This window comes from Pelodiscus sinensis, chromosome 4 (genome assembly GCF_049634645.1).
Source record: "Pelodiscus sinensis isolate JC-2024 chromosome 4, ASM4963464v1, whole genome shotgun sequence".
Taxonomy (NCBI): domain Eukaryota; kingdom Metazoa; phylum Chordata; order Testudines; family Trionychidae; genus Pelodiscus; species Pelodiscus sinensis.
In genome coordinates, this window is record NC_134714.1 from 115,847,153 (window position 1) to 115,991,331 (window position 144,179).

Consider the following 144,179-nt stretch of genomic DNA (forward strand, 5'->3'; position numbering starts at 1 on the left):
CCTTTAATTCTCTATCTTGTGCTTATTCCATGTGATTGGTTCTAGTTTCCTAAAAACCATGACAAACTGAGAATGGTATTTCAGCTTTAGCTATAATATTTCCTTGAAAGTCTTCATCTTCAGTTTGCATCACAGCCTTCATGTCAGTTATAAATTAATACAGTATGAGCTGGGTTACTAGAGCTAGTTGAATTATTCACTGAGAATGAATTATAAGGGAATTTGTCTTTATTTTTTCTGTTTGTAAATCATGCATAGTGAAAACCTGATTTTCTTCAAATGGATTTGTAATTTGTAAGGATTCACTAAGGGTATGTCTACAATACAGCACTAATTCGAACTAACTTAATTCGAATTAGTTAATTCAAACTAAGCTAATTCGAACTAGTGCATCTAGACCTAAAAACTAATTCGAATTAGCGTTCCACGGGGCGTACAGCTAGTTCGGATAGGAAGCCTAATCCGAACTAGCTAGTTCGTGCCGCGTGTAGCCACGCGGCACGCAGTCTGAACTAGCCGGCATTTAAAAATGGCGCCGGCCGGCTTTATGCAAATGAAGCCTGGGAAATTCAAATCCCGGGCTTCATTTGCAACTCCGTATGACTACATTACCCCCCCTAGTTCGAACTAGGGGGGTAGTGTAGACATACCCTCAGTAAGTGGAGACAAAGGGCCTAAGCCACCTTTATGCTCCTCTGATCTTGATCCAGTCCCCTCAGAAAATTTGTAGAATCTGAAACTCCTGAGAGGCTGACTAAGGGGCCATGTCAGCAGTGAGGGATTTCTAGGGCATAGGAATCCCAGCCACATCTGCTGTGGTACATCCTGCTGTTTGGTGGCATAAAGGCCACTACAACAACTCTATGCCTCTTGAGGATCTCTTTATGCTGGGGTGTTGCTCTAAGGCTATGTCTACACAGTAGAGTTTTTGTGCAAAAATAACTATTTTTGCACAAAAGCTCGTGGAGCATCCACACCTCAAGCACATTTTTGCACGAGAAAATTTACACTGAATTGACAGAACAGAGGTGTTTTTGCAGTACAGGTATTCCTCTTTCTATGAGGAATAACTCCTTTTTGTGCACGAGCTCTTGTGCAAAAAGGTGTGTGTGATTGGGAAACGGGTTCCTCGTGCAAAAACAGCCTATCGAAAGAAGCACAGGTGCCCTGGTGGCCATTCTGTTAATGACAATCAGAGTTTTCTTGTGAGAGAGTGTCCATGCAGTCTGGATTCTCTCTTGTGCAAAAGCGCATCGCTTTTCTGATGCACTTTTGCAGTGTGGACACGCTTTAGTGCAAGACGTTTTTGTGGAAGATCTCTTCCGCAAAAAGCTTCTTGCATAAGAAGCCTGCAGTGTAGGCGTAGCCTAAGAGACAAACAGGCACAAAGCTGCCCCAGCACTGCTGAGAATCTAGCCTGTGGTATTGTTTCTGGTCCCTGGATGAAAGACTGAAACTTTTCAAACAAGTAAATAACAAATAGTGATACTCAACTTTCCCCTCATCCTCCGCAAGTCTGCAAAAGTGTTCCTAAGCAGTCATTAAAAATGGGAACCAACCTGTTTGAAATGAGCAGCTTCTTGCAATAAATGTTCTTGTGTAGGGGTTCTCAGACTGTGGGTCAGGATCCCAAAGTGGGTCACAACCCCATTTAATGATATTAGACTGACTGGGGCTCTGGGTCAAAGCCAAACCCTGGGATGGAGTTCTTGGACTTTGGCTCTTCTGCCTGGGGCAGAGGGGTTTGGATGGGCTCAGGTTTTGGTCTTCCTTCCCCCCATCCTGTGTCATGGAGTAAATGTTTGTTGTCAGAAGGGAGTCACAGTGCAGTGAAGTTTGAGAACCCCTGTTTTTATGGTGTGGTGGCTAGGACCATGAACAAGGAGTCAAGATTTGGAATTCTGGTCCTGGCTCTACCACTGAGCTCCTGTAGCACTGCCAACCTTGAGTGTTGAAAAATCATGACTCAGGCCCTGGAAATTCTGAAATTAATTTCAAAATGATTAGATTTTTTAACTTGTAATAAGTTTGGGGTTTCTCTGACTTCTGGGTTTTGATCTCTCAGGGTTCATGTTTTCAAGTCTTAATTCTCAACAATCAGGGCTGGAAACTTACTTAAAAAAAGACAAAAAGAAAGAAAACTGTGAATGGTACATATTTCCTCATCTCCAAGAGATGAGCTCTAAGAAAAATGTGAGGTTTGGCAACAGGAGTAATGAGTGACATGGAATAAGTTACCTCGTCTGTATTTTCCTTTCCCTCCCCTTCTGTATTTAGACTGTAGGCTCATTGGGGTAGGGACTATCTCTTACTATTGGTTTGCAGAGTGCCTATTGCTCTGGGATTGAATCTCAGTTGGATTCTTTAGGTCCTGCTCTAAAACACACTCTGTTCACACGCACTCTTCTGTAGTATTTGACTGGTGCTGTGGGTATTACAGCACGTGGTCTGTACCACAGTCTAAAATGAACTGGAAGATACTATGGAAACAAGGAATATAAAATCTAAAGCAGGGTTTCCTAACCTATGGGTCAGGACCCAAATATGGGTCGCCATTACATTTCAAAAGGATTGCCAAGTGTCTCCCCAGGTGGCTCTATCCCCCTCCTCCCCTGTTTTTGAATTGCCTTGGGTCACCAAGTCTTCCTGAATTGTCAAAATGGGTCCCTACCTGGAAAAGGTTGGGAACCGTCTAAAGTCTGATCCTGCAAGGTTCTGAGATGCCTGGCTCCCTGTGACTTAGGTCCATGTGGGAGAGGTGCTCTAACAGAGTGCTACTTCTCCAGACTGCACATGCACTCAGTCCTGAGAGTGATGCAAAAGAAGTAATCGAGCCTCATGGAGGCTTGCACAATGCAAGCCAATATTTTTTCCTTTCTAATTCCTTTCTAATTTATTAACAGAATGCAAATAAAATCTTGCAAACTACCCATCACACAGCTCCCACCATACGACAATCACACAGATGGAAGGGGTAAAAGAACTAAGACTAATTAAAATTCTCTATGAACGTCTTGCTGCCTCAAATAAAATACTTTCCTGGGGAAGGCAGTTCACCTAACAGCAAGAGACATATCACTTCTCCATTGTTAGTAAACATTTGTGCTTCTAACTTCTCAATTGCATTTTTACATGACACACACATGGCTTTTTTCCCCCAATAGGTGCTTAGAAGATTGACTTCTGTGGCCTTTGCATCAGACTCATTGCTTGCAAACAGTCTGCCCTATTGCTTTTGTCCCCTCTGTGCATCTTTCCCTCTTGCCTGGCAGCATGCTTCCATGAGGTGCCCCTCTTTTCCTTTCTGTCTCTCTACCCTCTTTCTGTCCCCATTTGCATGCAAAACACCTGCCTCTTTTCCTGGCTTCCCTTTTAAATAGCCTGACAAGGCTCATATATATTTACAACAATGAATCCTTACAGGAATATAGCTAAAAACAACAACAACCAGACAAGAGCTGTTGATTTTCTGTGCCCTAAAGAAAAGCCCTTGTGATCATAATGAAGTTCCAGGTCCTTTCTGAAGGACTCCACAATAGCCGCCATGGCTCATATGTGTAGAGGGGAATCTCTTTTATTGGCTCTCCCTCTGAGATTCCATTTTGTGCCACTGATGCCTTCCATCTCCTCGTCCCCCACACCTTTAAATTTATTTCCCATCGTATATCACCCTTCGTCCCCCAAAACATTGCCCTTTTCCTTTCTTTTCCTTTCACAAATCATGGGTGTGGAGGTGGGGGAGACAGAAAGGGGCGAAAAAAGAATAAGAAAATGAGTGAGAAAAAAGCTGGGGAGAGACTCTTTGGAGGAGGAGGAGAGTGTGAAAGAGTTCAGAGCACACTGAGGAACAATAGAAGCGGGCCAGCATACTCATTGTGCTATGCTCCTATCCATCTAAATAAAGGGAAAATCCTGACTTCGGTCTCAGCTGGGAGAAGTTTTGTTGTGTTTTATTTTTTGTTGCGGTTCCCTCCTCTTTCCCCCCCCCATTCCCTCTTCCTTCTCCCCTCCTTCTCTTTTTCAAGATGGATCAAAGTGCACCCCCCTCCCATCACTCCCCTCCCCTTTCTTACAGCTCCCCTTCCCCCTTCAGCATAGCACAAAGCAGCCTTTTGTGGAAGCCATTGTTGTGGCCTTTTGCACCTCATTATCCTCATTGTGGGTTCCCCATTATTCCGCCCCGCCTCTGGTAAATAAACTCTAGAGTGAAAGGCAGGGAGAATGGGAAGGGGAGGGGAGAGGCGGGGATGCTGGGAGGAGAAGGATAGGGGATTTGCCTTTTCTTTTAGCCCCCACCTGTCATTTGGGCAAACAGCAATAGAAAGGGAGGAACAAATACACATGGGAAGGAAGGAGAGGGAGGGAAGAACAGGGAGGACCAGTCAATAACATAATAACAAAGATCTGTGTGTGTGTGTGTGTGTTTGCAAACATGTCTTGCGCTGTTGCTACCTGCAGTCTCCAAGACAGTCAGAGGAACCCTTTCCAGTGGCCTTAGGGCAGCCATTTCCTGACAAGAAGTCAGGACCAACTTGGGAACCATAACACATTCAAAGCACTCACCACATAACATCACTCTCCTACATCTCAATTTAAGCACATGAGCTCAGATTTTCAACAGCTCCCATTTAGGCACCCAGATACGTGGCCAGGTTTTAAAATGCACTCCATTCTTGCAATTCCACAATGGGAACTGAGTGAGAGGTGGGCTGCTGATGTGTTTTGCAAATCTAGCCCCAAACCAGAGCCCAAGTTGGGTTATTGTAAATACTGGAAGAAGCTTCTTATTAGGGTGACAATCATGTAGGTGCCAAACCAACGCTTGGGAACTAGGTTGTCATGATCATTTATGAACCATGACTAGCCTAACGTTGGAAAGCATTCAGTGGCTGTTTGAGCTGGTGATTGCAGACAGGATGGACATTTCCCGGGCTGTCTACAGTAGCAAGACACAAAGTTGTCCCTGTCTTGTTCCCTGGAAAGTCCATGTGTCTCTTTGTCCTCATCCATTTTCTCTCTCAGTTCTAATTCCTGTGTAGTTCTTTTCTTGGTCTCTCCCTCTCTTGCAGATTCCCATCATCTGCTGTAGAACCATGGGCCATATTTCTTCCTCACAGCGCTTTGCCCATGGCAGCTGCTGCTATCAGAAAAATGACAACACTTCTTCGTTCATTTCCCATGCAGCTGGTGCTGGGGTAGAGGTGCCTCATGGAGAAACACGGCCCTTCTGTACTACCCCACCACACAAGAACTTCAGCTGCTTCTGAAACATGCTGCCCATCCTGCGCTGTGCAGTTACTCAGGCAATAAGAAGTCACTAAATGCTTTGCTGCCCTAAGCAAACACCTAACCAGAAACAACTGGTGCCAATTGCCACAGATATCCATTTCGACAGAAGGGAAGTCAACTGAAATACCAAGTTCAATTACGCAGCTATAGACACAATAACAATATTTACCTATTTTGGAACTGCCCTCACTAGTTGTGTTATTTTTCACCTTCAATAGGTTCTGAGCTTTAGTCACGAATGACACAATCCCTATGTACAGTTTTAAAAAAGCATTCTGGGATCCTTAGGAACAACAGGTGTTATTTAAATATATTAATTATGTTGGGGGGCACAGAGACATATAAGAGTGTCTTATTATGCCAGTGACATTATTAAGCTGACTACTTATAAAACTCAATTCATATCTAACAACAAGGGCTTCACATAAAATAAACGTTACAATTTCAAGACCTTATCTGAGACCTCATGACTTTTCTTCTCCAGGGTACTTACTTACAAAACACCAACATCTTTGGCAGAAGAACAGCATCGTATATGCATTTTGTGCTTTTTTAAAATAGCACATAAACAAACACATTGGTCCAGTTCCTTGCCCAGTGTATGTTGGCGTATCGCCAGTATTGCTCTTTTGATTTATGCTAGCTGAGAAGCTAGACCAGTCTTTTTCTTCAGGAAATACATCTGTCCATTATTTTTGTTATTTATACAGCAAATGTTCCTTGCCCTGAGGTGTTTATAATCCCATTTTGGGTACCTAAGGAATACAGAATCAAAACCGAATGTAGGTGCTTATAATCAGAATTGAATATAGACCCACAAAATTCCCTCCCTTCAGACAGTCCTGGTTATACAATAACCCTGGCTGTCTTTCTGAGAGGAGAGAAATAGCAGGATTTTGAAATACCTGGTTGGTTCATGTTTGCATATAAAGACTGATTTTATCTTTGCTGTACACAAAGTAAACACAAAACTGTTTTACGATAATGTAACAGGTGAAACATGCATCTGGAATGGCAAAACAATCTTTAGTTAAAGCTGATTCCATGCCCAAGAATTGTGCATTAGCCCTTTATATGGAGTGATTATCCTGCTCATGGAACCCCTACTCCTCTCATCCCTATTGATTCAGTTCAACAAACAAATATCAAAAGGCAGAAAGTTAACAATCTCCAAAGGTATCTAGAAAGCAGTGCTGAAAAGATGACCTTTTTGTAACTCAATCTGATCTGGTCAAGCCAGGCTCTAGTCTTATATATGTATAAGTCCAGGGCTCAACAAATAAAGCAATTTACTTGCCCATGGCGAGTAGATTACAACCCGGAAGAGCCGGGTTCGGGCGATCTGCGCATGCTCAGAACGCTCTGCGCATGCGCAGATCGCCAGACAGCGTGGCTGGCGAGCGGGGCTCGCTGCGGTTTGGTGAGCCCTGTGTATAACATGCATATTGGGCCAGGATCTAGCAAAGTGTAGGGCACCATCCGTTCCATCAACATCATAGAACACTAGAACTGGAAGGGACCTCGAGAGGTCATCAAGTCCAGTCCCCGGCCCTCACAGCAAGACCATACATCATCTAGAGTTCTAGACCGTCCCTGATAGGTGTCTATCCAACCTGCTCTTAAATATAGCCAGAGATGGAGATTCCACAACCTCCCTAGGCAATTTATTCCAGTATTTAACCACTCTGACAGTTAGGAATTTTCTCCTAGGCTACATCTAGACTGGCATGATTTAGCGCAAATACTTTTAACGGAAAAGTTTTTCCATTAAAAGTATTTGTGCAAAAGAGCGTCTAGATTGGTCCCGGAGTTATCGTTAGAATGGTGCGCTTTTGTGCAAAAGCGCTTCTACATTGGCGGGACACTTTTGCACAAAAGCAGAAGCCTGGAACCATTTTGCAGAAGGCAAAAGGGCACCAGCCCTTTCCGGGGGCAGGGGCTGGAGCTCCTTTGAGACACGTGCTTAAAGGGATCTCCCTGGACAGCCGTTTCTCTCCTGCTGTGTGCTATAGGACCTCTTGCAGGGACTGACAGCCGTAGCAGTTTTTGTGGTTGCCCTCTGCCTTTTTGGACACTACTGCCTTGTGCCTTTTAGTGACTTTGCCTGTTTTTTTTCATCTGCCTTGTTTTTTGTGTCATGGAGCCAGGGGTGGCCATGTGCCATTTTGGAGTGCCTACAGCTGGTGCTCCAGGCTGCTGCGCTCCTCTTCCAGGACCTGGAGGTGCAGGTCACACTTGATTCCCTCACCAGGGAGACCATGGCGTCTCTGTGGCATCCCCACCCCACCGTGGAGAGGCCACTGTGAAGACTGGACACCAGTACCGACTGGTGGGACTGGCTGGTCCTGGGGCAATGGGACGACCAGCAATGGCTCCAGAACTTTCACATGTGAACGAGGACGTTCCTGGAGCTGTGTGCCTGGCTTGCTCCTGTGCTCCAGAGAACCACCACTCGGCTGTAGGCACCCATCCCTGCCAACAAGAGGGTCACCATCGCACTATGGAAGCTGACCACCCCGGACAGCTACCGAGCGGTGGCACACCAGTTCAGGGTGGGCAGATCGACCGTCGGTGCCGTCGTGATGGAGGTAAGTCCCAGGGGAGTGGGGAATAGGGTGGGGGGAGGGTGCTGCACTCCATGGCCAGGGGCAGCCAAGACTCCAGGCTGGGTCACCCAGGGGTTTGGGCCGTCCCTCCCTTGCACAGGCCTGCTGGTGGGGAGAAGTAGGGGGAGGGGGCCCTGGTGTGTGTGTGTGTGTGAGCACAGAGGGCATCACGGGGGGGGGGCCCAAGGGAGTGCACACTAACCCTGCCTTATGTGATGTGTTCCCCTGTGTTTCTCTGCACCCTTCTGCAGATCGTCCATGCCATCAATGACGTTCTGCTCCCGAGAGTCACCCGCCTGCGCAATGTGGATCCTACGGTGGCCGGCTTCGCTGCCCTCGGGTTCCCCAACTGCGGGGGAGCCCTGGATGCAACCTACATCCCCGTCCGTGCTCCGGAGCATCGAGTGGTCCATTTTATGAACAGAAAGGGGTACTTCTCTATTGTACTCCAGGCCCTCGTGGACCAACGTGGCCGCTTCCTGGATGTTTATGTGGGCTGGTCTGGCAGGGCACACGACTCCCGCATCCTACACAACTCCGGCCTGTTTCACAGGCTGGAGGCGGGCACTTACTTCCCCCAGTGGGAATTACTGTCGGGGATGTGCCCATGCCCACCTGTGTTGTGGGGGATGCGGCCTACCCACTGCTGCCCTGGCTAATACGGCCCTACCCGGGGTGGCCGGACCACAACCAGGCCCGGTTCAACAACTGCCTCAACTGGGCCCGCAACCAAGTTGAGTGCACCTTTGGGCAGTTGAAAGCCCTGTTCCGTTGTTTGCTCACCCGTCTCGAGATAGGTGAGCAAAATATCCCAGAGGTAGTGGCCGCGTGCTGTGTGCTCCCTTGTATACATTTTCAGCATTGGCTACTGGAAAAAAAATATTGGAAAAATCAATCTAAAAGAGAAGCTTAAATAATTAATTTAGATTTTATTTTATTTTATTTGCTAATAATGGTGTCACAGCAGCTTCCTCTAAAGTGGTTGGCAAAATAATGGCTTGTTGCTGTAGTCCATTTACTACTGGGCAGAATTCCTATGAAATAATTGCCATAACAAATAGCCTTAATTGATTGAAAGGGCACAGAGCGTGAACCACCCTTCTGCTCTAGTGTTGGTCTCTATGGCTACATCTAGACTGCATCCCTCTGCCGACAGAGGGATGCAAATCAAGCACTTCAGAAGAGCAAATGAGCCGGGGATTTAAATATCCCGGGCTTCATTTGCATACTCATGTTCTGACGCTGTGCCGATCAGGCGCAGTGTAGAAAGTGAAAGTAAAGTGTGGCTGTGGCTCTGCCTCGTTTCTGCCGACAGCGGGGGCTTTTCCGGCAGATCCTGTACTCCTCACTGTCGGCAGAAACATGGCAGAGCCGCGGCTACACTTCCACTTTCGATACTGAGCCTGATTGGCACAGCGTCGGAACGTGAGTATGGAAATGAAGCCTGGGCTATTTAAATCCTGGGCTCATTTGCACTTCCGAAGTGCTTGATTTGCATCCCTCTGTCGGCAGAGGGATGTAGTCTAGACATAGCCTATGAAGTGTAGGGCCCTGATTTCAAATCCCGTGAAGCCCACATTTCCATAGATTTCAAAGAGCATCGACTCAAGCCCAGAATGAGGCATACTGAGGGTTGGTTCAATAGCACCTTGCTTTATTGACACCTGGTGCTGTACCTGCTCTGTGGATAAATGAAGGACTTCAGTCTCCATGGGGGAGATTTCAATCTCTCACAAACACTAAATTCACTTAGCACAAAAGGGAAAATGTGTTCCACACCTACCTGCCCATGTCTTTCCCTCTGGCAGTCATATTTTAAACTCAAATCCCATTATGTTGACAGAATAGCTGTAAGACCTGGAAACGTTAACACAATCATCTTATGTGTAACAATTTGAAAAGCAAAGCTTCAGGATATTAGTTCTTTGAAATTAAACCTCTTTTCTCTTGGTGCTGTGCAGAACATTTAGCAAAAGAACCAAGAGCAGCTCAGAGGATTGTTAGTATACTGGAACCGGAGATTCTAGTACCTTGAGTTTAGGGAAAGAAGGGTCACAAGAAAGGGACGCCAATAGAGGGGGCACGAAAAGCCAGAGCTTTGGAGCCAGTCTGGATGATTGTTCAAGCTGCGTTAGACAGCTGGAAAGCTCCCCTGAGCAGGCATCTGAAGAGTACCCTTGATTAGGGAAAATCCCTGCATAGTGTAAAGCAGTGGTTCCCAAACTTTTCAGCATCATGTCCCCTTTTTGATTTTTGAGAAACCCTCATGTCCCCCCCAATAGCAGCAAAACTTGTTGGGGAAAAAAAAAAAAAAAGGAACTGACCGGGGCTGAAAAACAAAAATAGCTGCAAAATTTGGAGGGGGGAGGGGGGGGATTGACCGGGGGATGGGGGATGGGCTGGGTCACCTCATGCCCCCCCCTGGAATTTCTTCATGCCCCCCCAAGAGGGGCACCCCCCCCCATTTTGGGAACCCAAAAGCTTGTATGGCTGACTTTATGCTACCTGTTCTTGCTCCCTGGCCTACGGCCAGTGAAAGATTTTTCCAGGCTCTGGGCAATGTGGGCAGCCTCAACTCTGGGTCCCCAGAAAGAGCAGGGCCTCCGATGGAAGGGATGGGGCTGGAGGCCAGCCTCCTCCCCTCCCCCCAGACCTTAGAGCCGTGATTTAAAGGGCCTGGGGCTCTGGCTGCTGCTGTGGTAGTGGCAGTGGCAGCTCAGAGCCCTGGGCCCTTTTAAATAGCCAGGCCTCAGGGCAGCTGCATTCCCCTGACCAAGGGGACACTGAAGCTAATGGGACTTACAGACATGCTTAAGTGCTTTACTGAATAGCCAGTGACTGCTGAAATGGACCTGGAAGAGGAATATTAAGGAGCAGGAAAGGTTGGGAGAGGGGGCAGGAGGAGGTGGAAAGCAGGATGGTGGATTTTTAGAGAGCATTCTTGAAACAAAATAGAGTACTGTAGATGCTACAAAGTCAAACACAATGGACCAAACTAATATTTTGTGCTATTTCACTGGTACTTATATGGCTTGCATAAGGCATGGCTACTCCGGGGGGCCACAATGATACAACATATGTCAAGGGCCTCAACTTAAGAGTGGTTGCATATACATGCAAATGCGTATGCAAATGCATGTGCAAATAGCTTCTTTCACACTGATGGGCATGAATACAAAGATTAAGGCAAGACTACACAACACACAGGCCCCATTTAAGTCAGTTCTGCTGATATTAACAAAATACAATATTTACCCGATTTCCACCCATATGACAGCACTTTTAATGAGCAATGACAGTCCAGGAATTTAACTACTGAAGCACATATCAACAGAAGATGATTATATTGACTACTTTTTTGTTTTGGCTCCCACAAATAAACGGGCCCGGGGCTGCAGGCGGCCTGCGGGCTGTGTGTTGAGTAGCCCTGGTATAAGGGATGAATTGGTCACATTACATTAAAAACATTGCATCTGATTCTCCTTTTATTGTGGACCAGATTCCTGGTTAATGTAAACTGGTGTAGTTGCATTGACTTTGGTGGAGTTATTCCCTTTTGCACCAGCTGGGGTTCTGGTCATTACACCAGTGTAACCATTGACTACAGCAGAGTCCCTTCTGATTTACTATGGTGTAAGTGAAAAGAATGACCGGATTCATATGTAATTCAATGAACCCAAACAACCTGAGAACCAGTGAACCTAAGAAATTTGCACTGATGTAGCTCCATTAATGTTGCTATCCTAGTGCAAAATACAAATCTCTGATGTATGTGAGTCACCCCAATGTAAAGAATGATTTGCTTCTGTAACATACCAAATTACATTACTCTGGGGGAAAACTCTGTTTTATATTGGTTTGCACATTTGCCCTGTGGGTTTGCAAGGCTACACCAGTGTTGATTTCTTGAGTGCAGACAAGGCCTTACTGTCCCCAGGAATCTCAGGACTGGGTTGAGTCAGAATAGGGAAAAATACTCAGCAAAGAGATAAATATGCATGCTTGTATTTCAGTTTCCACATTGACCCACTAGCCCACACGGACACATCACCTGACCTCGCTTGGGTGGCTTTTACTGCCCTAACTGATACTATAAAAACGTAAGTGGATTTCATTCAACACACTAAATGGAAACTCTTTTAATTGCCTCAGTGCTGAAAGACAAAAACTAAACTAAAATAACCACTGCCATAACCCAATATTCCACATGGCTATAGCCCCAGATTTAAAATCCACATATGTATATAATGAATTTCCAAATGCAAGATAAGTCTGCATCTGTTTGCCTACAATACAAATGTTAGATAGATAGACAATCATATATGGCAGCAGAAGTGAAGGAATATACAAATTAATAATACAACCCCCCTCACAAACAAACAAAGAAAAAGCCCTATGAGTCTCAGAGTTTCCAGCAGAGAGCAGATGCGGTAGCCACGTGTCTCTCTGTCAGCTAAGGCGCAGAGTTGCTTCTGATTGGGTCCTGGCTCGCGTCCTGGAACCCTCGCTCTGTTCCCTCAGGCCCCCTGGTGCTTCTGAGTTACCTCCAGCCCCTTTGGTCAGTGATTAATGGTGACCATCAATCAACCAGTCCTGCAACAAATGCAATAGGCAGTTTGAGATAAACCTTTAAAAGCCTTGCTCCCCCTGCCTTTCCCCTTTTAAAACCTCATGCTGAGATTATTGCATTAAATAAACCAGGATTTATTCAGGGTGTCTGGAGAACAGGTCTCCTCTTTTCATATTGAAATGGGGAGTTATCAATAGCTCCTTTGAAGTTGGTTCCTCGGGGAAAATAATATTGTCTTTGGATAACATGGAAGAGAACCAGTAATGGCACAGTCTGAGTTACAGGGAAATTGTGTTCTCATAAGGAATCTTATTAACCTGCTTAAAAGTCTCCACATAGAACAGAGAATTTAGTATAACTGAGTACAGCATGTGTAAATTCGTCATAGGACTATTATGGTGTTCAGTGTTTCATTTGTATTATGATTATTATTTGTGTTACAGTAACTGTACTCACACTGATGTAGTTACACAGATGCAAATTTCCCTAATCTCACCAATACCTCAGTTCAATCTCTAGCTGGGACTAAAACTGGACTACCAGATTAAAGATGGGTAGATGGGATTTTGTTAGATATTCCTTTCTCTGGTTGGACCAGTGGTGGGGATTACCTACGAGTGCTAGTTTATAGCCTCATTTGCTGAGCATGGTTCTTTTATTAGTAACTTCCTGTCCTCACACATCAGGGAATCGTAAGTGCAAAATGGCTGATACTGTTCCTTGTTTCAACCACTGGTCTCCTGGGCAGTGGGTATAAGAGGCAAGGGGAGACAATGCCTTCTCTGGTCATTGGGCTCAACTGCTCCTCTCTTCTTCATAGCTGCTGGAACTAGGGGTGCTGGGGTGGTTTCTTTATATTCAGGTTTACAGTTTTATTCAATGGCTCTCAGGAGCCCCACTTTATTGTTCAAGAACCCCTGCTCTTCCTATCCCTATTGTGACTCTTCCTGTCGGCTCCCACAGTAGGCTGTTGTCGCCTGGTGAGTCTTCCTTGGGAGGGGATTTAGTAACTTGAAAGTAAAAAACCTTCCACCCACCCCCAAGACCTATTAGCATAACATTGGACCCATGAAAGAACTATTAAGTCAGGGTTGGGCAGCCTATGAGACAAATATGGCTCTGTAGGGAGCCAGATATGGCTCTTCTGGAGCCCCAACTCAGCCTCCCCTTATTTCCCCCACATGAGAGAACCCGCACTGGTGCTACAACCTTACGGCTGGAGCGTCAGTGCCTGCTTCTTAGGGAGGGATGGGGGGAGAGAGCCCCAAGGCTCCATGCCGGATCCAGCATGCAGGGCACAAGCGGAGCAAAAAATGTCTGGGTGACTGCTCTTTTCCTTCCCTCCACATGCGGGGAAACAAGCAGCCAAAATGGCTCCATGTGCACCGCCCTTTTTTATCTCTCTGGGAAACACTTCCCTGGAGGCTTCCCCTGCGAATCCTTCTTGGAGGCTTCCTGGGAATGGGAGCAGCAGGTGTGTTGCATGGTGCCTGCCATGTGGTACACAAACAAGTGTCCCCACCCCCTCACTCACCTCCATGGCCAGGCAGCCCCTGCCCCTTGGCCAGAATCCCCCCCTGTCCTAAGCCCCCTGGCCAAAATACTCCCTACCACCAGCCCCCTAACCAGACACCCCCTGCCCTTCTTCCTACCCCCTGGCCAAACACCCCTTGCTCCCTGGCCAGAATCCCCCTGCCCTTTCCCCTGCCCCCTGGCTAGAATTCCCCCTGCCCCCTCTCCAGGCTCCTCTGGCTAGAATCCCCCCTGCCTCCTGGCTCCTCTGGCTAGAATCTCCCCTGGCTGCTGGCCAGGCAGCCAGTCCCCAGCCCACTTCTGCCCCCTGCCCTGTGGCCAGACCTTGCATCCTCACCCCCTCCCACCCCCCACCTCCTCTTGCCCACTTCCTGCACTCCCATCCCTATCCCATTCACTGGGGCTGTGTCTAGACTGCACGCCTTTTTCGACAGAGGCTTTGTTGACAGTATCTTTCAAAAAAGCCCCTGTCGAAAAAGAGCGTCTAGGTTACATTATGCGCAGGGCTCGACAAACTATTGAATCTACTGTCCTGTGGTGAGTAGATTTCAGCCTGATGCCCCGTTTACTGGCGGCGCGCACATGCACAATGAGGCTCTTGCGCATGCACAGTGCGGGGCTGGCAAGCGGCGTTCGCCGCCGTTTGTCAAGCCCTGATTATGCGGATCAAAAAATTGATCTGCTTTTTCAAAAAAGAGTGTCCAGACTGCCGGACACTCTGTCGAAAAAAGAAGGCACCCGGAAGTGCTTCTGGCAGGGCAGGCGGGCAGCCTTTATTTCCAGGTGCTGCTACATGCCCTTTGCAGAGACGCGTGCTTAAAGGGATCCCCCTGGACAGCCCTTGCTCTGCTCCTGCTTCTGGCTTGCCTACCTCCTAGATGGAAAGCAAAGATGCTGCAGTTCTTGCTCTGGTTGCCCTGCTTCCTCGGACACCACAGCGGTTTATTTTCTGGGTTTTTTTCTTTCTGATTTTCACTGTTTTTGGCCATGGAACCTGAGCTGTCCCTGGGCAGGTGATGGCCCCATGCTGCCATACTGCAGCTTCTGCTGCATCTGCAAGACTCTGTCATGAATCTCCTGCCCCCTGTGAACCCGGACCGCACTGAGGAGACCCTTCTCTAGGATGCAGGAGCTCTGTCCTTGCCCCCAAACTTTTTTGAGGACAGGCAGATTTGGAGGCACGAGACGAGTTCAGACTGGTGGGACCGGCTCGTCATGCAGCTCTGGGACGATGACCACTGGCTCCACAACTTCCAGATGCAGAAGGCCACATTCCTGGAGCTGTGTGCCTGGCTCGTCCCTTCTCTGCAACACTAAGACACCCACCTGCGGCCCGCCATCCCCCTGCAGAAGCAGGTTGCAATCGCCCTGTGGAAGCTGGCCACCCCCGACAGCTAACGCTCTGTGGGACAGCAGTTTGGTGAGGGGAGGTCTACCATCGGGGCCGTCTTGATGGAGGTAAGTCACTGTTGGGGGACAGGCCCTGCTGAGTGGGGGGAGTGGGGAGGATTGAGAAAGGGGGACTGCCAGGCAAGGGCAAGAGGGAGTGGGGGATGGAGTGGCACTTGGGAGCCGCTCCTTGGCCACCCCTGCACTGATGCAGGGGAGGAGGGGCGTCCTGACAAGTGGAGGGGTGGGTTGGGGGTGGGGAGGGTTCTCCTCCCAAGTGTTTAGGTAACCTGTCTAACTCCCTGGTTTCTGTCTGTCTATTTGTCTCGTGCTGCAGGTGGTGAGGGCCATCAATGCAGAGCTGCTGAAGAAGCTCGTCCATCTCGGGGACCTGGACAACATCATTGCCGAGTTTGCTGCCCTTAGAATCATAGAATCATACTAGGACTGGAAGGGACCTCGAGAGGTCACCGAGTCCAGTCCCCTCCCCTCACCACCCTCTGCCCCCGTTCCCCTCATGCCCCTCTGTGCCCTCACATATGACTTGCTCCATGCCAGCTTTCCTCATGCCCACCCCTTCTTTCAAGGCTTCTCCCAGCACTTCCTCCTCCAGCCCCTAATGCCCTTACCCTCTCCCCTCCCGGCATCACTCTGCCCCCTTCCCACTAACACCTCCCCTCCTGCCCTTTTCCTCATTGTCTGCACTTGGCCCCCTGGCAGTTCTCTCTCCTCTACCCTGTCCCTTTGGTGCCTTCCCCTTTCTTCCCCCTTTACCCTCCTCCTTTGCACAAGCTCCTTCCTCTCCCAGCCCTTCCCCTAGTTTTCTCCCTCCCCCTCCCCCAGCGCACAAGCCCCTTCCTCTCCCAGCTCTCCCCTACCTTCTGCCTTCCACTTTGCAGGGCCGGAGTCTGCACTCCGTCCTTGGATTCCGAACCCGCAACTCAGCCAGATGGCGCAACACAGCACCCAGCAGTTTTAAAATCCCGGGCCGTGACGTTACGTCACACCCGGGCGTCTCCCCGCCCACCGGTTTGAGCACGCTGTGCATGGCAGCAGCAGCCGGCAAGGGGGAGCTCAGTGGAGGTTGCGCACGGCAGGGATGGCCCAGGGCCGGGACTGGGGTCAGGTGAGAGATACTCCGGGAGGACGTGCAGGGGGGCAGTGGCCCACTCCAGCTCCAAATATTGGTGGAGCCTGGGCACCACGGGCCCATACAACTCGCCGCCCATGCCTGCCTGGTCTTCCTCTGTCTTCCTCTGTCAGGGGTTGGTCTACAATGTGGTGGGGTAACTCAGACTCCACCACACGCAGTGGAATCCGGGCTTCCCCACTGCCCAGGATCTGCTCCAACTCCTGGTGGTAAGGGCAGGTCTCTGGGGCTGCCCCGGAGCGGGAGCTCTGGTCCTGGGCGTTGGCATATCCCTGCCGCAGCTCTTTGACCTTGGCCCTCACTTGTGCCATAATGTGGGGGTGATGCCCTTTGGTGGTCAGTCCCTGGGCCAGGTGCTCGTAGATGTCCTCATTCCTACGGCATTTCTGCAGGGCCTAAAGGGCTTCTTCCTGGGACCAGAGCTCCAGCAGGTTTTTGATTTCTGGCCCTGACCAGGCTGGTGCCTGCCTTTTGGTGCCCCTGGGTGGGTCCTCCTCTCTCTCCTGAGAAGGGCCAGGGGGGTCTTGAGGCTGGGACATGGCTAGCACGGGTGCTCTGGCTAGCTGCCGGACAGCAAGGCCTGTCTGGGTGCCTGTGCCGTTAAGAGGCTGCGGCCAGGAACCACAGAGGTGCTCTACATGTAAAAGCTAGACTGTCCACCAGTGCTTCTTCCTGGAGGCCTTTTTTTCAACAGAACAGGCTCCCTGCATCCACACACACCTTTTGTTGACAGATCTGTGTCGACAAAGATGTTCTTCTTCGTAAAACGAGGTTTACCGCTGTCGACAAAACTGCCGTGTTCTGTCGACTTACTGTTGACAGAACGCGGTGGTAGTGTAGACGCAGGTATAGTTTTTTCGAAAAAAGGCCACTTTTTTTGAAAAAACCCTGTAGTGGGTTTAGACACACTCTAGTAGACACACTCTAGTAGCCCTGTCCCACACACTTAACCCCTAATTTTTGGCCTCACCCCAGAGCCTAGGGGGGCCCACAAAATCCAGTCACCCTGGAACCCCAGAAGAATAAATCTGGCCTGAGGCCTTGAATCTCAGTCCTCCCTGCCCCTCCCCCCACTATTTATTTTTTTTTGCTTCTCACTTGTGTAGTCCCCAGCTGATTTTTCTGTGGGACAGTAGCCCCCAATCCAAAAAGGTTCCCCACCTCTGCCATAAATAAAGACAATGTTGAAACCTTTTGTGTTGGACATAATATTTCACTTTATTTAAAATGAAGCCTGGCCAACAAGTCCCCGATTTGGGCCCAGCCCCCATCTGGTCGCAGCGTCATAACACTCCTGTACCCTCGCACACACCCACCTGAGTCCATTATAAACCTGAACACCTTGCCCTGAGCCCCTTATATCCCCACATCCCCAGACTCCTGCACCCCCACATCCGCAATCTCCTGCCATAACACTCCTGCACTTTCACACACCCCAACCTTGTGCCCTGAGTTCATCATACACCCCAGTCTGAGACCCTCCAACCCAGTCTTCTGCGCCCCTACATTACTAGCCCTCTGCCATAAGATTGACAGAGGACAACCTGATTGCATGAACGAAGTTGGATTTGACCAGTTATGGTGCAAACTTCAAAGAAATGTGTGAAAAGATGCAGCAGCAGAAGCCCCATTAAATAAAGTCTGAGTACAATGTTTAATTAATGCTGTTATTAATCATCATGTCAATTATCAATAATATTACGTTGTATATTTTCAGTCATGCAAATGGGCATTCTTATAAGGCTCTTTGTTGACCACTTGTTCTGAATTTTGATGTAGTTTGGCTCTTTGGTTTGAAAAGGTTGCCGACCCCTGCATTAAAGCATAATGAATTTTAACCGTCATGTGTCAACCTGGAGGTATATACTGTCACTTTCTAAACTTACTGACCAAAATAGATGTGCATTATTCTTATATGTCTGCAAGTTTAAAACTTGCTTTAAATAATTCATTAGTTTGTTGATGATGATTATAAAATCACATCTCTAAAAAAAATCCTTGTATAGATTTTTAGGTGCACGATCTGAGGGTACAGCATGAGCCTTCCATTTTCAGACATGTAAGTTCTTCAAAAGCCCACCCTTATCTAAAATATACATTTTAATTTTAATTACTGTGGTATAAAAACTTGCTTCCAAAGGCTTCCTGTTCTTTCTGTCTGTCCCTGCTCCAATTTTTTTTCTTCATCCCCCCTGTTGAGAGAGCCCTTAAAGGGACAACGCCTCTTTTCTTCCAGATAGTCGGACAAATGTATTTCCCCTTTTTAAACTTCTGACTATTCAATGAACTAGTTTTAAGAGAACCCTCTACCAAAATCAGTACCTTTGTAAAGTATAAAATCCTTTGTTATTCCTAAAATCTTAGGAAACCTATTTTAATACAAATTCATTGTGAAGATTCATTAACTTGTCTGTCATTATGGAGATCACACAAAACTAATATTCCCTTTTCCTAAAAGCAATAAAATTTGTTATGAACACACTAAACAGCTCTGACTGATAAATTTAAAATAATGTCTCTGTGTCAGGGCATTAAACATGTAGTAATCTGGAATGATTACTTTATGAAGGCTTACAAATACATTTTAAAATATAAATTAGCTTAGAAATACTGATTAAGAAATGTAAAACAGAGAAGAGGTGCATCATGTATTCCATAATATTTAACGTTGTGTTCAGAAAGACAGTTGACTTGCCTTTACTGGAAAGTTTCTCTGACAAACTTCTGGGCATATAAAAAACCTGGGATTGACATTTTTTATTCCCAAATCAAGTGTTTTTAGTAAGGTACCATCTGCATGCCCAGTCTTCACAATCTGGATAACAGGGATTGTGGTGCTTCTGAGTTACCTGTAGCCTCTTTGGTCAGTGTTTAATGGTGACCATCAATCAACCATTTTTGTACGGATATTTGTTTTGTTTGGATATTTGTATGGCCAAGGCTTTGGCATAGTTTGGGGACACCATTATAACACTGTTAGATTTTGTCTGTGTTACAAGATGGGCCTGTTTCCCAAACATGGTGGTTCTGTAGTTCAGACAAGCTCATTGTATGGCTACGGTTCACAATGGAAGGGAAGAATAGAAAGAACAGGAAACCATTTTTTGATCTTCTTTGGTAAAATGCCTAGCAGAATGGGGTCCTGGGGGTCTCGGTGCACAAATGACACTCCTAGGTACTACTACAATACAAATAATAGTTAATAACATACATTCTCCCACTGGTCTCTACTCAAGGGCCTATACCCTAAAGAGCGGAGAAAACTATTAAAATAAATACCATGGTTTTATTCCCAGCCAGATTTTTCCTCAGATCTAATGCATACGAGGGTGCTGAGAGAGTTGGCTGATATTATTGCAGAACTATGGGCCCTTATCTTTGAAAACTCATGGTGACTGGATGGATAGAAAAAGGCAAATACAGTTCCTGTCTTTAAAAAAGGGAAGGAGACTCTGGGGAACAACAGACCGATTAGACTCGCCTCAGCACCTGGAGAAATCATGGAGAAGGTCCTCCAGGAATCAATTTTGAAACTCTTGGAGGAGACAAAGAGATTAGGAGCAATCAACATGGATTCACCAAGGGCAAGTCATGCCTGACTAGCCTGATTGATGAAATAACTGGAGTTCTGCAGAAAATGAGGGATTACAGTGGACAAGAAGCTGGATATGAGTCAACAGTGTGCCCTTGTAGCCAAGCTAATGGCATATCAGGCTGCATTAATAGGAGCAGTGCCAGCAGATCGAGAGAGGTGACTACTCCCTTCTATTCAGCTTTGGTGAGGCCACATCTGGAGTAGTGTGTCCAGTTTTGGGGGCCCCACTACAGAAATTGTATGACCAAATTGGGAAGAGTCTAGCAAAGGGCAACAAAAATGATTAAGAGGTTGGGACACATGATTTATGAGGAGAGGCTGAGGGATTTGGGCTTATTCAGTCTGCAGAAGAGAAGACTGAGGGAGGATTTGATAGCAGCCTTTAACTACCCGAAAGGGATTCCAAAGAGGTAGGAGCCAGGCTGTTCTCAGTGGTGACAGATGACAGAACGAGGAGCAATGGTCTCAAGTTGCAGTGGGGGAGGTTTAGGTTGGCTATCAGGAAAAACTACTTTATTAAGATGGCTGTGAAGCACTGGAATATGTTACTTAGGGAGGTGGTAGAATCTCCATCCTTAGATGGTTTTAAAGCCAGGCTTGACAAAGCCCTGGAAGGAATGATTTGGTTGGGGTTGGTCCTGTTTAGAGCAAGGGGCTGGATGACTGCCTGAGGTCCTTTCCCATGCTAATCATCTATGATTCTATAGAGCAATCCTAATCAACCAGAGACTACTGAGCCAGGTCCACTGGGTAGGCCACTGGTGTGGGCCCCAGTAGATAAGTGCTCTAGATTTAGTTCTGCCACTAACCTGCTAGGTGACTGGGAAAATCACTTCACTCGTTGGTGCCCCTCCCACACTTTGTCTGCCTGATCTATCTGGACTGTAAGCCAAGCTGATTAGGATTTTTTTTATGAAACTTTTTTTTGTTGGAAAATGCTATTTTGTCAAAACCAAACAACAGGGCCAATTTAGACAAAGTCCTTCAACTTAAAATGTTTTTGGAAGAAGTTTTGAAATTGTCAAAATAGGTCTTCAGCATTTTCAAAATGAAAAATTATAGTTTTCTCATATGGAATGACTTTTGTTTTTAAAATTGAACCTCACGATACTATAAGTTTTTTAAATTATCAAAATTGAAATAAAATATTTTAGCTGATCCCAGTCAAAGGATTTTTCAAATTTTTGATTCATGGACATTTTCAAGATTTTGACTTTTCATTCTAATTTGGGAAGGGGATTTTGTTTTTTGAGATATTGAAAATGTTCATGTGATGGGAAACCATTTCCTGCCCATCTCTAATTGTAAATAATTTGGGTGGGATCTATTTCTTATTATTAATATGTACCGCATCCGGCACAATGGGGTACCAGTTTTGGTGGGTGCCTTCAGGAACTACCACAATGAAAATAAATAAAATTAATAAGGACAAATATAAAAGATTCTTAGTCTCTGCTTCTCTATTATCCTTAAGTAGTTCTGATGATAGCAGTTTTCAAATATGTAAAAGGGTGTTATAAGGAGGAGGGAGAAAAATTGTTCTCCCTGGTCTCTGAGTTAGGACAAGGAGCAATGGGCTTAAATTGTAGCAAGGAAGGTTTAGATTGGACATTAGAAAAAACTTCCTAACTCTCAGGGTAGTTAAACGCTGGAATAAATTGCCTAGGGAGGTTGTGGAATCTCCATCACTGGAGGTATTTAAAAGCAGGTTGGATAGACATCTATCAGGCATGATCTACACCAGGGGTACTCAACATGCAGCCTACAGGTGGGATCCTTTAACATGGCCTCCACTGGGAACACGCTGCACAATGGCGAGTCAATATAATGGTCTTCTGTTGAGATGCATTTTAGTAGTTAAATTCCTGGACTGTCATTGCTCATTAAAGGTGCTGTCATATGGGTGGAAATCAGGTAAATATTGAATTTTGTTAATATCAGCAGAACTGACTTACATGGGGCTTGCGTTTTGTGTAGTCTTGCCTTAATCTTTGAATTCATGCCCATCAGTGTGAAGGAAGCTATTTGCATATATTTGCATATATATTTGTATGTATATGCAACCACATTTAAGTTGAGGCCCTTGCCATCTGCTGTAAGTATCATTGTGATCCCAGGGCTTCCAAAGTTGAGTAGCCATGATCTAAACAGTGCTTGGTCCTGCTGGAGGGCAGGGGACTGGACTTGATGACCTCTCGAGGTCCCTTCCAGTTCTAGGATTCTAAGCTCACTGGATATAAAGTCAATAGTCTATAGCAGTGGTCCCCAATCTTTTTGATACTGGAGACCAGCAAGCCCATTCACAAGCTTTTGGAGGACTGGGAACATTTATTTGCATATTTGTATATTCTTTAAGCAAATGATGAATATGCAAATAAATTGTGTCACTGGCTCTACCTGTCCAGCAGGTTGTTCCGCCCGCTCCCCCTGGTCCCAATCCTGGCTGCTTTATCGGCCAGCGCTGGTTCCCCCGGCTGCGTCCAGCGCTGGGCATTCTGCGTCAGTGTGCACGGCGCCCAGACTTCTCCCTGGTCCTGGCGCCCGTCGGATCTAGACCTGCCACGCCCAAGAGGGCCGCACCACCACGCTCAGCAATGTGGTGTGCTGCTACCCCGCCACACAAATTAATAGGATCATGCACGATCCTTTTTCTAAGGACCGGTATTTTTTTTCTATGGACCGGTACTGAGCTGTGGACCACACTTTGGGAGATGCTGGTCTACAGCAAGGTCCTTTATTTTTAGCTTTTATTTTGTTTAAAATGTCTCAGGAATTTATCAAAGTTTATTACAAAAAAATAACATATAGGTGAAAATTGGTGGGAAATATAACAGTTTTCTCTCTAAATATGAGTTAATACTTGGGGGTGAGAGGACAGAGATAAGCAACAAACAGTAAGAATATTGAAAGTAAAAGCAGTTCAATGCTGGCGTTTGTTCAATGAAGTGTACATTAGCAGATGTACATACGCATGTGTATCTCCCACACTACTCATTCCTACCTCCCACTCAGGGGTCTCTTAAAGAGATATCTCCCTGTTAGGTACATGGGTTACAGATGTGCATGGGTGTGTATCTTTCAAAAACTGCCTTTCTTTAACAAACAGCTTTGTATTTACACTTAGGCTAATTTAATATTAATATTAGCATAAACACATATACCTATGTAATATTTTTGTTTTAAACATAATCGGTGTTGTCAAATGCTTGAGTGGTCCAAAATTCAGATGACAATCTGAATAGCTTTGTAAAACTCAGTGATTTTTTTGGTAACCACTAAAAACATAGCGCCTTACCAGTAGAGCAGTTTTATATCATGGTTAAAAGAAATATTCTCTGACTATACTGGTCAAGGAAAGCGTTTTAGATTGTGCGAGCAACAATTACATTTAAACAAGGTTTGTTTCTATTAAACTCAGTTTTTGCCTAACCAAGGTTGTTCCGAGGGATTCGGGGGTGACCCCCCCACTGCAGGTCCTGCCCCATGCCTTTCCAAGCCCCGCCTCTTCTCCTCCTCCCCCGAGCAATGGGGACTGTTGTGGGGTAACAGCCAGGATCTCCCCCCACCCACATTCACCATGGTGGTGGGAGTTGGAGAGGCCCAACAGCCTGCTCCACTTTGCTCTGGCCCGCCCTACTGCACCACCCTCTTGGCCTGTTGCGCCCTGTTGAGGCTGGAGTGCTCTGTTTTCTGCTGCTGCCTCTAAGAAGTGGGCCGGGAGAGCTGTGCATCGGTATGGAGTGGAACAGGCTGCCAGGCCTCTCCGGCTCCCGCTGCCCAGATGGTGTGTGAGACAGACAACCTCTGCTGCCTCCCCACACTAGACCCCATAGTTCTTTGGGTCCCTCCTATAGGGACAGATGGGATAGCTGCTGTGAGGCCCCGAAAAGCACAGAGGAGCCTGGGACAGCCACCCGAATTCATCCTATGGACAAATGTGCTTAACACACCTATGTGCCTAACACATTTTCGACTGTACAGTGAATAGTGCCAAAGTTTACATCTCTGTGCTAGACAAAACCAACCTTCCTTCCTTCCTGTTTTGAATTTCTCCTTTAAACAGGCAGGCAACCTGACAGGTTTTGCCTGATTATCAGAGAGGTTTAGGTATCCAATCATAGCACCAGAGAAGCCTGGGGTTGCAAATATTTTCAGTAGAGATCAAGCTACAGGATTGTTTTAATGGAAGTGAAGCCTTTGCTGTTACTGGCTGGAGAGATTTTGCTACACAGGTAGAAGAGCAGTTTTACATCCTGCCCTCTATAAATGTCACCCTCCCACCCTCCCGCTCTCATTTGCTTATAATCACTGAAATGCTTTGTCTCATAAAAGAAATAAAGTTTTACGTGCTTGCATTGTGTGCCCATGGATTTCTTTTCTTTTCAGCCTTGTTCCTCATTCATAAGTATGCAAATTATCTAACGAAATCCAATTAATATCCAAATCAATTAAAAGCACCACCCTAATGCCTGAACATTTCTCAACTGTGTCTTTATCAGCCTCAAATATCTCTCTCTTATTTGAGTGCCTTGTGTTTACCCTGGGCGTTAAGAGCATTTTGAACTGTGCCATAAATGTGTTCACAGTCTCTATTGCATACAGGGGAGCCGACAGCCTCACCGGGCCAGTGGACAAGGTGTGTGTGGAGGCGGGGCAGGGGGGACTGCTCTGAATTCCCGGAAGGGGCACAGTCTCAGGCAGAAGGGGAAGGGCGAGGGGCAGCTGGCCGTCAGCACCACCTGGACCAGGTCTCCCCTCCCCCTAGCCCTCAGTGCTGCTTGGAGTGTGCCATACTGTGTCCCCAGCTCTCCAGGTAGCCCCAGTGTTACTGCAGTAGTGGTGGCAGTGACTGGGAGCCCTGGGCCCTTTTGCATCACTGGGTCACGGGGCAGTTGCCCCCTTGGCCTCCCCAGTTGGCAGGCCTGATTGCATACATTGAGGCTATGCCTACACTCGCGACCTCTTGCAGGAGAAATATGCAAATGAGGCTTAGAGTGGAATATCGCCAAGCCTCATTTGCATACCTAATGAGCCGCCATTTTTGCAGAAGAGGCTCTTGCGCCAGAAGGAACTGTCTATGCTGCCCCTTCTTGTGCAAGAAAAACCCTCCTGCACAATGCCGTTATTCCAGAAAATAATCAGCATAGTGGTACGTCTAGACTACAGGCTTTTGTCGACAGAGGTTTTGTTGACAGATACTGTCAACAAAGCTTCTGTCGACAAAGAGCGTCTAGACTACATCCAGAGTATAGACGCAAAGGACAGTGTAGATGCAATAACGCCTTCTGTTGACAGAACTCTGTCGACGAAAGGCGTTATTCCTCGTAGAATGAGGTTTACCGCCGCCGACAAAACTGTGGAGTTCTGTCAACGTTATGTTGACAGAACTCAACGGTAGTGTAGATGCAGGTATAGTTTTGTTGACAAAAGTGGACTTCTGTCGACAAAACCCTGTAGTCTAGACACACCCTCTGTTCTAACCTGCAGCTCCCATACTATTCCAGTTCTGAACTTGAGTGTAGCTCAGATCAGGCAAAGGATCTTCACCCGGGTCTGTCTGAAACAATCTTCTGTTTCCTGAGTCATACAGCAGCATTTCTGTGCCCATCTGAATTGGATTCTAGATACATGCTTCAGAGGGGAAAAGAGAATCTAGAAATTATGAATTGCTTTTCTTTGGTGAGTGCTCTGAACAGCTAGCTCTGCAAAATTCCTAACCTTTTTAATCTCGCCTCATATGGAAGCTGTTCCCTATCCCTGATCATTTTTGTTGCCATTCACTATCCCCCCTGCCCCATTCTAAATATTTTTTGAGGTGGGGCAATCAGAACTGCATGCAGTATTCATGGTGTGGTGCACCATTGATTTATACAGCTGCTTTATAATATTTTCTGCCTAAATATCTATTCCTTTCCTAATTGTTCCTAATGTTCTGTTTGCTTTTTTGGCTGCTGCTGCACACTGAGTGGGTGTCTTCAGAAAACTATCCATAATGAATCCAAGACCTGTCTTGAGTGGTAACAGCTAGTGTCTGACTTAGACACCATAATATTTTGTTTAGTTGGGGATATGTTTTCCAATGTGCATTACTTTGAATTTATGCAACACTGAATTTCATAAGCCATGTTGTTGCCCACTCAGCTTAGTGAGATCCCTTTGTAATTCTTCACTATCAGTTTTGCCAGTTTTGCACAGTGAAGATACAGGCTAAATCATGTGAGTGCCATTAGTCCTCCAGCATCTTTCCATAATTCTCCTGTGTGCCCAGAAGTACAGACAAGTTGTTCCACAATTGTGGGCAAGAATTATGGCATCACTCAAAGAACCATGGGGCATGCCCTGAGAAGTACCAGCAGCACACACAGGAAAGTGCAGCTGCAGTGAGGATGCGATATCTCAGACAGGGTTTTTCAGTATGGCTATTTGCACCTGGGTGTCAATCACCCAGGTTAACTCTGCAGTGAAGATGTACCTGAAATATCTTGTCCAAAGTCACACAGCAGATCTGTGGTAGGGGTAGGACTAGAATCCCAGTCTCCTGATTCCCAATTCAGTGCCTTATCTGCTAGCCCATACTGCAGAAATCACCCTTTGACCCTTCATCCCTAGTGTAACCCTATTTTACTGCTGCACATTGTGGTGTACATATGTATGCTAAACCTTAGTATGACACAAAGACCCATTCATGGAAGGGGTGGTATACAGAGCTGAGCTTTTTCAATGGCTAGGGTTAAACAGATCTCTTTTTTATTTCTCTTTCTCAAACAACCTAAGGGTCTTTCAAAAACTCTATGGCCTGATCCCATTCCTACTGAAGTCAATGGATTTCCAAGCGCTCCATAAAGTGCTTCTTGTGAAGAGACACTTGCTATACATAGCCACTGTCTATCTTGTTTCTAGGATGCACACCAAAAGCCATAGTCTATTTGATAGTCCAAACATAATATAAGAAAGACACAACAAACCGAACAAGTTGAAAATCTGGAAAAGTGAAAAATGGAGGAGAGGTAGATAGAATATGTGGTGAGAAGATGGCTGAAAATAAAATTCACATTTAAAGTGAAATGTAACACATCTGTCTCCTTGAACATTTATAGGTGATTGAGAATCTGTCCTAGACGCTGCCACAAGTATTACACAGAGTGACGAATCCTGCTTGCCTTCCTCTCAAGCCAGTCCTATTAATTTTCATTGTCTCATTTGCCTGTTCATGCAGGGTAAGGAAGCTGAACTGAGCCCAAAATAAGAAGAGAGGGTTGAAAAGCAGACAAGTAGAGAGATCTCTCTCTGTGTATGACAAGGACAAAGGCTGAGTTTCCTCTCATGTTTTTGCAGAATACCCTTCAAATGCCGATTCCTCACCTTGCCAAATCTACCGCCAAGTGGAAAAACATGGCAGATCTCATGCCTCCTCTAATGCAGCGCGTTAGACCCAACACTAACCATGTCAATTAACCTGCAGGGACAAAGGGAATGAGGGCTAGGAAAATCAACCTACACTACCCATGAGTATATATCCCATTAAGCATCTCTAGCCCATGAAGAAGTCAGAAAGGGACCTGGTTTGGCATCTTAATTGATGGCTTCTTGACAGAAGGTATCAGTTTGTTTTGTAACTAACACCCACGTAAAGCATTAGATTGTGGCAGAGGAACAACAGGGACAGAGTGGAGTCACTCTGAGGGCTGGAGAGGGCAGGATATACCATTCTTTGGTAAGGTGCTGCCTAATTCACCACCAATGGCCAGAGAGCTACGTGTGATGGTACAAGAGTGAAACTCTTCTATGTTTGTAAGTGAGGGAAGTTCCTTATTTACCCCAAGACATGTGTGAACAAGACCAAGAACAATGTAGAAGTCTTTGTGGGTGGCTATTTCTCTCCCAGGCAACTGGCAGCAGTGTCATACCCCCAGGTGTTGCTCAGCCCGTGTTTTGGCGTGAGTTCTCGCTGCTGACAGAATACTGCACCCTAAATCCTGGTTTGCGTGAGTTTGTGGGTGGATTCAGGCAACACAGGAGATAACTGAAACTGCATGAGCGGGCAAGAGCTATGTTCAGATTCCTTCATCTTTTAATGAACTCAATTGTTATTTTTTCTCCCAGCTTGCCTCCGGACTCTTTAATGACACCGACTCTAAGTGTAACACCTCTGTGACAGAGATAATTCCATGAGCGAGGTTGGCCCATCACTGTCTGTCATGGAGATTTTCAAAGCTTTATGGGTGATTTGGACTCCCTGTTAATGGGACCTGGACATGTAAATCCCTTAGGTGGCTTGGAAAATAGCCTACATTTCTCCAGTGGCAATATTCGAAATGCGACACACACCCATTTTGTGCCACACATAAGTTGCCCTATACCAGGCAATCAGCTACCTGACCTCCAGATGAGTAGGTGGATCCCGCCAAAGTTATCAAACCTTCTTTGATGAAGCCTGCTGACTCATCTCAAAGGCACACGCAAAGAAACCTACAAAGAAACCGAAAAAATAAACTCGTGCTCTGACATAGCACAGTGGAGGAGGTGGGCGTGAAGGAGAGCCTAGCTATTACAAGTCTCCCTTCAAATGTTGTTAAATAATATTTTGCTGTTGGAGCACGACAGGTGTGGAGACTTTGTCAGGTAGACACAGCCTTTGGTAGGGCAGTCTGCCAAGTCTGTTTCCTTACATAAATCTTTCCACTTCAAGGTATGCAATTAATCCCAACTCCGGCCTCCATTCACCACAGAGCTTCTTTGTACACAAGGTATATTAATCATCAGAAGGGACTTTTGCACCTCTGCTATCATTCCTGCATTACTGGCTGGGCACAGCTACAGAGTTCTTAAAGGGCCAGCATAAAACCTGGCCCCTTCCTGCAGAAGAGCTTGGCTGTGAGCTTGGCTGTGGGATTTGAGGCCCGGCAGTCAGAGGGGTGTGCATGGGGGAGTTTCTCTTACAGCATTTGCCTGCACTATTACAGGTTACAGACAATGTCCTGCTTTTGCAAGAAACCCACATACATCAGATCTTCTATTACAGCTTCCATAGAAACAAAGCCATTAACAAAGCAATAATAATCCCCCATTCCAAGTATCCTGAGAAGATTTCAGAATAACCATTAGAAAGAATGATGCCAAAGCAAAGCCAAGAGGCCTGGTTCTGCAAGTATGTGCATGCATGCTTCAGTATTGAGCATACACACATGTGTATAATCTAGACTCCTCTAGTCTGGCACTCTCTGGTCTGGCAACATCCGTGGTCCAGCATGATTTTAGTTAGCTGGGGGTGTCCATTTATCATGGGTGTGGCCAAGTTTCCTGCAATTCCATAAAGTTTGTTTACAGCCACCAGTCCTGGTTCTCACTGTTCTGTGCTGTTACTTAGCTCTGATTTACCCCTAAATGTCTTCTAACAACCCAGTAAGCAGTGGAAGTGTTGGCAATTCTGTTGAACAATGTTGACTTCCGATGGTTTGGCAAATTCTCTGGTTTGGCACCGGTCAGGTGCTGGGAGTGCGGACTAGAGAGATTCAACCTGTACCAGAACCATCCTGCCAGCCCCTAGCCTGACTAGCTGGGTTAGGAGCTAAAGCTGAGCAGAAGATCAACAGGAATGGGATCCTTCCCCCCTAAGCCCCTCAAGAAGCTGCTCTGTGCTTCCTGTGTGTTCTATCCAGAGATTCTATGCAGTGAGTGACGGCAGCTCCACAACCCTGCAATGACTGTTTCTTTCTCCCAGGTCGGTTCCACAGTCAGGGACTTTCTGCTTCCACCCTTGTCCCTAAGAGTATAAATGCCAGCAGAGGTGTGTATGGCACCTAAATGTTTGGATGTGTTTTGGGTACGGTATGAGTGTGTGCACAAGGTTCCCATTTCTTTACCTTTAATGGGTGTTTGGCCAGGTCGAGTGACAGGAACAAGTGCTGGCGTTTGAGTCTGCAGCCCTCAGCCTCAGGTTTGTGATTCGGGCTCCATCTTGAATGTGGACGTGGACATGATGATGACTCCCCATGTTTTGGAGAGGCCCCACCTTGTTTTATGCTAAATTCTCTCCTTCCCACTCAGCCCATGGCTTGGCACCCGTGTTCCCTCTAAACTGCACTGCAGCTCAGCTTCACAGGTGATTAATCAGCCCCACCCCATCAGTCAGCTCCCTGCACAGAGCCCTGAGCCTCAGGCTGGGCGGGGCTGATTAATCCCCTGTGAAGCTGGGCTGCCCCGCAGCTTAGAGGGAACACTTCTTGGCACATGATATGCCTTCATTTCAGTGGCGTAGGTAAAGCAGGACTCTTGGGTGGATCCCAATTTAGAGTGAGCGGGCAATGACAGGAGGGCGTTGGCAGGAGCCATTAGAGCCACATCTCCCCCTCTGCCCTGCAAACTCCTGGGGTGTGTGTGTGTGTGTGATAGACGCTCTGGCCAGGGCCTTGGAAAAATGTGGGGAGGGGTGAAGAAAAGTGCATCCCCGTCTATGCTGTTCCCCGCCCTGGCCTGGCATTCTAGTCAGGGAGTGGGATTGGAGGCTGCTCCTGCTCAGCCCTGCTCTCCTGCTGGGGAGCAGGGTCAGGGCCTGAGAGCTGCCTCACTCTGGTGCTCCAGCTGAGGAATGGAGATTGGGGGCTTGCAATCCCCCCATGCCCCAATCCCACTCCCTGGAAAGAACGCCAAGTGGGAAGAGAAGGGCAGATCCGTGACCCAGCTTGGCGGCTGAAGCAGCGGATGCGTAGAGCGGGGTAAATCCTGCACCCTGACCCCGGACCTCAGCAAAAGTGCTGAGTGGACAATCAGGGCAAGCTCTTTGGCCCAACCCCCTGCTCCATCTGGAGACCTAGAGCTGGGCAAACCCTTGCACCCTGACCTTGCTCCCTGGCAAGAGCACTGGATGGGCTGAGCAGGGCAAGCGCTGGGGCAGGAGATAAGATGGGGGGACTGCGTAAGTGGGTGGGCCATGGCCCACTCAGGCCCACCTATGGCTACACCCGTTTCCTATCCCCATTCCACCATGTCATTTAGGGTATGTCTACACTACCCTCCTAGTTCGAACTAGCGGGGTAGTGTAGACATACCCAAAGAGACACTCCAGCGACTAGTTACTTACTACGTCTTTCTACAATGAATGGCCAAGGGAGCCCCAATCTTTGTTGAGGCTTTCAGGTGCTAGTGAATGATAATAAACAATAATAATAATTTGGGGAGTCTTCCCTTTCCCTCTCTCACCAGTTTCTTGCCCTCACTTCTCCAGTTAGCGATTCCTGTTGCATTTTGAAAGTGAATTTTACAGGGCCCCAGAACAATAGCTCCTCTCTGTCTGTCTCTCTCTTTCTCTTTTGTTAGCTCTCTTCCGATTGCTTTTGGAAGAAAACCAGGACCTTGAGTTTAGCGGACTTTCTGGCTGCAGGTAAGCTCTGTAAATCTTTACTGGGAAGGAAATTACTTTAACTTGGACTAGGTCTCTAGGAGGGGGTGGGGATTTGGCGGGAAAGAACATTAAAAAAATCTCAACAGCTGGCTAGCATTGGTGTATGTGTACCCAGAGCTCCCATATCTCCAAGGCCTCGTAAAGATTACAGACGTACTTCTTCAAAGCAGCAGAGATTGGAGTGTGGGGAAATAGCACAGTCACCCTCCCTGACTCGGGCTGTGCGGAAACACAGAGAGGCCTTTCAGATCCATCTGCTCATGGAGGGTCAAGGGCTAGGCCTTCATACATGCGATAAATAGGGTGGGAGGGAGTCATTAGCGAGGCTGGTGCTTATTAAATGCTTCAAATGAAGCTGAACTTTGCTCATCTCCCAAGACATGCACCAAACAGCACAACGAACATCCCATTCCAGGCTCAGATTAAATTGGTAATAGCATGGCAGTAGCATGCACCCAAAGATGTGGGGATAGTGCCCAAAGGCACAAGAGTGCAGAGGCATGATGGTTTGCTCACTCTTCACCGGTGGGGGAGTTAATCAATCATGCCATTACGGCCTGGATTGGGTCCAGCCCTGACAGCGAGGGCCCGAGAGATCCGGCGAATTGTTCTTATGTGGGAGCATAAATCCTATATGCTTGGTTTTGGAGAATCTGGAGTCTGATTTGTCTTGCATACCTCAAGTTTCTCCCCACTGAAGAATGACTTGCTTACAAAATCAGACGTAAAACTACAGAAGTATCACAGCGCACTAGTACGGACAAATTCTACATCAATCAGAACATAAATATTGTACTTACATTTCAGGGTGACATATGAGCCTGTTTTTTAATTTGTGAGCCTTGTCTGAACCCCACGTTTCAGGAGACAGGGCTGAGGCACGTAACTTAGCTAGGGTGGCGAACTCTGGACAATTGCCCTGCTTGCCAACCCTTAATGCTGGCTCTGTACTTGCAACACCCCCTCCCCAAACCTGTACCATGACCCCCTGGGGTGCTACCACCCCCGAGCTGAGAAATCCTTGATCTAGACGAGTTGAGTACTGCATGGAAGACCTTTGAAAACCCCTGAATGAGAACCACTGACCCAGACCACATGGATGTTGATTCCAGGGCAGCCTTAGGGCTAGACAAACTGGGCCGATGCCCAGGGCGCTGTAGCCAGAGGGGTGGAGGGTACTGGGCAGGGGGCAATGAGTCAGGACATGCTGGAAGCGCAGAGCTGGGGATTGGGGGCACAAGTGGAAGGAAAGTGCAGGTGTTAGGATGAAGGGGGCACTGTGCAGATGTTGGGGGCAAAGAGGGCACAATGCAGGGGTTACTGGTAAAAGGGGCACAGGATGGGGATGTAGGGGTTGGGGAGCCCATGGGTGCCAAGGGAAATACGTGGCACTAGGCCCACAGGGACCAGGGGCACCAAAACACAAGTTTTCCCAGGGTGCCATTTTCCCTAAGGCCAGCCCTGGTTGAGTCTGATATGCTAGAGGCCATGAAGTTATCACAGGCACCAAGCATACCGTTACACAGCGATACACTGTGTGCCATAGCTGCCAAATGCAGATACTGATCTCTTGGCCAGATTCTGGTCTCAGCTAGACTGCTGTAAATACAACGTCCTGCCACAGACTTCCAGAGAGATGCTCTGGATTTTTATTTGTGTAATGGAGATAACCAAGCATTCTCCTGTAATGTGAAAGCACGTGGAGACCTTATAGGGGAGGGACGATTCAAACAGCATCTTCCTGAGTAGGAGCATGCTGGGAGAAGAGGATGGGAAGAATATTCCCGAGGCTGTAAAAGAGAGATCTTTCTCTCCCTTTGTGCAGTTATCTCTCTGCCTGGTGCAGCTCTGGGCAGATCCCAGGGTGAGCCTTTGTTAAAAAAGTAGCCGAGGAGGAAGCAGTTTGCTTAGGTGTTCATCAAGCAGAGTTGGGGTTGCCAGTGAGTCTTGCTGGTTGAGGTTCTCTCACATTGCACCGTCATTTCACCGCAGCCACTCGGATGAGGTTTCATTATTTGCTTTTCCAATTTTACTGCTACTCCCTGGGGAAGTTACAGACACATTCCATACCAGACCAGCAACTTATGAGATAGGGTGGGCCCAGGAGAACCAGTTAGGCTTGTGGGGGTTGGAGACGGTTAAACATTACATCTGGGAACTCCTTGTGAAAAGCAGCCCCCAGCTGCTAGCAAAGTGGTGCAGAAATCCAGTTCCAACTCTTGTCCTTTCCAGGGAGACCATATATCCCTGTTTACTTTTCAGGGAAGGTGATCCAATAGCCTGGTGAGAGGTGACCTTATAAAAACAGACAAAGAGACACGCGTCAGTCTATTGTAGAGAGGCACAGAGACCCAGTTCAGCTCTTCTCCTTTGTAAATGAAAGAACTGGAGTCTACTCCTGATTAATGTGCAAAGTTCACCTGAAACAGTCAGAAAGAGAAACCCTGGGTTGAAATGTGTGTGTGTGTGTGTGTGTGTGTGTGAGAGAGAGAGAGAGAGAGAGAGAGAGAGAGAGTGAGTGAGAGAGAGAGAGAGAGAGAACCACTAAAGGCTCATAGGCTTGGGTTTTCAAAGTGGTGCAAAGGAGTTAGGTGCCATCTGTTGGAAACCACTGCAGTTTGATGCCTGATTTCTTTAAGCTCCTTTGAAAGTCCCAATTATAAGTATTAGAGATGCCAGGAGAGCAATGCATGATTAGCAATGGAAGAACATAGGATATGCCATGCTGGACCAGCTCAATGGTTCCTCTAGTCCTGTCTCTAGTCTCCAACAGTGGTCAGCACCAGATGCTTCAGGTGCATGAAACTTCTAGAGGAAAATGATGGAATAACCTGCTTCTTCCTAAATCCCATCAGTTTGTGGCAGGCCTATGCCTTGAAACATGAGGGTTTGTATCCTTTTAAAAACAAATTTTGATCCTGTATCATAAGGTAACTGTGGATGTTCTCATTGTCTAATGATTAAGCAATTTCTGAATGCCATTAAGCTCTTGGCTTTAATTATATCTTGCAGCGCTGGGTTCCAGGGGTTAACGATACATTGTGTCAAAAAGTATTGTTTCTTTTACCTTACTAAGCTATGTGGCTTTTCATTTTCATTTGTTTGTCCCCTTTTTGTATTATAAGAAAAGGTAAAAATGAGGGCCAGGTTTCCCATCTTGATCCCACTCAGTATTTTATATAAATCTGTCGTGTTCCCTCTATCTATTCTCTGAACCAAAATAATCCAACTGTTTTCCTCTCTTTTACTGTGCATAATACATTTTCATCAGTGATCCGTTCCTGGCTATTAGCCAAGATTGCCAGGGACAACTCCCCACTCTGGGTGTTCTTAAACCTCTGCCTGCCAGAAGCTGGGCCTGGATAGCAGGAGATGAATCACTCAGTAATCACCCTGCTCTGTTCATTGACTGTGAAATGTCTGGCACTGACCACTGTCAGAAGACAGAATACCAGGCTACATGGACCGTTGGTCTAATCCAGTATGACTGTTCTTATGTTCTCTCAATTCCTGTTGATTCTGTAGGTTTCTTTGTTAGTTGTGGAGAAAGCTACCTTGCTTCTACATGTCTCCTCAAGTTTTCATAGGTTTAGTGCTCTGCAGAAAATGCTAGAAAGAGAACCTATGAGCTTATGTACTCTGAATTTAGTATCCATAAATTCCCATTGATTTTAAATGTGAGCTGAGAAAGCTGAGGACCTGTGGTATGAGGCCACTTATTTTGGAGTCTAAATATGGTTTAGGTGTCTATGCTCATAAACTGGTAAGTATGAAATGTTAGACCAAGGTACATTATCACAACTTCATCTTCTTCGTGATGATGATGAGCTATATTAAACAACAGTTGACTGTCTCTTTTTCAGGGGATGCTCCATAATAGGTTGTTAATCCATGTGGCTGGGTTGCATTACATGTCTGGGTGGTTCTTAGTACTGCAGGAGAAACTGCACCATTCAGCTCTGATTAGGTTCAAAGTTAAGGAGTAGTTACATCTGATCTCCTAGCATTAGTATCTTGAAGAGAAGCTCATCTTTCTCTCATATACCACTTTTCACCCAGATGGCTTTGGGTCCGATACCAATAAAACTGGAGAATGATTTCTGAGAGTCACAGCCTGGTGGACATATAGAACCATTGCAAGAGGTCTTACTGTTCGTAGGATCAGAAGTAGAATGTTAATTTGCCATTTCAGAATGAGTGGAGACAACAAGAAATAACAATCCTAAAACGATGCATAAAGCAATGGATGAAAACAGCCACAATAGGGACTGAATTCTATGGGTGTCACTTTGTAACTCAGAAGCATGCCCCCTTCACCAGACTTCTACCCTGCAGCTTACTAAGATACAGCAACATAGCATAGATACTGCAACATAGGTCATAGGAAAAGAACCATCTTTCCCTCAAACTTTCTTGCTGGGAGTGTAGAGAGGAGCATCTCATCCAAACCAATGGGAACTACAGCTGCAAAATAGGATGACTTCATGAATGTAGCTAGCACCGCAAATAAAATGGTAAAGAAGTGACAATAATTTGATGCTTTAAGACAAATACAAACACGTTCTCTCAAAAGAACCAGAAGTCTTCACTGGTAGCCTCTAACTCTCCATATCGACAAGGATTAGGGCAGGAACATAGATTTGGGAAAGAGCAAATAGCTCTTTTGCTTGCTGGATAGTCTCAGCGGTGAAGCGAGTCTGAAATCTACAGGGGGGGGGTATGGAAAGCAGTGGGCTGTGTATGAAATCTCATTGAAAAAAAATAAAAAATGTCGAAGACTTTTCTGTTTCCCCCACTGGTTATCTACAGCTTTCTGGGAGAAAGAATGTCCCACAATCCTCCCTGGAGTGGATCTCCCTGAATCCCAACGGTGCATTATTATGCATTCTGAAAGTAAAGATACAGGGGCCTAATCATCATTGCACCCAAGATCAATTTAACAGAGAACCCAAGGGTGGGATGTGGGGCTGGAGTGGGGAGCAAGTAGGGATGTTAACTGCTTAACTGGTAAGTACACTGGTAAGCATGAGGCTTACCCAGCATGCTTGTTGGTTAACTGGCCTTTGCTTGTTAACTCTGGCTGTGGCCAGACTCATTGGCCTGGATCAGCTATGACCATGAAAGAGCCGGTGGGCCAGAGTGGTGGGACACCATGGCCAGAGTGAGGAATTGGACAGCTGGACTCCAGGACTGAGCGGCAGGATCCCACAGCTCGATTGGGACGTACGTTAAAACAATTAACCAGTTGGTTATTGGTGAACTGTTTTAACATCCCTAGGAGGAAGCTTATACTTAGATTGTGAACTCTCGGGGGCAGGAACTATCTTTTTGTTCTGTACAGCTCTGTTTTATTTGTACAACTCTGATCACAGTAGAGCTCTGGCCCTCGCTGGGGCTTTGGGTCCTACTGCAATGCAAATTAACAAAACTACTACTAAGAGGTGACTTCTGCTACTTTTGTGATCCTCCTATTCTGGGCTAGCCCCACAGGAGATTTCATTAACCTCTCTCTCTCTGTCTTATTAAGAGGGAATCTGCCCCTTCATTTGAAATGCTCTCCCACCCCAATCTCCCTTTTATCAGTTCCTTATTAATTTAAGGCTGGCTTCTCAACTTGATTTCCTGAGCCTCTCTCTGCATGCTCTTGAATACCAGCACAGCCCTGCCGTCTAGATATCAGAAGATCACTCTGACTTCTCCCAGTGCCTCTGCTGTCCTGGTATCAAGCTGAACCTGTTCGGTAGAGGGGCCTGAGGCAGTGTGGATTCCAGCGCTCTCTCTTCTGCTCCATTTAATCTGAGCACACTAACCTCTCCCTCTCTTCTCCTCCTTGCTTGCCCCTAAGCCGCAGGCTTTGAGCTGTGAAAGGCATAAGGCAGGGCATCACTTACACACCTGGGACAGGTTGCAACAAGCCTGGCAATCTTTTACACGGAAGGCTTAGGACTCTGCAAGTTAAAGTCCTTTGCGAAGCCGCCTTCATCTGGTAAAGGGTGCTCAGCTAACAAACGCCCAACAAGCTCCATTGTCTGGTGGAGGGTTTCTTTGTCTCTTTTGCTTTGTTGTGTTTAGTCCAACATTCCCCCTTTCACACAGAGTGAGCGAGATTAGATGGCTTCAAAGGAAAATAATTTATGGCTATGCCTCAATCATTTCCCTATTTTGGGGACCCTATATCACAGCACGGACATTGGTCGTTTTTTTCTTCTCTCCCTCTCTCCCCATGCAGTGGAACAAGGAAGTGTGTGTGTGTGGGGGGGGGGGAGACAGAGGATATAGGCACCTATTAATAGAAGTATTAATGTAGTAGTCATTGCAGGCTACTCTCTGTACTTGGTGTTTGGGGCAGTACTGTGAAACTTTTGTTATCCGGCACTCTGTTAACCAGAAAACTTTGTTAACCGGCTTTGCCCCCAGCCACAATACTGTCACATCTTCAGGGGCACAGGCCTGGCTTGGCTTACCATGATTGGCTTAACAATTTTTTATTTAAGACGTACTAATCATCTTTAACTAAAAACAGAAATGTGAGACCAACTGCCTCACACTATAAAATGACCAATATTAAAAACTTGAGTTTTACTATTAATGTTCGTTGTTTTTTCCTAGGTTGATGGGACTCTCAGATAACCGGAATTTTTAGATAACCGGAACGCCCTAATCCCTGAGCATGCTAGATAATACAAGTTTTAATGTGTATCCTAAACCATGGGGGTGGCAGTCCAGAAATGTGATGTGTGCTGTCCTCACTAGTTAGATGGTGGTGAGAGCTGTTCAGAAAATTTCAAAAGTTTGGCAAAATATCTGTTCTGCATACGTTCTAAATTGTGCTTCATATTATTTTACCAGCCTCCAGCTCCATGCTGTTCCCCAGTAGCACTTCGCACACCAGCTACAACTCAGCACTGGCCTCCATTCAGGTCTCATTGCCAGTCCCCTAGCAGCTAGGTCTTCCACAACATCAGCCACACCCCCGGCCTTCTGCTAGCAACTTGACCCACTGCTCATATACAGCAGCCAGTATTCCAAGGGTTGGGAGCTCCTGATTCAGAGAATCAGACCAGAAGGCTAAGGCAGGCAGTGGAGGCCATTCATGGTGCTGTATTGCACTGCTTGTGCAGTTTATCCAAGCTGACTCTGAAACAGGGTCAGAGCCAGTGTTCACTGAAGTCAGTAGAAGCTCTTCTGTTCACATCAGCGGCCCTTGGATCAGTAGAGCTCTGCAGTTCTGTGAGTATCTGCATCTACAGATGAGAATGCAAATATCCGCAGCTCATTATTGCAGAAATGGATGCCGATGCAGATACAAATGTTGTATCTAGAATCCTCCATATATGTGGATATCTGCTTTATACTCATGGGTATCCACAGCTGTGGATGTCAGTGTGGACATCCGCGACTCATTTTTGTGGATACAGATGCAAATACACGTTTTGTATTCAGGCAGAACTCTATGGATCAGGCCCACAATGAAGAAGAGAAGAAACTGCCTGGCCCTGTGTGAAAGGTATGTCTTTTTCTGGGGATATTTTTTAGGAACCTCTTTCTAATTTCCAGAGAAAATCCCTGCCACTCTTTAGGCTTGCTACAATAGCCTTATTCTTCGCAAAGGCCCCAATGAAGTAGCAAATAATAGCCAAGGAGAAACCTGGAAAACATGCTGCTTCCATTTCCCTAATATAAAAACTGTTTCCCTTGCTCTCCGGTAGGGTATTTTTAATAAATAAACCAGTCAGAAAATATGAACTTGGCGGAAGGTGAGCCTAAAACATGAGGACTAATCGAGAGGTGATAGAGTGTGGAAAACCCTTTCTTGGAAGCAACTCTGATTCTAAGGAAAGGAGAACTGGTATGAACATCTCACTGCAGCGACAGGGTTGGCCTGCTGCCATATGCCGTCCAGCAGCTTCCTCTCCCAGGGGATTTGGAAGGGGAAAACCAGCAAACACTTGAGAAACAAGAAAGAGAGAGAGCAAAGGAGCAAAATTTACCCCCAGCAGGTGTGATGGGTTTTGAGAGCACGTGAGGAAGGGGGGAGCACATGGTAGCAATGACGGGATACCATGGCTGTAGTTCTGTACTGTGCCTCTAGGATGAACGCTGCAGAAAAGTACTGCCCAGGGATTGGAGGGGACTGTTAGGAGAGCTATAGCAGCTTTATACCATGCCTATGGGCTACTCTGCTACTCATAGTAGCCCTAAATTCCCATAGGGCCATACATTATGGGGACTTCTATATTGCCCCGGTCGTACTCCTGGATCTCCCACAGTGCTGCAGTTTGCAAGGAAGCCTGTGTAAGCATAAGCTGACCCATGCACTTCCTGTGCAGAGGAAATTCTTTCCTAGCTATCTGCAGGGAGTTAATGGTGCCTATATTTAAGGAATTGGGGCATAAGTGGTCTGGCCTAGCAGTCACTTCTGGGCTGGTGAACACCAGTCAAGGACAGCTGTCAAGAAGTAATCAGGAAGCAGGGATCAACTCAATCACTAGAGCTGGGATTGATATGCAAGAGTCAGGATCAGAGAGAATATCAGTCTGAAATTGGGCGGCCAGAAGCACAGTGAGAGTCAGGCTGGGGTTGAAGATTGGATATCGGATGCAAGGTGTGGTCTGAAATCACAATGAGCCCAAAATCTATGTGGGTGCTTAAAGAACTTCCTGGGTCACCTTCCAGGCTTAAAAAGTGTGCATGGCCAACCAGAGGGCTACAGGGTGGTGTCACTCTGGCTGACTTGGATGGGACTTTTTGCAAGGGCTAGTAGCCATAGGAGTCCTTGGATAGTATCTCCATAGCCTCCTGGTGGGGCTGTGGGAATGTTAGCTAGTGCAGGCTCTGGAGGTGGAGATTCTAATATCCCAGCTCCTTATAGTACAATGAGCACAGGGACGCCAGTGGAGGGAAAAACCTCCCTCTTGGTTTTCTGTATGAAGGTACACAGAATACAAATCCTGCTGTTCCCTCCTCTTTTCACTGCTGTAGGCATCATCAACATTGGGCAGGAGAACAGATTCAGGGCAGGATGGGGAGGGAGTCCAGGTGATATTAGTGCTGTCCCACCTCTTATTCTAAGCCCTAATTTCTCCTTGGGCAAGTTCACACGGGCCCCATTTTCCTTGCTACTCAAAATTCTCATTAAATCAAAGGGGCTTTTGAGTGGGTAGTTACGACAATATGGCTTCCTATGCTGGCAGTCTCTGCAGCATCCACCTCTGCAGCATCCACCCTGTGCTGGGTTGTACACATGGTTTGGAGGACTGCAACCAACACTTGGTCTGTCAGGGTACGTCTAGACTACAGGGTTTTGTCGACGGAAGTTTTGTCGACAGATACTGTCGACAAAACTTCTGTCGACATAGAGCGTCTAGACACATTCAGTTCTGTTGACAAAGCAAGCTGCTTTGTCGACAAAACCCCATAGTCTAGACGCAACCCTACGGGCAATAACACCTTCTGTCAACAGAACTCTGTTGCCAAAAGGCGTTATGCCTCGTAAAATGAGGTTTACCAGCGTCGACAAAACTGCTGAGTTCTGTCGACGTTATATCAACAGAACTCAGCGGTAGTGTAGACGCAGGTATAGTTTTGTCGACAAATGTCCACTTTTCTGTGCTCCCTACAGCCTAGGAGGCACTGTGCTAGATTCAGGGATAATGCTTTCCAGATGCCTTACTGCCGGTTGTGCTTCCATATCTCCCTTGGGGGGGAATGTACTTTGAAGACACAATAGAACCCTGCATGGTTAACTGAATGCTGCCAGAGCATCTTCACACATTAAATTCCCTCCACCAAATAAGTTTTAATCATATTTTTAAAAAATGTATTAAGGGAGCTTTGGACCTTGCTTCTAGTGTGAAAAAAGATTTTGCTTCTGAGTGCAGTGTCTTAGAGCATCATTGCTTTTGCTAAAAGGAAATTTGCTCATGATGGGTAAAACACAGCATGTTTTGTGTAAGCAATAGGACTTGACAAGCAGTGCATTGCTGGATGATTATACCATGCCTCAGGTGGTGTAATAAGGCATAAGGCCAATGGGGGTGACTTTTACCATCTGAGACATGCAGCAATCCTATTCAAACGTACAGCCTAGAGTGATTTGTTGTGATTAGGAAATGAAACATCTAAAAATAAGGAAACCAGTCAGACCCATGACATTATACACGCAGAAGCTGCACTCTATCCATAAGAGCCAATCAGAATTCTCCCACTGTGTCTGATTTGTTCTATAGCCATGTTTTCCCCTGGCATGTCCCTTCATATCACCAAGTGTTCTGAAAATTAATCTCCACCTACACCAGGGGTCTCCAACCTTTTTAAACACAAGATCACTTTTAAATGCCATCCAGGACCTACCGCAGACCCAAATACCCTTGCCCCACCTCCATAGTGCCCCTTCTCTGAGGCACTGCCTCTGGTCACTCTGTATTCCCTCCCTCCTCCCCATCCTTCCTCCCTTTCACCAGGCAGGGGCAGAAGGTTGGGACACAGGTTCTGGTCTTGGACTAAGGGATCTGGAGTGTGAGAGGGGCGCTGAGCTGAGCTGGGGCAAGGAGTTGGGGTATAGGAGGGGGTTGAGGGTAAGGCTCTGTAAGGGTATGTCTATACTACAAAGTTAATTTGAACTAACAGCCATTAGTTAGAATTAACTTTCATAGGTGCTACACATACCAACTGCTAGTTCGAACTTAATTCGAACTAGTGGAGCGCTTAATTCAAACTAGGTAAACCTCATTCTACGAGGACTAACGCCTAGTTCGAATTAAGTAGTTCGAATTAAGGGCTGTGTAGCCACTTAATTCGAACTAGTGGGAGGCTAGCCCTCCCCAGCTTGCCCTGGTGGCCACTCTGGGCCAAACCAGGGAAACTCTTCTGCCCTCCTCCCGGCCCCAGAGCCCTTACAGGGGCACGGTCTGGCTATGGTGCTTGTGCCAGGTGCAAGCCTGCCAGCACCCAGCCAGCAGACCCTGCACCTGGCACGGCACGAGCCAGCCACCCACTGCCACCCAGCTCTCCGCCTCTTCCCGGGACCAGGCTGGCAGCTCCCAGGAGCCTGCCCAGAGCCGCAAGAGGCAGGCGCCCACCTGGTCTAGTGCGGAGATCATGGACCTCATCTGGGTTTGGGGGGAGGCCTCCAACGTCCACGACCTCCGCACTAGGCACAGGAAAGTGGCCGTCTAGGGCAGGATAGCTGCCAGCCTGGCCACCAAAGGCTGCATGTGAACCCAGGAGCAGGTTTGCATGAAAATCAAGGTAGTCCAGTGAGACCCCCCAACAGTGAGCCCTGAGCTTAGAACATAAGAACATAAGAACGGCCGTACTGGGTCAGACCAAAGGTCCATCTAGCCCAGTAGCCTGTCTGCCGACAGCATACAACACCAGCTACCCCAGAGGGGATGGACCGAAGACAATGACCAAGCCATTTGTCTCATGCCATTCATCTCCAGCCTTCTAAAAACAGAGGCCAGGGACACCGTTCCTACCCCCTGGCTAATAGCACTCCATGGACCCAACCTCCATGACTTTATCTAACTTCTTTTTAACCTTTGTTATAATTCTAGCCTTCACAGCCTCCTGTGGCAAGGAGTTCCATAGGTTGACTATTTGTTTTGTGAAGAAAAACTTTCTTTTATTAGTTTGAAGCCTGCTACCCATTCATTTCTTTTGGTGTCCTCTAGTCCTTCTATTATGGGAACTAATGAAGAGCTTTCCTTTATGCACCCTCTCCACATCACTCTTGATTTTATAGACCTCTATCATACCCCCCCTCAGTCTCCTCTTTTCTAAGTTGAAAAGTCCCAGTCTTTTTAGCCTCTCTTCATATGGGACCTGTTCCAAACCCCTAATCATATTAGTTGCCCTTTTCTGAACCCTTTCCAAGGCCAAAACATCTCTTTTGAGGTGAGGAGACCACATCTGTACACAGTACTGAAGATATGGCGTACCATAGTTTTATACTTCCCCTCCTCCTTCTTCTCCTGGCTTCCCCCTTCCAGCTCCCTCCTCCCAGGTTTCCCTCTCCCCTCTCTCACCCTCTTCCCCTCTCCCACCTCCTTTTCCCAGTCTCCCCAGAGGTTAATCCCCCTCCCCCAGTTTTGTTAAATAAAGAGAGTTTCTATTTTTGAACACACGTGTCCTTTATTTTTTACATCAGGAAGGGGGGCTAGGGAGGGGTAAGTGGAAGGAGGTGAGGGAGGAATGGGGCACGAGCCCCGCATGGGGAGGACTGGGGTGGCTCTGTGGGCTCCTCGGGGTGGAAGCTCTCCTGCAGGGTCTCCTGGATCCTGACAGCCCCCCGATTTACACCCCCCGGATGGCAGCCTGTGGCAAGTGCAGCCGGGCTGATGGCCGAGTGCTGTGATGTGCCGAGTGCGGGCACTTGGGGCACTCCAAGACAGGACTGCTTTGTTGTCCCTCATCGAGGTAGACAAGCAAGTGGGGAACCCTGAGAACTGTCTGTCCGGGGTGGGGGTCGGGTCCCTTTAAGCGGAGCCTTCGGCTAGCCTGAGACAGCAGCTCCACGCTCTAAGTCCTAACCTGATGCCCTGCCAGCACTGCTTCTGGCTAGCCTTAACTTCGGTTCAGGGTCCACTCCATGTGGACATGCTAGTTCGAATTAGCAAAACGCTAATTCGAATTAGTTTTTAGGTCTAGCTGCACTAGTTAGAATGATCTTAGTTCGAATTAACTAATTCAAATTAAGTTAGTTCAAATTAGTGCTGTAGTGTAGACATACCCTAAGGGAGTTTGGACCCAAGGGGCTCAGGGCCTTGAGTTTCAGAAGGGGGTTAATGACTGGGGCAGGGTTTTGGACTCTGGTTCTAGTTGGACACTGCCTACCTCAGGTGGATCCTGGGTGGTGGTAGGGCTAAGGCAGGATCACCCCTATCCTGGCCCTGCACCACTCTTAAAGGCAGCCAGTGAACTGCCTCCATCCCAAGTCTTGTGCCCCACCCATCCATTCTGTAGAGATAGAATACAGGGAGGGAGGGGGACACCCTGACATCAGCACCCCCTCCTCTCTCTTCTCTGCCCTGCACAGCAAGCTGGAGGCTTGCGCGTGCAGGGGGAAGGGGGGTGGAGACACACACAGCTCCAAGTCAAAGGGCAGAAGATATGCAGCTGTGGGGGGCAGGGCAGCTGAAGTGCTGTGCTTGATAACCTCTTGGCCAAACCAGTCAGGATCACCTGTCAGAGGCTCCAAGATCTACCAGTAGATCCCTATCGACTGGTTGGTGACCACTGGCCTGCACCAAAAGAAAGCTCTGTGTGAAGGCTGTATTGTAGTCACTCCTCTGGGGTGTAATAAGTGGAGCCAGATTCTTACTCCCAGGGAGCACATGGGAGCTGGAATCTGGCTGTAGCTATCTGAGAATTCTCCATAAAGTTGGCATAGATAGCTCTTGTGCCAACTGCTTCCTATCCCCTGCACAGTGCTCATTTAGGAAAGGCTGTTTCAAGGGCAGAGCACAACTATATTTTGCTCCCTTCCCAGCTGCCACACAGCTCCTTTGGAGCCCATCCCCCAAAACCCAATAATGATACAGCTAGTGTTTGCTGGCAAGGAAGTCCCGGCAAAGCAGAGATTGCAGTGTATAAAGGGTGACCTCAAATGCTCTCTACTCTTCCTGCAGCAGTACCCCATAGGAACTGTAGAGGAATGGCAGGGAAAATAGAGCTGATGCTTTGACCAATTTTACTTTATTAGCTGCCTCATTCTTTAATAAATAGGTCTCTCAGGCAATATCTACACTAAGAAACTATTTCAAAATAACTAAATTAAACTTAACTCCCAATTTTAACAAAATCAGAATAGCATGTCCCCCTCTATGGGGAAGCCTTGAAATTAGTTTGAGGCAAGCTCCGTTAATGTGGACGTGCTACCTTGACTTAGGGTATGTCTACACTAGAAAGTTAGTTCGAACTAACGGACGTTAGTTCGAACTAACTTTCCTATGCGCTACACTAGCGCTCCGCTAGTTCGAATTTGAATCGAACTAGCGGAGCGCTTAGTTCGAACTAGGTAAACCTCATTTTACGAGGACTAACGCCTAGTTCGAACTAGCTAGTTCGAACTAAGGGCTGTGTAGCCCTTTAGTTCGAACTAGTGGGAGGCTAGCCCTCCCCAGGTTTCCCTGGTGGCCACTCTGGCCAACACCAGGGAAACTCTATGCCCCCCTCCCGGCCCCGGACCCCTTAAAGGGGCACGGGCTGGCTACGGTGCCCGTGCCAGGTGCAAGCCTGCCAGCACCCAGCTAGCAGACCCTGCACCTGGCACGGCACAGAGCCACCCACCCGATGCCCCCCAGCCCACCCCCTCTTGCCGGGACCAGGCTGGCGGCTCCCGGGAGCTTGCCCTGGACCGCAAGAGGCGGGCACCTTCCTGGGCTAGTGCGGACATCGTGGACCTCGTCCACGATCTCCGCACTAGGCACAGGAAAGTGGCCGTCTAGGGCAGGAGAGCTGCCAGCCTGGCCACCCAGGACCAGGTGTGCATGAAAATCAAGGGGGTCCACTGAGACCCCCGACACTGAGCCCTGAGCTTACAATGGCCGTCCTGGGTCAGACCAAAGGTCCATCTAGCCCAGTAGCCTGTCTGCCCACAGCGGCCAACCCTAGGGACCCTGGAGGGGATGGACCGAAGACAATGACCAAGCCATTTGTCTCGTGCCATCCCTCTCCAGCCTTCCACAAACTTTGGGCAGGGACACCACTCCTACCCTCTGGCTAATAGGACTCCATGGACCCAACCTCCATGACTTGATCTCACTTCCCTTTAAACTCTGTTCTAGTTGTAGCCTTCACAGCCTCCTGCAGCAAGGAGTTCCACAGGTTAACTATTTGCTTTGTCAAGAACAACTTTCTCTTACTAGTTTGAAGCCTGCTACCCATTCCTTTCCTTTGGTGTCCTCTAGTCCTTCTTTATGGGAACTCAGGAAGAACTTTTCTGAATGCACCCTCTCCACCCAACCCCTGCTTTTAGAGACCTCTATCCTGTCCCCCCTCCGTCTCCTCTTTTCTAAGCTGAACAGTCCCAGTCTCTGTAGCCTCTCTTCATATGGGACCTGTTCCCAACCCCTGATCATGTTAGTTGCCCTCCCCTCTCCCAGCCTTTCTCTTCCCCTCTCCCACCTCCTTTTCCCAGTCTCCCCCAGTTTTTTTCAATAAAGACAGAGTCAATGTTGGAAGAAACGTTATCTTTATTTTGTACATCAATAAGAAGGGGGGCTAGGGAAGGGCAAGTGGAAGGAGGTGAGGGAGGAATGGGGTACGAGCCCCCGATGGGGAGGACTGGGCTGGCTCTGCGGGCTTCTGGGGGTGGAAGCTCTCCTGCAGCCCCCCAATTACTCCCTCTCCCCAGATGGCAGCCTGCGGCAAGTGCAGCCGGGCTGATGGCCGAGTGGTGTGATGTGCCCAGTGTGGGCACTCAGGGCACTCCAAGCCAGAACTTCTTTGCAAGCGGGGCACCCCTTAGAACTGTGTGTCCGGGGTGGGGGTCGGGACCCTTTAAGCGCAGCCCTCGGCTAGCCTGAGACAGTATCTCCATGCTCTAAGTCCTCCTTTTATGCCCTGCCGGCACTGCTTCCGGCCATCATTAAGCCCTGTTCAGAGTCCACTCAATGTGGACTTACTAGTTCGAACTAGCAAAACGCTAGTTCGAACTAGTTTTTAGTTCTAGATGCGTTAGTTCGAACTAGCTTAGTTCGAATTAACTAATTCGAACTAAGTTAGTTCGAACTAGCGCTGTAGTGTAGACGTACCCTTAGAGACTCAGCAAGCATGAAGGAGTAATGAGTTCGAAATACTCTGGGGAGTAGTTATTTCAAAATAGTGGCATTGGAGCGTCCATGCTAACGCTGTTTCAAAATGAATATTTCTAAATTAGCATTATTCCCCGAGAAAAGCTGGAGTACAGACTTTGAAATAAGTGGCCCCTTATTTTGAAATAAGGGGACTCTCTGCTTATAAATTTGACCTAAGGGGAGTTATTTGAAATAAAGCCCTAGTGTAGACCAGGGCAAAGTGATTTACAAAGGGAAGTCAGTATAAATAGCCCCATTTTATAGATTGAGAAACTGAGGCACAGGGAGGTGAAGTGGTTTGGTCAAGGATCATCCAGCAGGCCGGTGGCAGAACCAGGAAGAGCCCTGAGTTTACTCAGGTTTACTGAGTCCCAGTTTAGTGCTCAGCCTGACTGGTTACAGTTAGTGCAGGCTGAATTATTAATTGAAAATCAATTAGCCCTGATTAATTTCATCCTTTTTTTCCCGCTAATGAACCACTCCTTGACTGTGACCTCTGAAAATTTAATACAAAATATAACATCAATACTGATGACTACATTAATACTAAGGATTTGTGTCCACATACCCCCAGATCAACGCTCCAGAGATTAATCTCTTGGGGTTCAATGTAGTGGGTCTAAGAAGGACCACAGTGAAGACACTGCAGAAATTCAACCTAATGTACATCAATTCCAGTTACGCTATTTTTGTAGGTGGAGTTGTGTATCTTAAATTGATTTTCTCCCATAGTGTAGACCTGGCCTAATATTATAAATAAATGACAAGAAATCTTTAATGGCTCTGTCATGACTAGGCAAAGTTTTACAAGTATAGTGTTTTGTTAAAAACTCAGCAGAATTGTATATATGTTTTCCCACTTCTTCCTCACTATTACTGTGTCTTGTGCTGTGTGTATAAAAATGGCACAAAGCTATGGTGACCAGGACAGTTTTCCATAGAATGCCTACTGCTCCAACAACTTATTGTGGAACACCTGAAGTGTCCCAGTTTTCCATTGAACCAATTAAAGTATTTTGAGAGGGGTAAACTACTAAATGTTTAGTCAAGACATATTGCACTAGTGAGTAGAATTTCTTTTCTGTTTACCAGAAAGATGAACAGTATTTGGAATCAAAAGAAAAAGGTGAATGAATGCAGATATTATTCAAAGCTTTTTTCTCTCTCTCTCTAAATTAATGTTAATGACATATGGTCAGTAGTTCATGATAGACTCCTTCAGACTTACTTGAAACAAATGAAAAACCTGTGCACTCCAGAAAATACACATGGGCTGCGTCTAGACTGACAAGTTTTTCTGCTTTTGTGGAAAAACTTGCCAGCTGTCTACACTGGGCGCTTGAATTTCCTCAAGAACACTGACGATCTCATGTAAGAATGTCAGTGTTCTTGCGGAAATGCTATGCTGCTCCTGTTCGGGCAAAAGTGCTTTTGCGCAAGAGGGCCAGTGTAGACAACGCGGTATTGTTTTGCTCAAAAAAGCCCCAATCGCGAAAATGGTGATCAGGGCTTTCTTGAGCAAAACTGCATCTAAATTGGCACGGACGCTTTTCCGCAAAAGTGCTTTTGTGGAAAAGTGTCCGTGCCAATCTAGACGCTCTTTTCCGCAAATGCTTTGAACGGAAAAACTTTTCCGTTAAAAGCATTTGCGGAAAATCATGCCAGTCTAGACATAGCCATGTATTATTACTATTTCAGAATTTGGCAGTAGCAATCTCAGCAAACATTCTTGCACTGAAGTTAGTGATAACAATGACAAAATTGCTAGGGGACCCCAGGATTTTGCCAGCAATTTTTAAGTGAACATTTACCTGAATATTTTACAACCCTAAAAATGCTGTCTCAACCCCATTTTTTAATTTTGAAATCATGTTCACTTTTTATATTCAGAGATGTCATCATTTAGCATTTGTGATTTCACAATCACTTTCATGGAACTAGATTTGTGACTTGAATTCAGGAATCAGGCAGGAGAAGGAAGCCTTTACAATTATTCCCAGACAACATAAACAGCAGCAGCAGCTGTGTGAATGGAAATACAGGAAATCTAAATAGGTAAATAAGGTTTTGGTAAAAGATTTTAAAATATGCTGGAGCATCTCTCTTTATAACTGAACTCACCAGGGAGCCAAATCTCTGTATAACATGTATTTTGGACACTATCAGAGATTCTAAGAATCATGTTCATGCTGTAATGAAAGTGTATGACTGGAATATGTGGCTGAAGGAATCAACAATGTGTATAGATACTTTCACTTTAGGTTTCTGCTCCAAAAATGGTCCAGGAAAATGGCGAGTGAAATTTATTTATTTGCAAGAGCTGTTTGATGGCCTTTATGAAATGAGCTGGTTTCAATCTAGTTCCTCCTGGATTAGTATCCACAGAACAGAAAACACCACCATAAGTAGTAATAATTCCTATCCATGTTATCAGACTCTGGGAAGAGGCCAAAGAATGAATGGGCACAGAGAATAAATGATCATTTAGTGGTAGCCCATTCTGGTTAGAGTTGGGGTAGATTGGTGGGGCAATAAGAGGAAATTTGCACTTCAGTGAAAATGTCTTTTGAAATGGATTAAATTACTTGTGAGCATTCTTCTGACAATTCCCTAGTCTTCATATAGGCAACCCTTCAGAAAATTGAAGGGGAATGGAGTGAAGTATCATCCAACTTCTAACACACTGGAACATTAGCTCTTCACTGCTTGAAATCCTATCTTTCTTTTTTGCTAGGAACGTTGCACAAATGTTGACAAGGCTTAAATAGGGCGTGAAGAAGAATTGCAGGATTGAATGGAGTCAAAGAGAGGGTTTTTCATGCTTCAGAGGACAACACAAGACCCCTGTGGGAAGATGGTTCTACTTTTCTCATAAGTATTTTGGTTGTGATCATGCTGTGTGTTCTTGGAATGTTCCTTTCTCTTCCTCTGTTTGCCTACCCGGACAGTACCAGGACTTCTGCAGCTCAAGGGATATTTTACTTTCAGTGGTAAACAAAACGTTATACTGAAAACAGCTTTACTAGTATTGATGGGGGAGCAGGGAGCAGAGAAATGAAGATGAAAGGTCAGACAGAAGAAGGAAAGAAGAAGAGAAGAGATGCAAAGCAAGGGTGAGAAGAAAAGGTGGAGAAAAAAAGAGAGAGAGAGGAGAGAGAGAAGGCAAACAAGAAAGAAAGAAAAGGCCAGAAAAAGGATGGACAGAAAATAGCAAAAGGGAAGAAGAGTGAACAATAATTTAAAGGAGAAGGCAGAAGATGCTAGAGGAAAAGAAAGGAGGAGTCCAAGAGGGGTAGAGGACCAGGAGGCTATGGAGATGAAGAGTTAAATATGACACTTCATAGAGTTCCTTTTCACATTAATGCTTCTTTTCAAATGGAAATAGTGGGGTCAGCAGCACAAGGCTGATGCTGCGGTTGGACAATGGCATAGTTAGCTCTGCTCAGAGCAAGTGACAGAGAGAGAGAGAGAGAGAGAGAGAGAGAGAGAGAAGATGTTTGCTGGAAGAGCCCCCATTCTTCACTGGGAGTTTGACTGCGTGCGCCTGTTATTTCCTGCAGCTCTTGCAGAGAGTGGGGTGGAATAGAAGGTGGCGGTGGTGGGGGGGGAAGTCTGGCCTGAGCTGCAGTTCTCTTTGCAGGCTGTAGTCAGGCTTGTCACAGAGGGCCCTCGGGGCACTAAAACTGGCTCAAAGAATGTTAACAAGAGTGTGTGTATGTTGGGGGGGGGGGGAGCCAAAGGATTTCAACACAAATAATCTTCAAGGAGTGTTCTATAAACAAAAAAGACGGCCTCACGCCAGGAGCACCTGCCTCTCATTGCATTGACATTAATTGTTTGGGGAAGAAGAAAAAAAATTCTTTTTGTTCTGTGTGTGTACGCCTGAGTGTATATATTTGTGTGTGAGAGAGAGAGTTGAAGGGGGATTGGCTGCAGTGATAGCACAGCATACTGTAGGCAGTGCCAATTTTTCCTTGGTCCTTTTTTTCAGTGGCCAGAGCACACGTCCTCACTCCTTAGAGGTGCCATGCAGGTACAGCCTGGATACAGATTCCATCTGGTCACTAGAAGGTGAATGCACTGCTATGGTCATAACGGATTCTTAAGTATTATTGTCATAACTAGAGATCCCAAATAAGATCACTACCCAACCTGAATACATGCTAAAAAAGGCAAAGGGTGGATTATTTAGAAAGGGTGGATCTGAGGATCAGAAATTAAGTGATTGGCTGTAATACGTCTGTGGCCGAAACAAAAATGGAACCCAGCTATCCCAAGCACCAGTCCAGTGTCGTGAAAAGGTTTGGGATAATTGCTCACCGCCAAAGTGTCTTTCTCAGCTCCATTGTTGAAATATTGGATTATGTCCAAATCATAATTGGGCTGGAAATAAAATAGTTGGAGGCAATGCTCCCTCTAATTGTTTATGTCTGTGAGCAGAATGAATTTTGTTGTGTGCACTAATATGGGGATGATGTGCAAAATTCATTCTGTACATGGACAATCTGTGATGGGGAGGGGCTGAGAGGTGTGGAGTGTGGGAGGGGCTCAGGATTGGGAGCAGTGTTCCCCTAATCTTCTCCATCCATGTGTGGAATACATTTTTATGTGCACTGACGCATGTGCAAATGTGCACCACCAATAGAAACAAAAAGCCTTGCTGTGGGTACTCTGCTAATCAGAAGTGCCTCATCTGAATCTTTCCTGAGTGGCTGCACAAGTGCACAGCTCACAGGGAACACTGGTTGGGGGGTCCCCGCATCTCAAAAATAAATGAAGAGGACTTAGCCCAACGGAGAACAAGTCCAGTAATAACTACAAGGCTTCTCACCTCATTCTTTAGGGCTCTTTCTGTCTGGGGAATAAATGCACTTTTCAAGGATCTATGTAGAATGCAAATAGGATTTTCAGATATAGATCATTCTGCTCCAGGTTTCATCTGTCCATCTTTTTGGAGGATAGCAAGTTTCCTCTCGCTCCCTGGAGTTCTACGCTGAGCAACCTTAGCCATTAAGAATTTCAATAGCATATATCAGCCAGCTAGTGTTGGGATACTCATCAAAACCTGGCACAATTTCTCTTTTTATCTCAAAGCATGTAAGAAGATCCTGCCCACAGTGGGATCAGAAACATGATCGCTTACATCTGCATTTGAACACAGCTGTTTGCTGGTTAATGTGATTCTAAAGGATTTCCTGAAAACTAAACACATTTCTCCTGGTCACAGAATCAGTGTTGGCAGCACATGTGTTTATAGACACACTTGCAGGTAGGTTCTTCTTCCACTGTGGCCGGGGCATAAATCATCTTTTGTAGATTACTCTTTGGCAGCCTTTGCGAGAGGCAGCTTTGCACAGCAAGGTTGAGAGATACTGTATCTGCTCAGGCAATGCAGCCTAAGGGCTTTGATACAATGAAAGAGGCGGCTGTAAATCAAGGGGTGAGGGTGGGCAGGGGCACAAGGTAATTAACACCTCAGGCTCTGATCATCTGTGATGCGCTTTTCCGGGAGGGATGAGAAAATCCACATTTCTTCACTCCAAGACTGAAACCCCGAGGGCAACGCATGACCCTCCCAAGCCATAATAATTCAGGAGCTGTTTTTCCTTCTGGCTATGTCTTGAATCACTCCAAGGGCTAGCCTTGAAAGGTCATCCACCTATGTAGGTCTACAGAGGATGGTTATTTCTGAGACTTCAGGATGGTGCAATGTCATAGGTATTACAGCAGGAGACAACAGCCCTTTCTCCATGAGTGGGACCCATGATAAGTAAGCAGATTTGGCTGTGTGTGTGTGTGTGTGTGTGTGTGTGTGTGTGACACTTCTGGAAACTACTTGTTCTTTCTTATGCTAGCTCATTGAGCACCCAACTATTCTAAGCTGCTCACCAGATGTTCAGGAAGAATAAGAAGTGAAGTGGAATCAAGCAGTGACCACCTCTGTTGAATGACGGAGGTCCGCAGATGGAATCATGTTTGCCAAAGCAATGAGTTGGTTTAGAAAAGGCCTCCTCAATAATAACCGGGTGCAGTCAAACCAGAAATGTCTCATTAGCTCAGGAGGGCCCATTTGGAAAGTTCCACTGGAGAGCAGGTTAAGGAGAGAGATTCCAATGGCATTCTTGTACCACTTTGCACCTTGCCTAAGTGGTTAAGTATCATTATGTTCATTTTGCAGGAGGGGAAATTGAGTCACAGAGGGAATTATGTGAGTTCCCAAAAATCACACCACAGTGAATGAGTCATTGAGGTGACAGTAGAACCCTCATTTCCTGACTTGTGAACTAATGTCCTATCCACCACACCACACTGCAAAATGAAACTGTATTCTAACTCTGAACATGTTCCCATGAAAAATATTTAGGTTTATGGATAACTGCCAACACAATCCAGCAGACAGAGCTTCCTCTTAAGGCACCCCAAGACTTACTACAGAATGTGAATAACATTGGGCAGCTGCCCCATGTAGCAGACTCAGAAATTATCCAGCAAGTACTGTGAGCCATTCAGCTGCTGGAAAGGGGGTAGCTCCTTTGGTTTTAATGGAATCTTGCTGATTTACAGTTTGCCCCGTGTGATCCAGTCTTTTAGGAAGGAAGGCCTCGGCTATGCTTATAAGCTATACTGGCATTATAGCTATACTGGCAAAGTCCTATGAGTGTAGATTCATCCAATACCAACAAAAAGTGCCAGAATAGATTATACCAGTTCTTTGAACAAAATAAGCTATGCTAGAAAAAGTGCTTTTATGCTGGCATAACTGTGGTGCCAGTAGGGTTTTTCCCAACATTGCTATGTCATTTCAAAGGAAACCACACCTCTCACTGAGATTGCTACACTAGCAAAACTTTATGGGGGAAACCTTCCCTTGCGTAGACTCACAGGCTTTGAGATGGAAAGAGAGCTGCCAAAGGAAAATACAGATGAACCTCAGAGTTACAATCACCTCAGGAAAGGAGGTGGTTCATAACCCTCAAATGTTCCTAACTCTGAACAAAACATTAGGGTTGTTCTCTCAAAAGTTTACAACCGAACATTGACTTAGAATTTTGAAACTGACTAGGCAGAAGGCAAAATGCTGCTTTTCCTTTATTTTTAGTGGTTTATGCTTTACATGGTTCTGTACTGTATTAGCCTTTTTTCCCCCCTCTTTTGTTTTTGCTGCAGCCTGATTGTGTACTTCTGGTTCCAGGTTGACCAGTTAGTTTGTAACTCTGAGGTTCTATCGAATGGCTGAAACCAAATGTATCCTGTCCTTTGCTTTGAACAAGCTCCAGGATTTAATGATCAACTTCCTTATTATTAACTTCTCTTTCTCCTGATATGTATTTTGGCTGAAAAGACAGAATCTAAACTCCCCTTTCCCTTGCCATCTTTACCTCCACTTTATGACTGGGATCCTCTTAGGCTTCTTTAGTTGGCTTTTTCTCTAGTCTCTTTGAACTTCAGTCTTATTCGACGGCATTCTGAACATCCTGGTGAAGTCTTTCTTGTCTCCCTTACTCTTCCTTCAATAGTTACCTTCCCTTCCACATATTCTGGGGTTATTTGCTCCAAAGAGAATTGAATACCCAACACTCTCCCCCGCCCCCTAAAAGGCAATCAGGACTAGCCAGAGGTAGCTAGAGAATGTATGTCCTGCAACCAGATCTTCTAGGTTAATGGAAAGTAGTGGGGCATAGTGAACCCGAGAGGGGATGAAAAGATCATCTAGGGTCCTTTAGAACATTCCAAGAAGGAAGGAAGATCCAGCCATATTAGGGTCAGGCCATCTATCTGCCCAAAAGGAAAAAGACTCTTCTAGTGATACTTCATTTAAGGGTTTGGCTACATTGCAAAATTGGGGTGTGCTCTTAACTCAGATTAGCTAACCTATATTAGCTAATTTAGCTGAAAATATTAGTGATGACATTGCATCTTGGCTTTTAACTCAGGTTAGCAGCTTTATTCAACCCCAATTCACTCCATGGGCTTTAACTCAAACAGTGAACCCGACTTAAAGTTGAGTTGTCGTGACTTCACTGCTATTTGAACCCGAGTTAGCAAGCTCATCCTGAGTTAAGAATATACCTTTTTGTCCCGCAGTGTTGTGGTCATAGCGTAAGACAAAATAAGAAGGTTCAGTGAATCTTGCAAGAACAGATTTTCACGTCATTTCTAAAGTAAAGAATTTGCTTTTTGAATAAAGCTCAGATATGAAACAACAAGCCTCTAGAAATCTGCCTGTCATCAGTGTTCAACAGCCCTGAATTTTCAGTTGAGGAATTCTAATAATCTCTCTTAAGCTTCCAAGACACAGATGGCCTTCCAAGGGCAAAGACCCAAGAGAAAAGGAAGGGGAAAAATTATAAGGGAACCAGAAGATTAATATAATGAGGGACTCATTTCCATAGCATAAAAAACACATTTTTCATAGATTAATTTTCACAGTTCAGCATTGCTGGTTAAAAAACATTGCGAACAAGTGAGATATCCCTAGGTCTATGTGAAGAAGAGATGAATTATGGTACAAAATGAGTGATATCTGTGTTGAGGGAGAAATATTTGAAAGACATGGTCCATAGTCTCCTTTTTTAGGGTCTGACATTCATCCTGTCCAGCCAATCTAGTCTCAGGATAAAAAATAAACAAATAAATCCCAGATTCACTCTTTATAATGAAATCTCCTAGAATACCCTGAGTTGCGATGGCAAACTGATAGCTGATAGAACATGATCTCTGACTAGCTGGGTAATGGTCACATATCGTAACCATACCACAATGCTTCTTATATTTTTTAAATCTTACATCACACCTTAGACTCTTACATCTAAAAATTCTCAGCATCTGTCTGCCTCTCTCTCTCTCTCTTTTAGAGATTTGTGCATCTGTGTGTCTGTAAGTCCGTCTGTCGTTTCCTTTTATTCTAACTTAAAGCAAGGTTAGGGTTGGTTGTGCCAGGAAAATGGGATGTCCCCAGAATTCAATTGTTTTCCATAACATGGAAAGGTAGCGGGCTAATCGGAGGGACAGTTATACACAGAGTGACCACTGGGGGTAGCGAGCATGGGGAACAGCTAAACTGCAGAGTGATGACTGGAGTAGCAAGCATGGGAGACATCTATATTGCTGAGTGACCACAGGGGAACAGCCACAACAGTAACAGAATGGGAGTGGGCCTGGCCTTATTGCCAGCAACCAGCCTGGGTAATTGCCTTTTAAATTTTTTAAATAACAGAGATTGCCTATCTCCTAGAACTGGAAGGGATCTTGAAAGGTCATTGAGTCCAGTCCCCTGCCTTCACAGCAGGACCAAGTACCATCCCTGACAAATTTTTGCCCCCAAATAGCAATTGAACTCACAACCCTGGGTTTAGGAGGCCAATGCTCAAACCACTGAGCTATCCCTCCCCTCCCTGTCCCAAACAGTACCAGATGGGGAAGGCCTGGGACCACATCTGGGGCTGGGCAGTATAGCCTAGTCCCCAGGAGATGCTAGGGTTGGGTACCATAGCCCAGCCCCCTTGAGGAGATACCCCCACTCCAAGGAGAAGCTGGGAACTGTGCCCCTCCCCGCAAGAGATGCTCACTCTCTATGGAACTACGGAGAGGCCAGGGCTGGGAATCGTGGCCCCACCCCTTGCCTTGATTCCTGCACCCACCCTTGCTCTAAGCCCCACTACATACCCCAAACCCTAGCCTGCACCTCCACTCCTATCCTGAGCCCCACCACTCCTTCCAGCCCCTGTCCCGACTCTTGCACTCCCCCCCACCTGCCCTGGGCCCTCACAAGGACCTGAGCAATGCCAGGTAAATCCTCTAGTAATTCATAAAAGAGCTCCCTTAGGACATATTGGATCCTCCAGTTAAAGTATGTCGAATTACAGTCAGGACCCATGTGAATCTGCAGGTCCATTGCTGTGAAATGTTGTAATGGAACTTATGAGAGAAAATTGCAGATTCAATAACCAAGATTGGTCACAAGCCCCTGTCATCCCCCAGAGCCACTGATTCTGCCTCCAAAGGCTTCTACAAGTGGGCTTGATGCCACAGCATTTCTGTGGCTACAGAATTACAAACCAGTAGGGACTTTTTTTGTCAATCTGTCACTTACACTGAAGATACTTGGGAAATCCAAGTAAATTCATGTGGGTTGCTCACTGGTTGCTCAAATACATTTCCCAATAAATCCGCCCTTGTCTCAATTCCCTTTTCCTTTAGTCCAGGGGGTCTACTCTTCCGCCACAAGGCGAGCAGTGGCCATGAGCCATTGGTACCCTAATGTGTTACAATAAAACTTCAGGTGTCTTACAGACACCATAGCACGAACAACTCAACTCCTTTGCAGTCCAACTGTAGTTCGATGCCATGTCCTACAACCCCCCCGCTCCAGTTTAACCATTAACAAGCTGGCTAGCCCCATGGAGACAATGGTCTGTTTGTTTAGCACCAAGAGCTAAAAAGGAGCTCCTATCGGGGGCCCTGGCAGATTTATCAAAGCGAAGTGATTAGCTCTATTAGAGAAGGGATTTGTGTAAACAAAAAGACAGGTGCAAAGAGGCTATTCCAGCTGGCAAAGGCTTCATAGAGCTTTCAGCATTTCAGTGGCAATAAAACTTCTTCCAGGAAACAGAATCAAACTGGAGAGAGAGCATGTATATTTTTAACTCATTAGCTCTGACCTTCCCATTGTCCATCCATTCTCTGTGGGACTGGCTTCCCCATCCCAGCTGTCACTAGTTCGAAGGAATGTGGCTTTTTATTAACCCCCACATTCCTCATTGTTCCCCACTAGGAGGCAGGTGTCCCTAAATCCACAGCGCTTCCCTCTGTTCTACATGCAAAAGGGGGACAGACTTACCTCCTTGCCCCTCACCCACTAGTATTTCCCTTCCCTCTCTTTTACCCTGGAAAAGGGGAATTGTCTTCATACTCCTTACCTTCAGAAAACTCTCCTATATCCTGTTGGAAACGAACGTTTCTGTCACAGCTTTAACCTCAGAATTGGCTCCTCCCCGTAACAATCAGATTTTTTTTCTGTACCACTAACCCTCTGCTCCCATACATACTGTCAAATCTTCCCTATTGTGTGTGGGAAAGGGATCTTTCTTTGTCTCCATACCTTCTGAATGTGCCCCCATTCTTGACACCACAATGGCATCTTCATAACTTGAACAAAGACACCTAAAGGAGGGCGACTTGGTATTTGCATCACCTTGAACAGCTAGGCAATTAAATGGCTTGTTACAGTCCAGCGGGAATCATTTGTGCCTCTTCCACGGAAATATAGCTCTGTATATCCGTCTGGAAGGTGAAATAGAACTTCTGTGGAAAGCCCCATGACTTTGACCTATCATGGGAGCCCCGTCTGTATCTGGAACAATTACCTGGACCCTGATTAGGATCAGAAATATGGCCCTTTCTTACACAGTGTATTCACTCCCTCTGTGTTGTTCTGTCACATCTACCAACCAAAGCCCAGTCCCTGTCTCCTGTTAACGGCTCTGCAGAGCAAGCCACATCTGTTGAAATGAAGGTGAAATTTTATTATTCTTCATGCATCATGATAAAAAATGTCACCTAAAATTCTGTAACTTATAAAACTCTTTGTTACCTCTGGAGATAACCAAAGCTGAAGGATCCCAGGTTCTCAGTGGTGTTTGCAGCACTGGCGATGTGAAAGATAGCCCTTTGCTTTGGAAACTGAGCAACCTTGACATGTAATTGGTTGAGAGTGGAGGAAGACAGCTAAACTACACAGCACTGTGTTTTCTTGTTTTGCAATAATATGCACATTTTTCTGATTCTTGTAGTGCCTAGACTACTTTTTTTAATGAATGGCCTCATTAGAGTAGCCATATGATGCATTTCATCTGAGTGTAGCAGACTCTAAAAGGTATTTGTAAACCAAATTGTACAGTTTTGGCCCAGGGCCAGATTTGGAAATGTATTTAGGCATCTAAAACTGCTTGGAATTTTCAAAAGTGCCTAGGCAACTAAGTGCTTTTGAAAATCCCACTAGGTGCCTTAACACATTTAAATATCTGCTTCTAAATCACTTTGCAATGCACTGAATGCTTCTCATATTGTTGATTTTCCCTTTCTACATGCAACAAATACTGTGTTATCCAACTCAGTTACACAATTAATAGTTACACTAGAAACAATATTCACCAGACATTTTATCACACAAAAGCATGGAATTTCCTGCTCTTTGTGTATACACAGCTGGGGTAAGCAAAACATGTGCACACTCACATATCTGAGCTAGACATAACATGGTGAATTAAAGGGTGGGGAGCTGCAGTTCTAAATTGGATTGATTTGGTTGGGTTTAAAACAACCTTGGTCTACACACAAAGTTGCACTGTTTAAGTAAAGATTTGGATCCTGCAGCCACTCTGTGTGTGGATTTACATTGGGTTAGCTTGTCCTCATTAATTTGCAGGACCTTCACATGTGACACTGATGGACAGATCTGCCCATTTATTTTGGTGTGTAAATGGGACTTGAGTTCTTTTGAAAATCTGGCCTTGATTGTGGCTGCTAAGAGAATCTGGTCACCTGTGTACCAGAAGCCAGAGGTGAGACCAGCTGCTAACATGGTAGCTATACAAACTCTTTCCTCATTGACCGCAGTGCCCCTCAACCCATAGAAATCCCCACTCCCACCGGCTCCCTCATTTCTCCAGTCACAAGTCTTCTTGGGAAGAATTTAAAAAAGTAATCAAAGCTGGAAAAACCCAAACTTAGCCATGCCAGGATTTGAATTCAAAACATATCTAACACCAGTGGAACGCTGATAAGAGGCTGTGGCAAAGCTCTGGCTATGCCCCATGGGTCCTGTGCTTCTAGGTGATTATGATATGTCGCAGAGGCTCACTGTGACCCTCCACACTGCTTCTTATCTTTTCTAGGGGCCAGGGTCACAGCTAACTGAGCCATCCTCTTCACTGGCAAAGGTAAAGGATTGAGGTGAAACCCCTCCATAATCCTGGCCTCCCTTTCTAGGAGTAGACTTTTTAGTGGTGTGAGGCGGGTTGGGGAGGAAGCCGGACACACCCACTACTCTGAGATCTGGTCCAGGGGCCCTAGCTAGCAGCAACTGATGGGTTTTTCCTCTAGCCTCAATACAGCAGCCTTTTTCCCTGGGCCACTTCCCCAAACACTCCCCTAATGACTTCTCCCTGATACCTGAGTAAATCTTTCCTGCTTCAGCACAAACACTTTTTCCTTTCTCAGTCCTCAGCTCTCCAACAGCACTTCCTCTTCTCAGTCCTTCCCCCTCCCTTACCTGAGGGGAAGCCTTTTCAAGTAGGGCAGCAGGCCTTAACTGGCCGCAGGTGCCTGATTAGTCTGCTGCCTCAGACAAGCTCTTAACTAGCCTCGGGTGCCACTCTGCCTTGATTATGTGGCAGCAGTCTCTGGCAGCTCACTCAGAAACAGAAAACCATTCACCCAGCTCCCAGCATGTCTGCCCTCCACCAAACTATTGTAGCCAGCTAGCTGCCCTGGGTCTGTCACAAGGCCCCTTTACACAAAAATGGGTAAACTGGTGGTGAACAGTCATTATCTTTAATGCACTACTTTTATTAGATTGGGAGCAAGGAAAAATTGATTGGAGCAGGTCAACGGCCTACTGGCTGACCATAATAGCTGGATATTAATTGCACTTCTAGTCTCATGGCTAGCTGGCTTTACATGTATGGAATAGAAATGAGGCAGAGTGGTCACCTTGGTGGAGATTTAGATTCTATTCCCAGCTCTGCTACTGGTTCACCGTGGGCTAGTCATTCCTCTTCCCTGTGGTTCAGTTGTCCCATCTGTGAAATAGGACCGATCATGCAGGCCCTCTTTGTGAAGTGCTTTGAGATCGATGGATAAAAGGTGCTCTATAAAAAGAACAGATGATGAGTTATGACCCTGCTAACTGCAGGGCATGCTTACACTGTTCTAAAGCTGTCTGAAGTTAGTGTTTGTCTTTGAATGCCACTGCAAAATAAATGCCTGGGGGCTACATTTTCAACATAGAGGTGCTTATATTCTGTCCACAAAATATGCACATAAAAAAAAAGTTGTGAATGAAATGCATGTTTCCATTTGCAATTACCTGTTTGCATATGCACACACATATTTTGTGGATTCAATTTAGGCTCCTGTGTTTACAGAAATGTCACACCTAATACCTGTTCATGAATTAGTTTGAGGCTGCTGCTCTACCAGTTTACTCTGTAGATGTCTTACTTTCAAAATGTGCAGTTTTGTTCAATATTAGTCTCATGAAGGCTTCTTTCTTGCCCCCCATCATCTCTTCCTCTTCATCTTAGTCCCTCATTTCCATTAGAACAGAGCTACTCAGCGCGCGGCCCACGGACCACATGCAGCTCATGGCCCATTTGTTTGCGGCTCACGGTGTAGTTTGGGTTTATGCAGGGCTCAACATGTGGCCCACGGGTGGGAGCCAACACAAAAAGTGGTCAATATAATGGTCTTCTGTTGATATGCGTTTTAGTGATTAAATTCCTGCACTGTCATTGCTCATTACAAGTGCTGTCATATGGGTGGAAATCGGGTAAGTGTTGCATTTTATTAATATCAGCAGAACTGACTTAAATGGGGCCTGTATGTTGTGTAGTCTTGCCTTAATCTTTGTATTTGTGCCTGTCAGTGTGAAAGAAGTGATTTGCATATATTTGCATATATATTTGCATGTATATGCAACCACACTTAAGTTGCGGCCCTCATCATGTGCTGTGAGTATCATTGTGGCCCCCGGGGCTTCCAAAGTTGAGTAGCCCTGTATTAGGGGATGCCCATATGTTTTCTATACATAGGAGACTATAGCTGTGACCAGGTCTTTAACGGAGCAATGTGAGAGCTGTTAGTAAAACAGCAAGATGTATTCTCTATCGGCAAATAAAAGTGTTAATGTTTATGCAATCCAGAGTCCAGGATTCTGGGTGGATAGTGACCTTAGAGCAGTGTTTCTTAACCAGTGGTACGTACGAGTACCCTTAGGGGTACTCAAGAGAAGTCTGGGGGGTACATCAACACAACTGAAATTTGGAGAAAACTGAATTTTTGTTTTAAGTTTTATTGCGTTTTATTATTTTTGTACTTTTTACACTTCAAAATTTCATCGCCCACCTGGCTATGATTAAGTTGTTTAAACAAATATGTTGCAATGGTAGAAAAAATGTTGTGTGTCTGAAAACTAGGTACTGCAGGGACTTATAATATTTTTTTGGAAAAAGGGGTGCTTTTTTAAAAAAGGTTGAGAAACACTGCCTTAGAGTGCTTTGTGTTGTGCCCCCATGGCTTGCAGGAGTAGTTCTTATCTGAACTGGGAGGAAACCTCTCAGATTTGAAGATCACCTTCTAATCTGTAATCCCTCTTGCGTTAGCTCCCTTAATTTTGTTTTCACATCTCTTTTTTTGTAGTAGCTGCTAGGAGAGTGCTAGACCTACTATTTCACATCCTCCAGTCCAAGTTCTTTGGTGGTTAATAGGATAAATGTGGGTAACAATGCTGCTGACTTTAGAATGGAGGAATCAGAGTGGCCGCTTTGTGAACTCTCTCTGGGCCTAAACTGATAAGGGATGTTGAACAGTTTCCCTGTGTCATAATTGTGACTAAGGGCCCAAACCCTCTAATTCCAACAGAAGTACCCCATGCTCCGATGTCCACACTAAGGGTGTGTCTAGACTACAGGGTTTTGTCGACAAAAGTCCACTGCCACTGCCGCTGAGTTCTGTCGACATAACGTCGACAGAACTCAGCAATTTTGTTGACGGCTGTAAACCTCATTCTACGAAGAATAAAGCCTTTTGTCGACAGAGTTCTGTTGACAGAAGGCATTATTGAATCTACACTGTCCTGTGCATCTACACTGTCATGTCGACAAAGCGGCTTGCTTTGTCTACAGAACTGGATGTAGTCTAGACACTCTTTGTCGACAGAAACTTTGTCGACAGTACAGCTTCTGTCGATAAAGAGTGTCTAGACTACATCCAGTTCTGTCGACAAAGCAAGGTGCTTTGTCAACATGACAGTGTAGACGCAAAGGACAGTGTAGATGCAATAACACCTTCTGTCAACAGAACTCTGTCGACAAAAGGCGTTATTCCTCATAGAGGGTACGTCTAGACTACAGGCTTTTGTTGATGGAAATTCTGTTCTGTCGATGAAGAACGTCTAGACTACATCCAGTTCTGTGGACAAAGCAAGCCGCTTTGTCAACATGACAGGGTAGACGCAAAGGACAGTGTAGATTCAATAATGCCTTCTGTCGACAGAACTCTGTCGACAAAAGGCTTTATTCTTCGTAGAATGAGGTTTACAGCCGTCAACAAAATTGCTGAGTTCTGTCGACGTTATGTCGACAGAACTCAGTGGCAGTGTAGACACAGGTATAGTTTTGTCGGCAAAACCCTGTAGTCTAGACACACCCTAATAAAGTACTGTCGTTTCACATTTGGAACAGACTTCCCTGCTACAAGCAGTGCTCAGCATTCCCTTGTTCCAGCCACAGTTTCATTGCTCTGGTGACACATGTTCTGTTCAAAGTGAGAAGAGCGTGGAATGGTCCCTCCTCCCAGCCCTCTGAGGGTACATCTACACAGCAGCGTTATTTCAGAATAATGGGCATTATTCCAAAATAACATAGTGTGAGTCTACACTGCAAGCCTTTATTTCGAAATAACGTTGAGCTGGAGGACTTCTTGCTCTGACGCATGGTAACCCTCATTGAACGAGGAGTAAGGGAAGTCAGAGGAAGAGTGCTCTTCCTTCAACTTCCTGCTGTGTAGACAGCGCCAAAAGCCGAATTCAGCTATTTTGACTTACGCTATGCAATTGACATCGCTGAAGTTGCGTAGCTTAATTCGACTTTAGCCCTGCTGTGTAGACATACCCTGATGGGCTGAACCACTCACGTTCAGTGCTATAAAAAGTACCTGTATTCCAGACTAGTCAAACATACGTGTGACTCCCAATGTCCTCCACCCTCTCCACCACACACCTCTTGTTGTTTTATGGCCCTTTGCCATTATTTATTTTAACTTACATGTACACACAACCAATCATTTACACAAGTACACTCCCACAGCCACCATCTCTTACACACACTCCTTTTAAATGACATACTAATACCACAGCATACAAACTTCCCATCAGTACAAAAACAATCACACAAGCAAGCAGCACATGCATACTCACATACTTTGCTATACCAAGCCTTTACTGTATTCTTGTACAATCATTTCTGTTTTACCATTATCAGATAATTTGCATAGACAATGAGGGGAACTTGTTCCACTTTATCTCACCTGATACTGTACAGCTGTTGGAAACAGAAGGCTCAAAAAGGCTCTGCTCCTTCATTGAGATGTAAGAGAAAGAATACATTTCACTCCCCTGAATGCAAAAGCATGGGGTCTCCTCAGTGATGGCTGGATAAATTCATCAGAGTGACACGGGTGCCACAAGGAACTTCATTTATTCCTCTTCCAAAGGATTAATATTGGATTGGGGCAATAAAGGAGGGGAAAATAGACTCATGAAAATTCATGCAATTATTTTTTGGCTAATTTCTCAGCGTTTTGCTGCTGAATACAGAGGAAGTGCAGTTCTTGCTGCCTGGAAGGCATGTGGCCTAGTGGAATAAACAAGGGGCTTGGGTCCAAGAGTCAGAAGACTTGCATTCTAACCCCGCTGTGCTATTTTGTGACCATCACAAAGGAAATTCAATAAAACCCACTATGTTAAAGCAATGTTTTGAAACCCAGATTTTTGATTCCTCTAACAACCTTAACTCCCTCCTGCCTACACCTTACAATAAGACCTTTCATTGTGTGGTCACACAAAGTGTAGGTCCTTAACTCATGCAGCCAATGTGTGAAAAGGCAGGCAGGGCACAAAGATGCTCCCCATAGTCTTTCTAAACAGGCATGCTCAGACTGCACTCTGTCACCTAATCAAATCCATGCAAATGTTCAGCCTCATCAGCAGGCTGGGCATAATGGGTTCAAGGAGGGCAGCTGTTCCATATAAAGACAAGGCAGTGTTTACCTAACTATGCAGAAGTGCCTGCCTGTATGGCTCCGGGAGAACAGGCCTGCCACTACAGGAATAGGAATAAGTGTGCCAGAGGACGATGTTGCATACCCTGGATGTGGGGGAAGCTGATGGTATCAGCAGTAGCAGGTAGGCAGTCAGTGTGTGCAGCTTGCATGGAAAGATAATGGGAATATGGTCATGAATCCCAAAGATAATGGGAATTAATTCACTACTCTGAATGCTGGGGGAGGGGAGGGATTCAGGGCTATCTGAGAAGAAACATTCTCCAGATTCAGATAGCACTGGAAAATGTTGCCACCATGACCGATGTTTGGTAGTGCAGCACCAATAGTGTAGCGAGGGGTGGGGTGGGGCGGGAACAGTTGCCCCCGGGTGCCACGCTACAAGGGTGCCAATTTAACAGCAGAGGGAAGGATGGCGCTAGGAGTCTTAGGACCCGGCAGGCGCTGGCTGGACAGTGGAGGGAAGGACAGTGCTAGGACCCCGAGGGCACTGGCCACTTCTGCACCTGCAGGAAATTGAAACTGAGCGTGAAGCGCCTGGCGGGGGCAGCGCATAGGGTGGGGGTTCAGGCTGAGCATGCGCAGAATGCAGCCAATGCACAGGCCCCGTCTGCGACTACAACCCCCACAATCTCCTTCAATGCCAGTCAGTCTGAGTCTCTGCCCATTGAGCTGCAGCATGAGGGTCCTTGCCTGTAGCCCGCCCCTTCGAGAAACCGCAGCTGCCCATTGGCCAAAGGGTGCGTCAGTCTGGCTGGAAGCCGAACGGACTCGTGCGCCAGAGGGAGCCCCATGTGGCTGCAGGACAGGCCGGGGGCGGCAACTGGAGGTTGGGGGGCACAAATTTTGCCTTGGCCCCAGGCGCATAACACCCTCGCTACACCTCTGTGCAGCACACATGGTGTCAATCTTGCTGCACCCATGCACACCTCTCAGCTCCAGAATGGGGCTCTCGCTGACGCACGTGTGGTAGGAACCCAGCATGTTCCGCACAACATTGAAAATAAAGAGCCTGCAACCCCACAGTAAAGTGAACAGTGGTCTGGCAGGCCCACAGATGTGGGACTAGAGAGCCCCAATGGCAGAGTTGATTGGCAGCTCGGAGTGGAGCCAGCTGGCGGGGGCCAGTGGGGCAGCGGAACCTGCAGGGCACCAGAGCCCATAGCCAGCGGGGTCACTGGGAGCGCTGATGGGGTAGCAGAGCTGCCGTGAGGCTGGTGGGGCCACTGGGAACTCCGGTGGAGCAGTGGGATCGCTGGGAGTGCTGTCGGGGCTCGTAAGAGGTTGTCGGGGCTGAGCGCTCCAGCAGGACTATCGCAGCTTGCAGGGCTGGCAGGCTGGAGAGAGAAAGCTGGAGAGAGGAGCCCAGGTGGCGAGGAAATGAGCCCAATGGTGAGGCTGGTGCCTCACTTCCCAGATCTTCCCTGGTACGGCAAACTCCCTTGTCTGGTACCAGTCAGGTCCTGAGGATGCTGGGTCAGGGAGGTCCAACTATAGTTATCACTGCAATATCCAAGGAACTGCATATCCCCCTTACGCTTAGGATGGGAAACAAAGCCTACATGCACCAAAACACCTATTTGCACACTAACTCCCACCAAAGTCAATGGGATTTAAACGTCTTCATGTATCTGCTATTGCCAGTGGTGTCAGTTGTATCCTATATACTATGGACTACTGACTCATTGGGAGACAGATCAGCCATGGACGCAGTGCCCCCCATCTACAGTCCTATATACCTGAACCTCAGACAGCACCTATTCCAGTGTGGGTCCCCAAGACACTTATTATTAGCATGACACCAGGGCTACATCTACACTGGCACCCTTTTCCGGAAATGTTTAAAATGGAACAGTTTTCCGTTATAAGTATTTCCGGAAAAAGCGCGTCTACATTGGCAGGATGCTTTTCCAGAAAAGCACTTTTTCCGAAAAAGCGTCCGTGCCAATGTAGACACGCTTTTCTGCAAAAAAGCCCCGATCGTCATTTTTGCGATCGGGGCTTTTTTGCGGAAAAGAAATCTGTGCTGTCTACACTGGCCCTTTTCAGGAACAGTTTTCTGGAAAAGGACTTTTGCCCGAACGGGAGCAGCATAGTTTTTCCGGAAAAGCACTGATGATTTTACAGTAGATCGTCAGTGCTTTTCCGGAAATTCAAGGGGCCAGTGTAGACAGCTGGCAAGTTATTCTGGAAAAGCAGCTGATTTTCCGGAATAAGTGGCCAGTATAGACATTGCCCATATATTTGTTAGTAATATTAGTATGGTCCGGAGATTCCATCCAACATCATGGCCCTGTTGTGTTAGACAACGTACAACCCACAGAAAGAGGTAGTACCTACACGAAAGAGTTTACAACCCAACTAGACAAGACATAGAAAGAGGAGGAGAGAGGGACATGACCTGCAAAGAGAAGATTGGGAACTAATGCATCTAGAAATGAAGCAACTTGCCCAAAATCACACAGAAAGAAGAGCTGACCCTAGATCACCTTAGCCCCAGTCCAGTTCACCCTTCCACCCAGGACATCTATATTACAACTATCTTAGACATTAAACTTGTCATCATTGTATTACAGGGGCTTTGGGTACACTAAGTATAGTACAGGAACAGGGCAAGGTTAAACAGCTGCTATTTTTCATTCACAGTCTTTTTTATCCTGCATTTGGAGGAAAACATACCAAGTGTGAGATTCAACCTTGACCTCTTCCCTCTCTTCAAAGGCTTATGCCTGGCTTTTTCTACGGGACACTAAAGTGGGCGGTAGGACATGCATAGCACCTTGCATTCTCCCCCCGGCTCACACAAGAGCATGGAGTACATTTTCTTCTTCTGCACTGTTTTTGAGAGGGGCAAGTGCATCTAATTTGCTAAATGTACCTAGTTGCCAATTAGACCCAATAGACGACAGGTGACAAGGCCAAAGGGGGATTTCCACCAGGGTTGCTGCATCCTTAGATTACTCTGCAGATTGCTGTCCCACATTTCTGTTCCTCAGCATGGCATAAGATGGTCCTTGCGCCCCACTTTTTGAATGAAAGATGGAGTTCAATTTTATAGACCCTTTTAGGGTTTGCACTGTTGCTAAACCACCAGCTGGCCCTAACAGCACTTATTATGTAGATTGGCTTGCTGCTTGACAGAATGACCTGCCCCAGATTGCATGATGGCCTGGAGTAGTGTATTTCTATCATGAAAGATCAATTATTATGGCTGGACTGCAGGCAAATAACACTGTAGATTAATACTTCTTCTCTCCCCTTCTCTCTTTGCCTCCAGGGGATGAGTGTTTCAAAGTGTCTTAGGCCCAAAATGGTATCATCAGTATATGTGTTTAAAAATATAATAAAAGAAGGAAGCCCCTGTGGGTATGTATTCAAACACTTAGTCGAGTGAAAACACCCAGCTGCATGTATGTAGCATCTTCCTTCCCCGTCTCCCTGGAGGGCAGAGCTCTCTGTGGTGGAATGTAGGTGTGTACACGTGTCAGGGCTCAGTAACCCTTGGATTCCACCCTCTCCAGCACAGAAGGGAACCGCAGCCTGGCCCGCCTCCCCCATCCATGCGTAGAAGCCGGAGTGGGGGGAGGGTGACCCCCTCACAAGTAGAGGCGAGGGTGTGTGTGGATGACCCAGCCCTGCCCCTCCGTGAGTAGAGGCTGGGGGGGCAACCCAGACCCCCCTCTTGAGGAAAGCCACGGGACTTGCAGCCTTGGCCTCCTGAGAGAAGCCGTCCTTCCCCTCCTTCCCCCAGCACTGGTAGGAGCTGCCATGGCAGTGCAACCCCAACCCCTCGGAAGAACCCCAGATGGAGCAGTGCCACCCTCGCTGTCATGGGCAGCTCCCCTCCCCCATCTCCCAGTGCCTGATGGGATAGAAGGTTTGGTCTCCCCAGATAAGGCACAGAGTTGGGGTGACTGCCCCCCTGAAGAGCAGCACAGACGCTGAACCAATCCAGCTCCAGGAAAGCTCAGCTATGAGGGCTCAGCATCCAGGAAACCAACCCCCAAAAGGAACCAAAACCCCAAATAAATCCATCTTAACCTGTGTAAAAGTTACACAGAGAAAGCTCATAAGGTCAGCTGCTCCCTTTATCAATGAAAGCGATCTGAACAGTAGTTACTTCTCCCCTGAGGTAACAATTATTTACCCTGAGCTTGATAATAAACAAGTATTTTTATTAAGTATAAAAAGTAGGATTTGGGACGGGTGGTTGCACATGAAAACAGGCAGATCAAAGTAAGTTAGTAAGTGAAAATAAACAAGAGAACACCAGCTAATTCTAATGTTTTAAGACACTTGTTAGATGCAAATTCTTGCCCTAACCAGTTGATCTAACATGTCTTTCAAAAGCCAAGCAGCCTCCTAGCTTGGGCCCTTTCCCTGTTCAATTTTTTAAGTTTCCAGCCCGCATTTTCAGTGGAAAGGAGGGGGAGGGGGATCTCCTGGTGTCTGGCAACTGCCCCTATTGTTTGGTACCCCCGTCCCTTATGTCCCTTTTATCCAAGGTGAGAATTCTTTGTGCTCAGTTCAAACTTGTCTCACCTTGAGGCTTTGTCTACACTGGAGGGTTTTTGTGCAAGAAGCTTTTTACAGAAGAGATCTCCCACAAAAACTTCTTGCACAAAAGCACATCCACACCGCAAAAGCACATCGCAAAAGGAAAAGCGCGTCCACACTCTCATGGACGCTCTTGTGCAAGAAAGCTCTGATGGCCATTAACAGAATGTCCATCAGAGCACCTGTGCTTTTTCTGATAGGCTCTTTTTGCACAAGAAACCCCTGTTGCCTGTCCACACATGCCTTTTTGCACAAGAGCTGTAGCACAAGAAGGAGTTATTCCTTGTGGGGAGAGGAATAATTCTACCGGCAAAAGCCTTCTGTCCTGTTGATTTACTGTATTTTTTTTGCACAAAAAGGCATTTGAGGTGTGACTGCTCCACTGGTTTTTGACAAAAACGGCTGTTTTTGCGCAAAAACCTTGTAGTGTAGACATAGTCTGAGTGGAAAAGTACCAGATCCAAAATGGGTTTCATCATCAGGTGGTTCTAGGACCAACCACAGTTTGGACTTCTAAGACCACTACTATTCACAGGTTGTTGGTTTGATCACCAAGCCATTAAATTTCCCGCGCATCAGTCATGGCCCTCGTTAGCACACTTAGAACTATAAACAGATCCACATTTCATATTTCTAATTTCACGTGCCAGAATGATACATGCACAAAAATGGGGTCAGCAGATTGTACCACTTTTGTCTAAAGTGTCTTCGAATTATTCAGACTCCCACTCAGCATAAGCCAAGTTTCATAAAGCATGGGAGGCATGACACTGTCATTGACACCGAGCTCTGTATGCACTCAGAGTGGAAAGGATTGCCACTCGCATGATGGTCCTTCCAGCTACAGGCATGCCCACAAGACGTAACACCATTGTCAGGGACATCTTTGGGCTGCGACAAACAATACTTATGTCCAGTGCTTAGTACAATGGACCACTGGACTCCTGCCGCTACTATAATACAAACAGCAATGTTCTTCCTCGGTGCATTATTAGACCACAGCAGCTTGGATCTGTGCCATGCAGCTGCAGAAGCTCCACTCTCTGTGATGGGACAGGTGCCCAGGTGCAATGCAGGCATGATCTGCAGTGCTGGTAATCTGAAGAGAGGATCATCCTGGTGCAAGGGATGTAGAGACACAGAGCTGATATACTGGCTTGTGTGCCACAGATCCTTCTTACTGCCCTCTGGGAAGCTAGTGGCCCTACACCAATCACAAGCTAGGTTTTTGGCCATTTCTCATCATTTTAGGCCGCAGGGTTGCTTCTAAGTTAGCATGGGAAGGAAGAAGTGCTCGGAGGAGCAGTAGTATTGTAGCAATGAAGCTGAGAGCCATAAGCCAACTTTGCATACCACACAATTTGCATTTTGGGTATAACTCAATGATCTGGCCTTGTCTCTAGAGGAATTCACTAGGCGTCGTGCCAGGTAACAGTGCTGCCAGCGCTCATGATTTTTCATGCATCTCACGGTATTTGGCCTTTTTCCCTTAAAGTCCCAGCTCCTGGAATCTTGTGATCATGGAAGACTCTCAGCTTTCATTTCATAATATTGTTCTAGCACTTGATTGTTGAGAAGAACTTGGGAAAGTGGCCTGAGTGGATGCGAGCATCTGAATAACCAGAAAGCAAATGAAAAAGAGCCCTCTGAAATCTCATGCTTTGGCAGCCAATCTCAGGAAAAGGTTCAGAAAAGGGCAACAAAAATGATTAGGGGTTTGGAACAGCTGCCATATGAAGAAAAATGAAAAAGACTGGGACTTTTCAGCTTAGAAATGAGGAGAATAAGGGTGCATCTACACAGTGTGGCAATTTTGGGATACCAGAAGTATCCCCAAATAGCTACCCAGCGTCTTTTGAATGCGCCTGCTATTTCGAGATAGGTCTCAGAATAGTGGATGTGCTATTTTGGCATCCCTGTGTAGATGTGCCAAATTTCTAAATAAGCTATTTCAAAATTCAATCGCAAGAAGATATGCAATTTGTGTAGCGCAAATTGTTTATCTTATTTTGAGTTTAGGATACTGTGTAGACATACCCGAAGGGAGGATATGATAGAGGTGTATAAAATCATGACCGGTGTAGAGAAAGTGTATAAGGAAAAGTTATTTACTTGTTCCCATAACACAAGAACTAGGCATCACCAAATGAAATTAATAGGGAGCAGGTTTAAAACAAACACAAGGAAATACCTCTTCATGCAATGTACAGTCAGCCTGTGGAACTCTTCGCCAGAGGATGTTGTGAAAACCAGGACTTTAACAGGGTTAAAAAAAACCACCTACATAAATTCATGGAGGTTAGGTCCATCAATGGCTATTAGCCAGGATGGGTAGGAATGGTGTCCCTTGCCTCTGTTTGTCAGAAGCTGGGAATGGGTAACAGGAGAGATATCACTCGATGATTACCAGTTTTGTTCATTCCCTCTGGGGGCACCTTGCATTGGCCACTGTTGGAAGACAGGATACCGGGCTAGATGGATCTTTGGTCTGACCCAGTATGACTGTTCTTATGTCCTAGGATCCATCTGTGGCCTGACAAACCGTTTTTGAATGTCTGAGGAGGGCAGTACTGGTCTTCTATAGGAGGTCAGGTAGATAATCCCAGTGTTCTCGGTTGCATTGAAAATCTATGAATCTTCATTGCTAGATCGTATTTCTGAAGCATGGGCAGGCAACTTTATTTGTCATGCTCTGCAGTCTATCATTTTATCTCTATTATCTAGACTTTCCTTTACATTTTCTAGTCAGCCCTTGCCGACAAAGCAGGATCAATAGTACTTGGGTAGACAACCTCCCAGGAAAACCGGTGATTCAGTCGAAACCATTCTTCCCTGTGAGTCAGTGTGATCCAATGTCACAGGCTGGAGCTCAGGGGGATTGTGTGTCTGAGGTGTTGTTTTTGAAGTTGCACAAGAACAGACTAGCTCCAAAGTCCCATAAAAATTGAAATGTAGATCATTCACGCTGCCGTTTGAACTGAAGACATTAGTCTTTGCTTTTAGTTCCTGGCCTGAACTGGTTTGTGGAGTTGCTGTGCATTGTTAAGCAGCCGCAATTGCAGATTCATCCCCAGTTCTATATTCATAACCTCTGAACTAGTTGAATTGGTACAAATACTCTGTATCCTCCATGTATGTAAAATCAGAACTGGACAAAACCCTCTAAATATGTCCTTAAAGTATTCACTTAAATCAATATGACCATTTATTTTGGCTGATCGTTTACTTTATGGGAGTTCCAATCTATTCAGATGGTTGCATTTTACACGCGTGCACACACACACATGCACACACACGTGCTTGTGGAAAGCACATTTTAAAACTTCTCAATAAGTTGATTCTCTCTAGTCCAGGACTCTTGGACCTCACTGGTGCTGAACCAAAGAATTTGCTGAACCATGGGAAGTCAATATTGTCTAGCAGCATTACCAACACTTCCACTGCTTACTGGGCCCTTAGAAGACATGTAGGGGTAAATTAGAGCTAAATAACAGCTCAGAGCACTGAGAGCCAGGACTGGTGGCTGTAAACAAACTTTATGGGACCGAGGGAAACTTGGTCGCACCCATGATAAGTGGACATCCAGCTAATTAAAATCATGTTTGATCCGGATGTTGCCGGATCAAAGTGTGCCGGATTAGAGTTTCGACCAAAATAAAATAGAGATCAAGGTATAAATGCTAAGAGAGGCAGTGTGAACTAGGGATACTTGGCATGCAACTCAAGAAACATGGGCTCTGTTCCTTGTTCTGCCACTGTTCTGCTGAGTGACCTTGGACAAATCATGTCACCATTCCGTGCCTCAGTTTCCCCAACTGTACACGCTTGGTTATGATACTTCTGGTGCAGATACAGTACTTGTTTTTAGATCTGTGGACCAAAGTACCCTATTAGGGCTAAGTGCTTTGACAGTTATGCAAAATATTTTTATGGGAAGAGAATTATATCATGATGTACACAACTAGTCCAGTGAAGAGAATATTTAAAACCTGCAGGGGGGGCATGCTTTATGTCAACAGACTGTGTCTCTAATCAACCTTCTTCAGTGAGGATTTAGCTCTAGTTTAGTTCAGATTGGGAATGGCCTTCACTTCCTCATTCAGTTTTCAGGATCAGTGTATTGCACCCTCACAATGAAACGAACTGGTGAATGAAACCTAGTACATTTAATAAAAAATGTGAAGTCTAAACGTGGGGGAAGGGGGAACAAGGTGGCATGGGGAATGGGAGCGGAAAAGCTAACCAGGTGAGGCATGCAGCTCTGGTGGAAAGATTTATAATGGGTGTGTGTGTATGTTGGGTTATGGGGAGGAAGAGAATGATGAAAAGACTCTAGCCCTGGCAAAACCAATGGAGTTGAGATTTCACCCTGTGTGTACATGAGATAAAATCAAGCTTTCTGCATCCTCCCTCATTTTCAGTCAACTCCTTGTGACCCATTCCCCTTCAGTATCTTTTGAGGGTGACCTTAAACCCTTGCCATTCAGAACACCAGCCTGACCCTCTGTTTTCTGGTCCTTTCAGCCAGACATACTATTGTCTGAAGTCCTTTGAAATGAACTCTGGAATATTCCAGTGCAGTCAGGCTTATGTCTGGGGAAGACTTTGGTTACAGATAGTTCCACACTGCTAGTGGTGCATTCCTAATCTCTCCCTCCCCTGCTTATCCCCTCCCCCCCCACCTCAAACAGTCTGGCCTTTTGTTATCTTCAAGAAAAGCAGTGAAACAGGATTGCTCAATTAACATATATGTACCTTGGCAGGGCACCAAGCAGAATCACTGACTCCACCCTGCCTTTCCTTCCCTATAGCCATATAGTTACTCCCTCCCTCTTTTACATACCATTCCTCCTCCCTATCTAGACTAATCTTCATCAGTCACTGCTCCGCCACACTCCTGCTCTGACATGCTTGGAGTTTTGGTACAATTCCTACGGCAGGTTGTGTCATGTCCTCTCGTGCTGGCTGCTTTACATGGATCCAGGCCCATGCAAAGTGTGCCTGGAGCAAGGCTCCTCTCTCGCGCTCAGTAATTTAGGGCGTATTTCCTTATTGCTTGGCACGCTCGCCTACTTGCTTTGGAGAATTCGCTAAAATGCAGCACAGAGTGAAAATCAGCCAACATGTTGCAGCTTGTGCCATTTCAGCTCACGGCCCTGTGATTTAGACACTCTGGGATGCAGTTGGGTTACTTCTGGAATGTCAAATGAGTTTCACTTGTTTAAAAACAAAAAAGGGCAATTGATATCAGGTTTATGGGCAGGTCAGCTCGCTCGTCTATGGAAAGTGCCTCTATTTCTCTGCCTGTCTGACTCACTGTTTCCATGCTGCAGGAAGTACAGTATCTTTTTCTTTCCTCCGCAGAAGCCCTTATCCATGCAGGATATGGTAGAACCTGTTAAAAGAGAAGATGTCTGTTTCAGTGTCTCCTCCCCTTCAGTTCTGCCTATCCTGCTCTGCCTTGTGCATTTTCCATTGGGGTATGTCTATGCTACGGGATAAGGTCAAATTAGGATACGCAACTTCAGCTACATTAACTCAACTTTTGGTGCTGTCCACACTGCAGGAAGTCGAAGGGAGGGCACTTTCCCTTCGACTTCCCTTACTCCTCATGGAAGCAGGATTACTCGCATCAACCGGAGCTCCCCTCTCAGTTTGAATTAACATGTCTTCACTAGACCCACTCATTCAAACCCTGGAAGACTGACAGCGGCAGCTTCGATCTTCTCTGTAGTGTAGATACACCCTCGGTGTCTCTATTCCATCTCTCTGCGTCTCTTTCCTTGTCCCTCTGAGTCATGTCAATCTATCTCTCCCCATCTCCATATGTTCTCCCTGCCTGCTCATTTCAGGTGGCTGTGGTATTGAATCCTGTTATGCTAGAGGGCATCCTGCCCGGTGGTTCAGTGTTACTCATCCTACTTTGCATGGCATCTTAAGAAGTGCTTCTCTTTTTCTGCAAAGGGTCTTTCAGAGTAGCCTTCTTCACCATCACGTAAGCCCAGTCAGGTTGCGTACTGCCAATGGATGTGAATAACACAGTCCATTGGACAAGGTGACTGGATGGTGGTGCTGACAGGGTTTGTGGTATTGGTAAATGAAATGCCTGTAAATAACCACAAACATCAGCTGACTTTCAGCAATCTTCAGCAATTTGGAGAATTGGGAAGCATAATCCCCCAATGGAACTCAGCCAGAGCATAGAGGAAGGAATCCCCTGCATGGAAAATCAATCAGAACACCCCAATGGGACGAGCTGTTAGAGTACCCAGATGAATCACATGATGTAGAGCTAGCGTGACCTATTCTATGATTCTTCTGGATGATCAGTTAAAATGCAAATGAACTATATCTCCTGCCTGTATTCCATGTTTACATGCAGCATCGTTTCCCAGGACAGCTCACTGGTCTAGTTAACAGTCAGTGTGACAATCTACAGCAGTTATGTGATCTGATATTCCAGTTATTTTGAATAACAACATGTATTTGCATACAGGCACTCCCCGGGTTACGTACAAGATAGGGACTGTAGGTTTGTTCTTAAGTTGAATCTGTATGTAAGTCGGAACTGGCGTCCAGATTCAGCCGCTGCTGAAACTGACCGCCAGTTCTGACTTACATACAGATTCAACTTAAGAACCCCAAGTCAGCTGCTGCTGAAACTGATCAGCAGCTGATTCCAGGAAGCCCGGGGCAGAGCAACTGTGCCTCGGGCTTCCTGTAGTCAGCGCTGGTCAGTTTCAGCAACGGCTGACTTGGGGACGTCTGGGGCAGAGCAGCTGCGGTGCTGCAGGGTTGCTCTAGTAGCACCGCTCCTCAGCGCTACTGGACCAACCCAGCAGCACCCCAGCTGCTCTGCCCCAGGAGTCCTGATTCAGCCGCTGCTGAAACTGACCAGCAGTGGCTGAATCAGGACGCCTGGGGCAGAGCAGCTGGGGTGCTGCCGGGTTGGTCCAGTAGTGCCCAGAGCGGCGCTGCGGGACTAACCGGCAGCGCCCCAGCTGCTCTGCCCCAGGGTCCACAAGAAAAGCCTGGTCTGCTGGGGAGGGGGGCACACTAGCTGCGCCCCCTCCCAGCAGACCAGGGACACAGGGAGCAAAGCGGCAGCGGGGGGTGCCTCGCCTCTGAGGCTTTGCTCTGGCGTGGGACCGCTTTGCTCCCAGTGCCCCTGGTTTGCTGGAGACGGTCCCCAGCAGACTAGGGGCACCGGGAGCAAACCCGCAGCAGCGGCGCGTTCCCACGCTTCTGAGGCTTTGCCAGAGCGAAGGGGAAGCCTCAGAAGCGCGGGGACCCGCCGCTGCTGCGGGTTTGCTCACGGTGCCCCTGGTCTGCTGGGGACCGTCTCCAGCAGACCAGGGGCACCGCGAGCAAATCCGCCGGGGCTGCGGCTTTGCTCCCGATGCCCTTGGTCTGCTGGAGACGGTCCCCAGGAGACCAGGGGCACCGGGAGCAGCTTTTCTCGCCCCGGAGGTTGAGGTGGCTGACCGCTGCCTGTGAGCTCCGGGGCGAGAAAGCTCCGTTCGTATGTGCGGATCCGACATAAGTCGGATCCGCGTAAGTCGGGGACTGCCTGTAGTACCTTTCACACTAAGGGACCTGAATGGATTTGGAAAACAATATATGGAGATCAATCACTTTTGTCTTGGACTCACAATCACCCATGTCTACTGGGGAGTGATAGCCACTGTTCAGTATACTGCCCTACAGTAGTGGGAGGAGTCAGGGATAATAGGGCCATTTCTGTCTTTAAAGAAATTTGTCAAAAGAAGTTTAGAGCCAAATGAAAAAAACAAAACCAACCAGCCACTAGATTTGCATATACCTTTTTTTCAGTATGCAGTTACCATCTTTGAGTTCTCATGTGAGTAGAGTTGTGCTTACAGAGGATTTAAAGTTTTCAAAATTTGTCTTTGTTAGAAGAGAAAACCTGAAATTTTAAAATTCTCCACAAAGGATTTTTTTTAAAATGGGTATCATTCTAAAGGTTTCATTTCACTTCTGACTTTCTGTAAATGTGTATGATGTTGTAACATAATACTACAAAAGTAACTCACTGAAAAGTCATGTAAAAAAAATCAAAATATTTGGTGCCAAAAATATCTATCTGGGATATTCTGACAGAATATGGCCCTGCTGAAGTTTCTCCAACCAGTGCTACTAGTGAGGTGCTTGCTGCACTGGGTTGCAGGCAAAATGCCATTGATATGAACCCTTGCTGGCTAACAAAGTCTGCAAAAACTTGTAAGTAAAAAAGGAGAGGTTGGGTTAAGACCCCTTTGGAAACCTGGACTTCAACAGACAGGGAGATCTTGGTTCTGGAAATTTGAAACAATAGAGGCCTGAGTCAATCCTGGTAGGCTAGTGAAGCCATCATTTCCCAGATGTTAAGTACAGGCAGTCCCCGGGTTACATGGATCTGACTTACATCGGATCCCTACTTCCAAATGGGGTGAGGCAACCCCACACTAGCTGCTTCCCCCCAGCAGACCAGGGAGACGCGAAGCTAGCGCCCCCTCTCCCCCAGCAGACCAGGGAGACGCGGAGCGGCTTTTCTCAGCAGACACCTCAGCTTGAGAATAAAGGACTGAGGGAAGTGAGGTGTGGGAGAATAAAACTGAGCTCTGGAGAAATGTTTGGCTAGAGTTTCCCCTACAATATGTACCAGTTCCGACTTACATACAAATTCAACTTAAGAACAAACCTACAGTCCCTATCTTGTACGTAACTCGGGGACTGCCTGTATTTCAAACCTGGCATCATCTCCTCTGTCTAGTGGAACAGCCATAAGGCCTAGAGTTCTAATCTTATTTCAGCCACTGATACTTTGGATATGTCACAGAGCTGAGCTCTCATGTTCTTTATTTTTTATTGAATATTGGGGTGCTGTACAAGACTCCACCGCTGACAAGTCCTTTCTCCCTGAGGCTTGCACTGAAGTAGCTCTTCAGTGCGGGTACAGTGCCTTTCTCTGTGGCTTAGTGTGCAAGTGGCCAGAGTTGGAATCGTAACAGAACTGCAATGGGATGTATGGGCATGACGTTCTGCCCCCTTCCCTCATTCTGATCAAGGATAATCAGTCCTTGGGCCCTCCTCCCCATCTATCGCCTGTGTCTCTGCCTCCTAGCCTACGCTCTCACGGTGAGAGGCAGCTTGAGATACTTCAGTGTGGATGGAATGCCAAGACTCTACACTATGTCTACACTACGTGTTTTGCTGGAAGAGGCAATGGAAATGAAGTGCTGATTAGCATTTTATTGTGCTTCATTTGCATAATCTCTTCCTATCCGTTTTTGCGCAAGAGGTTTTTGCACAAAAACATGCAGTGTGGACGGGTCCTTTTTGCGCAAAAAAAACCTTTTTGCACAAGATCCTTATATCTCCTTTTTTTTAGGCATAAGGATCTTGTGCAAAAGGGTTTTTTGCACAAAACGGACCTGTCAACAATGCTTGTTTTTGCGTAAAAACCTCTTGTGCAAAAAGCTCAGCAGAGAATATGAAAATGACAGCATGACAAATGCTAATGAGCACTTCATTAGCATATTCTCTGCCAGCAAAAGCCTGCTATGTAGACATAGCCTCACTCTCATTTACTAGCTTGCTTTCTGTCTTCAGGAGCTTCTCCTTTTGTGGGTCTCCTTGGACATGTCTGAGGCAGCAGAAAAAGGATCTCCACTGATAGCGGGAACAAAAAGGACTTAAAGGGAAAGGAGGCACATATAGCCCCATAGAGCTGGAAACTGCTGAGGAACACCTGTGGCCCCAGTAGACTACTGGCTGGAGGAGTAATAGGAATAGAATAAAACTGAATACAGTAGACTTCCGATAATCCGGAACCTATGGGACCTAGGTGGTGCCGGATTATCAGATATGCCGGACTATCAGGAGGTACAATAAAATGGTTATATGTATACTGTATATAAAGTGTCCTTAACCCTTTTTATTGTACATACAGGCAGTCCCCGACTTACACGGATCCGACTTATGTCGGATCCGCCCTTACGAATGGGGCTTTTCTCGCCCCGGAGCTCGCGGGCGGCAGGACCACCCAGAGCACAGTGGTCCCGCCACCACGTCCTCCGGGGCGAGAAAAGCTGCTCCGGGTCTCCCTGGTGTGCTGGGGGGGGACTCCCCAGCACAGCAGGGAGACCCGAGCAAAGCCTCACAGGCGGCGGGGTCCCCCGCCTCTGCGGCTCTGCTCCTGTCTCCCTGCTGTGCAACCCGGGGACTGCCTGTACTGTGCACAGCAGGGAGACAGGAGCAAAGCCACAGAGGCGGGGGACCCCGCCGCCTGTGCGGCTTTGCTCGGGTCTCCCTGCTGTGCTGGGGGGGACTCCCCCAGCACACCAGGGAGACATGAGCAAAGCCGCAGAGGCGGCGGGACCTCTGCGCCTCCGCGGCTTTGTTCGGGTCTCACTGGTCTGCTGGGGGGGGAGGGGGCGCAGCTAGTGCGCCCCCCCTCATCAGACCAGGCTTTTGTTGCGGGACCCCTGGGGTAGAGCAGCTGGGGTGCTGCCGGCTTGGTCCTGCGGGGACCTACCCGGCAGTGCCCCAGCTGTTCTGTCCCAGGAGTCCAGATTCAGCTGCTGTTGAAACTGATCAGCGGCTGATTCCAGGAAGCCAGGGGCAGAGCAACTCTGCCTAGGGCTTCCTGTAGTCAGCCACTGATCAGTTTCAGCAGCGGCTGAATCTGGAGCCAGTTCCGACTTACATACAAATTCAACTTAAGAACAAACCTATAGTCCCTATCTTGTACGTAACCCGGGGACTGCCTGTACTGTATACAGTATACTGTGATGTTTTAGTTTTTTTAAGCCTTTTTTACCCTTTTTGCTCAGTTCAGCTGCTGCCGCTGTTACCTTGTGACTCATTTTTTGCCAAAGCTCACTCACTAGGCTCTTGCCATTTTGATGCCGGACTATCAGGAGTGCCGGACTATTGGATGCCGGACTATTAGAGTTTTACTGTAGTGCAGAGTGCTTGGTCATGCATTTAGGGACTAACAACTAGAACTTTTGCTACAAGACGGGAACTTACCAGTCAGACCCAACAAGGGAGGAGAAAGACCTGAGTGTATATTGGTTGATCACAAGATGATTATGAACAATTAATGTGATGCGGCAGTGACAAAGGCCTGCTAGGATGCATCAGGTGAGGTATTTCTATGGGGCATGGTTCACTTGCAATTTTAAACTAGTGTAAATGGTGAATTTTCTGTCATTCGGAGTCTTTAAAACATGATTTGAGGACTTCAGGAACTCAGCCAGAGGACAGAGGTCTATAACTGGAGTGGGTGGGCGAGGTTCCCTGGCCTGCAATGGTCAGACTACATGAACACGATGGTCCCTTCTGACTGCAAAGTCTATGAATCTTTGGGAGTCCTTCAGTGACACCCACTGCTACCTGACTCCACTGAGACAAGTAGGCATGAGTCCAAGGGAGAAAATGGAAGGGAGGGATGTGAAAGATAATCAGTAAGGTCCCAGACCTCAGTGAGAGGAACTATTGGATGGGTATGCAGAAAGGAAAAAGGAGACTGGCCCCTCATGGTGAGTTCTGGCAGTAACCCCGTCCCCCGCTTCCGCTTCAATCAGATGTTATTTTATTTAACAATAAATAAGGAACAAGGAACTTCCTGATCCACTCATTTCAAAATGCTGGGATAAAAAAACATCTAGGAACCACAATGAAATTAGTTCTCCTTGCAAAATAATTCCCCCCCACAACAAGGACCCCCATCTCCCTCCCCCCCCGCCTGCTTAAGACAGTTAATCTAATAAAGGTGGAGAAGAACTGTACTTGTAATAGGCCCAATTCTACCATTCTCATCAAGCAATCCCAGAGTAAATTGCTACTCAGTCTGAGCATTGATGGCCTTAAATTTGGGGCTTCTTTGTGGTGGCCTCATAAATTGTCCAGTGAGGGGGTTACTTTCTGTCAGAGGTTACACTGTATTCACATTAGCCGGATTAATGGGTGGAACAATTTACAACATAGAGAGCTTAGGAGGAGAGAGAGACCAGCCTTACGAAAAACCCTAGCACTCCCTAAAGCCAATGGCAACATTCCTGGTGAGTTCAGCAAAGCCAGGATTTCACCCAGACTTTTACAGTCGCACCTATCTTCTCTGATGGGTAGGTACAGCTGAAGTAGTGGCTATTAAGAAAGTGGAGGAGTAAGGAGAAACACAGGCAAATATCCCCTACATTTGAAGATTCTTGATTCATGAGCACATTTGCTCAGCGCGGCAATTTGTGCCATATCAGTAATCTTATCAGGCTTGCCTGCCTTTGCCACCTGCAATCAAAGATATCAGGCGGGTCATAAACCAGTTTGTTTTAAGTTCCTCTGCACTAAAGAGGAGAACAAGTTTCAAAGTGAACTTATTGTTTTATTTTTGTCATAAAAAAAGAATAAAACATGACCGGCTCTCTTTATGATTCAGTGATTGTGCACGTTTCCTGTTGGGAAGCGCTGGTGCCCTGCTCTCTGCTGCAAAGTCTGAAACAGTGAGCGCTTGTGCTGCTCTGGGCATGTGTAAAGCGACTTCTGAGATGCTTCCCTGCAGCCTCTTGGGGAGAATTCACCTTGCTTCCGTTCCCACCAGAGGAAGCCACAGGGATTTGCATAGCTGCACATGGGCAGCAGGGGCTAAGAAGTGTTTCCAAAGAGTCACAGAGGCTGCCAGAAAAAGGAAACTCAAGTTCCATGCAGTCGCGCCCACCTTTTCAAGACTGTTACTAGAAGATTCTACCAAGCCACTGGGGGCAGGGGGGACAGCTTCTTGCACCATTTTCCCCACCACCCACATCAGTAGAAGACAGAACCCAGTCTGCCTCATCTATGTTATTGACAGCTCTGTTTTGCTCAGGCTCCTGGTGTTCTTTATCCTTGCGGTATGCAAGTGAATTCTTTATTTGCTTTCACTATCAACTTTTATGGCTACATGTATGCTCGGGTCCTTAACTCCATTCATTTTTAGTTTTGGAAAACAAAATGAGAATGTACATCAGCGAGGGGCAACCTGGTCTAGTGAGTGAGCCGCATGAGTAGCCTTCCTTCATTTCAGTGGGCAGCAAGAGTGTCATAACCAAGATGGTCTCCCAGGAGAGGGTAGTTTTGCTCACTGTGCTTGTGTACCTAGAATTTGCAGGTTGTGTGGACTGAAGCGTAGCAGCGCTTTGGTTGGACACAGATGGAGCGCACGGCTCTCACAGCTAATGTTGTGTGCAATCAGCACGCACCTCACTTCACGTGCTCTGGCTTCATATGTGTGTCACTTTAGTAATACCAGTAGAAAAAAACCCCCATGTGGACCAGCAGAATCTGGCAGCCCTGTGCATGGACAATAGCAGCCAAAATGTCTTGTGGGCCTCTCTGCTTTCAATGGGGATGGAAACAGGAGCTTGTCCCTGACTAAATCGACTAAACCCACCCTTTCAGGGGGCAAGAACCAGGAGGAATTATTTCTGTCCAAAGAGCTGCTACAAGACGTATCGGAGGGGATGTCTACACTACCCTGCTAGTTCGAACTAGCGGGGTAATGTATGCATACCGCACTTGCTAATGAAGTCCGGGATTTGAATTTCCCGGGCTTCATTAGCAAGTGCGGTATGCATACATTACCCTCCTAGTTCGAACTAGGAGGGTAGTGTAGACATACCCTGGGGCCAAACCAAAATCCAGAGTCTGGATTGGAAAATTGTGATTGGTCACCTCTGTCCGAAATGGACTGAACTCAATGCTTGAGGGAGTATAAGGTGAGGATGGTGACTGGAACACTCTGCAGAGTTGCAACATTCCCAAACTACGTCCATCAGCCGGTCTGTCCAAAATAATATGGTTGAGTTCAGAGTTTCATCCTATTCCTCTCTCTCTGCTTTGGCAGCCACAAGGGGGTCTAGCTTGGGCAGCCACAAGGGGGAGGAGCAGGTTCTTGCATTGTTTTCCTCACCACCCACACCAGTAGAAGACAGAACCCAGTCCACCTCATCTATATTATTGACAGCTCTGTTTTGCTCAGACTCCTGGTGTTCTTTATCCTTGCAGTATGCAAGTGAATTCTTTGTTTGCTTTTGCTATCAACTTTTATGGCTACATGTGTACTCAGTTCAGAGCTAAGGATCCCTGCACTTGGCTTCAGTTGTCATGCCATGCTAGGCTGGGAAAGAAACAAGGACCGAAATGTTTCTGCACAAGGGAAGAACACACCCCAGCAAGCCTTTTACCACATGGAAGGGACAAAACTGCATGAGGGACCGTAGGGTTTGTATTCTCTCTAGAAAAGCAATGGGCTTTCCTGTGAGGGAATCAACTTTTTTCATGGTGGGGCAGAGAAACTATGAGGAGTTTCATGTACTAGTTGTGTGTGTGCAGGGTCAGGGGAGGTTGTTAAGTGCCTATTCAAACAGTCATGTTAGTTTGGCACTTAGGCAAGTAGTTTGGACACACATGGTCCCACACAGATATACCCAGAACAAATGTGCAGAATACAGCACGCACACATATGTTCATAGGCACAATGTATCTATCTAACTATGCTCCTTACATGCTCTCCACTTCCACAGTATGGATATGTCTACACTTGCCCCCTAGTTCGAACCAGGAAGGCAAATGAAGCATACCGAAGTTGCTAATGAGGAGTAACAGTTAATTTGAGGGAAGGGTTTTGGATCGGACTACTGCGTCTACACGTGGCAAGTTAATTCGGGCTACCGGCTATTTAAAATGGCAATCGGCCATGAATATGCTAATCAAGCGCGGGATATTTAAATCCCACGCTTCATTAGCAACTTCAGTATGCTTCATTTGCCTCCCTAGTTCGAACTAGGGGGCAAGTGTAGACGAACTTTATCATGGTATCTCACAGTCTTCAAAGCCTTATCCCACCCTGGGCAACAGAGCTGTGCTTTTCCTTTCATTTTGCAGCTGGGGAACAGATGCTCGGAGAAGCAAAGATTGTGATGGAACCAGGGCCGGATTAAGGGGGGGGGTCTAGCCGGACAGCTGCCTGGAGCGCCAAACTATGGGGGGAGCCTGATGGCAGCTGTAAGGGGCGCTGCGCGCCCAGCTGCACAGCGCTCCTTAGAGCTGCCATCAGACGCCGCGCGCCCGGGGCTGGGGGCCACACGGCACCCCTTACAGCTGCAATCAGGCTCCACGTGCCCGATTGCAGCTGTAAGGTACGCCGTGCGCCCGGGGGCGGAGCCACGCATGTGTCGCACACCCGCTGCCCAGGGTGCAGGAATGGCTCAAGCCGGCCCTGGATGGAACAAGAACTTGAACCCAGATTTTCCTAGTTTCAGGCTCTTGCTCCCAATTACTGGATCATGTGCCCTCTTTGTGCCTGTGTATGTGCTCAGAATACTCAATATGCACCCATGCTCACAGACACGTTTGCACACACAGCCATAGTTTGACACATGCTCACTCTCCATGTAACTGACACACACATGCACCAAACAATAGTGAGGCAAACACTAGCCATATCCTCAGATCCAAATACCTCACATTTGAAGCTGTGGATAAAAGTTTTGCCTCTCAGGACCATCTGTAACAAGCCCTCATGCATGAAGTTGGAATATTCACAGAAGACCCCCCAGGTAACACAAACACCCACATACAAATAAATGCACACCAAGAGCAGAAGCTACATAACACTGTTTCTGAAGAAAATGGGACAAAAAATTTGAGGCTTTAAGGGTTTCCTCTCCCCCCCCCCCCCCCCCGCCGCCTTCCTGAGCCATAAAGGAGCTGATTTGCTGCAGGCTTAGCTAATTCAGAATCTGTTGCCTCCCCAGCCCTACCCTGCATTTTTAAACAGGACAAACAGGTTATGACATTAAAGTTTCAAAACCTTGAAGGGGTTCCTAATAGAGGCGAGGTTAATGCAGGGGCACTTTAGGCCTCCAGAGAAGGGGAGTGAATGTTTCACATTTGATACAGACACAATTTCTCCCGATCTGGGAAAGCAGCTGGCTCAGCAGGGAACCTTTTCTCCACCCGCCTCTCTCCAAAGTTGGAGAAATTTTGTCTCTTGGCAGCCACAGGGCTCATTATTCATGGCATCCCATAGCCGGATCTGAAGTCTCATTGCCCAAGGCCATGTTTCTCTGCTACCACAATCTGAACGATTTGGGCTGGGTTTTAATCCACATTCAGAATAGATGGCTTTGAATGAACAAAAATCCTCAGGTCTGTGCCAAATTTCATACTGAGTGCAACAGAATCTACCCAGGCCACTTCCTCAGTGCCAGGAACCACACCCCCTGGCTCCGAGCACAGTGAAAACCATGCATAGGAGATCCCCATGGTAGTGATTTACACTTCTAGCCTGGTGTGCAGTAAGATGAATGCACAGATACATTATGGTCCGGGCTAGGTACCAAATTTCCAGCACCATGCCATATTAGGATTTACACTACCTTATATTAGTGCCAGGAATCTCCTTCCAACCTAATGGGCACACACAGGCTACACACATACAGTGAAGCATTGTGTGTGTCTATGTTGGTGGGAAAGGAAGTAAATGGCAGTATGTTGCCTGAGATTTGGAGAAATCCCTGGTGCTGAGGCAGAGGTTCAGTAAGTATAGAGGAAGCCATTCATGTAGGTAGGAATGTAATCTACATAGTTTTATTGTTTTCTGTAGGTGCTGCACCTTTACATTTCTAGGCGCCTGCAATCTGCAGAAGGGTAGCCTTTTTTTTTTTTTTTTTTTTAAATGTAGTTTCATCCTTTTATAAGAAGACAGAAATACACATGCTGAGAGGCCGGTCTCAGAACTTTGCTTTTGTTCTTTCTTCTATTTTTTCCTCACTCTAAAATAAGTCATTTTGGACTAAAGGCATGAGCACCAAAACCTGCATGGAATTTTAACAAAGAAAGTCTTAAGAGGAAGACAAGCCTTGGATAGTATTCAAACAGCAATATCCTAGTGCCCTCAAACCATTGCATTGTTCCTGGCCCCTCAGCACTGGGCAGTGGGTATTTCACACAACATGTCTGAAGCACGCACTACGCTCCGACAATCCAAGGCCAGAAGAACAGCCTAAGATGGACCAGAAGGGATCTGACTCAGGCATAGAACAGACGTAAAGACAATTCAAAATCACTAAGGCTGTGTCTACATTGGCATGATTTTGCGCAAAAGCACCCACTTTTGCACAAAAACATGCTGCCTGTCTACACTGGCGGGGAGTTCTTGTGCAAGAACACTGACGTTCTAATGTGTGAAATCAGTGCTTCTTGCACAAGAACTATGATTCTCCCGCTCAGGAATAAGCCCTCTTGCGCAAGTGTTCTTGCGCAAGAGGCCAGTGTAGACAGGCAACATGAATTTCTTGCGCAAGAAAGCCCGATGGCTAAAATGGTCATCGGAGCTTTCTTGCGCAAGAGCGTGTCTACACTGGCACGGATGCTTTTGCGCAAAAGCACATCTCTTGCTCAAAAGCACATGCCAGTGTAGACACTCTCTTGCGCAAATACTTTAACACAAAAACTCTTGCGTTAAAAGTATTTGCGCAAAATCTTGCCAATGTAGACGTAGCCTAAGACATCCCTGCTTCTTCCCACATGTATGCACACCTGCATGCCTCCTACTTTATCTGTTTAGCTATCTTCCAATGAGAATAGCTCTGTCTTTGTGAATCAAATTTGATCTCATAATAGTGTAAGTAGCCCAGGGATTCCAAACCCAATTGGCTTTGTTATTCTTGGGCCTGGCCGGATGAGAGAAATGCATGATGCCCTCAATGTCTGAGAACAGGTTGAATCTGTGAGAGACTGAAAAGTATGAGGAACTTGGAAACTTTACAGCTTGTTTTGCTGGCTGTCCCTGAAAAGTAGAGGCAAGATGCAACTTTATACTATGGAATAAATAATAGAGCTTTAATAATTATCAGCCCAAACAATCAAGTTGAGGGAACAAGCAGGGCAGCCACTTCACGTATGTATTTATGCTTAGTGCTTTACACAGCAGTACAGAGTATGTGGAATCCAGTTCAAGCAGGTAAAACAAAGAAAAGGCCATTAGGGAAGTTCTCTGAAATCACTGCTCTACAGTAGGTGAAAAATCATTAATCTAAGCTTGTCTATGTTTGTCTTAACTAGCACAGAGCAAAACTCAGAATGTGTTCAGTTTGGGTTTGTATGGGGCAAATGTAACCCACTGCTGTGTATTGCACATCTCGCCATCCTCACTGCCCAGCTCCATGTCTGAGTCACACTGGGGGAGCTGGCTAGTAACGATCCCTGCTAATCAGCCCAACCGGTCAGCTCAAATGATAAAGGTTTGTGCTGATGTTGCTAGATTCAAACCCAGCTGTGGGCCCACAGCAAGGGATGCTTCTAGAGCTGGTCAGAAATGCTTTTGGGGAAAAAACTCCATTCATGGCAAACTTCAATTTTTTGTATTAAAAAATGATCAACAACTCCCCCCCCCAACGAAATATTTTTTTCTGAAAACAGAAATATTTTCAGTCAGAAATGCCATGGTAGTGATTCATGGCAGTTGTATTTTATTTAGTTGAAAATCCAATTTTTCATTAAAAAAACCCCCAGTTGAATTGGAGATTTTTTGACTAGTCCTAGCTGCTGTGTAAGCACCCCCAGGTTGATCGGAACATGACCTGTATCTTTCTAGAGCAGTGGTCTCCAACCTTTTTAACCACAAGATCACTTTTTCAATTTAATTGCAATGTAGGATCTACCTCAAACCCAAATACCTTTGCCTCACTTCCTTCCTGCCCCTTCTTCGAGGCCTCACTCTGCTCACTCCATCTCCCTTCGTCTCCCATCCTCACTCACTTTCACCAGCTTCGGGGTAGGCTCTAGTGTTAGGCCAAGGGGTTCGAAGTATGTGCTGAGTTGGGAGATGAGAGTGAAGGACAGTGTGTGTGTGTGTGTGTGTGTGTGTGTGTGTGAGAGAGAGAAACACACAATGTGTGAGCAGGGGCGGCCTGTGAGCCTAGGCAGACCAGGCAGTCGCCTAGGGCACCGCCGGCCCGGGTGCCCGATGATGACATCACAGCCATTGATGGACATGAAGGCGGGGGCGCAGATCGTGCCTTCCACCTGAGTGCCAGCTGCCGCAGCTGGCCTGAGGCTGCTCCTATGGGTGAGAGAGACTTGCATTGCCAAGCTCCCTCCATTCCCTTCTCACTGTGTGGAGACAGGGTACAGAAGTGGGGGGAGGAGGGACACTGACATCAGAGTCCTGACTTTTCTCTCTCCCACACCCTGCACAGCAAGCAGAAGGCTTCCAGAGGGAAACTCCAAGGTTGATGACAGGAGCAGCATGACAGTGGGTGGAAGGGCAACTGAAGTACCAGCGCTTGATACTTTCCCAGCCAAACCAGCCAGGATCACCTGTCAGAGGCTCCAAGATCTACTGGTAGATCCTGATCTACTGGTTGGTGACCACTGAAGAGGGTCTGCCCAAAACCATCCTGTCTCTACTGCACCAAGCGTTAGGAAGTTTTCCTTAGCCAAATCCCTCAGAAACCCTACATATAGGGAGAAAGATTTTCAGGCTGAAAAGCCAAGAGGCCAGTTGCTGGGCAGGGGAGAGAGGGAGGAAGGATACAAGACAGAGAAGGAATATTGGGAGTGAGTGGTCCATGATGTACATAAGCGGAGGGTTTGGCAGCTGGGAAACTGTACAAAGCAAAGACTGTAACTCCCCTTTTCCCTCCAGCTCTATAGTCACCCCCTCCTTCGTTCTCTGCCCTTCACAGAATGAAAGTCAGGACACTTTAAAGATGAATATGGAAGAAAACAGCATTTCCCTCTTTCCATCCCCTGCACTATTCTCTCCCAGCCCTTACGGCCTCTGTCAGAACTATTGGCCACTTTTTCATTTTTAGAAACCCTCTCTTTCATGGGAGCGCTGGCTTACCTTTTGCTCCTCTGTCTCTATGCTCTGGTGTCCTCCTCTTCCTCCTTTTTCAGGGTGCTCCATTCTTCCCACCTTTCTATGTTTCTGGCCTCCATGTTGGGAGCCCAGATCCAGCCATGGTGCAAGTCACCAGGAGACCACTGACTAAAAACCAAGCAGGAAAGGCCAAAGGGGTTCTACCTAGCCACACTATCCAGGCTTCCAGAGGGACCAGCTCACTTCTAGCTGATTGGAGTTTGTTTTGTTTTGTTCCAGGGGCTCTAAGACCTGCTACCTGCGTTTTTCATCCTATTAATTCTTCAAGGTGTGACCAGTCCCCCTTTGTGATGCTTTGACATGGTTCCTGACAATCTCTATTCCCCTGTCAGGGTAGGCATGCTCTCCCTGAATCCCTAAGGGGAAGAAGGACTGGGATTGGGGAAATGTGGGGTGAAACCTTGGTACCTGTATAGTCAAAGGAATTTTTGAGCTCAGTGGGATCTTGAAGCAGAGTCCTGGTTCTATCCCTGGATCAGTGTGCAATTCTGGGCAAATCATTTTATTTATTTAAGCTTTAGTTTTGCTGTGTGGCCAATGGCTCTTAATTTGGACACATGTTGGTTCTTATTTTATTCAGAATTGGCCAGTCTCATGTCAAAGTCTATCTGCTCCCAGGCAAATCTCATAGAGAGGCTAACCTGTCTAGTACAGAATGGTATCTCCCATGAGATGCTGCTGTACACAAAAACCTTGATGACATCATCCAGCCATGTACATATGGCCTGGGGAATAAAGCTCATGTCTCTAGGTTGCAAAATCAAGAGGCTTCTGCGTGATGATCAGCAACTTCATTTGCTCAGTTAGCAGGCCATACACACACTCAGGCCTATATGGCTTTCAACCGTTGTGTGACTCAGTTTCCCTCACGGCACCAGACAATAAGGACTATATCTCCTGGACAGTGAACACTTTTCAGAGGAGTCAGGAAAAAATGTCAGTGAGGCCCAGCGAATGGAGGGGAGGCATTACAAAAAACATGTCTCTGTAGGAGGTTTTATTTGCTTTAGGGGACAAGGTGTGGGCTCATTCTCCTGCCAGCTCAGATGCCCGTAAAGGGGCATAAGTCCAAACTTGTACCCAAACGCTACAATTAAAATGAAAAGTTTCAGGATTGTAAACATTTGTGCTGCCAAATGGGGGAAACCAACCCTCCCTCATTTGGAACATTCCATACAAAGAGACTAACCTTTACAGGGACCAAAGGGATTGGCAAGAACAGGATTTGTACACACCACCTGTACACACACACAAGACAAGACTGTGCTCTGAGGATGGGACTTCCCCGGCCAGTTTTAAATTAAGAGAAGAGTGAGCCGCTAAGTGATTTCTTTTGTACTTTTATTTCTATTAATGATTAAATGAAAACTTTTAGCTATTCGGTTTGCTTCACCCAAAAGTGAAGCAGTGCTAAGTCTGTGATAACTGTGACTCCAGCACTGATGTACAATTGGTGATGATTTCACAAACTGGGCATCACCCTATCCTGACTCCTCTAAAACTACTCACTGTAGGGGGAGGGAGCAATGTTCCCTCTAATTTTTTCCACCCATGTGCAGAATAAATGTCGTTATGTGCACCGAGACATATGCACATGTGGACCAGCAGAGCCTGTGGGCACTGTGGACATTCTGCTAATCAGCTAAGAGGCATTAAAATCTCTCCAAATGGCTGCCCAATCACTCAGCTCACAGGTGCGGGGGAGGGTGTTGGTTAGAGATGATAGCTACATGAGCATACTAAGGATAGCTGAGATAGTAGAAACATGGATAGAGCTAAGTAAGTGAATTGAATGCAGTCCAAACCTTTCCATACCATCCCTGTTCAAGTCTCCTTGAGTTCAGGCATGCCAGGCAAGATCTTTATGATGTTGCACCTGTGTAGTGGGTGCAAGTCCAATCACCCACTGCAAGTCACTGAAGAGTTATCTGAAACAGAGTAATTCCACCCTCTTAAACAGGTTTGAGTTAGTAGCTTAGAAAGTCTCTCCACAAATAACAGAGATTGGAAGGGCCCTGGATCTCTGAGCTGGCTGTGCAAATAAACCGAAGAATAAATGAAATTAATTCATAGTGTATTATTTAGGTAATGCGTAAAGACCTCACAGTGACAACCAGAACTCTATTGTGTTAGGTTCTGTACAAACACAGGTGAAGAGATGGTCCCCGTCCCATTATAATTACAATCAAAACAAACAAGACAGGTGAAGAACAGATTCACAGAAAGACTAGTAAGTGACTTTCCCAAGGTCACACAGTCAAGCTATAGCAGAACTTGTAACTCGAGCACAACCTCACAAATTCTGGTCTGGTTCTTTAACTCCAAGTCCATCCTGATTCCAAAGTGCACCCTTGATTGCTAGGGACTGCCTCCCACAAACTACAGACGGGAAATGGAGGGAAAATTAGGGGCTTCCTCCATTGTACAAGCCCCCTCAGTAATAATGAAGCACGGAACTCATTAATGAAGCATGTTCCATCAGGACTCAACTGTCCTTCCTTAACTCATCTGAGACTCTCACTTCCCTTGGATAGGAAGAGCAGGAGGATGAGGGGGGGGGGGATGAAACCTGACTGTCAGGACTCCGCTGGGTGCATCTAAATAGCCCATTGAAACAAGCCTGCCAGGCTGAGTTGACAGGCTCCATCTAGTACTTGTATGGTTACCACATCTGAACTTTCAAAAAAGAGGACACCCCTGCGAGGGAGTGTATCTGTAACAGTATCTACCAACACACATTGTATTAATGCACTACATATTATAACATTATAACATATTATATAAGATTAATACAATGTGAGTTGGTAGATACTGATACAGATACATTCCCTCCCAGGGGTGTTCTCTTTTTTGAAAGTCCAAATATGGCGACCCTACAAGGGCTTGTCTACACATACAGCACAGCTACACTGATACCGCTGCACTGTCTGCATAATAAAACCACTAGGAGGCAGTAGCTACATTACTGGTTTATTCACACACCTGACCGAAGGTAGGTTGACATAAGCTATAGCCTAAAAATACCTGTGAAGTTGTGGCTTTGTCTGGAACTTGGGTTCTGAAGCTTGTTCCTCTCCCCACACTTCTGCCTGGGCCACAACTTCAGGCTATTGTGTGCACCATCATTTTTAGCGTGCTAGGGCAAGCCCCACAAACCCAAATCTTTCCAACTAGGCAAAAGGTTTGCTCCCCATTGGCTGGACAGAGTCTGTGCCACCCATAAAAGCCACTGAATGCAATAACTTTTCCATTGTGTCATGTCACAACACCAGCACAGAGACGCCCTGAGCAAGAGGGAGAGGAATGGCCTAAGAACAGTGAATTCCAAAGCCTCAGGCCCCCTCTGCCACATGGCTGGAGTAGGAATGTCCAGCCAGTCCCTGGATCCAAACCTCAGTGCATGCTTTCTAAAGTGTCTGAATAAAGCATTGCAGCCAAAGCGTCTGTGTGGAGGATGGAGGCATTGGGCCCTTGATCTTTTGCCCTGCATTCCTCTGGCACAAAAGTGACTCACTCTTCAGCCTGACAACCTATTTCCACACTGATGTGTGCCCCACAAGAGTCCGAGAGCCTTGTCATCCTGATTCAGCTTCACTGATGTCCTCCAGCAGGGCTCAGACTGAAGGCCACCCAGGAAGCAAGAGAGAATTCCTAGGGATGGAAATATTAGAGGAACACATTAGATACATGTAAGAATGAAGGAGATGGTCCCCTGCTAAATGCTGATCATTCCAGTCTTGGCTACTGACGATGGTTTTTTAGCCAGTGGATGGCGTGCAGGGGAGAGGGGGCATGGTAGGAGTCTCTTTGATGGGTGTCCTTGGTTCACTTTCAAAAACTCTGGGCTTTGAAATATCCAGTGTGTTCTATAGTGAACAGAAAGCCCCTTACTGAGAGAGAGAGAGAGAGAGAGAGAGAGAGAGAGAGAGCTGTCTTCCTGATTCAGGAACAATCACTGAGCCCCCAGGATGGTCTTAGACCGCAGCCATAAAAAGAGCAAGCAAAGGGAAAACCACACCTCTGCATAGGCTCCTTCCGTCTGCCCTTCCCCCTGAAGGAGAGAGCTGTGCCTTCAGATGAGGCATGTGCTGGCTGAAGGATCCCCGAGCTCCTCGGGTTGACATGGTGACATTTTCCCCTTCTTTTTTTCTTTCCCCAAGTGTCACTTCTTAGCATAGCCAAGCAGCTGGCACGCTCTAAATCCCCCTGTGGTATTTATGTGGGCACCAGCCAGGGTAGCTGCCTTTGAGCCCTGAAGGAGGCCGTCTCTCAAACACAGACATTAGGAATGAGGGGGAGGAGGAATGTAACACTCAAAAAAATAATAACCTGCAAACAAATCAGGTTTTCATTCTGAGTCACTCTGGGAACTTTTCCTTGCATCTACATTTTTTCCCCCAGTTCTTCTACATTATGAAGCCCTGGAGTACCAAACTGTCATTTTGCTTATTTAATCTTATTTTCTGTGAATGCTACGCTATAGGCAAATATTTGGGATCTTTCTGAGGACAGTGAGAACTTAACTATTTCGTGGCTCCATAGACATGTTAATGCGAGATTCAGGGAGAGAGCTCATCACTGAAATCTCTCCGCTTTCTGGAGGGTCGGGGAGGGAGGTCCCAAGATCTCAGTGCACCTATTTTCTCTGTGTCTCAGTTACAATCCCGACCTCCTGGTTTCTTTGGGTCTTAAATGACAAAGCTGGAAAGAATTGGATTGTTGAGGTTTGTGAAGTAATAACTCCCCCCCCAAAGCACAACAATATGATGAAGTCTCAACGACAGTTTTCTATGGATTATTGAAGCCATTCTATTTCATACTGCATGGGCCCCTTCTTTCTTAGGATGAATGTATCCTCATCCTGGGGACTACTTGCTTGGGGAGTCAGTGGGAGCCGAGACTCAGTATTGCAGTTTCATAAAGACATCCCTGAAGGAGAGGGGAGAATGAGTGAATGTTATCAAGAGAAAGAACTGAGACAGTCCCTAGGGAAACCCTAAGGACGCTAAGGAGAAAGGATCGAGTGGCTGGTAACAGGACTGTAAAGGAAGCATGATCTATGGAGAGAGACAAAAGCAAGTCCTTTGTGATTAAACCTTAGCTGAAGTCAGATCCTGAAGCTGTGTGTGTGAATTGTATTACAGCAAGTAGAATTAAAAACTAAAGGACACACATAGACTCTGGAAACGTGCCTTTGATTGAGGTAGTTGTTCTCCTTGCCAAGTGGCAGCCACTTGACACCATGAGAAGGTGTAAATGATTAACAGAGCCCCCTCTATTTTTTTGTCTGGACTTTCTCATTACACAACTTGTACAGCACCTCAACTAAAAGCTTTGAAATCCAAAGGTCAATGGTCTCCGAGGTGGACTGTGGGCAAGTCTCCCTCTAGTCAAGCCCACAGGTGGTGGGTAGGTTCTTTTCTTCCCTACAGTGCAGCTGGGGCAATCTAAACATGTAGTTAGTTTGGCTGCAGCGGAGCATTTGCAGATCTTGAAGGAATTCTCCAGAACACGGATCCAAATGGAGTGCTTGCGATTTCAGTGTGGAGTTTCCGGCAGAGCTCAGGTGCATGTGGAAGGCAGCCTACTGGAACAGCGCTGGCACTGTGCTGTTCTGAGATGACTTGAAAGCTTTTGCTGTGGGAAGCCACATAGTGCAAGAGGTGCGCTTCACAGGACCCTGGGAGCAACGGACAAGATCTGACTTTAAATGAAAATCCCTGTTAGTATCACCAGTGCTGGTGTAACTCCCTCTGCCCCCCAAAAAGTAGAAAGAAGCCAAGGAAAATGTCTAGTGTTGTAGAGAGAAGACAAGAATGGATCACTGATAAACGGGCTGTAGCTAGGGATGTGTCAACAAGTCTGTTAGTCTCTCTGTCTAAGGATTCACAGAGGTCCTAACATTTCTTCTTTGCTTGTTTCACACACAAGATCTCAGTGTGAGGCTTTAACATTATGTGTGTGTGAATGTGTGCGTGCGTGTGTGCACACATATGTGGTGTATATGTCTGTCTGTCTACTTTCAGATGACTTGAATACTGCTTCCACCAAACACAAAAGAAATAAGCAAGATCCTCTGCTCTAGCTCCGGCCCTTTGTGCTGCTCCAATGGTGCAAATGGGCCAGAAAGCTACCTTATGTGGCAGCCGAGGAATCCTTGCCTTGTACCCATAAGACTCAACTTAGTGGTGGGGAATGGTGGAATGAGAGGGGACCTGACTAGAGAACAAGCCCCATTCAGCATACCTATCCCACAAGTTAGAGCAGTTCCAAGCCTTCTTTACTTCACACTGAGGAGTGAATTAGCCTTAGACCCGTCTTTGTACTCCCTTGTCCTGGGGGCTCCATCTAGACTGCAGGCTTCTTTCGGAAGCAGCTTTTCTGGAAGAGATCTTCTGAAAAAACTTCTTCTGAAAGAAAGTGTCCACACTGCCAAAGTGCATTGAAACAGTGATCTGCTTTTTTGACAGATCGTGTCCACACTGAATGGATGCTATCTCACATGTAAGCTGTGATTACTATGGATGGAGTGGACACCAGGGCACCTGTGCTTTTTCCTCTTTCCTCCTCTTATTGCGAAAGTACTCCCTCTTCCCCGTCCACGCACGCCTTTTTTCCAAAAGATCTCTATCAGAAAAAGGCATTTCTCCTCATGAAAAAGAGGTTTACCGATGACTGAAAAACCCCTCTGTACTTTTGATTTTTTTTGAAAGACTGCGATTGCAGTGTGGACGTAAGTGAAGTTTTTTCAGAAAAATGGCATTTTTTCCAAAAAAACCTCTGTAGTGTAGACAAACCCTAAATTCCCAAGAAACTGTGACATACTTGATGAGCTGGGCTATTATAATGTAGTAAGCAAGAAAACCAAGCGAAAACCCATGACAAATCCTTTAACAATCTCTTTGAGCAAAGCTAAGCTTTACTTTACACGTAGGTACAAGCCAGCAGAAACAGGATATGAATCTATTACAGGTGCCTGAGAGACCTCACAAGCCACCAGATTCCCATCTTTGGGTATTGCCAAATCTAGAGAGAAAGACCCTCACTGACTTCAGTGGACTTTGGATCAGAACCTAACACAGGTCATCAGGTCTATTGTGTCCGACAGTAATTCTTCTCTATACCTCATCTAGGGGTTCATGAGGTTGGGTCTCAGCCCAGTGGCCATGTGCCATGTTACAGACTGCCATTGCAAAATGCATTATTTGGCAACCTCACTGGCTGCGTAAATGGGGGGAACAAAGGACTTATTGGCCATTTACCTTCTCTTATGTATTTAATAGTGGGCCCATTGCTGCGATACCTTAACAGCCTGGAAAGTGAACTCCCTTGGTCCTGTCCAAGTCTGGATTGAATTGGGGAAATTTGCACCTTCTGTGCTCCAGCTTCCCTGCAGTTTAATAAAGGAGTTTGTCTGAGGCTGACAATCTGACACTTCTCCACTTGAAGCTCTTTCTGCTTCTTGTTCCTCACCCATCCAAGCCCAAGGGCACATTCTGAAACCCCTACACGGACCCTTTCTTGGGCTTCTGCCTTTGGACAAGCTGCCTCCACTACTTTGGCTAGCAATAGAGATGCGAGGCTCCCATCACTGGCCCCATGGAGAGTGCAGAAACATTTGTTAAGAGCGGAGGGGGTGTCTGTTCTGACGATGCTGTGCTGCTGTTGACAGTCAGACCGGCCCTTCTGCTCTCTATTTGTTGGTTGCTAAGCAAACCTTGGGCTCACTGGGAGCCTGGAAGCTGGACAATAGATCAAGGCCCAGTGCTTTGTGTGGCCTGCTAAGGCCTGTCATTTAAGGCAAGCCTGCTATTGATCCCTAAAGGTCACTGAGTTTACCTTCGACTCCTCCTGCTTACAAGGGGAGGGGGCTGCAAAAGGGGTTTCTCCTATTGCCTCCTAGAGCAAGGTCTCCTTCTTCCTTAGCCAGCCCAGCTGCCCGTAAAGGCCTCATGGAGCGGAGTTCGATCAAGACGCTTTCTATAAATAGGGCAACAAAGTCTAATCCCTTGTAGTTTGAAGCCCGGATTCTGAAAATTTCTGTATCTGCTCATTAGGAATGCCTCCCTGCTCTGCTTCCTTGCTTCCATCTCAGATGTACTTTGAGAGGATAGGGTCGCTGTGACTTAAGACAAAATAAAATATAATAATAAATAATAATAATAAGTAATAGCCAAGAAAACCAGTTTTTGCCTTGAACAGAGCGTCTTCATACATTTACTGTTCTTAATTAACTCCTTATTTCCCTCCTCTGATGATGAGCTTTGTATATTAATCATGTCCCTCTTCTCTCAGCCCAGCCTCTTACTGAAACTCCAAGGAGTTTACGGCAGTCCTTCTTTCAGCTACATTTCCACTCTGAAAAAGTGCCTGTCAGAAAATGGAACCTTTTACTCAACAGATCTTGCTCAGGGGCTACGTCTAGACTGGCATGATTTTCCAGAAATGCTTTTAATGGAAAAGTTTTCCGTTAAAAGCATTTTCGGAACAGACCGTTTAGATTGGCACAGTCGCTTTTCCACAAAAGCACTTTTTGCGGAAAAGCGTCGGTGGCCAATCTAGACGTGCTTTTCCACAAAAAAGCCTTGATCGCCATTTTTGCAATCGGGGCTTTTTTGCGGAAAACAAATCTGAGCTGTCTACACTGGCCCTTTTGCGCAAAAGTTTTGCGCAAAAGGGACTTTTGCCCAAACGGGAGCAGCATAGTATTTCCGCAAGAAGCACTGATTTCTTGCAGTAGGAAGTCAGTGCTTTTGCAGAAATTCAAGCGGCCAGTGTAGACAGCTGGCAAGTTTTTCCGGAAAAGCGGCTGATTTTCCGGAAAAACTGGCCAGTCTAGACACAGCCCCAGTGTTTGTCAAAGTCATAGCCGTTCATTTTAATGACAAATCATTCTTTATAACATTTTACGCTTCTTAGCCCAAGCAGAGACCACACAGCTTGGGTTATATTCCTTCTCGCACCGCAACAAGAAGAAAGGCAATAGGTGACTGTACCTGGGTGCAATATTTGAGGACAATTTCATTGGACAGGAAATAAGTGAGGGCAGCACTTGAAGATGGGTGAAGGTTTGCAAAAATGCAATTGGGGGCTTAATCAGGCCTATGGGTGTTGCTGGAGTTGTAGATAACCCAGCTTAACCTTCAGATGTTAAGCTGAATTTTTATGGCTGTTGGTTAAGTAAATAATCTTGTTACTAATAAAGAGCGTGCGTTTGATTTGAAATTCATAGTGATAGTCACTTTTGAGAGAAGATCCATGCTTTAAGTCAGGCAGTCCCCTACTATAGTCCACTGAACACCTGCTTGCAGTTGAAGGATTCTTGATGTACCTCTATCCTGACCATAAGAGGGCACTCTGTTGCCATAGTGAGCATGGATTTCAATCTCTCTAGTCTAGTCATTCGTCCCTACATTTCATTTTCCCACAGTGCTCCAGAACTGGGACAGTTTTGAAATTCTTCCTTTGTGTCTACCATATTGATAATCAATACTTGTGTCACCCTTCCTCTCGCCTCTCATTTTTCTGTCCTAAGCCCATTTGGGTCAATATGTTGCTTGTATAAGTAAAAATCTAAAATCAAGATCCAAGCAGAATGAGGACAGCTGTTGGGCAAGCTGTCTTCACACAGTTCTACCAAGGTCACTCAGTCCTGATAGTCCCATTCAACCATTCCAGGCTCGTCTCGAACAAAAAAACTACTAGTTTTGTGGCATGAATTTGTGAAGTGGGTACATTGGGACTGGGTGGAGACAGCCAAACTCATTTCATTTATGATCTGCATAGAATTTGGATCCAGATATCCAGACAGAAAAGCTAAGGCCAGATTCAAAGCTCAGTGCAGTAAATGGGAATCTTTCCTTTGACTTATATAGACTTTGGATCAGGCTTTTGGTGCCTTGTGTTGTTTCCTCTGTGGCATGAATTCTGCCTTTCTGGGACTGAAAACCTCGTCTTCTCTCAGACTTCAGTACAAATGTATCCCAATTATTCCTTTGGTTAATTATCATTATTAACATGAATATTTATTTTTACTACAGTAGTACCTAGATGTCTCTTTCAAGGACACAGGAGACCATTGTGTAGCATGGCAGATTAAGTCTAGGATGATGTAGTCTCTGCCTCCCAGTCTTCACTCTAGAAAAAGAAAGGGTGGTGGTTTATAACTGTGGTTATAATTTGCAAATGCAGATTTTGCACTCAGAGTCACATGCAAGTGCAATTTTGAGGATATGTGTTTTAGAGGCCACCTTTGGAATGGGTTCCACTTGTATGACTCATTTACCCAACCCAGAATCATCACCATGACTCATGAGCCCACTGGGGAATAAATTATCTCTAGGAACTAAGTATTTCCTAATCTATATAATAGAATATTAGAACTGGAAGGGACCTTGAGAGGTCTTCAAGTCCAGTCCCCTGCTTTTACATCAAGACCAAGCACCATCTAAATCATCTCTGACATATGTTTATCTAACCTGGTCTTAAAAAGCTTCAGTGATGGAGATTCCACAACCTCCTTAGGCAACTTATTCCAGTGTTTAACCACCACGACAGGTAAGAAGTTTTTCCTAACGTGCAACCTAAACCTCCCTTTGCTGCAAGTTAAGCCCATTAGTTTTCGTCCTATCCTCAGAGGTCAAGAAGAATACATTTTTTCTCTCTTCTCCTTGTAACACACTTTTAGGTACTTGAAAGCTGTGATGTTCCCTCTCAGTCCTCTCTCCTCCAAACTAAACAAACCCAATTCTTTCAGTCTTCTGTCATAGGTCATATTTTTTAGACCTTTAATTATTTTTGTCGCACTTCTATGGACCTCCCCCATTTTGTCCTCATCTTTTCTGAAATGTGGTGCCCAGAACTGGACACAATTCTCCAGCTGAGCCCTAATCAGTGCAGAATAGAGCGGAAGAATGACTTCTCATGTCTCGCTCACGACACTCCCATTAATACATCCCAGAATCATGTTTGTTCTTTTTGCAATAGTGTCACACTGTTGACTCATATTTAGCTTGTGGTCTGTCATTTAAATCTGGCTCTTCTCCAGCTGTCCCTCAGGAAGGTACTGAAGGTATTTACGCAGATTGCTGAAGCAAGAAGGACTAAAGCAATGGCCATCTTTTGAACCCACCACTTTTCTATTCTGTTTCAAGCGAAGCAAAACTTCACAGCCAATAGCATAATTCACTGACTTTTGCCGTGGCTCCCCAAGTCAATAGAGCTTGTCACCAGCACTTGAGTTCTTTGTTCTCCGATGAGTTTTGGTCCAATGTCTGAGAGAAAGAAAGTGTGTTTGAGGGGAGCAGGCAAGGAAAGCACTGGGTGTGCTTTCAGAACAGGAGCAGCTGGATGTGGCAGGCATGAAATCCCAGCAAGAACTTCATCATCTAAGCAGATAGGGGAAGGATGGCGTTGAAGTGGGAGGGAGGGGTAAGAAAAGGCTAAGAAACCCCTGCCCTGCCCTTCCCTGCACACCCTTGAAGCAGATGCATTGTAATTTCTTCCTATTGTCAGTGACCCGAATGGTTATGGTATAGTGGGGACCCCTGGCTTCGCCTCCCCAAGGAACGGAACATTTATCAGCGGACTCAATGCTGAGCAGTGACCATTTATCACCCCTCCTCCGCATGTGATAATGGAGCTGCATGCTTCCCAGCAGGCCCTTTGGTCTACATAAAAGACCATGACACTGTTGCATTCATGGCAAACTTTAAGTAGTTTTTCCTTCCTTGCTTCCCCACCCATCCCCAACCCTTTTTACTTTCTTTCCTCTTTGTTCCTTTCTTCTGGGTTTTTGTTGTTGTTGTTGTTGTCGTCTGCTGCTGCTACATTCAACTACTTGCTTCTTTTCATTCCCCTCAGTTGGAAGAATTTCTCTCTGAGCATTTTCCCTCCTTCCCTTTCTCTAGAGCTCTGAAGAAAGGGGGAGTTGTTGAAGGCAGAGGTCTTATTTCAAAGGAACTCCAAATTTGGTCTATGGTTTAGATTTTGTTAAAACAAACTAAACTAACCCAAAGGTTAACAGAAGTGTGACCATGCCTGAAAAGAATGGCATTCAGAAAAATCCCAGTGAGAATGGTTTTTTTAAGCAAATAAAAATTCACCCTGGAATATGTGAAACACAGATTTTGCAGCACTGAAATGATAAACAAAACTGAAACTGAGTTTGGGGATCTTCATTAAAAAAAAAAAACATCCTAACAGTGAAAAGCCAATGGGATTTCTAAGATGTTAATAGTAACATAGGCTAAACTTCACCAGCAGTTCCCATTTGGTAGCCTGGGGATATATAGCACTTCCCTATTTTGTAGAAATGTGGTGAAGATACTAAATACACCAACGAGTGTAAAGTGCTTAGATATTATAGGAATGAGTGCCAGACAGTTAAATAGATTTTCAAAGCAACTCACTGGATTTGGCATCCAACACTTCTAGACAGCTTTGAACATCTCAACCACAGAAAAAGAAAGAGGTTTGTTTATGATACATTGAAATGGGTTTGTTTAACAGTTTCTCCCATGCTTTTGCCTGCATCAATGAAAACATGTCCCTTGGGTTTGGATGGATATTTTTTGATGGCATAGACACCGCTATGTGTCTCTGTGGGTATGTCTACAGTACCACCCTAGTTCGAACTAGGGTGGTAGTGTAGACATACCCTGTGTTAGTGGAAGGGAGATCTTCCAAATGATGGGACACTGGCTTACCACTCTGTTTGGACAAAGGAGGGAACAATAAGAGAATATCTACGTACCACATGGACCTCACCGCTGGCAATGCCGTCCCCAGGGCAAGGCAGTTTGGAATAGTGAGATATGGGCAAAGGACTGCAAGCCTGGGAACGGACAGTGGAATAGGTAGCTGCAGCTTTCTCTTCCAGTTAACCAGGAGGCGAGGGTAGAAAAGAGGGAAGAAAGGAGCCCACCCCTAAACGATAGGTTTAATGTGCTGTTGTTTGCTGTTCCAAGGCACAATGAGTTGGCGATTACTTTACAGCATCCACTCTTTGAAGGCTGGAGGTGGAGTGTCTGGCGCTAATGGGGGGTCATTAGGCTGGCATGTTTAGTAGGGAGCTGGGAGAGGTGCTGAGTGGAAACCCTCCACCAGGAGTGGATCTGGTCACGTGATACAGTGGCACTGGCGGAAGCAGTGCCCAGTCTGCTAGGCAAGAAGGAGCTTGGTCAAGATGCAGGACCTCTGTCAGTGAGGGAGTAAAGCAGGGCAATGCGGTGTCAAGAGGTGTGGAAGCCCCACCAGTGGGTGGGAGAAGGAGATTGTTGATGAAGTGACAGGTGGTGGTGGAAATGACCCTTTTCCCCAAGTGTTTTTCTCAGGTATGTGACCACATTGTTAGTACATAAATGGGGCAGGCACAAGATGGACACTTCAGTAGCTGACTTAGGTTAAGATACCTTCAGTGCACAGCTGAAAGCATTAGCCTTTGTAGTAGGGGGTCTGCCTACACCAGGCCCACCAAAAGGAGGAGGTAAACGGGGCAGTTGCTACAGGTCCTGGCAATTCAAAAGGAACCAGGGCTCCCAGCTGCCACTATCACAGGAGTGGCAGCAACTGGACCCTTTACATCACTGCCAGAGCACCGCACGCCACACTCTGGTTGGCTCTGCCCTTCTGCCTGAGGACCCGCCCCTTCTGAGAGCACGGAGTCAGCTCTCCCCACCTTACTTATGTGCCCAGCAGGGGTATGTCTAGACTGCAGGCTTCTTTCGAAAGAAGCGTTTTCAGAAGAGATCTTCTGAAAAAAATTCTTCTGAAAGAAAGCGTCCACACAGCCAAAGCACACTGAAAAAGCGATCTTCTTTTTCGACAGATAGCGTCCACACTGAATGGATGCTATCTCGCATGTAAGCTGTGATCACTATGGCCACCAGGGCACCTGTGTTTTTTCCTGGAGGCCTCGTCTTTCGAAAAAACTCCCTCTTCTGCATCCACACACGCCTTTTTCTGAAAGAGCTCTTTTGGAAAAGGCGTTATTCCTAGTAGAATGAGGTTTACCGATGTCAGAAAACCTCCTGCTTTCTTTGAATTTTCTTTCAAAAGAACACAATTGCAGTGTGGATGTAAGTGAAGTTTTTTCGGACAAATGGCCATTTTTCTGAAGAATCCCTGTAGTCTAGATGCACCCCAAGTCTATCATCCCCCCTAATCTACACTGGAATAAAAGACCATGACAAGGTCATATCTGACCTGGGTCTCCTGCTTCAGGCTCATAACGAGAGTGGGAGTAACAACTATTGTGTAGATCAGTGTTTGCCAATTTTATTTGGCCACGGAACCCTTTTTTGGAAAAGAATTTTGTGGAACCCCTAATAACAGTCTTATATATGGTATATAACAGGCAATTGCACCACTGCGCGCACAGAGCTCAGTAGTGACATCATCATCCCCACTGTCTGGCTAAGCTGGCATTACACAGGGACACTTATCATGGCAAACACAAATGAACATTGTTCTCAATAAAATTCATACATTCTTAAATATTAATTTTTTTTAAATCATAAAATCTTATTGTAATGGAATTTTATCACGGAACCCTTATTTTCACTTTGCGGAACCCTGGGGTTTCCTCAGAACACCATTTGGGAAACACTGGTGTAGATGACCAGGTTTTGGCTGGAGCTTAGGGTCTGGGACCCACCCCACTTGCAGGAGCCCAGAGCTCAGATTCCAATCCAACTCCAAATGTGTACGCACAGTCCCTCAGCCCATGCCTGAGTGTAGCTGTACTCTAGAAGCCCTGGGCCAAGAGAACTTTGGGGCAGACTAAGGAGTTTTAGACTGAGGATCTGGCCCCTCTGGTTAAAGAGGCCTGATGCTGTAGCAAGCATGAGGGACATGAAGGGAAAACTGAGTCTGCAGAGAGGGAGGGAAAACGTGTCTGTGAGATCCAGAGGAAACAGTCCTTTTGGGGTGGAAACCTGAGAATGGCAAATCAAAGCATACAGAAGGTAAGTCACCGGTTTTACCTCCCATGCTGCCCCTGGGCTTTTGGTGGATCCATTGCTCTTAAGTCTTCACTATTACCCCTGAGAAGAAGAGAGATAATATAGAAACACCTGTACCATCCTGGTTGATTGGGCCAGCAACTTTTGAGGAGGTGGCGGTTAGCTCCTGGTCTCAGAATGACTGTGCAGATTTCCAAGGCAAGACTGCTCGGTGGGGGAGAAAGGGACTCAAACATCCTCCTCCCCCTTCTGTTTAACACTTGCCCCCTGCTGGGACACCATCTGCTGACTGTCACGCTGTCACTGCCTCTGACCGGCTCCTCAAAGCCAACTGGAGGGGAAGAGGGGGGAGAAGGGAGGGAAGTGAGGCAGCCGCTTTGAGAGACTTCGAATGTTGAAAAGAACATCTTCCCTTTCAGAGCTAATTTAGGGGTCACAGAGTATGTGGGGGAGGGGAAGTTAAAGACCCTGACAATGTACGTTCCTAATAAATCTCTGCCACAAATATGTCTTTCCTGATGGTGCAGAGAAACCTGTACACATCATCCCTTTCTACCGTTTTCTGAGTGAACCCACAGCCAGTTCTGTGGGAGAAAATTAACTAAACTTTTTGGCATGTTTGGATAAACTGATTCAAATCCAGATTTTTCCATTGCTCTGATGTAGACACAATGAGTGAAGCGGTCCTGGGGTACAAGAAGAGCTAGGTAGCATGCTTTCATTTCCTTGTACTGTTTACACAGATGTCTGGCTCTTTGGGCGAGAAACTGATTCCTAGAGATACAGAAATCAGCCCTCAAAGTGCACAATGCTCTATGTATGTTTGCACCATTGTGGTTAAAAATCTCATGCCTCAATTTAAGAATGATTTTCCAATAATATATGTTTGTGCATGCTTGGGGCCCCTCAGCCCTACTGTATTGCAAACAATAGTAGTAATAATAATAATAATAATTTGAATATCCTGGTCCTAAAGCTCTCCAAACTTGGGGTAATTTAGATCCACACTTTGTGACTCAGACTCATCTCTAACTCTATCCTTTTGGAGAGAGATGTTCCTTTGGTGTGTATTATTACTGTGTCTTTGTGCATGAAAACAGAAACTTTGTTGCTTAGGAATGTATCTACCGCTGCTGTGTATTCCTCCCAAGGGATTGTATCTCTTCGTGTGTTTGTGGTGTCACAGTTTTTGCTGTGAAGAGGATGATGTGGCATGTTTATTAGGCCTTGTTCTAACAGATAAAGAGGAACTGACCACAGAACTCAAATTAATGATAGCTTTGGTTCAGGTGATCATGGTTTGATCACATTTATAATGTATAAGCTGAATAAAGATCAGATCAGTAAAATATATACTGGTAGTAAGTCCAATTTCACAAAGCTGAAAATAATTATAAGCCAGATCAGCTGGGAGGAAGATTTTAATCAGAAAATGTGAATGAGAATTGGGAATAACTGAAGAACTGCTTATTAGATGCCCCAAAAGCTTTTATCACACAAGCGAGGATGAAGGCTGCACTAGTTAAAAAAAACAACCTGATTTAGAGGAGAAGTGAAGGCAGCTATAAAAAGCAAAATAAATAACCAATGGAAAAAAGGGGAAGGTGATTGTAATGAATATAAATCAGACATTAGGATTTGTTGAACACTGACAAGGGAAGCAAAGGGACACAAGGCCATCTGAAGTAAGTACACTGGGTGGGATTTTTAAAATTATATCAGGAACGATGGTATTGGTCCATTATTAGATGGAAACAGCAGCATTTTCGATAATGAAGGGATGAGGTGTAAGTGAACCATAACACATGTCCAATGATCAATTATGGTAATTCCTTAGCAGGTATGGCTCTGTGAAGTACCTTTCTAGAAACTAAAAGCATTTATGCCTCAGTTTCCCTGCTGACAACAGCTTTCCGCAAGTTAGTAGGCTGCTTCCCACAAAAAAAGTCTTAAATCAATTAAATACACCTGAGCACACTCTGGATTCTGGGGTTATGCTCAGTCTCTTTTTCCGTGGACCACAGTGTTGTGTGCTCCACACCTTCAGGTGACACAGCTAAAGAGCAAAGAGTCCATGATGAAATAGTCAATACATACACAAGGAAAACACTGGCCCTGTTGATGAGATGGGCATTGTCATGATTTGGAGACTGTCTGTTACCCCACAGTCCATCCTGGGAGTTGAGATCTTCTAGGACACTTCTATTCACAGTGAGCACTCACAGCAACCACTGTGTTCACTTACAACCATTTCTAAGCCAGGGAATTGTGGATACTCTACATCAACTCACCGTACTTTTGCCTGAGGAGGGTGAGGGTTGGATGGACTAAGTGTCTTGGTGGTGTTTCTGGAAATTGGCGTTGGCCAACAACAGGCAGGGATTATTTTTTGTTGTTGTAATTTAGCACGTGGGCTTAGATTTTATCATGTGCTCAGTTTTATAATCTATAACATAAATAGAAGTAAATAATAGATATCTGAGACCTCCTTGAGCCACATTCTGATGGGTAACCATTCTCAGAGCCCACTGCTTTTCAGAGAGCTCACAATTAAGCGCCAGATTCTGACACTCTTAGGTTCAATAACACCTTAATTGACAAAAAGTCTCATTGTGGATACTATTCAGCTAACAGACCCTAGCCCGAGGTCATGCTTTTGGTGTTTCAGGGCTGATTTCCCCTAGAAAGTCACCTAAGTTCATATCTCTCCATGTTTAACACATTCGATTTTGCTCCCCCTGTGCTTTTAAAAATGTCAGCAATATAGGACATCCCAGGGAAGGAGAGGTCTGACAGAGCAACATCAGATAGAAAGAATAAGGAGAAAGGGGTAATAAATACAAAACTAACAACAGTTTTGGCATTACTGAACCGTGCCAAAGGGGGGGAAGAAATACATTAAATAACTCAGAGACAACATTACTTTGGAAATTATTGTTATCACAGGGGCTATAAACTCTTGGGAGCAGGCATTCATCTGTGGCCAATGAGAAATTATCCAATAATATCTCCATCACCATCTCTGTGAGGTAGCAGCCTGAAGCCTGAATGGGAATGGGTCAGGATATTGACAGCTTCTAAGTAGAGTCAGAGCTAATGCTAGATGAGCTTCCTCATTTGGTCACTTAGGAATGGGAGGTGAGAAAGTGAGAGGTAGCTGGAAAAGTCAGCTGCACAGAGTGACAGTTTCTTATAGTACCGGCTGGTTTATGATGTGCTTTAATTATAATTACCATAGCTCTTCTAAGGCACTGTCTTTCCCTGGATCTCAAAGTAAAGTGCCAGGGAGTGTAAAAGGCAACCTGCCCTTACCTACCCATGATGAGCTTCATGGTGCCATAGTGTTGAGTTCCCCTTGTTTTTTACAGTGCATTTCCTGAATCTTATGTCTGTTTCAGCTTCTGGACAGCAACCTACTATCCCTTCTTCTAAGGGCTTAAAAAAACAACTGGGAGAGGACTGGGACAGAAAGAGGAGCATGGTGAAGACAGATGTCATAAAGAAAACAGCAGGCTGGGCTTAGCTCTTTTATCTCTCTCTATATTTTAGAGATGTGTGCATCCGTCTGTCTGTAAGTCTGTCTGTCTGCCTGTGAATCCATTTGTTCAAGAGATCCTCCTAAACGGTAAGAGCTAGGACCTCCGAATTTGACGTGCAACTTCCTCTTACCCTAACGTAAAGCAAGGTCATGGTTTGGTTGTGCCAGGAAAATGGGATGTGCCTAGAAATTGATTGTTTTCCATGACATAGAAGGGGGGAGGGGCTTAGCGGAGGGATGCTATACTCACAGTCATCACTGGAGGGCAGTGACCTTAGGGGCCAGCCATACTGCAGAATGACCAGTGAAGGCAGCTGCACCACCAAAGGAGTGGCCAGCTGGGTATGGGCTCACTATCTTGCCTGCCACTGGCCCAGGTAAGTGCCCTCCCTGCCCCAAACTCCTACCACCCCTGTCCCTTCACCCCAGTGCTGGATCCACTGCCACACACCACACCCCAGGAGCAATGCCAGGACCAGGCAGCACAACCCCTGCCCCCTGACCTCCAGCACCTGCTCGGCCTACCCTTATCCTCCCTGGGCAAGGTCCAGAGAATGTCAGTGGGAGGCCTGCATGTCCTCCTCCCTTGGCCCTGAACCCACCTTATGGCCTTGGGCTGATGCCCCCTCCAGCCCCAGGCCCGGACTGGGGAGCACCAGCAGGGGGCCTGCACAGTCCCCCGCCCCATCCCCCACTTCCCCTGGGCTGGACCTGAGCAACGCCGGGTAAGTCTTCTAGTACTTTGATATTTGTGGGATGCATTTTCTTGCTACCTGTGCCACTTCTCTTACCCCCAGCTTGGCTTTCCCCTGGCTGATTTGTCATTTTTTCATCAGGTACATTTCTTTGTCTGGCTGTGGTCTCTGCAATGTCTAATGACATATTTTGAGAGGGTGCATCTTTATCCCAGATGCATTTGTCTATAATGTGGAGTATTTAGTGGTTAGAGGAGGGCAGGGGGACTGACAGCCTACATGGCCCCTGAGCCAGGTGAGTGTGGGAGGACTGGCTCTGTGCTCCCTGAAAGAGCGGGGCTTTGGGCAGAAGGGGCGGAGTTATGGGCAGCCAGTCCTGCATGCCATGCAGAACACAGCGCCCCCTCCCCCCCCCAGCCCTCAGAGCTACCCAGAGTGCACAACGTGGTGTCCGGGGGTGATTTAAAGGGCATGGGGCTTTGGCCATCATGACTGCCACAGTAGGAGCAGCAGTGTCTGGGAGCTCCAGGCCCTGGGGCAATTGCTCCCTTTGCCTCCTCCCATTAGCGGGCCTGGAGCAGGGGACGGGTAGTCCAGACTGTTGGGTTTCTATTCTTGGCTCAGCTACTGACTCACTGAGATTTTGGCTATATCCCTTACCTGGTCCATGGCTCCGGTTCCCCATTTGTAAACAGGGATATTAACATTTACCTGCCTCGCAGGGTTGTGGGAAGTTAACTCGTGTTGTGAGGCAACAGCAGTTCCTCAGATAAAAGAATTGTCAAGGCCAAAGCAACTACAGCCTGAGTTAAAGCCAACTGGCTTCAGTGGGCTTTGCATCAGGCCCTTAGCTTTTATTATTAAAGCAGATAATGGGGGAAAGCTTTTTTTAATCTTGCTTCAAAATCACATACCGTTTTTTTAAAGGCTCTCTTCAACCTCCCTTCACTGGCACAGCAAAGGAGAAAGTGCCAGGTCAACAAAGAATTGAAATACCAAACTTTGTGGTAGATTCCCATCAGCCTGGGCTTCAAAACAAACGACTTCAAAGCAGTACTGGCTTGGGCAGTCCTGAAGTTTTGCTGAGTAAAAACTGTCCTAGCAGCTCCATCATGTGGCAATTTGTCTTCATTGCTCCTGTGGTTTTGGAAATTTAAGATCCTGATTTGTGCCACATTTAGACTACATCTACACTGCAGAGTTATTTTGAGGTACTGCAGGTATCCCAAAATAGCTGCCCCGTGTCTTAACAGCGCGCCCGTTATTTCAAATATAATGTGCTCACTATTCTGACATCCCTGTAAACCTCGTTCCATGAGGAGTAAGGGATGTTTTGGAATAGTGGGTTATTTCGAATTATTACGAAATAAGCTGTTTTGAAATTGACTCAGAATAAGCTACACAATTTGCATCTGATGAAGTGGGTCTTTGGCCACGAAAGCTTATGCTCCAACACTTCGGTTAGTCTATAAGGTGCCACAGGACTCCTTGCCGCTTCTACACAATTTGTGTAGCTCAAATTGTGTAGCTTATTTCAAGTTATGGATGCAGTGTAGAAGCACCCATACACTCCCGGAGTGAAATGCTGGCCCTATTGAAGTCAATACGAATTTTTCAGTTGACTTTGATGGGACCAAAATTTCACTCCAGCTGCCAGTTTTTAAACTTTTAGGGTTTCAGGGACAAGGCCACATTTGCCAGATTTCTCCTGACTGATCTTTGAAGTGCTTTTAAAATGGTGTTCTCTCTCAGTACAGGCAATCCCGCGTTACAAACATCTGACTGATGAACAGCCGCACATACAAACAAAAGCTCACTTGCAGCCCTCAGGCAAGGACATCCTTTGGATTTATGAGGCCCTTCAGAGTACTATTAAACTGGTGCCTCTCTGCCCAATGACAGCCCACGCAGGGGGATGACAAGTTTTTAGAGATGCGATTTTATAATCTTCAGCAACACACTAATGAAATATTTTTAAACAAAATTTAAACTAAGGTCCTGTAGACTAACACAGTAAATTCACAAACTGACAGTATATGACTGGGGCTGGCAAATGCCGGTTAAATGGCTTCATTTCTACCTGAACAGCTCTTTCACAGGTTTAGTGTTCTGCTAGGTCTGGCAGGCTTTTTCATTTTTAAGTTAACTAGATCCTCTCTAGAGGAAGCAAAGTGACAGAACAGGGATAGAAAGAGGCAGGTGGGTTGACATGAAGACCCAGTGGTGCTCCAAATTTTCAGATGTCCTGCATATGGGTAAGGAAGGCCCTGGCCTCAGGGAGAAGGTGAGAGGCACAGGTGGTGGTGAGAAGAACAAGTCAGAGGACTCCGGAGGAGCAGGAAGTGGTTGTGCAGCCAGCAGCTGGAGAGGAGCAAAGCTTTATAGGGGAAACCAACACCTCTCTCCAGCTGCTGGCTGGATTCACAGCTGCCTCCTGCTTCTCTGGGATCCTCCAGCCCACACCTGTGCTTCTTGCCACCTTCTAGTGAGTGGGAGCTGGTGCAGAGCCCTCGGGAGGAGGGGTGGCAGTTGGGGGGATGCCTAGAAATCCCCTTCAGAATCTCCAGCTACCTGCTCATCCTTCTCTAATTAAACCTACCTTTCCGTAAGTACCAACTTTGAGGTTAAATTAAAAAAATAGCTCTACTGTTTTTTATTGCATATATACGGAATTTCAGCTACATTACAGGTTAAATAGGCTTTTGTGGGCTCGTCTGAGAATCTAACTACCATTTATACCATTGTTTCTATGGGAAAATGTGTTCTGAGTTCCAAAGAACTAATTTACACATGAACTTTTGGAACACACCCCATTTGTAAGTTGAGGACTTCCTGTATATCCTGTAATGCCTACTTTATTTTCATTTCTAATTTTTCCAGAGTAGCCATTTTAAGCTCTTAGGTCAGTCACTCTATTACATTTAGAAACCTAAGTGCCGTGGCATCGAAATACCTTTGAGGATCTGGGCCTTTGCCCCTCATTGATATGGTCCCAGGTGGCAAAATTCAGATCTGAGTCCAGATCCAAATGATCCTGAAGTGTTTAGATGTTGGATCTAGCCCGGGCTGGACCTAAGCAGTGACTAACCTAGATGGAGATGCTTATCATGCTAGCTGGGAGGAGATCCCTGTGTGTGTTTAGAAGCACCATGCAAGGAGGGGTGATGCAGTTCCTTGATCTAAAGACATGCACACATTGCTGCCAATTTCAAAGCAACTGCTCTAGTAACATTTTTCGCAGGTTGTAAGCAAAGCAGCTTTTTCTGTTTCAACCTGATTCCGCCGATCAAATGACAGTAAATAAATGCCAACACTTTTTTAAATCAGGGGACCTTAAGATCCTTTCACATCACTTCAAGGTAGGTCAGCATTACAGAGAGGGAAACTGAGGCATGGAACAGTGACCTGATTTCCCCAAACCCCCACAGTGGCAAAGCTGGAACTAGAACCTAGAAATCCTGACTCTTACTCCTGTGCAGTAGCCACAAGAGAATCCGCCCCTTATTTACCACTGTGGCATTTCTTTCCCTCTCTTGCCCTCTCTCAGACTCTCCAGGAATAACCTCTAGTAGCGGGAGGAAGAAGCTGATGGAGCTCACTCCCTGCATCCCTGCTCATCATGAGTGACACTTCATCTGGCATGAGTGAGCAAGGAACCACAGGGACAAGTATTTGTCTCACTCCACTCAAGAACCCTGCCAAGGATGAAAAGGCTGAGCACAAACGTCCCAGAGACCTGCGCTTCCATAGCTGTCCAGCATGTGAGAGCTGCTACGGGATGAAGTAACCGGGGATGGGTCACCCTCTTTTCCCTGGCTGGTACAAAACCCTCGTTGGTGGGTTTCATATAGATCCCACAACCAGAAGGGACCATTGTGATCATCCTGTATAGCCCGTGCCATAGAACTTCCCCAATATAATTCCTAGCAGATCTTTTAGGCTACATGTACACTACGAGTTTTCTCGGCAAAAAATATGCAAATGAGGGACTGCGCATTGCGCAAAAACAAGCAGTGTGGACATTTCCTTTTTGTGCAAAAACCCCTTTTCTGCAAGATCGGTAAACCTCCTTTTTTGAGGCATAAGGATCTTGAGGGAAAAGGGTTTTTTGTGCAAAAAGAAACATCTACACTGCTTGTTTTTGCGCAAAAACCCCAGCGCAAAAATGGATCTGCAGAAAGTATGCAAATTAGATTGTGCCTCATGTAAATGCGTCCCTCATTTTCATATCTTTTGCAGAGAAAACTGGTAGAGTAGATGAAGCAAAATGCAGGACAATGTAGCACTTTAAAGACTAACAAGATAGTTTATTAGATGATGAGCTTTCGTGGGCCAGACCCACTTCCTCAGTAGCCTTAGAGAAACAGCCCATCTGAATCCACTAGTTATCTACTATCTCTGGTGGGGTGAGAGCGCCCCCTGCTGCTTAACTGTTAGCGCAGCTGAGCCAGGAACAATGCAGGTACTGGTGTTTTGGCAGCCTCCCAGCAGGGCGGATGAGCTGAGCCAGATGCTTTCACACAAACCCAGCAAGTTAAGTGCTGAGCCAATGACTGCAAAGCGGCCTCTACTTTGACATTATCCCAGCAAACCAGAAAGGCAAACCCACAGATAGCAGAGCTATGCCTACAGGCCCTCACATTGCAACAGCTCAGTAAAGGCCTGAGCTGGTGACACAAGCTAGTCATTCTCAGAGTGGTTCGGGCCTTGACATCAGCCCAGCATAATAGAGCTGCTGAGCCACTAATCCCACAGTGAGCTGAGGTGTCACATCTGGCCTACGAGGTAGAGATGCTGAGGCAGTGAGCTTACAAAGGCCCATGCCGTGACATTGGTCCAGCAAGCAAGGCATTCAGTAACCTCCAAGAATTCTCTAGCCCAGTAGCTCCCAATCTATGGTCCACGGACCCCTGGTGATCTGCAACAGTACTGCAGGGAGTCCGTGGAAAGTTTAAAATAAGGGCCCATCCTTACTTTTCTTTTTTTCTCCCCTACGGGGCGGGGGGGGGGGGGGGGGAACCATGCAATTTTAATAGATTGAAAAGGGGTTTGTATGCTCAAAAAGGTTGGGAACCACTGCTCTAGCCTGAGCGCAGAGTAGCAAGCCAGAGGTACCGGAGTCTCTAAATCAGAGCAGCAAAGGCACTTGCAGTGGCCTGTGAGTGAACATCAGGGAACAATGGAGACTTGCTGACCAGGTGATTAAAGGGTTCATCATCCCCCCCCCATCCTGAGCTTGGAGGAACTCCCTCAGACTCCACGAGATCTTGCCGTATCACTGGCTGGTGATCTGAAGAGGTATCACACTGGAGATTCATAGACTATAAGGCCAAAAGAGACCATAAGGATCCTGTAGCCTGACCCATTGCATAACAGAGATGCTGATATGTCATCCAATTAGGCCTGCATCTAACCTACCATTTCTGGCTGTGATACAGCCTGTCTTTTTAAAAGACACCCAGTCTTGATTTAAAGAGTTCAAATGATGGACCCCATCCCTCCATAAGCTCTTTCAATAGTTAATTCCAGTCAATTGTAATAATTTGTGCCTTGTTTCTAGCCTGAATTGGTCTAGTTTAATCTTCCTGACATTGAATCTTGTTATTTCTTTGTTGAATTAATTAAAGAACCATTTACTATCAGAAATCTTTTCACCGAGTAGGAAGTTGTAGACTATGGTCAAGTCATCTATTAAATATTTAACGACTAAGCTAAATAAAATGGGCTTTAAAAAATCTCTCCCTTCAAGGCAAATTCTTGTAGGCAAAGAGTGGGTGCTAGGTGTTTGCAGATGGATTCCTTAATTATTTGCTCCACTATCTTTCCTAGCACAGACCAGTTAAGCTATCTGATCTATAGTTTCCTGAGTTGTCCTTATTTCCCTTTTTATAGCTGAGCACTATATTTGCCCTTTTTCAGTCTTCTGGAATCTCTCCCGTCTTCCATGATCTTATTAAACATGATGGGTAATGGCTCAGATACTTCCTCAATCAGCTCCTTCAGTATTCTAGGATACATTTCGCCAATTTTTGTCATCTACAAACTTTCCCACCAATGATTTTTAGAATTCCTCCCCCTCCCCCAAAATAAAGATATTGGATAGCTTTGGGCCAAGCATCTGTGACATCACACTAGAAATGATGACTCTTCTTTGTTTGAGATCTGTTAGCCAGTTTTTAATTAATTTAATATGCAATACACTAATTGTATATACTATTTTAATCACTTTTGTATGGTACCAAGTGAAATGGCATACAAAAGTCTATTTTGTCAACACAGCCATCTATCTATCTGTCAGACTTATGTGGTTCCCATCACCATAATATCTGAAAATCTCACAGCCTTTAAAAAATGTATCTCTACAACACCTAAGGAAGTGCTATTATCTACATTTCACAGGTAAGGAATTGAGGGACAGAAAAGTTAAGAATCTTGCCCAAGGTTTCCTAATCAACCCAACTTGTAATGTCATCAGGAAAACGATATCAAATTTGTTTAATAAGACCTGTTTTGCATAGATACCTGTTGACTAGCATTAATTACTTTGCCATCCTTTAATTTTTCATTGATCCCGTATCAGCCTTTCCATGATTTTGTCTGGTATTAATGTCAGCTAAGAAGCCTATATTTATTCAAGCAATCTTGTCTGCCCTTAAATATTGGCACTAAATTAGCTTCCCTTCCCAGACCTCTGGACTTCCCAGGGTTCCAAGATTTGTTAAATGCCAACTTCAGTGGCTCAGACAATGCCTCGGCAAATTCTTTTAAAACACTTGCTCCACGTTATGAAGTGGGGGTAGAAGGAAGAGCTGTTGTCTGACTAGGTAACAGCATAAATACCTGATGGGAGAGAAGAATTGTCTATGCTGGGATTCTCCTACCTACAGTCTTTCTTCTACCAGAAGATCTGTTCACTTGCTGTTTCCTAGTCCGTTTCAGGGGGTTTTAAAGGAAGACTCTTTCACTTGAATTTCTCCCTCCACTTCTGGAGACAAAGAAACCCTTAGGACTTGCTAAAGTAGAGAGGTACCTCCTTTCCATCTGATGCACACAGGTCTGTGACAACGGCAGCGATACTATAGCTTTCAATCTCAGATGCCTATTGCTTCTACACTGGATGGATTCCAGAAGCCTCCTATGTTGTTACAAAATAATGCCAAAAATCCATACTTCTTCAGTGTGCATCACCCACCAAACAGCTAATATGAAATACAGACCACTTGAGAAACAAATCAATAAACCTGTCTGATTTTGATGGCAGATGCATTGCACAGTGAAGCACTGTCTAAAAGCTCAATTACACTTCCTTCCTCGCTCCTCGCCTCCTGACAATTCCATCAGTTAAGCTCTCTTCAGCTTTACTATGTGGACTGATACCTAATAAAAGACTATACAGTACCATAGCATTGCTGGTTCTCTTTGGAAGGTCACTCTTAACTAGGTGTCTTTTTAGGGCAGTGTGACCAGTCTGGTCTGTCTACCGTAATGTCTTTACTCCGACCCCTTCAGAATGTCCCGACCTTCCCCTTAGTCTTGCCTTGGAGTCGCTATGCTAGCAAGTCTGCCTATACCTTTAACTGTGCCCGTAGCTGGGGGGCAGTGGTGCGCTTCCTCCCTCTTGAATTGCCAGGCACTCCCTCCTTCAACGGGGAAGGGAAAGAGGGGGGCCTGGGCCCACCCTCACTCACGGGCCCCAGCCCAGGGCCCTATGGATGTGGACCTTCTGTGGTCCGGTACGGCTGACAGGGGATCCCTGCCGAAACCCGTCAGCCCACGGGCTCAGTGCTGCCCTGCCCTGGGCTGCTTCCTCTCCCCCATGGGTCCTACCACCCTGTCCGGGGCCTACCTGGACCTCTGGTGGCTCAGCTACCTGGATTTGCCTCTGGGCTTGGGTCCCCGTTGCTCTACGGGGGCCTTGCTGGCGCACGACCACCTCCCCCTCTCGGCACCAGGCTTCGTTTAAATCTCCTGCTGCCCTCCGCGCTTGACGTGACGTCACCCCGACATCATGTGCGTGGCTTGGCCCTCCCTCCCCCTGCTGCGTCTGGCCGCGTCTCGGCCACTGCGTCTGGGGCTGCCAGGCGCTCTGCGGCTCGTGAGCACCCGGCACAATGCCAATACCTTGCCCCCTGTGCCGTAAACAGGGCGTTCGCAGTGGGGGCTACAAGGCGGGGCTGTGGTGCCCCCTCACAGGTAGTTAAAGAGACAGTGCCCTAAAGTAATTGGTTTTGAAAAAGGAAAAATAGTGATGGTTTTACTGTGTACATTAATAGGAACAGAAAGAATTTCATGGTCTTGTATAAAGACTTGCTAATTAAATGAAGAATTAGGTGTTTAGCTTTTCTGAAAATCAACCAAAAGAGTTTCCAAACTTGGGTGCTGAAATTTAAATACCATGTAAGTGGCCTGATTTTCAAAAATACTCAGTACTTTTGAAAATCAGATCCATTATATACATACCTAAATATGAATTCTGGAGTCTTATTTTGGACACTCTCTTTTGGATATATTATCCTAAGGCTTTGGGGGAGAGTTACAAACATTGTAACTTGTGAAGCAGACAGCGACAGTAACTATAAACCCAAAAGGAAACTGTTCAGTCTAGTTTCATTGTCCACGAGGAGGACAGTGCAATACAAAAAGTAAACACCCGGCATGAATAGTGAAAAACTGGATGAGCTGTTTTCAGTTCTATTCCTTTCAGTTCCAGATTTTTAAAAGTGTTCAGCACACACCATTGAGAGGTCGTTCGTTATACATAAAGAATTCCTCTGTTATTAACAGTCGGATGACAGTTCAGGAGTCACACATTTTGTTTTAAAGTAACTAGTTAGTTTTCATCACTAGACATTGACTTAGGGTCCATTGCTGCTTCCTGTTCCATTGCCATTCCCATTCTAATCATGACATCGCAATACATACAGAATGGACTCCAGTACTAGACAGCATCCTCTGTGCTGTCTTAATTTACATTGGGCCTGGTTGAGACCAGCCTCTGGGATCAGGTAGCTGTCATCTGTCTCTCCACCTCCTAAGCCAGCTGGATTTTGGATGCAGGTGAGAAAGTAGCCCATTATGGCTACTCTATGCCACAGAAGCTAGCATTGTTCCCATCTGTCTGCTGTCCATTTTGTAGTCACTGGCTCTTTTTAAGCCCTAATGCTTATTTTCCAATCTTTTGGTTCAGACAAACAGGGAGAGAGTTGATTTTCCACCCACTCTTTGCCTCCTTAGCTCCTTAGCCACAGCTCCCCGTCTCCTGCTCCTCACAACCTTCCACCAGGCTGCAAACAATCCCTGGCTTGTTAAAGGGCACGGGTGCATAAAGCAGCAGGTATTTGATCTGGTGTGTTGCTTCGTACACACACACACACAAACAGACACACACACACACTTACACACACACTAGGAAAGGTCAGAAGTGCAGAAAATGCCATGCCCCAAAGGGACAGATTATAAAGAAAAGGAGAGCGAGTGAGAGGACTAGAAGGACAGGAACACTGATGAAACAGCCCCATGTCACTGTACTAGGGGCTGTGTCAGCTTCATTGAACAATACTGATAAGAAGTGATCTGATGGGGGGTAGGGGACAGTGCAGACACTGCAACAGCCCTGCTACCCTGAGGGAGAAGGGGAGGCGAATGGGCACAGTTAGAGTGTGAGCTGTTGCCACCACCCTCTGTGACATATTCCAGGGCTCCAGGTGGATGGGCTGGAAATGGATAGGGCGAGGCAGGTACTCACTGGCAGAGTTTACAGAGAGCCGCCTGGGGCAAGGCAGCAGCCAAATGAAATGGAAAAAGAGAACGTGTTGTCATTAGCAGGCAAGGGACAAGATGCCTTGCTGGGCTTAGACTCGGCATCCAGCCTCGGTCAATGTGCAGAATTTCCTGTAAATTTGACAAAGGAACAAGATGGTCTTAAAATGGCTGCAGCCTCCCCAGCCCTCCCCCTTCCTTTCCCTCCATTAAGCAAATTGTCATTTCCTGAAAACAAAGGGACTGAAGCCAAACCCCTGTCACCTCAGGAAGCCACTTCTTTCTTTCTTTCTTTCTTTCTTTCTTTCTTTCTTTCTTTCTTTCTTTCTTTCTTTCTTTCTTTCTTTCGAAACTATCCCGGTGCCAATGACTTTTGAAAGAGGGGGGCAAGCTGAGCCCCTGGTGTGTCTGAACCCCACTGAGGAGGAGCCAAACCAGAGACCTAGTATAACCCAGCAGAAACTGGCACGATCATATGCTGAGCATTTGCACAATCTACTGTGGACACAATCTCATTCTGGTGATTCAAGTAGGTGGAGCTTGGTTTGTAGGGTAGAACTTGTGAAAGTGCCACTTTGTTGTCTTCCTCCCTACTCAAGTCCTGGTTGAAATTAGTTTCAGGTAGTGGGGTAGAACTGAGATTTCTGAGGGAACGGGGGAGTTGTAAGGATGGTTACCTTTGGAATGAAATGACAACATTCTCAAAAGATCTCACTTTATGAGCACTGATAGAAATGTAGCCATGTTAGTCTGGGGTAGTTGAAGCAAAATGCAGGACAATGTAGCACTTTAAAGACTAACAAGATGGTTTATTAGATGATGAGCTTTCGTGGGCCAGACCCACTTTTATGAGCACTGAAATTCTGGAGAGTGGAGATAATATCATTGGATGGGTTTCCCTGGCTCACTGATGTATGCCTGATTGGAGTCTTTCAAATCTAGCAACCATCTTTGATACCATTGATAACAAGATTTCATGGGCTTGCCTGTGGACCCTGGTACTTTAAATCCAATTTATACCTGGTTGATAGCATGGAAGTTTTCTGATTAGCTACAGGAGCCTTTTAGGGTGGCTCCAGATTCAGCACTGCCTATTTCTGGTTTTTCACCCAGAACAGAGTTCCTGGGTTGGTAGTTCCCAGAGCACATGAGAACTGTAGACCTAGCAGTGATGCATGCAAAGAAAGAGGGAAGGGCATAATGAATTCTCTTTTGGCTAGGGTGAGGAATGACTCTGAGGCTACGTCTACACTGGCCCCTTTTTCGGAAGGGGCATGCTAATTTTGAAAGTGGGAATAGGGAAATCCGCGGGGGATTTAAATATCCCCCGCGGATTTAAATAAACATGTCCGCCGCTTTTTTTCCGGCTTGGGGAAAAGCCGGAAAAAAAGCGTCTAGACTGGCCCGATCCTCCGGAATAAAGCCCTTCGAAGTAGGAATAAGAGATCCTCCGGAATAGGGCTTTATTCCGGAGGATCGGGCCAGTCTAGACGCTTTTTTTCCGGCTTTTCCCCAAGCCGGAAAAAAAGCGGCGGACATGTTTATTTAAATCCGCGGGGGATATTTAAATCCCCCGCGGATTTCCCTATTCCCACTTTCAAAATTAGCATGCCCCTTCCGAAAAAGGGGCCAGTGTAGACGTAGCCTGAGGGTGTGTCTACACAGCAGGGCTTTACTGAATTGCGTAGCTTATTTTGAAATAGCTTATTTTGAAATTGGGAGCATCTACACAGCACTTATTTCAAAATAGAGCACTCTTCCTCTGACTTCCCTTACTCCTCGTACAGTGAGGGTTACAGGAGTTGGAGGAAGAAGTCCTCCAGCTTTATTTTGACATTATTTCAAAATAACTGCCTGCTGGTAGATGTGGACTACGTTATTTCAAAATAACGCTAGGGTAGATACACCCTGAGGGAGCCAGAGCTGTTTGCTCATCTCTCTAGTGAGGAGGAGAAGAGATTGTGGTCTATGGCAGTTTCAAGAGAGAGTTTGGAACCATTCGGTGAGCTAAGTCTGAGGGAAAAGCTTGAATGTCAAGGGTGTCTAGTTCAAACACTATTCTGCCTGAGACTGATTAAACAAAACCCAGCAAGGGGCTAGTGGGAGACTATACCAATTTTGCTTGCACTAAGCCAGACTCCTAAAGGGGAAACATTGTTTGGAAAAGGCTGGGGGCAGAGCACCTGCATGTGGGGACTGTAAAATTATTTTTATCATTGCTATTTTCAGGGGTCCCAGGTAAGTAAATAAGCAAGCAAGTAAACAAACAAATAAATAAATAGCACTAACAATAATACTGAACATTTGCGTACCTATCCAGGCTAAGATTTCAGGGCTCTTTAAATATAATTGTCCACATTTCACAGTCTCTTGAATGAGTGACCTACCCCAGGTCATACAGCAAGTCAACAACAGAATCCAGGTTGCCTGACTCTGAACCTCATGCCCCTTCCTGTAGACCGGGGGATCTCCAACCTTTGAGCGCACCTCCCTTCTTTGGGTCTGCAGTAGCTTCTGACCTGCCCTCACCACACCCATCACACACATGCATATGCGGATATATGCAGCAATAGTGCTTCACTGGAATCCGTTTCACCTTCTCTGTTTTCCACTTGAGTTGTTTTTTCTCCCTGTGCATGAATGAATCAATGATCCATTGCAATAAGAGCAAAACCCAAACTGTGATTGTGGTCGATGCTTACAATTAAATGTGCACACAGTGTCATAGTGAATGGATTAATGTACAGATGGCAATGACTTTGTATAATGCTATGTGTGCTTAACAGAACTCCATCCGAACACACAGTGCCTTATAGAGTCAAATGCACAGTGCTTTCTGAGACTTTTTCTGGAGGAATCAGCTTTGAGTAAAATGTGCTCCTTTCTCTAAAGCTTCTCACACCCTCCTCAGAATGCATTCCACATCCTCCCATGTGAAAATCTCTGCTCTATTCCATAGCTTCCCCCAGCAGCTTCCTTCCTTGCTAGTACTGGAGACTTTATGGTCCAATGTGGGAGCTTGGATTGCTTAGTTTTCCTTCTATTCCCCACCAGATTGTTTCTGGCCTTCTGTAGATACGGACATTTCCTGCAGATGATTGTTAAGAGTTGAATGTTGCTGAAATAAATACCTGTGTGGCAGAAGCAAGAAGGGGAAATTACAGAGCTCAGCGAGAGAGCCCATTTGTGAAGAGCTATAATTGCTGATCCATTAACAGCACTGGTGACTAACGGCAATTAAAAAAAGAAGAGAGGAGTCGTGTTACCAGCAACAGCAACAACACGGTCATCGTTTATAGATTCAATACATAGAAAAGAGCACGGACAGGCTACTGATTGTGGCCAGTGTGTGTGCGTGCACGCGCGCACACAGATGCACACCCACGTGTGTATGACATTTTCAAGTTGATCCTTTTAAAACACCAGAACTGTTGTAATTAATATGGACAATAGAAGAAGGTTAAAAACTAGAGTAGTTTCAGAAAAATAAGTAAAGGATCCTTTCTAAAGAGAGATGGGCAAAGCCAGCTGGCTAAGGCCTGATTCATAGTATGACTGGATGGAGAGGGCTGGCGGATGATGACTAAGCCAAATTCTGATTCTGGAATGGTGGGCCCACCTGGCAATAACCCATTGTAGATTTTTAATACAGGGTAGGGATTGATTGCAAACTGGCTTTGGTATTGCATGGACAGTTCATAATGAAGGGCTGGATTTTTATTCTGGACTCGGGGGCGGGGGGAGAGGGGAGAATGACAGGTGATTTGAACTGGATTCTGGTTGTGCACATATGAAAGAGCTGGAGGCAGCCTACTCTGGATTCTACTTTAGACCAGCAAATTGGCTTTGGATTCTATTGCTAGGGATCAGTCTTCATTCTTAGCCATGACAAAGTCGAGCCCTAAGAATGAGGAGGAGGCAAAAGGCGTTCCAAGCCAGCTCTCTATCTTCTCTATCCTTCAGGGTGGGCATGAACTGCACTGTCCCTTTGGCACAAGTTAAAGCAACCACGGGACTATTCTAACTTACGCCAGCTGTAATAGTCCCTTGGGGACTGTTCTGTTGGCCCAGGATTTCTGGTGTAGAAAGTGTTTCTGCTGCATACCTTTAGTGCCTGGCCTGTCCCTTTCATTGCAGCGATAAGGGGTGGGTGACACGAAGCTACGTGCAGTGCCATTTTATGGACACAGAAGATATCGAAAAGGAAACGAATGAGAGAGAAACAAGGAGACAAACTAGGTTTAGGGATTCTCTCTGCGGGAGGCTGACTCAAGTTTCATTTGTTATGGAATTGATGCACTATTGCAATAATGGAATTCCATGGAAACCTGGGATTCTTTGCATCTCTGAGAGTACAGGGGAATCCCCAACTGCTCTTTCAAGGGCCACTGTAAGAGCAGGGCAAAGAGGATTTAGTTTGGGCTCAGGATCTGGCCCTAGTATTTTATACAAAAGCTCTTTTTCCACTGGGGGTTAGAATTGTGTAATGTTAATGGAGGGTGGTGACTAGATTTTTAGATTTTCATTGCTCACTCTATTTTGTGTGTGAAGCTGATATAACTGGGTGCTCATGAGAGCAAGGTAACTGGATACTATTGCCTAATGTAAGCACAATCTGTAGATGAGGTATCACAAACAGAATGTTCTTAGTCTCTACAATATATTTTATTTTCTCCCTATTTTACTCAGCAGGCGCAATGATCTCCTAGAGCATGGGGCTGTGTTACATGTGCTCACCTTATCGGAGCTGGGATTTTGATCACAGGATCATGGAGAAAGAAGCAAGCTGTGAAAAAGGCAAGCTCTAACTGCAATCCCACTTTTAATTACATGCTTGTACCACCCTTGTTTGTATTGTTGGTGCCTCCTAGGTACTACAATGATTGGTTCTCTAAATAGCAATGGTAGATTATATTTCACTGATACCAGGATAACATGCAGTCCTGTGGCATTTTAGGGTGTGTTTACACTGTACCTGGAGCTTAAAATAAGCTATGCAATTTGAGCTACGCAAATTGCATAGCTTATTTTGAGTTAATTTCAAAATAGCAAATTTCAAATTTGGTGCTCTCTACATAGCGCCAAATTTCCAAATAGAGCACTATTCGGAAACGTCCCTTACTCCTCATGGAACAAGATTTACAGGAAAGTCAGAATAGCACGCTCACTATATTTTGAAATAACTGGCTTGCTCAAAAGATGCAGAATAGCTATTTTGGGATACTTCCAGTATCCCAAAATAGCTCCACAGAGTAGATGTAGCCTTAGAAACTAACACATATATTACACCATGAGCTTTCATGAGATTATAAAACCTACTTCATCATCTGATTCATTTACCCATGAAAGCTTATGATCTAATATGTGTGTTAGTCTCTAAGGGTACGTCTACACTTCAATGCTATTTTGGGATACTGGTGTATCCCAAAATAGCTATCTCACATCTTCACAGAAAGCCCGTTATTTGAGGCTCGCCATTCCAACATCCTTGTAAACCTCATTCTACGAGGTTTTGGAATAGAGCTTTATTTTGAAATTTGGCGTTGTGTAGACAACGCCAAATGATGAAATAAGCTATTTTGAAATAGCAGCGAAATAAGATATGCAGCTTGTTTTGCTCAAATTGCCTATCTTATTTCGAGTTATGGGGCAGTGTAGACGTACCCTAAGGTGCCACAGGGCTGTCCATTGTCTTTAAAGTTTCAGACTAACACTGCTACCCCTCTGAGGCTACATACCAGGTTAGTTTATGCTCCCAGCCTTTCCCGCTGGTACGATGTGTTATGAATCAATAATACTCTTTGTTTTTCTTTTCTTAAGGGACCAAAAGCTGAATAGCGGTTCATGTTTTTTTTTTCTCAGTTGCTCACATTTCTGGATTTTGCACTGCAGAAAGAGAGCATAAAGAAGCTCTGAAAGAGGCATCCCATGCTTTCAGAACAGAAGAGTCAGAGGCATGGGTAGGAGCAGGAGAGTCACTATTTCACAGACATGAAAAATCCAGTCTTAGATATGTAACTGCAGCCAATGTATCCTGGTAAATTTCCTAGGCTTTCCCCTTCAGCTCTTCATGCTCACCAGAATGGCACGTTTATGACCATAACAAGAGAGGGGGGAGAGAGAAATGAGATGGGAGGGAGGGCTACCCCTGCTGCATGGTGCTTGTTAATCAGAGGCAACTTTGCTGCTGACCTCATCGGCCCTTTTATTTTATGCCTTGATTATAATGCAGTCCAAATAACACTGATTCTGATCAAACAGGGGCTTAATGGAGACCTTCTCCACTCATTGCCCTGGCTGAAAGGAGGGTCTGCGTCATGGGTGGCAGGGAACAACAGGCAGCTGTCTCTGCATCTGCCCTGGGCTGCTTATCGGCAGAGCAGCAAAAGCTTCTCCATTTAGGGCAATATTTGCTTTGCTCAACTGTGGAAGCGTGATAGGGGCTGTGATGAGACACATGTTCCCCTCCAGCCCCTTACGTCAGAGCTGTGTGCGTGTGCACAGACATAACCTGGCCTGCATGCCATGTAAGATGGGGGCTCTAAAAATCACCTCATTGTTGCTGCCTGAGCATGGGTTTCCTTTAAGTCAGTGAAGCCACATGTACTGGAAAAACAAATGCTGAAGTGTCATGAGTGCATGTAAGCCCCTCCTTAGCTTGGGCCCTGCTATCTGCCTTAGCACAGAATGGCATTAGCCTGACAGAAAAGCAATCTGAAAGCTGGAACTTGAATTCCACCTCCAAAAGAGCAGAGCAGCACAGAAACCTGTCTGTGAATGCCACCCTGGAGGGACGCAAAATGGCCTCTCACTGACCCAGAATTGAAGGAACCACTCTCTGAACCCTGGTGGGCGGAGCCAGGTAGGGCTTGCCCCTCTCCCTGGAAGTCAGGGGGCAGCATGGGAAGTATAAAAGGTGGGCCTTGGAGCTCAGCTGGAGGGCTGCCACTGAGGGAACTGGAAGCATTGGTGCCAGATAACCAGCCAGTGTGTTGCAGTGAGGACTCCTGCTGGCCCTGGGATAGATCATGCTGCCATTGGTAGGGCCCTTGGCTGGTGCCTAGTGGACCATGTGGTCTTGCGTCCCACCTGCCAGTCTAAACTGTAGGGCAGAAGTGTCCCGCACTGTAGGCCAAGAAATCTGTTTGTTGGCCATTCACCAAAGCTAGGATGCCCAACCCTCTGCTCGTGTGGCCATGAATACAGGACTGACCCACTGACTCCTTGCCACTCTACCTGGACTGTGAATGGGGCTATAATGGTTTGCTCCTCTGCTGATTGCAGACTAGCAACCCCCAGCAACCCCTTTGCTTGGACAGTTGGCCAGCTTCACAGGTGACGCGTCACCCACCAAATTCCCTTAACTGTGCGTGATGCCTGGCATTGTAGCGAGGTGATGACCCAGAAGGGAAGGGACCCCTAATAGTGCACTACACATCCTGAACCATATGTAATTAGTCTTTTCGCTGCTCATGGGGGCTTGGCTTCCATGGAGTTGCATCCAAAGAGAATCTGCCCCCAGGAAGTTCTGCTGTGCCATGTCTCTTTCCCAGAGGGAGTACCCAGCCAGCACTCAAGACAAACCCCTGCATTTCTCCTCCCATCTCTCCTTCTTCAGCCACACAGACAAAAACATACTTTGTCCATCCCTTCTTGTGTCTCCCTTAGAGACTGGAAAACTCCCTCCTTGCATCCTAATCCTTTCATTTCCTTTGAAAAGCCAAGAGGGATGATTAGATTTCACTTGATAATTTGAAAAATAAATAAATAAAACAACCACAAGCACCAGCCACAGATGCCGATATCGTTGTAGCTGCTGCAATTATGCCATGTTCCTGGCAGAACTGCCCAGCTCGTCACTCTTCCGAGGTTATTTCTCAGCCAATTTCAGGAAGTAATGGCTCCCATTCTCTTCCTAATGGAAGACCACTTGAAAGGATGATGTGGTACACAGAAAAAGAGGCAACTCGATGTGTCTCATAATGACAGATTATCCAGCAAACAATCCCTCCCACATTGCTAAGCACTGGCGAAAAACTCCCCAAAGAGGTTCAAATTCCTGTAGCATCCCAAAAGGAGCAGCATGCTCTGGGAATAATGCTCATGTTTCGGAGCATGCACCAGTCAGGTGGAAAAATAATTTGGGAAGAGGTGAGTTTAGAATTTGTGCTGTATTATTGTTTGTATTGCAGCAGTATGTGGGAGACCCAATCCTGGACCTGAGCCCCACTGTACTAGGTTCTGCACCAACACAGAACAAAAAGACAGACACTTTCCCAAAGAGCTTCCAGGCCAAGCACTTCTGCCTCAAGAACATCATTATTAACATGTATGTTGCAGTGGGGCCTTCAGCTCCAATCAGAATGGCCTGCACCATGTTAAAAAATACTGCAAAATAAAGGACAATAACTGACTCCCAAGGGCTGACATCTGCTGACAATACTGTAATTAAGTTCAACCATAAAGTTTTATAAAAGAAGGCAGGAAAACAACACAAAAAGCAAACCCGTGTATTCCAAAACATGAAAGAGCTAGAAACTTAAGGTTTATTAGGCAAAGCAGCTGGCTACTTAAGAACCAAGCCTTAATCTGAACTTGACATTGGACCCATCACTAGATCTGTTTCATAAAAGTTAACTGTTGGGTGCTTCTCTCAATCAAGCCTGTAAGGTTTCCCAAGAGTGACTGGTGATTTTAGATGTCCATCTTCAGAGGGACCTGATTTTCAGAAAGAACTAAGCACTCACCTAAGGTCCCTTACCAAAGGCTGTTAAGTAAATTAAGTTGTCATGGAATAAGAGGGAAGGTCCTTTCATGGATTGATAAAGACAGGAAACAAAGGGTAGGAATAAATGGTAAATTTTCCGAGTGGAGAGAGGTAACTAGTAGGGTTCCCCCAGGGTCTGTCCTGAGACCCATCCTATTCAACTTATTTATAAATGTTCTAGAGAAAGGGGTAAACAGTGAGGTGGCAAAATTTGCAGATGACACCAAACTGCTCAAGATAGTTAAGACCAAAGCAGACTGTGAAGAGCTTCAAAAAGATCTCACCAAACTAAGTGATTGGGCAACAAAATGGCAAATGAAATTTAATGTTGATAAATGTAAAGTAATGCACATTGGAAAGAATATAGGCAGTCCCTGGGTTACATGGATCCGACTTACATCGGATCCCTACTTACAAACGGGGTGAGGCAACCCCACACTAGCTGCTTCCCCCCAGCAGACCAGAGAGACGCGAAGCTAACGCCCCCCCCCAGCCAACAAGGGAGACAAGGAGCGGCTTTTCTCAGCAGACACCTCAGCTTGAGAATAAAGGACTGAGGGAAGTGAGGTGTAGGAGAATAAAACTGAGCTCTGGAGAAATGTTTGGCTAGAGTTTCCCCTACAATATGTACCAGTTCCGACTTACATACAAATTCAACTTAAGAACAAACCTACAGTCCCTATCTTGTACGTAACCCGGGGACTGCCTGTAATCCCAACTATACATACAATATGATGGGGACTAATTTGGCTACAAATACTCAAGAGAGAGATCTTGGAGTCATTGTGGATAGCTCTCTGAAGACATCCACTCAGTGTGCAGCATCAGTGAAAAAAGCAAATAGATGTTAGGAGTCATTAAAAAAGGGATAGAGAATAAGACAGAAAATATCTTATTGCCTCTATATAAAACCATAGTATACTCACATCTTGAATACTGCATACAGGTGTGGACAACCCAGGAAACTACAGACCGGTCAGCTTAACGTCTGTCCCAGGGAAGATAATGGAGCAGGTAATTAAGGAAATCATATGCAAACACTTGGAAGGTAATAAAGTGATAGGGAATAGCCAGCATGGGTTTGTGAAGAACAAGTCATGCCAAACTAATCTGATAGCTTTCTTTGATAGGATAACGAGCCTTGTGGATAAGGGAGAAGCGGTGGATGTCATATACCTAGACTTTAGTAAGGCATTTGATACGGTCTCGCATGATATTCTTATTGATAAACTAGGCAAATATAACTTAGATAGGGCCACGATAAGGTGGGTGCATAATTGGCTGGATAACCGTAGTCAGAGAGTTGTTGTTAACAGTTCTAAATCCTGCTGGAAAGGGATAACAAGTGGAGTTCCGCAAGGGTCTGTTTTGGGACCCGTACTGTTCAATATCTTCATCAATGATGTAGATATTGGGATAGAGAGTATGCTTATTAAGTTTGCAGATGATACCAAACTGGGTGGGGTTGCAACTTCTTTGGAGGATAGGGACATAATTCAAAATGACCTTAGCAAGTTAGAGAAATGGTCAGAGGTAAACAGGATGAGGTTTAATAAAGAGAAATGCAAAGTGCTCCACTTAGGAAGGAACAATCAGTTCCATACATACAAGATGGGAAGCGACTGTCTAGGAAGGAGCATGGCGGAAAGGGATCTAGGGGTCATAGTGGACCACAAGTTGAATATGAGTCAACAGTGTGATGCTGCTGCAAAAAAAGCAAATATGATTCTAGGTTGTATCAACAGGTGTGTTGTAAGCAAAACTTGTGAAGTCATTCTGCCGCTCTACTTTGCACTAGTTAGGCCTCAGCTGGAGTACTGTGTCCAGTTCTGGGCGCCACATTTCAAGAAAGATGTGGAGAAATTGGAAAGGGTACAGAGAAGAGCGACAAGAATGATTAAAGGTTTAGAGAACATGACCTATGAAGCCAGGCTTCATGAACTGGGCTTGTTTAGTTTGGAAAAAAGAAGATTAAGGGGGGACATGATAGCGGTTTTCAAATATCTAAAAGGGTGTCACAAGGAGGAAGGAGAAAATTTGTTCCTCTTGGTTTCTGAGGACAGGACAAGGAGTAATGGGCTTAAAGTGCAGCAGGGGAGGTTTAGATTGGACATTAGGAAAAAATTCCTAACTGTCAGGGTGGTCAAATATTGGAATAAATTGCCAAGGGAGGTGGTGGAATCTCCCTTTCTGGAGATATTTAAGAACAGGTTAGATAGACATCTGTCAGGGATGGTGTAGACAGAGCTTGGTCCTGCCTTGAGGGCAGGGGGCTGGACTCGATGACCTCTTGAGGTCCCTTCCAGTCCTATGATTCTATGATCTCAAAAAAGATATATTGGCATTGGAAAAGGTTCAGAAAAGGGCAACTAAAATGATTAGGAGTTTGGAAAGGGTCCCATATGAAGAGAGATTAAAAACCCTGGGACTTTTCAGCTTATAAAAGAGAAGAGTAAGGGGGGATCTGATAAAAGTCTATAAAATTATGACTGGTATGGAAAAAGTGAATAAGGAAAAGTAATTTACTTATTCACACAATATAAGAACTAGGGGTCACCAAATGAAATTAATAGGCAGCAGGTTTAAAACAAACAAAAGGAAGTTTTTCATCACTCAGCACACAGTCCACCTGTGGAACTCTTTGCCAGAGGATGCGGTGAAGGCTAGAACTTGAACAGGGTTCAAAAAAGAGCTAGATAGATTCACAGAAGTTAGGTCCATGAATGGGTAGGAATGGTGTCCCTAGCCTGTTTCTCTGAAAGTGGGTGACAGGGGAGGAATCACATGAGGATTACCTGTTGTGATCCCTCCTTCTGGGGCATCTGGTGCTGGCCACTGTCAGCAGACAGGATACTGGGCTAGATGGACCTTTGGTTTGACCCACTATGGCCGTTCTTATGTTCTTATATTCTCACATTCTGAGAATCAGGAACCTATGGTATGTCTAACATTGAGTGACTAGAAATTCAGGCACCCAAAAATTACTCTTAAGGCTGTCCAGAAAACAAGATTGATGTTTGGTGAAAAATGTCAAGGTTTAGACATTTATTTTCTTTGTGCTTTGGAAGGAAATCTAGACCTTTTAAAAAAATCCTGACAAAACAAGGAAGTTCAGAATAGCCTATTTCTCATTGGTAAGGGTGTTCACTTGGGATGTAGAAGTCACAGGTTCAGATCTCTGTTCTCCCTGATTCAGGCCTGAACCCGGGACTCAAATATATCCCAGGCAAGTGCTCTAATCTGTTGGCCATTGGCTGCTAATGGGTAGGCTGCTCTCTTCAGCTGACCAGAAATTCCATCCTGGCCTTGAGGAAATCTTCGCAAGAAAGCATTTTTTTGATGAAAAACCACTTAATTGAAAATTTCCTGACCAGCTTTTAAAAAAATCTCATTTTCACTTGCACCCATTTTTGCTCTGAATCCTTCTTTTCTGTCAAGAAAATAGAATCAATAGATGGGAGTGGGGAGTCTCTCTTGTATGGTTATTATTTGCTTACCATAGTGCCTACGATATTCTGGGTGTTTCCAGACAGAGAAGACGACGTGATCCCTGCATCAAAGAGCTCACAATTTAAGATGAGTTGGATAAACAGAAAAAAAACATTGGGGGAATATATCACTAAGATGTTTACAATAATGCTTACTCAGGCTTGGGAAACACAAAGTTTACTTATGTTTGCAATGCTTTTGCCTAAGTCAACTAGATTCCCAGTAGGTGATCTTCAACAAGTGGCTCTGCAGGAGAGATTTTTGAATGTGGACATCAGAGGGACCTGCCGGATGAATGCTGGAAGGGCTTTTCATGTGTAGGAGGAAGGAAGCATGGACAGATAGAAGTGGTTATGTGAGAATCTGACTGTCAGACTTTTTTCTCTCTCTTTCTCTCCACAACCCTCTTTTGTCTGGGAGAACTGGAGCTGGCTGGTCTCTCAGCTAGGGCAGACTTTAGCCTAGCAGACCTGTGTGGCTCAGCATGGAAGAGGAAGTGAAGGGCTTGTCTTGCCCCTCCTGATGATGGTGCTTTAGGCTATTTTTAGTTCCCCAGCTGTTCTTGCTGACATCTTTCAAGTTGTTTCTTTTGGAATCAACCCGCCTCTTTCCTCTGAGGATCACAGGGAGATTGGCAGTGCCATTTCTGACTCCGAGCTTGTAATCTCTAGCAAACCCATGGATCAATTTGTTTCAGTTGATTGTGAGATAGTGGTTGAGGGTGATAAACTAGAGATGTAAGAGTATAGCTGTGTAAACAGGTAATCAATAAGCATGATTACCCATTTACAAACTGCTACATGCCTACATGTGGCTCCTGGGCTAGCTCCCAGGGAACTGCCTGCCACCCCATGCTGCTGCATCTGTATCAGAGGCAACGGCATCAGAGGCCACAGCATGGGATGGCAAGCAGGAGCCTATGTGCACCGGGAGTTCGTTAAAAGCCAGCTGCCAGTGTGTACCGGCTCCCAGGGAGATGCCTGCTGCCCTTCATGTAACCGTGTAACCACTGAAAATTACACAGTTGATCAATTACATGCATTTTAACATCTCTAGAGAAAAATAAGTCACTGGTAGCATTTAAATGCTAGAGACATTTCATAGGGGGGAAAAAAGAGCAGAAGTGATGAGACAGAGGAGAGTCCCCACCATGGAGGCCACGGTGGTCATTAGAAGCTGCTCTTGCCTAGTGAAGGAAATAGAGGACCCTAGAGGCTGTTTCTTAGCTGCTTCACCCTTTCCCCCTAAGCTCATTCAGATAGGCATAATTGTGAGGCATTTGGTGTCAGGGCGACAGTGACATTTGCCAGGTTTTCAGAACACTGTAAAAAGGACATATTAAAGCTTTGGTTAGTCTATGTATCTCCCTAATCCTGATCCACTCTGGTATCTCTCAAGGATTAAACACCATCCTGAGCGTTCTTTCTCTTCAGGGAGGTCCTATGCTTTATTCCTGTGATGCAAAACCAGTTTTATTATCAAGCAGACTGCCCCAGTCTGAATAGGCAAGACCCTCAGCTATAAGAAAGGAGCTCAGCTCCAGAGAAAACAGTGGGGCTATGTCAGTTTACACCTGGGTAGCACATGTCCCATTATAGTTTCACCCACCATCAGGGGAAGATTCTGCAAAGAAAATACACAGTGTCCCAATGGAAGGCTCCCTAGGACTTTTTTGGGGGCGCTCAGCCCATCCCCTCCTACCAGCTGAGTGACTTGGGAAGTCAGAGTTTGGGCAGGGGGGTCTGAAATCAGTGGCATCTGCAACAGCAAAAGAAATCATAGGAAAGTGTTAAACTAAGCTTCTGCCCTTCTATTATCTAAAAGAAAAGAATAAAAAAGGAGATAATCCTTGTTTAAATATCACAAGCGGCAGCTGAGTCAGTGGGAGCCTTAGGCTGGAAATGTCAGGGAGGAATTTAGATTTTCAAAGCCGTTGCTAGCCTGCAATTATCATAAGTCACTTATGACGACCTCTTGACCTTCATTGCCCCCAACTGCACATCCAGAGCAGTGGGAAGAGGAAGTGGAGAAAAAACACATGGCCCTAGCAGTGGCAGATAAGGCAAACTGAACATGATCCTAGTTTAGGTACAAGACAATTCCCTTCAGGCTACAGCAAGGCTTGTGCGTGTATGTGTGCATGTGAGTCGGACAGAGAAAAAGATCGGGGGAAAGCACAAAGAAGCCAGGAGAAGAGGGGAAGAAAAGAGAGAAATGGAGGCAGGGAAGGAGACAAAGGAAGAATGTGAGAAAGAGATGACAAATGAGGGAGACTGTGTTAACCCCAGGTAAAAGAGTGATGGAATAGTGGAGGATGTTTTCAGCATCTGATTGCTTTTACAGCCATTTTGGAAGTGGGGGTTGAGGGAAGGAAAGTTCCAGGAAAGCCAGTTTTAGTTCTGCCTCATCTCCTTCTCTGGTAGTCATAGGGGACATCTACAAAGCAGTGTTATTCTGGATTAACTGATGTTATCTTAAAATCATTCAGTCTGCCTCTACACTACAAGCTGTTATTTTGACATAGTGTCAAAATAATGGTGAGCTGGAGGACTTCTTATTCCGATTCCTGTAACCCTCATTTTATGAAGAGTAAGGAAAGTCAGAGGAAGAGTGCTCCTTCTCGGACTTCCTGCTGTGTAGACTGCGCCAAAAGCTGAAATAAGTTATTCTGACTTAAGCTACGCAACTGATGTAGCTCAAGTTGTGTAGCTTATTATGGTTTTAGTCCTGCTGTGTAGACATGCTCTTAATGTCCTTCTCTGACAAAACAGCCTCGCTCTGATTGCAGTTTAGCAGGGTACTGTACTAAGCAGGCATGAACATCATACTTACTCCTCTTGCTGGAAGTTTGGGAGTCATAAAATTCTCTAGGTTGCCCATCCCTGTGGAACATACCCTTGAAGTCCTGGAGTTGATTGCACTGAAGCAAACTCTCATGGCCAATGTTCAGCAAGATGTGAGATGGAAAGACATTGACAGTCACTGTGAGGAAGGTATTTAGTTCCTATTTGGGCTTTTAAAAAAAATTCCTGGGCATAGCCAGCTGGTACACAGCTGAATGTGTTGTTTAGAGTAGTGGTCTTCTTGTGTTATGACCTTGGAGATGGCTCCTGGTTGGTGGTTTTGTAGCAATGGGGCACACATATTGGATCATTAAACTACATTGTCTAATCACTTTGAAATAGCTCCAAAGTGCAGCCACCCCAAAAATTTTGCATAAGGCACCATGGAGAATTCAGGGAGCTAATGACTGAAAACAAAATCCCACTTGAATGGCAACCCAAATCATCCTTTGTTTTACTTTTATTTGTCTGCATTTTTCATGGTATTGCTTGGGAGGGTCTCTCAAATTAAAATGGTACCTTTCTTCTGTGGTTGAGCAATAAAGGGCCCAGTCTTGATCTTGCTTACACAGCTTTGCACAGAGATATCTCTGTCAAACTTCACAGGAATTATCTCTACTTTGTATCAGTGTGTGAGAGACCAGAATCAGACCCCAGTTTTGCATAAGGCTCCCAGTTAGTGGAGGAGATTTTTAGGGGACAGATGAGGTTGAAAGAGGAAGGAGGAACATGAGATTGTAGGGTGTTCTGGAGAATGCTTTGTACAAACACCTTAGTATTTCTACAGGACCATAATGGCCGAGTCATCACACGTGCCACAAGGCAGGAAATATTTCAAAATACATGTTGTAGGTGTATCTCTGGATTCTGTAGCTACACTACATATGGTAATCATTTTAGTTCTACAACTGTCTTGGAACTACTGATATGTCCATTTTATTTCTACACAGACTCATTCCTAGATTGGATAAAGTACTGGAAAAAGATTCTGTAGCCAGAAAGAACCACTAGATTGTCACCATGAACGTGTTGCGTGACATATGGCATAAAATTTCATCCAGTTACTCCCATATTGAGCCCAGTAACTTACATTTTATCTTCAAGAAAGACATTCAATGTTGATTTGAAGACTTCAAGAAATAGAGATCCTGCCACTTGCCTTGGTAGCTCGTTTCAATGGTTAATTAACCTCACTATTAAACACTTGTGTCGTATTTGTAACTTGTACAGGCAGTCCCCGGGTTACGTACAAGATAGGGACTGTAGGTTTGTTCTTAAGTTGAATCTGTATGTAAGTCGGAACTGGCGTCCAGATTCAGCCGCTGCTGAAACTGACCGCCAGTTCTGACTTACATACAGATTCAACTGTCCCCAAATCAGCTGCTGCTGAAACTGATCAGCAGCTGATTCCAGGAAGCCTGGGGCAGAGCAACTCTGCCTCGGGCTTCCTGTAGTCAGCGCTGGTCAGTTTCAGCAGCGGCTGACTTGGGGACGCCTGGGGCAGAGCAGCTGGGGTGCTGCTGGGTTGCTCCAGTAGCACCGCTCCTCGGCGCTACTGGACCAACCCAGCAGCACCCCAGCTGCTCTGCCCCAGGCGTCCTGATTCAGCCACTGCTGAAACTGACCAGCAGCGGCTGAATCAGGACCTGGGGCAGAGCAGCTGGGGTGCTGCTGGGTTGGTCCAGTAGTGCCCAGAGCGGCGCTGCAGGACCAATCGGCAGTGCCCCAGCTGCTCTGCCCCAGGGTCCAAAACAAAAGCCTGGTGTGCTGGGGGGGGGGGCATACTAGCTGCGCGCGGCCCCCCCCCCCCCCAGCAGACCAGGGACACAGGGAGCAGAGCCGCAGCGGCAGCGGGGTGCCGCGCCTCTGAGGCTTTGCTCTGGCAAAGTCTCAGAGGCGCGGGACCCCGCCACTGCTGCGGCTTCAGTCCCGGTGCCTGTGGTCTGCTGGGGACGGTCCCCAGCAGACCACAGGCACCGGGACTGAAGCTGCAGCAGCGGTGGGTTCCCGCGCTTCTGAGGCATTGCCAGAGCAAAGCCTCAGAAGCGCGGGAACCCGCCCGGTGCCCCGGTCTGCTGGAGATGGTCTCCAGCAGACCAGGGGCACCGGAGCAGCTTACGAATGGGGCTTTCTCACCCCGGAGCTCGCAGGTAGCAATCCGCCACCTCGACCTCCGGGGCGAGAAAGCCCCGTTCGTAAGTGCGGATCCGACGTAAGTCGGATCTGCGTAAGTCGGGGACTGCCTGTATTTATCTGGCTTTAACCACCAGCCATTGGTTCTTCTTAATGCTTTTGTTCACATTTCTCAGTTAGTGTAGGGAACACTCCTGCAACAGCAAAGGTTATGGAACATATTGTCTAATAAGAATCAGGCTATGTCTACGCTACCAGGTTATTTCAAAATAAGTAATTTTGAAATAATAACTCCTGAAATAATTATTTTGAAATAAGCGTATTTCTCTTCAGGAGTTATTATTTTAAAATAATAAGCCCATTATTTCAAAATACAGGCTTGGTAGTGTGGATGCTCGCCTTGTTATTTCGAAATAACTCCCTAATGTAGACATGCCCTCAGAGACACCTTTGGGTTACTCCAGTTTTAAATTGATGTAAGTCCAGTGAAATCAACCAAGATACACCAGTGTAAAACTGTAGTAATGGGGAATCATGCCCAAGTATTTTGGGTCCTTAATGTCCATGAACTTTGGTTCAAACAGCCACTTTTGATATATCCTGAAGGCACAAAAATAGGCACAAAATCTGAATTAAAAATGAACTATCTCTAATCTTGAGTGGGTTGAATGAGGCTTGTCATTAGCAGATATATTTTGCTGCCTTTTATCTGTAAAAGGATGGACATCATGTTTTCTCATGCTCTTTCCCTTTTATTTAACTCATGAAAATAACTCATGAATACTGATGATTCAGCTGGGTGTGAATCAATGTAGTTTGTATGGGCTTCATTATGAAATACTGTTGGCAAATTCTGATTCAGAGTTAGTTGAGTCTACATAATAAATCTCATCCATTCAATTCTGCATGTAAAATATATTTCTGTCTATTACTGTGTAAATAGGCATCTCTATAAAGTCAATATGGTGCTATTTCCATATGATTTGGGACTCCTAGCATAGCCCTTGACCCTAAAATTATATCAGACCTATTGTTTGACAGATGGACCATTTTTATTCTCTGACGTGTGAGGGGAGACCTAGCAAAAGGGATAAGAAGTGGATTATTTTCTGTGCATTCAGAAGTAGTACGGAGATGAACTTTACAGTTATCTGTTCCTATTGCCTTCCTGGCTGACCTGGTGCTACCATTAAAAAATGAGAAAAGGGGGTGGAAGTATTTGAGGGGAATATATATATTTAACAGAAATTATATGTTGCTGATAATGAAAAGCATTCAGCAAACACTAACAAAAACAGTGCCTTTTCCCATGGCTATTTCTGTGTTGGCCATTTTCCATTTGCATCTGCAGGCAGATTCCAAAATGAGTAGCTGGGAAGCTGTGAGAGAAAGGGCATTTTAAATGGAAGGGGTAACATTCTGGGCCCTTTGGAGCACATGGGATTTTGGCATTGACTTCGATGGGGCCAGGATTTCCCCCCACATTGTCTGCTGTAAATAACACACAGTGACATTCTTCTGGAGATGGAAATTGGTGTGTGAGCTTTGACGCTGGTTCAGCACTCCCCCTTCTGCGTCTGTCCCAAATGGTATAAATTATTTCCCTCAGTAGAAGGCTTGGAAACAGTGGCCAAGGGTAAAACTTCCAAAAGTACCTACATTGCTTAGGAGCCTGGGTCCCCTTTTCAAAAGCGACTTGTGCACTAAGTGCTAGAGCCTAAGTCTCATCAAAAGACAATGATTTGTGGAGAGTGAGTGCTCAGCACTTTCTGAAAACCAGGCCCTGTAGAGTGGTGCACGCTGGGTGCTCAAACTCATTAGTTGCTTTTGGAAATCTTAGCCACTGCTTTGTATAAAAAACTCCATGCTTTCATAGAAATATAGAACCCTAGAACTGGAAGGACCCTTGAGAGGTCATCGAGTCCAGTCCCCTGCCCTCATGACAGGACCAAGCACTGTCTAGAGCATCCCTGATAGCTGTCAATCCAACCTGCCCTTAAATATTTCCAGTGATGGAGACTCCACAACCTCCCTAGGCAATTTATTCCAGTGTTTAACCACCCTGACAGGAAGTTTTTCCTAATGTCCAACCTAAACCTCCCTTCAGGGCTGGTCCTAACCAATTGGCAGCCCCAAGAGACCGCCCGGCCCATAGGGTTGCCAGATGGTTTCAAGTAAAATACCAGACAAAAAAAAAAAAGGAGGGAGGTCGGCGGTCGGGCCAAAATGCAGTCGTGAAAATGGTGGTCCCGGGCAACTGCCCAGCTCACCTGCCCCTAAGACCGGCTCTGCCTTCCTTGCTGCAATTCAAGCCCATTGGTTCTCATGGTTCTCATTCTATCCTCAGGGGTCAACAAGAACAATTTTTTTTCTCCTCCTTGAAAAGCCTTTTTAGATACATGAAAACTGCTATCGTGCCCCCTCTCAGTCTTCTCTTTTCTAAACTAAACAAGTCCACTTCTTTCAGCCTTCCCTTATAGGTCATGTTTACTAGACCTTTAATAATTTTTGTTGCTCTTCTCTGGACCGTGTCTGATTTCTCCACATCTTTCTTGAAATGCAGTGCCCAGAACTGGACACAATACTCCAATTGAGGCCTAATCAACACAGAGAAGAGCGGAAGAATGACTTCTCATGTCTTGCTCACAACACTCCCATTAATACATCCCAGAATCATGTTTTCTTCTTTTGCAACAGTGTAACACTGTTGATTCCTATTTAGCTTGTGTTCTGTTATTTAATTCTGACTCTTCTCCAGCTGTCCTCAGGAAGGTATTAAAGGTACTTAGGCAGATTGCTGAAGCAAGAAGGACTGAAGAGATGGCCATCTTTTGAACCCACCACGAGAATGAACCCACCATGAGAATGACAACTCGTGTCTTGCTCACAACACTCCTGTTAATGAATCCCAGAATCATGTTTTTTTTTTTTCAATAGTGTTACACTATTGACTCATGTTTTACTTGTCATCCACTATGATCCCTAAATCCCTTTCAGCAGTACTCCTTCTTGGACTATCGCTTCCCATTCTGTATGTGTGAAACTGATTGTTCCTTCCTAAGTGGAGCACTTTGCATTTGTCCTTATTAAACTTCATCCTCTTTATCTCAGACCATTTCTCTAATTTGTCCAGATCATTTTGAATTTTGTCCCTATCCTCCAAGGTACTTGCAACCCCTTTTCTCCTGACAAAATGCATAGTCCATGTAGTATGCCTGGTGGACCCTGTGCAGAAAGTTCCTGCTGCTTTCTTTAAATGTACTGTTAATTGTACCATCCACTCCTGTACTTTCACCTACCCTGAATAAAGCTGTTAGAAACCTCTCAACTTTTCCTTTCCATCTGTAAGTGGAGCCAGAGAACTTGATATGCTAATGAATCTGGCAGCAAGCAGGAACACACACTCACATTTCACTTATAGATGGGATCAGAGAGTGTTTGTTCCTGCAGACCTCCTAGTTCTGAGACTTACAGCTAGGAGAAGTAAAAAATAAAGTGACATGTTTGCACCCCATATTAAGGGACTATCTGCTGGAAGTGCCACAAGGAGAAAGAATAATTTCCCAGATTCTTGAAAATTACAGGAAAGCAGAATACAGCTTGCTCTAACCCCTCTGTTGTACAACTGGAGTTGTCCAATCTTCCAGTCTTCCTGCCTGAAGCTGAGAATATTTTCTGAGTAATATCCTTCATTTGAATTTGCACTGTGGGAAATGGGGATTTCTTAGAATAGACACCAGGATGAGGTTGAGGGTGGGAGGCAAAGGAGAAATCAGAGTGAGAGAGAGCAACAATAAATATAATTATCCATGATCCCTGTCAAAATACTGCTGCTGATGGTCCTGTCTGGTGAATGACTAACTAATAAGATCTGAGTGTCTCTAACTTATTGCTTTTCACATGTGTAATATGTAGAGGCTGTGAAGTGCTGTGGGTTGGAGGCTGGTATATGCACTGTAGACATAGTGTGAGGGACGGGGGCATTAGCCTTCATCTTCAGTAGGACAGGACTCAGGAAGGATAAACCAGTCAAAGAAAATAGTTGAGCTGGTGGGTGAGAGAGATTGTTGATGCCCATGATTGTGATACAGGTTGAACCTCTCTAAATGGGAACTATGGCAGCAAAAGGGCCTGCAAAGCAGGCATCTGTGGGGCTGACATCCCAGCTGGGACTGGCAGCAGTGGGGTCGGGCTGGCAACCTGGCTAGGGCCGGAATTGGCATCAGTCCACGGGACCAGCAGACACGGCCGAGGGGATGAGGAGGTGTGGAGCGGCAGCTGGGGCCAGGAGCATTGTCGGGCATAAGGTCTGGACTTGACCTCCTCTGATCTGACAAAATCCCTCATTTGGGACAGGTCAGGTCTTGAGGGTGCTGGACCAGGGCGATGCATCCTGTACACTAAACTAAAGCAACCACAGAACTAACTGCATGAAGCCAAGATATTTAGGCATCTCGGAACTAGATTTACAAAATCCACCTTAATCCTGACTTGCAAAATATCCTCTTTACGCCCTCATGCAGTTCTATCATTGCACCTTTATCTGAACTTGCTGCATACTGCCCTGTTCCAGTTTAGTATCATCAGTGCCTTCCCAGTACACTAAAATCCCCATTCAGAATACCTGTTTGGGACGTGATGTGTAGTTCAGGCCTGAAGTACATGAGACGTACCGAGTTGGAACCTAGCTTAGAACCTATGGGCACATGGCACAATAGAGTAGAGATGCATGTGCAAAACACTGGGAGAATGCACTACTTTTGAGCTTGTCTCTCTCTCATGACCAAAGGGATTTGTCCCTGAATAGAGGTCTTGTGGAAGGAGAATCCAGCCAAACATTAAGTGTTTATATTGCTCTCTTCATTTATAAAGCTCTGTAGAGATAATAACCAATAATTCCCTCCAACAGCACTGAAAAGTAAAAAGCCACGAGAACGATCAACCTATTGTATACACAAGGATATTAAAGCAAAGTGTTATATGACTTCCCCAAGGCCCCAGAGTGAGCCACTAGAAAGACAGACCCACCTTTACTCCACTTGCTCACATAGCTGCTCTGTGGACGTAATCAGCCCCAGACAACTAGTTTTTTAAAATTTCAGATTGCTTCTGATGTTTTGCCCTCTCAGCTGTAAGCATAAAAGTGTCACAGATTTTGCAGATGACAGATAATATTGCCAACTCCAAATGTTGGCAATATCCTGAGTTAAGCTCCCCAGATTTGTAAGATGGTCTTAAAATAATGAGATTGAATACTAATACTAATACTCAGTGCTTTTTTTGGGACGGCACGCATCGGTACGGTGTACTGTTACCTTTTTTGGGGGGAGCAATCGCTTTTCTCCAGCAAAGCCCCCAGCCAGCCCTTGGAGCGGAAGCCCACTCAGGACACGCAGCAATCAAAGGGGCCACTACTGCATTTCGTCCCCAACCTCCGAGCCTTTTTTTTTTTTTGCTCAGCAATCCTAGTACCGGCACCTTTTTTGTTTACAAAAAAAGCACTGCTAATATTAATACTGATACTAATAATTTGAGCTCTTTTTATTTGCCTTCTGTTTTCCTTTTGGATGTACTTGGATCACATTTTCAGCTTTGCTCCACAGCCGTTAGGGCTAGAAACTTTTCTTTTTTACATGAAAGCTGATGGTCTCACATAATCACCTGACTCCAGGAGCCGGGGCTTGCAGTAAAACATTGCCCATCGTGAGACTCATCTTAGAATCATAGATAGGCTGATCTCTATAGGGGACATAAGTCTTGCATAGGCCTCGTGCTGCCTTCAGAGGGTTGAATTTCACTGTGTCTGAGGTAACTGCTGTCCTTAATTGATTCTGATTTGTCACATATGCAGAATTTGGTGCTCCTGGATATAAGCATTTTGCTAATGGCTTCCAGGAGGTAGAATCTCACAGGGCAATGGAAGGTACTGGCAACAGGGAAGATAGATGGAAATATGGGCAAATTTATGTACTCTCCAAATATCTCACACCATTCTGGTACTGATGTCAGCAGGAAGCAAAACTATTTCTTCTATTTTTTTTTCTGTATCAATGTCCTCACAAGTGACATTATGGGAAAACATCTACATTTGCTTTGTGGGTGGGAGAAGATGACCAATTATCTTTCCAAGTCTGAAAGGTTCCAAGGGGAGGTACACTTTATTTTACCACCTGCCTCCTGCCTGTCTGTTCACTGTCCATGCTTCCAAAGACCAAATGACATTTAAGTGCTTCCCCATTGATCGAAGAGGAGATCGTTGTTTTGGATTCTGCAGTGGCAGTTGAATCGTCAATTTAATGTTTCTGAATTCTCATTCACATGCTCCTTGTCCATTTTCTGGCTCTTGTTAGTATTAATTGCTACAGCATTTCTCCCTCTGAGGCAGAAAGTGAGAGATTGTCGCTGTTTTTCTAAGACATCAGGACTGAATTCTAAGCAGTAAGGCCATATGAAAACATGGATTTTGTATGTGTTATTGAGGAAAAAAAATCGCCTTTTTGCTTGGAGCTACATTAGTATCCTCTCAACATTCGACTGGTGTGAAATTTTCACAGAATGGCAATTGCCCATTGAACCATGTAGGTTTTTGATATTTGATTTGTTTCAGTGCAAAAACTGAGCTTTGTGAACAAAAATTTATATTTTAATATCTTCAAGACCTGCACTTGAAAACAGAATCTTAGATGAGTAAACCCAGTCCTGTTTGCATTTCAAAATGTCCTAATTTTGGGAAGGGGAAAATTCATACCTTTTTTATTAAGTATTATACATAATTAATTATGCAACCTCAGATGTTGAAGCTTTCAGATATTAAGATATTGAATCAGTTCCTCAGCTTGAGTGAATCCACTTGACTTTAGTGGTACTACACTGATCTTGACCAGCATATCATTTGATCCCTTTTGCACAGCCCTATTATTTCTAGGGCAGCAATCTCTCCATCTCAAACCATTGCTCTTGTGTTTCTTTATAAGAAGTCAGCATAGTGGGTTTGCTTTGGGATGTTTCATCTTTCCCACCCATTACCCATGAAAATGAGGCTGTGCATTAAAATAATGCTTTGTCATCATATGGATCTCAGGCTACATCTAGACTACAGGCTTCTTTTGGAAGAAACTTTTTTCGGAAAAAATCTTCTGAAAAAACATCTTCCGAAAGAGCGTTCACACTGCCAAAGCACATCGAAAAAGCGATCTGCTTTTTCAAAAGAGAGCGTCCAGACTGAATTAGCTCATCACCTAATAAACCATCTTGTTAGTCTTTAAAGTGCTACATAGTTCTGTCTTTTGTTTCAGACTGAATGAACGCTCTCTTCCATGTAAGCTGTGATTGCTATGGACGGAATGGCCACCAGGGCACCTGTGTTTTTTCCTCTTTCCTCTTCTTCCGAAAGAATTCCCTCTTCTCCATCCACACACGCCTTTTTGCGAAAGAGCTCTTTTGTAAAAAGGCTTCTTCCTCGTAGAATAAGGATTACCAATGCTGGAAAAACCCCTCTGTTCTTTCAATTTTCTTGCGGATTCACACACCATGTCAACTGCCTGTCAAAATCAATTTGTCCTGGGTGCAGTGGTTTGGTCCCAGAGGATTCTCAGAAGTAAACAAAGCTTTGCGCCTAGCAAAGCCACCCTGTCTCATTGAGAGCGTAAGGAAACAAAGTGCTAAAAGTCAGGGCTTGCTAAATAATAGGGTGGCTGTAAAGTCAATGTAGACACATGGATTGTAATTATATTTTTTTCCCTCTTCCCCCAGTCCCAGAGAGGTTGCCAATGACGCTGAGACATGAGGTATCATTATGGGCTATTAAACTCTTTTGTGGCATTCAGTGAAGTTGAATGGAGCTGGGAATGGAAAAAAAGCCCGATTTGATAGAGCTGGCTACACACAGTTGTAATTGCTTAAAGTGGCAGACTATAATTATTCAAGACTATGGGAGGAAGGAAGGGGGAAGAGGACCACATGGGGAACTGAACACCGAACATGGTCATCGGTAGAACACTGTGTTCTTCATGGTTGATCATATGAAATGTCATCCCTCTGATGATCAGTAGGTGTACTGGTCACTTACACTGTAGTGTAGATCAGCCCTTTGACGCATATACGGTCAGCTAC

The 144,179-nt window shown here is 45.9% G+C and overlaps 1 long non-coding RNA gene across 1 annotated transcript; it reads right to left on the minus strand.

Moving 5' to 3' along the window:
• Positions 1-60,891: 60,891 nt before the first annotated feature.
• On the minus strand, positions 60,892-116,158 carry LOC142829012 (uncharacterized). The gene is made up of 4 exons (XR_012903226.1): positions 115,917-116,158; positions 99,927-100,017; positions 75,268-75,345; positions 60,892-61,204 (listed from the first exon to the last, which is right to left on the minus strand). It is a non-coding gene; the product is annotated as an uncharacterized LOC142829012 (long non-coding RNA).
• Positions 116,159-144,179: the final 28,021 nt, after the last annotated feature.